A 144,179-nucleotide genomic window follows, 5' to 3' on the forward strand; every position below is an offset into this window, starting at 1 on the left:
AGACTTTCTTAACAGGACTCCCATAGCACAAGAAATAAAAGCTAGAATCAACCACTGGGATAGATTCAAACTAAAAAGCTTTGCCAATCATACTTCAGATAGAGCACTAATCTCCAGAATCTATAAAGAACTCAAAAAACTTTACTCCAAGAATTCAAATAATCCAGTCGACAAATGGGCTAAGGAAATGAATAGACACTTCACAGAAGAAGATCTACAAGCAATCAACAAAAATATGGAAAAATGTTCAACATCTCTAGTAATAAGAGAAATGCAAATCAAAACCACCCTAAGATTCCATCTCACCCCAATTAGAATGGCGATTATCAAGAATACGAGCAACAACAGGTGTTGGCGAGGATGTGGGGAGAAAGGTACACTCATACATTGCTGGTGGGGCTGCAAATTAGTGCAGCCACTCTGGAAAGCAGTGTAGAGATTCCTTAGAAAACTTGGAATGGACCCGCCATTTGACCCAGCTATCCCACTCCTTGGCCTATACCCAAAGGACTTAAAATCAGCATACTACAGAGACACAGCCACATCAATGTTCATAGCTGCTCAATTCACAATAGCCAGACTGTGGAACCAACCTAGATGCCCTTCAATTGATGAGTGGATAAAGAAACTGTGGTATATATATACAATGGAATATATTACTCAGCCATAAAGAATGATAAAATTATGGCATTTGCAGGCAAATGGATGAAATTGGAGAATATCATGCTAAGTGAGATAAGCCAATCTCAAAAAGCCAAAGGACGAATGATATCGCTAATAAGTGGATGATGACACATAATGGGGGGGAGGGAAGGGTTAGTGTTAGGGTTAGAGTTAGGGTTAGGGAGGGGGGCAAGTATGGAGGAAGGAAGTACTGTATAGAGGGTAAAGAGGGGTGGGAGGGGTGGGGGGAAGGGAAAAAATAACAGAATGAATCAAACAACATTACTCTATGTAAATTTATGATTACACAAATGGTATACCTTTACGCCATGTACAGAGAAACAACATGTATCCCATTTGTTTACAATAAAAAAAAAAAATATATGTATATATATATTTATAGCAGCTCAATTCACAATAGTTAGATTCTGGAACTAATCTAGATGCCCTTCAATTGATGAATGGATAAAGAAACTGTGGTATACATACACAATGGTATATTATTCAGCCATAAAGAAGATTAAAATTATGGCATTTACAGGTAAATGGATGGAGCTGGAGAAAATCATGCTAAGCAAAATAAGGCAATCTCAAAGAACCAAAGGTAGAATGTTTTCTCTGATCAGTGGATGATGATACTTAATGGGGCATGGGAAAGAGAAGAATGGAGGAATGCTGAATTGTGTAGAGGGCAATGAGGGGTGAGGGAGGGGGGAAGGAAAGATAGTGGAATGAGACAAACATCATTACCCTATGTACATGTATGATTTCACTAATTGTGTGAATCCACAGTGTACAACCAGAGAAATGAAAAGTTATACTCCATTTGTGTACAATGAATCAAAATGCATTCTGCTGTCATATATAACTAAGTAGAACAATAAAAAAATATAATTAAATATATAACTAAATAGAATTTAAAAAGCAACAAAAATAAATAAATAAATAAATAAATCTTCTCATTTGGGTTTCTTACCAATTAAGAAAAGACTAATCTACCCAGCACACATGTAGATTCAGTAGACTTATTTTGTTTTTTAAAAAATAAGGGCATAAGAAAAGTAAATATCTTTTTTTCCCTTTTTATGTGAATTTTCACTGGAACACGCTGCTTTTATTTTTAATTTTTAACTTCATCTTCTAAATATTAACTTGAAATGACCCACGAATCATACTTTCTAATGTAAAGTAAGAAACCATCAGATTACTACAATATGCTTTATTTTAACATTCAACACCAGGAACAAATTTGTTAGTCAAAAATAAACAGCCTACCACACTTTGTCACCTACTGCTCATTCTTAATATTCTGTCCCAAACCAGTGGTTTATTTTCGCTACTCTGAGGTAAAGGACCAGGTTGACAATGAAGTACTCTTCAGTCTCTTCTATCCATACCAGCTCCGCATGCACTCTTCCTTCTGCATCCGTGTAGTCCACATAGTATGTCTGTCCCAAGAAGTTGGGCCCATCCGAGGGGCAGGCAGCAGACCTCATGCAAACTGGAGAACTCAAGCACCAAAAGGGCTTCCTGTGCTCATCCAGCAGAGTCATGTCCACGATGGAGCAGCTCTAAAAGCAAACAAGAGTCACAGAAATAAACGGTCTAGTAGACACGATGTTCACGGAAATTGTGACTCCATGTAAAACTGACTGGCAATCCTGCATGTGGGATCAAAACCAGAATATTATCACTGGCATTTGTGGCCTAGAACATAATTAGTATTTCCTGTCTCATCATTTAATACACTCATTCGAACACAGAGGCAAAGGCCTGGGGACCTTCCAATGTGGTACAGACTTAGTGTCAGAGCATCGAGATGCAGCAGACTTCGCCCCTGTCTGCACAGCCTTATCGTCTAGAGGCAATACACATTACACACAGGACACAGATGGTTGTGCAGTGCTTCCAAGAGCAAGGGGCCACACTGCCCTGGAGAGCAGCAGTGACTCTTCCAGCATCTCAGTGCCACCTACAGACCATGGCCTTCCAGTCTGGTAATAACCCCTGCTTCTTTGAGGCTCTGAACTTCCAGCTCTTCCACCCTTGCTTCACCCTGGACTCAGTCAGACACCAACTTCATGCTCATCCCTCCCATTTCAAGACAAGCTCTCTGTCTGCCTCTCTCTCTCTCTCCTCTCACTTGTTCCCAAGTCTTAGCATCACCTGAGTGATTCCAGTACCCACAGAGACCCTGGTGGAGCCACCCAATGCCCTGTACTCTCAATTTCTGCACAACATGACTTCTATGATTTGCTCTTCTTACCTTAGTCCTTCATTTCTAAGGTTTTACCTTTAAATAAATCATTTCCATAAGTGTTCTCCGTCAAAATCAACACTGTTTTCTATCTACATCTCTTTGCTTTTCAGCTTACTCATAACTACTCCCAACATGGCTGTACTTCAGATTCACCCAGAATTTTCACACTAAAAATCACAACTTATTTGTCAATCAAAATATAATAAAAGAAAAAATCCAACAAGCATTACACATAGTAAGCATAAGTACGGTTTTATGAACTTTTGTTTTAACTACCCATGACCATGTATATTCACAGGTGTGCGTATCAGTGGAAATGTAAAATGATTTGGGGATCACTGTGCACGCACCTTCACCTACCAGCCCTCCAACCCTCCTTCCTCAGGCCTCCTCTCACCTATTTAGATGTCACTGTCCTTCACTGAACTTGATGATGCACACACTTCCTTTGCCTCTCTTTCATCAAACCTGAGGTCCACATTTAGCCAAACCCCAACCCTGGATAAACCCTATTATTTTTCTCTCCTTTTGGATCTGAGTGCAAAGCCACTCCAAAGCATGCTAAGGATGACATGTGGATCCTGCTGTGCTTCTCTGGGGGTTCACTCATCACTCCCCATCCCTCAGTGCCCTATGCTAGGTGCCTTTGCAGATAACCGTACTCTCCATAGGAAGAAAAAAAAAAGACACTTTCCTTATTTCCCAGCACCAAACATGCCATACACCCTTCCCTGACACACAAAGGGCCATGTCTAAACTCTCTCCCCTCCCCTTTGTACGTCTCAGCCTTGAGAACTCAGTGTAGACACTGGTTCCTTGGGAAGTCTCCCTGACACTCCTGTCTCCACAGGCCATAAACTCAATGGAAGACAAATTTTTGTTGTTTCATTTTGTTTTTCTTTTTTGGACTCATCTCACATACCCAAGCACCTAGTTCAATCTAGTCCTTAATCACCAAAAAATATTTGCTGATGAATAAGCAAATGAATGATAAATAAACCTTGTCATAAAAGGATGAGAAGAGTTCATTCAGCAAAACAGGAGAAAGAAAAGGGAAGAGCACATGCAGAAAGGCTGAAAGAATGTGAGACAGTGGTCATACCGAGGATCAGTCTGTATGACCAGGCCCGGGAAGCGCAGACTCCAGAGTTGCCAAAGGCAGGACTCACATTAGCTCCTATTCTCATAAACAGGGTCAAAATCCACAGTTTGTAGCAGAACCCATAAAGCAGCAAGAGCACCTTCTCATGGGGCATGACCACTCACAGCATGCAGGACCCACGATCTTCCCATAGCAGGCTCTACTAACCTCAACTCTTCATGCATAAAGCAGAACAACAGATCTATACTAAAATACCTACAGTAAATTAAAACTGATGTCATACTCTGTGTAGATTTATAAGTAACATTAAAATAACATAAAAAAATACCTAGGCATGAAAGACAAGTGAAAGGTAGACATACAAGAGAAGCTTACCAAAATAAAATTCATTAGAAATCCTGATAGGAACTGAGAGCAAACAGATCAGGGGAGTCCTGTATCTCTCGTAAATTACACTGATGATTGCAGCAGGGCTGCCTTTTTGGGAACCTTGGACGTCTGAAGTGACTTTGTGAAACAGTGTGGTAACTGCTCATACAGCAACTGCTCTATGTGGATTGATTACTGACATTCAGCCATTGTAAGCGTCTTCGAAACGCATTTTAGCTGGTGATGTGGGCCTATAATCCCTGTGTCTCAGAAAGCTGAGGTACAAGGATCACAGGTTCAAGGCCAGCCTCTGCAACACAGCAAAGACCAAACAACTTAGTGAGACCCTGTCTCAAAATGAAAAATAAAAAGGACTGGGGGTGTGGCTCAGTGGTTAAGTGTTCCTGGATTCAGTCCCCAGTGGTGGGGGGGAGTATTTTATATCATAATCTGATTTACACTGTTTTGAAAGCTGATCCCAGCTCAAGATGTTTCTCAACTGCACCTCCACCACTCCAAGCAGGTCCTGGAAGTCACCACACCCCCAAACTTATTCCAAGCTCTGGGGCAGAATTTTCTTATGAAAATAGTGAAGTCCAGAGGATCAATACCACTGCCAGGACATGTCACTTCAAATAAAGCAATGTGGGTCCAGGCGGTGTGCTGGGGGTCGGAGCGCATCACAGCCTTCTTGATTTTATCTTCTTTTTTCCCCTTACAGGAAATGACTTAGAGGCCTTATGAATACATCTGTGCATTCTTGCTTCAGGCTTTGGAAATGAGGGCCAACCCAGTCTGGAAGCCCCTTTTATTAATGTTTTAAGGAAATCACTACCTCAGCAAACAAAAGGAAAGGAGGAGAACACTTAAAACAACAAATGCCATTTTTAAAGAAAACTTGTTTTCAGAAAACATTGCAGGAAATTTGGAAATTTTTAACTTTGAGAAGAAGCTTTACAGGTAAATGAATTTGACAGGCAGGCTCTGTCAAAATTCTGCAGATGTTTGATCTTCCTTCTTAAGGACTTTGGATTCATCAATCAAAAGACATAGACTGGCAGATTGGTTTTAAAAGAAAGATCCAACAATATGTTGCCTACAAGAGACTCATCTCATAGAAAAAGATACCCATAGACTAAAGGTGAAAGGATGGGGAAAAACATACCATGCACATGGACTCAGCAAAAAAGCTGGAGTATCCATCCTCATTTCAGACAATGTGGACTTCGAGCCAAAGTTAGTCAGAAGGGATAAAGAAGGTCATTTCATACTGCTTGAGGGAAGCATAAATCAGCAAGATATAACAATCATAAACATCTATGCCCCAAACAGTGGCTCATCCATGTATGTCAAACAAATCCTTCTCAATTTCAGAAACCAAATAGACCATAACACAATAATACTAGGTGATATTAACACGCCTCTCTCACCCCTGGACACATCTTCCAGACAAAAATTGAACAAAGAAACCACAGATCTCAATAACACAATCAATAATTTAGACTTAACGGACATTTATAGAATATACCATCCAACCAAGAGCGAATACACTTTCTTCTCAGCAGCACATGGATCCTTCTCTAAAATAGACCATATATTATGCCATAAAGCTAATGTTAGCAAATACAAGAAGATAGAGACACTACCATGTATTCTATCAGATCATAATGGATTGAAGTTAGAAATAAATGAAAGAGTAAAACACAGAAACTATTCCAACATCTGGAGATTAAACAATATGCTATTATATGATGAATGGATAACAGAAGATATTAGGAAGGAAATTAAAAAATTCTTAGAGGTAAATGAGAACAAAGAAACATCATATCAAAATCTCTGGGACACTATGAAAGCAGTACTTAGAGGGAAATTTATTTCATGGAGTGCATTTAATAAAAGAAGTAAAACTCAACAAATAAACGACCTAACACTACAGCTCAAAGCCCTAGAAAAAGAAGAACAGACCAGCACCAAAAGTAGTAGAAGACAGGAAATAGTTAAACTCAGAGCTGAAATCAATGATATTGAAACAAAAGAAACAATACAAAAAATTGACAAAATAAATAGTTGGTTCTTCGAAAAAATAAACAAAATTGATAAACGTTTAGCCACACTAACAAAGAGAAGATGAGAGAAAACCCAAATCACTAAAATTTGGAATGAACAAGGAAATATCACAACAGACAGGATTGAAATACAAAACATAATTAGAAGCTATTTTGAAAATCTATACTCCAACAAAATAGAAAATTTCGAAGACATCAAGAGGTTTCTAGAGACATATGAATTGCCTAAACTGAACGAGGAGGACATACACAATTTAAATAGACCAATTTCAAGTACTGAAATAGAAGAAGTCATCAAAAGCCTACCAACAAAGAAAAGTCCGGGACCAGATGGGTTCTCAGCCGAGTTCTACAAAACCTTTAAAGAAGAGCTCATTCCAATACTTCTCAAAGTATTCCATAAAATAGAAGAGGAGGGAACCCTCCCAAACTCATTCTATGAAGCCAATATCACACTGATACCTAAACCAGACAGAGACTCATCAAGGAAAGAAAATTTCAGACCAATATCCTTAATGAACATCGACGCAAAAATTCTCAACAACATTTTAGCAAATCGCATACAAAAACATATTAAAAAGATAGTGCACCATGATCAAGTGGGTTTCATCCCAGGGATGCAAGGTTGGTTCAACATCAGGAAATCAATAAATGTAATTCACCATATCAATAGACTTAAAGTCAAGAATCACATGATTATTTCAATAGATGCAGAAAAAGTCTTTGATAAAATACAGCACCCCTTCATGCTCAAAACACTAGAAAAAATAGGGATAGCTGGAACATTCTTTAACATTGTAAAGGCCATCTATGCTAAGCCCATGGCTAATATCATTCTAAATGGTGAAAAACTGAAAGCATTCCCCCTAAAAACTGGAACAAGGCAGGGATGCCCTCTTTCACCACTTCTATTCAACATCGTTCTTGAGACTCTAGCCAGAGCAATTAGACAAACCAAAGAAATTAAAGGGATACGAATTGGAAAAGAAGAACTCAAACTATCCCTGTTCGCTGATGACATGATTATATATTTAGAGGAACCTGGAAATTCCACCAGAAAACTCTTAGAACTCATAAGTGAATTCAGTAAAGTAGCAGGTTACAAGATCAATGCCCATAAATCCAACTCATTTTTATACATAAGTGATGAATCTTCAGAAAGAGAAATTAGGAAAACTACCCCATTCACAATAGCCTCAAAAAAAATAAAATACTTGGGAATCAATCTCACAAAAGAGGTAAAAGACCTCTACAATGAGAACTATACAACACTAAAGAAAGAAATTAAAGAACACCTTAGAAGATGGAAAGATCTTCCATGTTCTTGGATAGGAAGAATTAATATTGTCAAAATGGCATACTACCAAAAGTGCTATACAGATTCAATGCAATTCCAATTAAAATCCCAATGACGTACCTTACAGAAATAGAGCAAGCAATTATGAAATTCATCTGGAAGAATAAGAAACCCAGAATAGCTAAAGCAATCCTTAGCAGGAAGAGTGAAACAGGGGGTATCGCAATACCAGACCTTCAACTCTACTACAAAGCAATAGTAACAAAAATGGCATGGTATTGGTACCAAAATAGAAAGGTAGATCAATGGTACAGAATAGAAGACACGGACACAAACCCAAGTAAATACAATTTTCTCATACTAGACAAAGGTGCCAGAAATATGCAATGGAGAAAAGATAGCCTCTTCAACAAATGGTGCTGGGAAAACTGGAAATCTATATGCAACAGAATAAAACTAAACCCATATCTCTCACCATGCACGAAACTAAACTCAAAATGGATTAAGGACCTCGGAATCAGACCAGAGACCCTGCAGATTATAGAAGAAAAAGTAGGTCCAAATCTTCACCTTGTTGGTCTAGGATCAGACTTCCTTAACAGGACTCCCATAGCACAAGAAATAAAAGCTAGAATCAACCACTGGGATAGATTCAAACTAAATAGCTTTCTCTCAGCAAAGGAAACTATCAGCAATGCGAAGAAAGAGCCTACAGAGTGGGAGAATATCTTTGCCAATCATACTTCAGATAGAGCACTAATCTCCAGAATCTATAAAGAACTCAAAAAACTCTACTCCAAAATTCAAATAATCCAGTCGACAAATGGGCTAAGGAAATGAATAGACACTTCACAGAAGAAGATCTACAAGCAATCAACAAACATATGGAAAAATGTTCAACATCTCTAGTAATAAGAGAAATGCAAATCAAAACCACCCTAAGATTCCATCTCACCCCAATTAGAATGGCGATTATCAAGAATACGAGCAACAACAGGTGTTGGCGAGGATGTGGGGAGAAAGGTACACTCATACATTGCTGGTGGGGCTGCAAATTAGTTCAGCCACTCTGGAAAGCAGTGTGGAGATTCCTTAGAAAACTTGGAATGGACCCTCCATTTGACCCAGCTATCCCACTCCTTGGCCTATACCCAAAGGACTTAAAATCAGCATACTACAGAGATACAGCCACATCAATGTTCATAGTGGCTCAATTCACAATAGCCAGACTGTGGAACCAACCTAGATGCCCTTCAATTGATGAGTGGATAAAGAAACTGTGGTATATATATACAATGGAATATTACTCAGCCATAAAGAATGATAAAATTATGGCATTTGCAGGCAAATGGATGAAATTGGAGAATATCATGCTAAGTGAGATAAGCCAATCTCAAAAAGCCAAAGGATGAATGATATCGCTAATAAGTGGATGATGACACATAATGGGGGGGGAGGGAAGGGTTAGTGTTAGGGTTAGAGTTAGGGTTAGGGAGGGGGGCAAGTATGGAGGAAGGAAGTACTGTTTAGAGGGAAAAGAGGGGTGTGAGGGGTGGGGGGGAAGGGAAAAATAACAGAATGAATCAAACAACATTGCTCTATGTAAATTTATGATTACACAAATGGTATGCCTTTACGCCATGTACAAACAAACAACATGTATCCCATTTGTTTACAATAAAATAAATAAAATAAAAATAAAAATAAAGCAATGTGACAATGCACCATATCCTCTATCATTATCATCCATGTTATTTTTGCCTTTTTTTTTTTTTTTTTTTGGTCCTCAGGCCCATAATCAGATTGGGTGACATACTTTCTTACCACTATTTGATCAGGTGGGCATTTTAAGTATTAGAAGGGTCCTTTCCAGAGCTGTGGCTATCATTTTCAGAAGGAGTTTTTATTTTACTTGTTTTTAACAGCTACATATAACCTAAAAATGTTTTCTATCTTATGCCCTTATTTAAAAATAAAGTCTTTAGCTCCTTGAGAGCAACTTCTCAACATGTATTTTATTAATTCACTATTCTTAGGGTGGTGCTATGCCTGAGCTGCATGGCAAACAAAGGAACATGATGTCATTCACCTGCCTTCCTTCTTTGGGAACAAGGACAGCTTAGTCTCTTAGTACTGACCGCATACATAAATGCCAAATGCAGACTGACCATGCCCACCCTCCAGCTTGGAAGAAGGCATTGATTCTTGAGCTGTGTTCCTTCTTCCTTCTCCCAAAGCTCATCTGAGAAAAGAATTCGCAGTGGAACTATCCAGGGCCAGGCAAACTACTCCTTAATTCGGGGACTCAGAATCCCGTTTCCAGACCACGCTGCTGTGCCCGGAGCCTGAGTGCCTGAGACACTGCTTCAGCACCACTTCCGTCTCTGCCTGGAGCTCGGCAAAGCCTCCGCTTCTGAAGCTCTGCATGCAGCCTCCGTGAGAACTGCTGTAAGACATATACCAGTACACCTGCTGCTGAAATGCTATTTAGGGTTGAGTCTGCCTTATATATGGTTCCAATAGAAAGCTGGAATAAAGCTTTGCTTCTTGGTACAATTACTATGTTTCCCTTTTGTCCCCTAATGAGACTAAATGACTGCTTTCCTCTTGTTCTAAACTACCAGAAAATATATAACAAAAATTTTTAAAAATTATCCTGGTCCTTTACATTAGTCCACAGTCTTTCTTAGTCTACAAGGTAAATTTTGATTTTAATATTTTATCTTAGTGCACGTTTTTATTTTAGGCCCCCTGTATCAGAGAAAAATAAGAAATCAGGTCTATGCTCTTAAAGACATGAAACAATATTCTTTTATGTGTGATAAATATGTTTACCAAATTTTAAACATGTGCTTACAGATAAATAGGATGAGTAAAACATCTCATTGTGCCAACTACCTTCTCTTCCTTCCTCCTTCATCCTTCCATCCTTCCCCACCACCCGACTCTTAGTTGATTCCCGTCCATGGGGTTAATTTTTGATGTACTATCAAAAAGACACCTGTATCCTGGAAAAGAGTTTATAACTGCAGTAAACTTTAAATTCATGTAGGAATGATGATGATATTTTGAGCAAATGCTATTTGCCTGGTCCAACTTTCAGCTCTACTCTCTCTCCACAGAACAGACAGGCAGGTTTTCAGGGGGTGGAGGGTGCAGTCAGCACAGCTCAGTCTATAGTCCACCCACCACAGCTATAGCACAGCTCTGCTACAGTCTACCTACCACACTCCACAAAGAGCAAGAGGTGCTTGGTAAGCACTTGGCTGGAGGAATCAAGTGATTGTCACTGGCTAAAGGGAGTGTCCACAAGTCTACAGAAACCAGAATAACAAGTCCAATAAAGGAGGCATCACAGATATACATCAACAGACCGTTTTGTTATGGAGAAACCAGGATACTTGAAAAAAAAAAAAAATTTTTTTACCTTTATAAAGCCATCAAAAATATTAGTTCTCCAAGCAAGGCCAACTTTTCCAATAAGTGGTAGGTGTTCTCTGTTATTATTAAAATTTATCACAATCAGCTTCACATATCCATCCTCGATGCATCCTGAAAATAATTTAAGGTTGTTATAATTACTATATTCCAAGGCAGGACAGCAAATCAAGTCTTCAGGTTGGCGGGTCCATATGGGATACTTATCCTCCTAAGTTCTGGATTTATTCAAGGCCATCTGAACAGCAAATCCTGGCCCTAAACTGAGGCCAGAGCTGTAGACAGGAAATTAATGTGTGTTCCTGGAAAGGGGGAAAGGGATATTGAAGGTGAGTCAAAACATGTACTTTGTCACTAATTAAAAGGCCATGAGAAGAACCTTTGTCTTGACCAAGACTCTCCTCACTTGCAATGTGATGATGTTGGAAACCAGAAATACAAAGTTTAAGGAAGCAAAAGCAGAAGAGGCAAAGAAAGATAATCAAATGAGAGGGAGCAAGGAAAACACTGCCCCGAGAAAGGAGAGAATGGAGAGCAGATGAACAGGAGGGAAGGGAAGGAGACAAGCATTCAAAATGAACATCTTCGCACAAGCTCATAAATGAGTGAAAGTCCTTGCACATGCTTACCAAAGTGCAAGGCCAAATCTTGCCTGGCTTCTAACTAGCTCAAAGCTGGACACTAGCAACTTTATCACTGAAGCAAGCAGAGCCATGTTCTGCTTTCCAAGGCCTCTTGTGATTGGGGAGAGGTGGCTGCACTGCCCAGCTCAGGTAACTGATGGGCTTCACAGATCCATTTAACAGACTATGAAAAGCACCATTAAGCACAGTAACATAGTAGCAAGACTTAGGACAATTCCTAAGGAAAGCTGACCTGAAAAACAGAAGATCAAATGTTCTTTAGTCCTAGGTTCAGTTATTACATAAGACAAAATACAAACTTAGCTAAGTTGCCTTGGCACCCAGGGCCCTATTCCACACATTCTATACTGTGTTTTATAACTAAAGTTGAGCCAAAGGTTAAAACCAAAGCTTTGCTAGGGCCCTCCTCTGTAACAATGTACTGAAAGTGGAGACACCACCAGAGGCAGGCATTGCCCATCCTGGGACTGGGGGGGTATGCTTCACCTAGGTGTCCTCTCTGCTGGCTTCTGGAGTCTCATTTGCCCCAACTATGGTGGCAGTCCACATTTCCCTCCTGGTTGTTGAGTAATTAATGAAAACCCTGCAGCTTCTTTCTCCACTGCCTCTAGGTACAGGACTGAATGCCAAACAATACTGCCCCTTCCCAAGCAGCTCTATTGTCATTTGCAGGGCTGGGCAGAAGCAGGGCAAAGTCTGTGAAAAGCAAGGCTTCACTGGAAACACAGTAATGACATTCTAAATGGACCAGATGTGACTCTGTTCTGCTGTATACTACAACACAGCTATGTGCAAAAGCAAGAGAGGCCTCCGACTGGCACCGCAAGGGCAGGCCTGTGTGCTAGCAACAGCAGGCTGTATGGAAAACCTGGAGTCCATTTTCCACATGACTCATCCTCAGGGCACTGGAGAAAATGCACCCCCAATACAACAGCCAATAACATCTAAATGGCAACTGTCTGAGCTAATACACATGAAATCCCTGCAGGAGGCAAACCTGCTGTTATTTTGTTATTACCAGATATCCTACCATTTCAAAACAATCTTGAGGCTGTGGTGGCTTCAAAGGTCCATGCTTTTTCTGCCAGTCCTTCACACCCACTTAAATCTATCCAATAGAGAAGGTTCAGCTCTGTCTACATGTCAACAGCCCACACAGGAAATGTGTGGGTCAAAGTGTGTGTACACACAGGTGGCACTTGGAGTACTTGTATTCCCATTGAATTCAGCATTTTATGTACAGTAGCTTAAAAGAATGCTTTAGAAGATTATTTTAAAATTAATGCTAGTAGTTATGTTTTGTAGTTTTCTGAAATCATAGGTGAGATAACTGATGTACAGAGATTAACAGTGATTTGCCAAAGGTCCTACCCTGGTAAACAGCATAAGCACAATTGTTCCATTGTCTAAAAGATTAAAGCACATACAAAAAGGGAGAAACATACTTACCTACTGGTTTATAAACTAGCTAAGAATTTATAAGGGTAATTCAAATTCTTGTGATGTTTACATATTAATGCCAACAGAGAAAAACCTACCTATAAATTATCAAGACAAGATTCACTGGGGAATCATTTATGGCTCCCCCAAACTTTTGGCAATTCCTTAGGCTATGAGTCCCACACTCATCATTTCCCATTCCCAACCCTTCATTTAGCTAGGTCATGAGTGACTCAGGTTCCTTTGATAAGACAAGCACACCTGTTGTGGTTTAGACATTAGATGTTCCCTAAAAGCTAATATGTGAAACAATGTAAGAAAGATCAGAGGTGAAATGATTGGGTTATGAGAGTCTCAACATAATCAGTGCATTAAATTGCTGATAGAGATTAACTGGGTAGTAACTATAGGAAGGTAAGGTGTGGCTGGAGGAAGTAGGTATTACAGGGATACAAACAGAGAGCACCTGAGAAGGCTTTGTGAGGAGTAACGGAACTAGTAAAATATAAACATTACAAGGAAGCTTATTAAATATGCCAGAGGGCATGAGAAGTACCTTATGTGCACTATTAGAACAAGAAGTCTATCTAAAGGGCCAAGTCCATTATGTTATGTTCACACATAATTTGATGAATCACATTCCCAGTACTTTCCCTTTTAATCCTCTATTATCTCCCCCAATCCACTGGCTCTACTATACTGATCTTCTATTATTATTTTAATTAATGCAATATGATATATGTACCCAGATTCAGACACAGCATAATTTGGTAGATTTCATTCCCCACTACTTCCGATGACCTTCCCTCCTTCTCAATCCCCTTCCTCTACTGGTCTTCCTTCTATTTTGTGAGACCCCCCACCACCATCATAGATTCTACATATGACAGAAAACATATGACCCTATTCTTTTTGAGTCTAGCTTATTTCACTTACCAATGATGTTGTCCAATTCCATTCATTTACCTATATATGACACAATTTCAATTTTTCTTTCTGAGTAAAACTCCATTGTATAGATATACCACATTTTCTTTATCCATCCATCTGCTGCTGGATCCATAAATTGGCTATTGTAAATTGCACTTCTAAAACATTGGTATGCATGTGTCACTACAGTATGCTGACTTTAGATGTTTCAGATAAATACCATTTCTAGTCTTCTGAAAAATCTCCATACAGCTCTGCAAAGAGGTTGTACTAATCTGCATTCCCAACAAAAAATGTATAAGTAGTACCCTTTTTCCCATCCTCTCCAGCAATTGTTTTGTTTGTATTCTTGATGACTGCCATTCCAACTGGAATGAGATGAAATCTCAATGTAGTTTTGATTGGCATTTCCCTAACTGCTATGGATATTGACCATTTTTTCATTTATTGGTTGGCCATTTGTATTTCTTCTTTTGAGAAATGTCAATTTACATATTTTGCCCATTTATTAATTGGGTTATTAGTTTTACTGGTCCTAAGTTTTTTTAAGTATATATTCTGGATATTAATTCCATCAGAAGGGTAGCTGTCAAAGACTTTCTCTCCTTCTGTAGGTTCTCTCTTTACACTCACTTCCCTTCTTGTGCAGATGCATTTTAATTTGATGCCATCCCACTATTGATTCTTGGTCTTATTTCTTGGGATTTAGGAGTTTTATTAAGGAGATCAGGGCCAGCTCCAGTGTACTGGACTGTTGACCCTATGTTTTCAGCTCTCAGGTGCAGTGTTTCTGGCCTAATTCCTAGGTCTTCCATCCACTTTGAGTTATTTTTGTGCAGGGTGAGACAAGAGTCTAGTTTCATTCTTCTATGTAAGGATATTCAGTTGTCCAAGCACCATTTGTTTAAAGGGCTCTTTTCTCCCACGTGTTCTTGACACCTGTCAAGGATCAGATGAAGAAATCTATGTGGATTTCTCTCTGTCTTCTGTTCTATTCCACTGGTTTTCATACGGTTTTCACGCCAGCCCCTGAGCTCCAGCGCTGGGGTATAATCTGAGTAGGTATTGCCAGGCCTTCATCATCACTCTTACTGCTAAGGATTGCCTTGGCTCTCCTGGGCCTCTTCTTCTTCCATATGAATTTTGGAAGGGGTTTTTTTCTAGTTCTGTGAACAAGGTCACTGGTATTTTGATAGGGATTGGACTGAATCTGTATATTGCTTTTAGAAATATAGCCATTTGACAATATGAATTCTGCCTATCCATGAATATGGGGGGGGGGTCTTTTCATTTTCTAAGGTCTTCTTCAATTTCTTTTTTCAGTGTCTTCAGTATTCTTTAATTTTCTTTGTAGAGGTCTTTCACCTCCTTAGTTTATTTCCAATATTTTACTTTTCATTGAGGTTATTATAAATGAAATAGTTTTCCTGATCTCATCAAATTCATTATTGGAGCATACTAAATTTTCTATTAATCTTGTATCTTGCAACCTTCCTGAATTTATCAGATTTCTGGTGCAGCTTTCTTGGGTCATCTAAGTATAGGATCATGTCATCAGCAAACAGAGATAGTTCAATGACTTCTTTATCCCTTTAATTTCCTTTGATTTTTCTGATTTCTCTTGGCTAGAGTTTCAAGAACTATATTAAACAGGAGTAGTGAGAATAGACATTCTTATCTTCTTTCTGATTTTAGAGGAAATGCTTTCAGTTTTTCTCTGTACAGAATGACATTGACATTGGGCTTGTTATACATAGCCTTTATAATGTTGAGGTAAGTTCTCTCTATCCCTATTTTCTTCAGTGTTTCTAACATTAGTGGTGCTGGATTTTGTCAAAAGCTTTTTCAGCATCTATTGAAATGAACATGTGATTTCTGTCCTTGATGCTATTTATGTGATGAAATACATTTATTGATTTTCATGTGCTGAACCAACATTGTATCCCTGGAATGAATCCGATCAATCATGGTGTACAATGTTCTTAAAGCACTTTTGAATATGAATTGTTAATATTTTATGGAGGACTTCTGTATCTTAGTTCATTAGGGGTAATGTTCTGTAGGTTTCTTTCCTTGATGTGTCTTTATCTGGTTTTGTTATGAGGATGATACTGGCTTCATAGAATGAATTTGGGAGTGTTCCTTTCTAGTTCATGGAATAACTAGTGAGAGTTAACTTTCATTGTCCTTTAAAGGTAGAACTCAGCTGAGAATCCATCTGGTCTAGGCTTTTCATTCTTGGAAGGCTTTTTATTACTGCATCAATCTCATTGCTCGCTATTGGTCTGGTTAGGTTTTTCATATCCTCTTGGTTCAATTTGGGCAGGGTATATAGGTCTAGAAATTTAACTATCTCCTAGATTTTCCAATATATTGAAATACAAGTTTACAAAATAGTCCCTAATGATCCTCTGTATATCAGAAATGTCTGTGACGAAATTTCCTTTTTTATCTCTAAGTTTGTTGATTTGGGTCTTCATGTCTTTTGGTTATTTTGGCTAAGAATTTATCAATTTAGTTTACCTTTTCAAAGAACCAATCTTTGCTGGCACTGATTCTTTACATTTTTTTCTCTATATTCATTCTATATTTTATTATTTTCTACTCTGACCTTAATTATTTCCTGCCTTCTACTGGCTTGGAGATTGATTTGTTCTGACTTTTCTAGGGCCTTGATTTATAGCATTAGATTATTTGAAATCTTTTTTTTTCTTTTTTTTCTTTTTTGTTAATGTGGGTGCTTAATGCTATAAAATTTTCTCTTAGAATCATCTTCATAATGTCCCAGAGATTCTGGCACATTGTATCACTATTCTTATTTGATTCTAGAAATATTTAAAGTAAATCTCTCATTTCTTCTATGATCAATTCTTTGTTTAAAAGACTATTGTTCAATCTCCATGTGTTTGTTTGGGTTTCTATAATTTTCTTGCTGTTTATTTCTAATTTCATTCCATTATGATCTGACAAACTTTTCCTCCTCTACAGTTGTTCTGGTCAGGTACGTGGGATTATATTGGTTTTGGGGTTTGATTTGTTTTGTGTTTTGGTTATTTTGTTTTGTTTTGGGAAGACTTACTTTGTGGTCTAAGACATGGTCTATTTTGGCAAAAGTTCCATGAGCTGCTGAGAAGAATGTGAATCCAGCTACTGTTTAATTAAACATTCTAAGAATGTCTGTTACGTTCTTTTGACTGATAGTATTATTCAGGTAGAAGTGTCTATATTATGTCTGGATGACTTATTAATGAGAGAGGTATGTTCAAATTACCCATTATTTTACTGGGATCTATCTGGGACTGATGCCATACGGTTTTACATAATCAGGTACCCCAAAATTTGGAGCGCAAATATTTACTATCTTCTTGCTGGATTATTCCCTTTACCACTATGTAGCAACCTTTCTTGTCTCTTTTGATTAAATTTCACTTGAAATCTGCTTTTATGATACGAAAACAGCTAGTCCTGCTGATTTTCAGACACCCTTTGCATGAAATATTTTTTCCACCCTTTATTTTCAGCCCATGAATGTCTTTGCCTATGAGATGACTCTCTTGCAAACAGCATATCTAGCTGAATTTTGTTTTTTAATCTACTCTGCCAGTCTGTTTTTTTAATTAGAGAGGTGTGAACATGTACTTTCAGAGTTATGATGAAGAGATCTTTATTATTTTCTGCTACTTTCATTCCATATATTTAATTTGGTCTTAATTTTCAGTTGCTGAATGGCTCATGCAGTGAGCTTCATCTATTTGAGGTTCTGGGGTACGTTTTTGAGTTCCTCTGGTGTGTAGTATTTACTTAAATATTTTCTATAGTGCTGGCTTAGTGATTATGAATTCTTTTGGAAAGAATTCTTTTGGAAACTTTATCCTGTAAAGTTTGTAATTTTTCTTCAATTCTACATGATGGCTTTGCTGGATATAACAATCTTGGCAATTGCTTTCTTTCAGAGCTTGTATTATCTTATGCCAAGTCCTTCTGTATTTTAGTATCTGAGCTGAGAAATCAGAAGTGAGGCTTACTAATTTACCACTTGTTATAGTTTGAATGTGATATGTCCCCTAAAAGCTCACATCAGACAATGCAAGATTTGATTAACCTAATCAGTGAACTGATCCTTGATGCGATTAACTGAATGGTAGCTGGAAGCAGGTCAGGTGCGGCTGGAGGAAGTGGTTCATTGGTGCAATGGCTATGGTTTATATATTTTATATCTGGTGAGTGAGGTCAGTCAGTCAGTCTGTCTGTCTGTCTGTCTGTCTCTCTCTCTCTCTTTCTCTCTCTCTCTCCCTCTCTCTCTCTCTGCTTCCTGATCACCATGTGAACTGCTTCCATCCACCATGCTCTTTTGCCATGATGCTCTGCCTCACCTCAAGCCCTGAGGAATGGACCTGGCCTTTATGGACTAAGACCTCTGAAACTCAGAGCCCTCAAATAAACTTTTCCTTCTCCACAGTTGTTCTGGTCAGGTCTTTTAAGTCACAGCAGTGAAAAAACTGACTAAAACACCTGTCCCACAGCACTTCCTACTTGGGACTTAGTCACTGGTTTAGGGTTTTTGCATTCCCTCTTCTATGTATTAAAGTATTTTTGATGTTTGAACAGGGTTAGTTTGTGTGTGCAGCAAGATGAATTGTTATTTGGTTGAGTTCTGGGTATAGCTCAGCAGCAGAATCTCTACCCTGTGAACTCAGCGTACCAGTCATTTTCCAGCCCCTCTCAGAAAAATGGGAAACAACAGCAAGAAGATCAGCAAACAATAGAGTAAAATGCCCAGTGTCTACTATAATATTTACAACACTAATTACTATAAAAAGAGGAATGGTGGAGTCAGCAATTAACAATACCCATTACAAATAAAGAGTCCTGAACTGTATATCTACCATTAAAGTAAATAGCAAGCATCAATTATTCAATTCACCTCACTAATAACCTCAACAACATGAATGGTAGTGACAGAAATTATATAAATTCAACAGTTTTAAAAGATAGTAAAATTACAGTTCATAAAGAGAAAAGAACATGGGGCATAAAGGCAAAAGAAAATTTAAAATATTCAAAAAAGTAGAGGAAAAGCAGAAGAAAGTTAGCAAGTGATAGCTATAAAGGAGGAGGAGTAAAAATAACTAAAAGAAACTAAAGACAGAAAGAAAGTACAAAAAATTGTGGCTATTTACAGGGTGGAGGAAGGGGAGGAAGAATAATGAGAAACAAAAATAAGAGCAAAGCCAAACAAATAACCCTAACCTTTCAAAGACAAAATAAGGTAAAATAACAAATATGTGAGAAAAAAAAATTAAAAAAATATATAGACAGACAGATAGATAGATAGATATCCATGAACCAATCAGCACAGTATAAGATAGGATGGATTGGGAAGTACTGACACTTGAAGTTTTGTCCAGACAGACTAGATCAATGTACTCCTAAGGTAGGGCTGATGCACTGTTCTAAATGAGACATTCTGGTGGCTGGTGGCTGCCATTTAGCTCTGATCAGAACTTTGTGGGGTAGAAAGATTAGATCAGCACACCCTAGGGCCAAGCAGATTCCAATCTTTATGGGCATTTGGATCTCCAGGGCCTCCAGAGAAATCCACTTGTAGGGCCAGGTAACTGGTTCTCCACAGGTCTCACACACTCTACCCATAAATGTGGTCTTCCCTAGATCAGACCCCAAGAGCAATCATGCTTGCCTGATCAGCTTCTGAACTCTCCCCACTTGGTCCCATGAGCCACCAGACCCAAAGGAAAAGCAAGCAAGCCGAACTTCACTTCATATCCCCGTTTAGAATACCCCTGGGCAAAATTCTCTGTGTCCATTTCAGTTACACCCCACCAAGGACACCCTAGATCCATAGCAAGAACATCCTGGGACAGTCTGGCAATGCTTTCTATGACCTCCTAGACTCCTGCAGTAGGAAACCACAAGGTGGCTGCTTCATGACTCTCCACTTACAAGCAAGAAATACAGAGTACTTTTCAAATGCCAGCTCACTGCACAGCCTCTGGTCAGCTAAGATCAGACTGGCTCTCTGTTCCACAGAGTCTCCTGTGCCAAATTTGTTTGCTGTGTTTCTCTCTGTGTCATTCCTCCCCTTTGTGGTAAACTGGTACTGCTGGTACCACCAGCCTGGTTCCAAAGTACTCCTTCCTGTCTTATACTCAAAGCATATTTCTGCCTGTCTGGTTCTCTTACTGTCAATTGAATTTCAGTGAATACCCTGTTACCTATCCCACTAAGAAGCTGTATTGCTGCTTGAATTCCAAGCAACACAGTGGCTGGAATACGTACCATTCCTCTATTCAGTCATCTTTCCTTCTTTTTGATTCTGACCAAGACATCAAAATAATTTAATTACAAAAGAAAGTCCTCTCAGAAATGGTGCAAAATAACATGAGAGGAAAAAAGCAACCCTTACCTCATATTCTACACAAAATTAATTAGGAATTGATCACAGACATAAAAGTAAAAGCTAAAGCCAGAAAACTAATAGAGAATATTTTTTAACCTGGATAGGAAAAGCCTTTAAGACAGGAAAAAAAAAATAACCATAAAAAATTGATAAATTAGATTTCATCAAGTGAGAAACTTGTGATCATCAAAAGATCATTAAGAAAAGAAGACAGAGAATGAATATTTGCTAAACATATATCTGACGAAGGACTGACATCCAGAATATATAAAGAACTCCTACAATTTAGGAATAAAAGGGTAACTCATATAAATAAAGGCAAAAGGATTGAGATATTCCTACTAGAAGTCTTTACATCTTTCATATTAACTAGGACTTAACCAGATATATATAGGGTGGTACTGTTCCAGATAATGGTGACATTTAAGTAATTTGAGTTTAGAAAGAATAAAGTATGTACTTAGACTCTCTAAAAATTGACTGCTGGTTAATTCAATTCAGTCTAAAAGCAGCTTTTTCTATTGCTGTATTTAAGGGTTTCAATCGGTATTTCTGCAAAATTCAGATTTATTTTCCACATCTTTGGAGAAATTTTTTATCAGTCCAATCCAGTCTAGTACACTTGAGTATATTTTTTCTAGACTAATCCTTTCACAGAAGTTTAGGGAAAAAAGCATATGAATATTTGTTATGGGCTTTCTGACACCTGTTCTACTTCTCCTGTTATGTACATTCTAATATTCCTGTGAGCAGCACAGCCAGGTCAAGTCACATGCTTCAATGTAGAAGCTAGGCTTGGTTATCAAACATCCTTCTCACCTGGGTATAAGACTGATCGAAGGATGAGCTCATGGCCTGACCAGAACTAAGGAGAGCCATGAAGATCCTGGGAAAAGGTAAAGGAATCTTGGAAAGGAGAACCTCAATCATGAAACAAGAGATCTAGGGCTAGCTACAGCTACCTTGCAAGGAGGAAAGCTAACTAAGAATAAAGTGTACAAAGAACAATCAGGTTGGGAGATAAAAATAGAGACAGCTTTATTCAGATCCATGACAAACATCAGACAAGCATGATAAGCCCCTGAATCAAACTAAACTTGAAAAAAAGACCTGCCTCTGAATTTTAAACAATATGATCCTTTTTTGCTAAGCCAAGTTTTGAATTGGATTGCATTTTCTACAACTTTCAATTAATAAAAAGAGAAGCATTTTTTATTTTAAAATAATTTTTGACACAGAAAGCGCACACACACTCATTCATATATATATATATATATATATATATATTTTTTTTTTTTTTAAGTAGAAAAGGAGCTGATGGAAAAATAGATTTGAGATGATGAAAGAGATAAGAGACAAATGGCTAAATAAAGGTCCCAGAGCAGGCAGGAGCAAATATATTTAGGAACAGAAATTGGAAAGCTCGTTTTAGAAAGAAGTGGGACATCTTTTTCTCTGAAAGAGAGGGGGAAAAAAAAAACAAGAATACAAAAAGCTTGTGAAACAGTGAAGATGTAATGCCAGAGGAAGATCAGGAAGCACAACTGAGTGACAGTTTCTCCTTAGAATAGTGAGCCCAAGAATAAGGAGCAAAAGAGGAAGATGCTGTGATGGTATTTTAAAATCTTTAGGTAAAATATAAAGGGGAGTTAACAAGAGTTGGTTTAAAATTTTCTTAGTAGGAAGAAAAGATAAGTTGAAGTATGAATATGCCACAGTGGACATGCCTTTGTGATTCCCCTTAAGAAACTAATAAGCATTCAAAGTTCAAAAAGCAACAGAAGGTGGAAGAGAGTTTGAGATCAGTGGAGTGAAGGCACAGGGTGACAAGGAAAGGACCTCTGTGATGCCACAGAGTACGAGACAGCCAACATGTCACCTGGCTATAGATCCAGAAAAATCAAGCCAGAAGGATAACAAGACTCAGGACAGGAAGAAATCCAAATAATTCACTGGCAGTAAGAAAGGTGGCATTATAGATGGTGGGAAGTTTATGATCTGAGAAAAAGCTTTAAACTCAGAATCCTGCAGATCCAGAGTTCTGATACCAAATAGATTCATACCAAGGGAAAATTAAAAAATCTATTCCTCATGTTTCTTACTAAACTTATCTTCCCCTTGCTACTTATTTTATGTAAGAGATTCTATTTCTACAACTGCCTTACTAAATATTTTACTAAATACTAAAATCTTATTTAAGCAATATTCTAGAAAACATAAATATAAAAAAATAAAGAACATATATCCTTCCTTTTGAATGATTAAAAAAAAAATCTAATCAGGAGAGAAAAAGAACAAATCAAACTTTAAGGTCAAATCTCAAATAAAAGCCACAGTCCAAGAAGGTAAGAGAAGGCTATGTGGGCTCCTGCAAAGGACTTCAGAATCTTAAGCCTCCTCCTCAGCACAAGTGTGTCGTGGGCAGGCCACGCTAGGGGTGCAGACCGTGCAGCTGTGAAGGCCCTTCTCTTGGTATGAGGCTCTACAATTGTCATTTTGAATTTCTACTATTTTATAACATGGATCCCCACATTTTTCTTTTTTCCCTGAGTCCCAGAGATCATGCAACTTTTCCCACTCATGGGTAAAGCACTGCTTAGTCCTGATGAGCTTGGAATGAAATCATGGAGATCTGAGTTATCTGTATGAACAGTAATTCGTAATGCTTATTTTTCATAATGAGTCACCAGATGTATGAGAATGTACAAACCTCTACTAATGAAGTAGCTACAATGAGTTATCTGTTCTAATTTTTCTAGGTGATCACCACCCAGAAAGGACAATACTGTTTCTAATGCTTTTCCTGTTATGATAAATGCTTACAGAGTACAACCTGACCTAGAAACATAGAGAGCAATTAATATCAGAAGCAGGAGAAACAAAAAAATTCATCTATTTTTAGAATCACAACAAAAATAACATGATGTAAGCAGAAAGTATCTGAAGCAAACAATAAAAACTTGAATAGAAGATTTTCTGGCTTATCCGGTTCAGCTGCTGAAGAGCTGAATGACCCCACTCCTGGTATAAAAAAGCAGTTTTTAAGGCCCGTAACTTTTTTATCCCCTCAACATTTTCTATGGTGTCTGAGTAAGGCCTAAATTTATTATTTAGTCAATATTTTAATTTAAAGCATAGTGTAAAAACTATATATGATATAGAGTAAATCTAACAAAATGCAGACATAATCCATAAGAATTTATTCACAAATGCAACACAAAAATGGAGTATTAGTGAGTAGCAAAAGGTACTTTTCTACAGGTAGTAAAGACAAACGTAAATAAATGGAAAGATAGGTCAAAACCCTAAAGAAAATATACCAATTCCTTCCAAACTAATGTACAAATTTACTATGAATTTGATCAAAATCCAAATAAGATATTGTATGATCTGGCCAAGTGAATACGCATAAATGCACAAAAATAATCAAGAAATCATTGACAGAATTTCATTACTAAGTTCATTTTATATTGGGGCAGGGAATGCATATTTTCAAAACAAAATGAACAAGTAAAATTTGAATTATCTTCTTGCCTAAAAAGGATAGGTGCACTAATTCTCAACAGAAACAATTCTAAGAGGAAAGGGTACGGGAACTTGTAGTCTGTGTAGTTTTTATGTTAATCAAAAGAAAATTCAGAGATGAAAAATGAAACAAAATTCTCAGTCTAAAGGAAATATAGGTTAGTATTTATGTGATCTTAGACAGTGAGGGTCTCCCCCGCCCACATACATGTACAGAGAGAGAATATATATGAGAAACAACATTGAAAAAGTCATTTACATAAAATCAAAAGCTTTTGAGAAATCCAAACCAATATATACAAAATTAAATTAAGAGGCTGGGGATTTGATTTGGTGGTAGACTGCCTGCCTAGCACACACAAGGTTATGAACTTGCTCTCCAACACACAAAAAAAAATTAAAAATTGAAATTTAATTATATAAAAAGGCAAAAGACAAAGAGTTGTAATAAATGTGATGGACATAAATATTGTACACAATTAATCAATCAAACATAAATACCTGAATGTTTGATTTAAAACGAAATAGAAAAATAGACAATGATAACAGCAACATAGTGCCATGCATATTTGAGACTCAGATTATTACCTCCTTTTAATCTTCACAACTAGGTTCTAACATTATTCTCATTTTGCAAGCAAGGACACTATGGTGATTGAACAAGATCACACAAATATTAAGAGGTGGTACTAAAGTTGGATCCTAAGACATCCCTTAAACAGCCTTCCATGTGGTTTCTATAATAGTCATGACTCTTTGAGTCAAGTTTTTAAATAGTCAGACCTAACATTCAAAGACATATGCAAAATTAAAGCAACTGAATGTCATTTTCTTCTCACAAAATCATTAGATATTTTTCAAAATAATGCTGATGAGACCAGTATTATAATCGTGAAAAACTGAGACTTAAATGCCCAATGTTTAGGGAATGAGTTGTGAAATCATGATAAAACTAAACAAACTGTCATGGAACTTTTCAAAATCAAATGTTCTAAGGCTTTTTAGTAACACTGGAAAATGATCCTGACATAACCTTAGGAGTAAAAAGAACAGAGCATAATTCATTTAATATTATCTACCTATATAAGGTTATATAGTTGCAAATGGATCAAATTATGGACAATAGTTGTCTTTGGGCAGTTTTTATTTGTTTTTTCATAAATTTCTTATATTTTGAATCATCACATCTTATAACAAAAAAAAAAAAAAAAACAAGTTTTTAAATGTATTTTTATAGTAACTCAAAAAATCCAAGTGAACTTCTGGCTTTCTCTTCAGCGCTGTAGGAAGTCTACAAGTCACCACTGCATGTTACCAAGTAAAAAACTGACAAATGAGAAGTCGATATCTCGTTAGATCCACAAGAAAAGTGAAGTCACAGGACATACCACTACTCCCAAACTGGATAGACAGGCAGGAGAATATGGGAAGTCAAAGCTTAGTAGGAAAAAACCCTCCATAGAAGCATGAGCAATAACATAAATTGCTGGAAGTCAGAGTGGACATGTCTATGAGTGAACTCAAGAAGGACCCCACCTTTATGTTGTATCTAGGAGATTGTGTACTGAAGTTGGCATGAAGGAAAAATTTCACATTCTATCACAAAGAGGAAGAGAAAGGAGCTACTTTGAAATATACCAGAGCATTCTGTCGTTTTTAACAAGGGTTACCCTCAGGAGAGACCCAAAGGAGCCTAATCCAAAGGAATTTTATCAGAGCCTAATCCACCTTGAAGAAGACAAATCCCGATTCCAGCCCCCTCTATCTCTCTTGTGCCACCTCCATGGCAGTGGAGAAAAACTGAGAAGCACCTGTTAAGTTCACAGTCAGAGGCACATGCTCACTCCAAGACTGGGACCTAGACACAGGACTAGAGAATGCCCCCACCCACATACACAAACCTTACTCCATACTTCTAAAGGTATTTATTATAATTCCTTTTACCCAGCACATCATGTTCATCAATCTATCAGGGAAAAAATACAAGGAATACTAAGAGGCAAAAATCAGTCCAGGAGGCTGGACACACCTCAGTAAAGAATCTCTGAATTTAATGATATTTTCAATGTAAATTTCCAAAATTGCAAAAGAAAAGAAAGAAGACTAGGAAAAGAAAAGATCAGAATATGTGAGAACGGTGGTATGACTACAAAAGATGTAATGTACACATAATGGAAACACAAAAAAGGAGGAAAAACAGATAAAGTAACAGAAGAAATATCTGAAACAATAATGACTGAGAATTTCCACCAAATTAAGATCAGACACCAAACCACAGATCCAGGAAGACTAGAGAACAAAAGCAGGATAAATGCAAAAGAAAAGAAAAAAAACAAAGATAAACAATCCTGATAGAAGCCTGATTAAAAAAAGACCTCGCCTACAGAGAGAATTACACATGATTTCTCAGACACCATGGAAATAAGAAAGTAAGAGTGAAATATTCGGTAATAAGTGTTGTTACAAGAAAAAAAGCTAGAATTCTCTACCCTTCAAAAGTTAAATAGAATAAATAAAGACATTCTCAGTCAAATGAAAAATGAGAGAATGTGCTGCCAAATCTGCCTGGCAAGAAATGTTCCAAGAAGTTTTTTTGAGAGAAGGAAAATGATATGGGTCAGAAACTCAGATCTACATAAAGGAAGGTAGGATGCTGAAAGAGAAGTAAGTGAAGGCAAAATAAAAATTTCTATATTGCTCATTTGAAGTTAATCTAACAGATAACTGTTCAAAATACTAAAAAAAACTATATTCAAATATGTACACAAATGTATGATATACATATGTTTATGTATATGTTAAATGAGTGACAGCAATGATACAAGAGACAAGAAGGAAAATTAGATTTATTTTATTACTGCAAGGTTATTTGCAGTTGTCTATTGCAAATTCCAAGGCAACAACTAAAACTAATGTAAGAAAGGACTATAACTGATACACTAAGAAAGTAGAGAAAATGGAATCATATGAAATGCTCGAATAAAATTACAGAAGGCAGAAAAACAAGAACAAAGAACAGGGGTAACAAATAGAGAATGGCAACAAATATAGCAGATATTAATTCAATTATAAAATAATCACCTTAACTATCAATAGTTTACATATACCAATAAAGAGACAGAGGTTGTCAGATTGGGAAAAAATAAAAACTCAACCACATGTTGGCTATAAGAAAATTACATAAGATTAAAAGCAGACGGGTGGAAAAAACACACCATGCCAATATCAATCAAAAGAAAATGGAAATAACTATATTAATTTCAGACAGAGCAGATTTCAGAGCAAGGGGGATTATCAGCTATAAAGAAGAGTACTAGATAATGATAAAGGGATGGATTCCCCAAAGAAAACATAACAAGCCTTAATGTGTAAGTGCCTACAAAAGAGCATCAAAAGACATGAGGCAAAAGGTATAGAACTGCAAAGATAAATAAATGAATCCACTATTAAAGCTGGAGACTTCAACACCCCTCTATCAGAAATAAACAGAACCAGCAGGGCGAAAGCCAATAAGGACAAAGTTGAACTTAGTAACAGCATTAATCAAATAGCTATAATGGACAACTACAGACAACCTCATACTACAACAGCAGAGTGCACATTCTTCTCAAGCTCACATACAACAATCACCAGGAAAGGCCACATGATGTGTCATAAACCATAAAACACACTTTAACAAATTTACAAGACTGGAAATGAGAGTATGTGCTAGCAAGCCACAGTGGTATTAAACTAGAAATAATAGCAGAAAGTTAGCTGGAAAATTCCAAAATACTTGGTGATTAAACAATGCACTTCTAAATAACACATAGGTCAAAGATGAAACCTCAAGAGAATTTTTAAAACATTATGATCTAAATGACAATGAAAACACAACTTATCAAAATGCGTGGGATGCATTTTGAAAGTTGTGCTTAGATAGAAATATAAAGTACTGGATGCATATATTAGAAAAAGAAAAAAAGATCTGAAATCAATCTCAGATTCCACACTCTGGAAAAACAGAAAAAGGAAGAGCAAATTACATTCAAACTAAGCCAGAAGAAGATAATAAAAATTAGTGCAGGAATTAGTGAAATCAATAGAGAAAAATCAATGAAACCAAAAGCTGGTCCTTTGAAAATTTCAATAAAATCAATTTGAAAATTTCAATAAAATCTAGTCAGCCAAACTAAGAAAAAAAGAGAGGATGCTAATTACTAATATCAGAAATGAAAAAGTAGATCACTAGTACAGACCCCATGAACATTAAATGGATAGCAAATGTTATGGTTTGGATACGAGGGGTTCCCTAAAAGTTCACGTGTGAGATAGTACAAGAAGTGTCAGAGGAGAAATGATTGGGTTGTAAGAATCTTAACCCAATCAGTGATTTAATTCCCTGATAGGGATTAACTGAGCAGTAACTAAAGTGGTAGGCTGTGGCTGGAGGAGGTGGGAATTGGGGCTGTGGCCTTGGGTACATATTTGTGTCTGATGAATGGAGTCTCTCCCTGCTTCCTGATGATGTGAACTGCTTCCCTCTGCCACACTGTTCATCCATGATGTTCAGCCTCACCCCGAGCTCTGAGGAATAGAGCTAGCTGTCTATGAATTGAGATCTTTGAAATCATGAACCTTCAAATAAACTTTTCCTCCCCTATATTGTTCTGGTCAGATCTTTCAGTTACAGCGGTGGAATAGCAGACTAAAACAGTGAGTACTATGAACAAATTTGATACCTTAGATGAAATGGACCAATTCCTTAAAAGACATAATCCAACAAATTTACATAGATTATCTGAACAGGTAACAATTAAAGAAATCAAGTCAGTAATTAATAACTTTCCAAAACAGAAAACACCAGGCCCAAATGGGTTCCATGGTAAATTCTGTCAAACATTTAATAAAGAAACATCAATTCTCTATAATCTCTTTCAAAAGACAGAAGCAGGGAATACTTCTTATTCATTCTATAAGGTCAGCATTACCCTAATTTTGAAAACAAACACAGTACATGCAAAAAAATATACAGACCAGTATCTCTCATGAACATAGATGAAAAATCCTCAACAAAAAATATTAGCAAATAAAAGTCAACAATCAAAACAAGAGGATTACACACTATAACCAAGTAGAATTTACCCCAATTGTGCAAGATTGGTTCAACATTTGAAACCTAATTAATGTTACCTATCACTTCAACAGGCCAAAAAAGAAAAATCACATAATTATATCAATAGATGTGAAAAAAAGCATCTGACAAAATCCAATACCAATTTATGATTAAAAATTCTCAGTAAACTAGGAATAGAGGGGGAACTTCACCTATTCAACTGATAAAGAATATCTACAAATAATCTACAATTAACATTACACTTTATGATGACAAATTTCCCACTAAAATCAGGAATGAGAAATTCAAAGCTTTCTCACTGAAATCAGGAATAAGACTAGGGTGTTCCTTCTCATTGCTGCTTTGCAACACTGCTGAGAATCTTATCTAATACAAAAAAAAAGGAAATAAAAGGTATGTTAGCTGTCACTAAAAACGAATTCCTGAGATAATCAACTTATGAAGAGAAAAGGTGTATTTTGGTTCACAGTTTTGGATGGTTCAGTCCGTGGTAGGTTGGCCCTGTTGCTTTGGGCCTCTGGCAAGGTAGCAAGCACATTATGGTGGGAATATGCAGTGGAGCATGACCATCCACCTCATTGTCAGGACAGAAAGAGGAATAGGCTGGGATCCCACTCACCCACTTGAGGGTCCTTTTCCAATGACCCACAGACCTCCAATTGTCAGGCCATACTTCTTTACATTTCCACCATCTCCTAATAGTGCCAATCTAGAACAAGCTTTTTAACACACACGCCTTTGGGGGACATTTCAGATTCAAATTACAGTAAGAGGCATCCTGATCAAGAAGTAAAAACAAAAAAATGTCTTTGATAACACATGGTATGATTATCCATGTAAAATATCCAAAGAGTCTTTTAAAAAATCCAGAAGGACAACTGAGAGCGCCCTAAAGGAGGCCGCTCGACACACCGCTGGGACTTGGAGCAACCACTGGGGCTCCGGCGGCTGCCCAGGGGAGGAGTGGCGAGGAGAGCTGTGTGGACTCAGGACACAGGGGCCTGCCCTGAGGAGGAGGAGGAGGAGCGTGGCCACTTGGATTCGGAGTGACTGCACCAGAGCTGCAGGCGGTTGCCAGAGGAGAAGCTGCACGGCAAGCTGTTTGGACTCAGGGCGACTGCTTCTGAACACCGGGGCCTGCCCTGAGGACGAGGAGGAGGAAGAGGAGCGCGGCCGCTTGGATTCGGGGTGACTACACCAGAGCTACAGGCGGTTGCCGGAGGAGAGGCCGCCGGGCGAGCTGTTGGGACTCAGAACGATGCTTCTGAAACCCGGGGCCTGCCCTGAGGATGAGGAGGAGGAAGAGGAGCGCGGCCGCTTGGATTCAGGGTGACTACACCAAGCTACAGGCGGTTGGCAGAGGAGGGGCTGCGTGGCGAGCTGTTTGGACTCAGCCCACTTCTGAACACCGGGACCTGCCCGGAGGAGTAGGAGGAGGAGGAGGAGCACGGAGGGTCCTTTGGACTCGCAGTGACTGCATTAGCGCTCCAGGCGGCTGCTCAGAGGAGAAGGCGAGTGGTGAGTTGTTTGGACTTAAACTGACAGCTCCTGAACACAGGGGGGCTGCCTGGAGGAGGAGCGTGGTGGGTCGCTTGGTCTTGAGTGGCCGCACCAGAGCTCTGGGCAGTTGCCCAGAGGACCCGTGCAGCGGGTCACGTGGATTCAGAGCCACTCAGAGCGACCACTCCGGAACACCCGGGGGGTTATCTGGAGAAGGAGGAGGAACGGGGAGGGTCACTTCGACTCGGAGTGATTGATTGCCCCGGGCTACGGGTGGTTGGTGGGAGGAGGAGGCACGAAGTGAGTTTCTTGGACTCCTAGTGACCGCACCAGAATACTGGGCGGCTGTCTGGAGGAAGAGGCGTGTGGCGGGTCTCTGGGACTCAGAGCGATTGTTTGGGGCCCCAGGTGGCTGCTCAGAGGAGGGGCCGCATAGCCATGCGATTAGGTGCAGAGCAGGGTTACAGGATCTAGGAGGCTTCTGGGTGGAAGAGCCGCACAGAGACAGGCTTAGGGCGGAGAGAAGGTTCCAGGCCTGCAGGCAGATTCTCTGAGGAGGGGCAGCCTAAGGAGATTCATCTGCGAAGGGTGAGGCTCCCAGGCCCAGGAGGTAGGGCCGGGCCCCTGGGAACTTTGCAGAGGAAGGCAGCCCAGCCCAGGCGGTAGATGTAAATTGAGGGGAACCTCTAGGAGGGAACTGACCAGAGAGACCTCCCCACCGGGTGAGTCTTCCCTGCTGGGTGAGGTTTCCCCACAAGGACGGTAAAACCAGAGACTCAGGCCCAAACAGGCCTTGCCTCAGCCCACAGCCTAGGTCCCCTTTGGATGACCATTGGTCAACAAGTGGAGGCACCTCTGCCCACTAGCAGGGATTATACCCCACCTGAAGGCCACCACTCCTAGAGAGGCAGCTTCCCTGTGGAGCACCGCATTATCAACTTCCTCCAAGACTTCAGCCTACTGAAGGCTAAGGGGGGATATATATAGAAATCTTCAGGGACATTGTAAGTCAATAGAGGAAATCTGCAATATCTCAGCGGTCCACTGATACATGAACAATATGAGAAAACAAGGAAAGAAAATGCTGCAAACAAATCTAGATGTTACATCAATAAAACCCAATGACAGCATGGCAGAAGAAATGACAGAAAAGGAGTTCAGAATGTACATAATTAAAATGATCAGAGAAGCAAACAATGAGATGAAAGAGCAAATGCAAGCATTGAATGATCGCACCAATCGACAGTTAAAAGAGCAAATACAGGAAGCAAAAGATCATTTCAATAAAGAGTTAGAGATATTGAAAAAAAAAACAAACAGAAATCCTTGACATGAAGGAAACAATAAACCAAATTAAGAACTCCATAGAAAGCATATCCAATAGGATAGAACACCTGGAAGACAGAACCTCAGACATTGAAGACAAAATATTTAACCTTGAAAACAAAGTTGAACAAACAGAGAAAATGGTAAGAAATCATGAACAGAATCTACAAGAACTATGGGATATCATGAAAAGGCCAAATTTAAGAATTATTGGGATTGAGGAAGGCCTAGAGAAACAAGCCAAAGGAATGAACAATTTATTCAATGAAATAATATCAGAAAATTTCCCAAATCTGAAGAATGAAATGGAAAATCAAGTTCAAGAGGCTTATAGGACTCCAAATACACAAAATTACAACAGACCCACACCAAGGCACATTATAATGAAAATACCTAACATACAAAATAAAGACAGAATTTTAAAGGCTGTGAGAGAAAAGAACCAAATTACATTCAGGGGGAAACCAATACGGATATCAGCAGATTTTTCAATCCAGACCCTAAAAGCTAGAAGGGCCTGGAACAACATTTTTCAAGCCCTGAAAGAAAATGGATGCCAACCAAGAATCTTATACCCAGCAAAACTTACCTTCAAATTTGACGATGAAATAAAATCCTTCCATGATAAACAAAAGCTAAAAGAATTTACAAAAAGAAAGCCAGCATTACAGAACATTCTCAACAAAATATTCCATGAGGAAGAGATGAAAAACAAAGAAGCAAATCAGCAAAGGGAGGAATTATCCTAAAGGAATTGTCAAATAAAGGAAGAAACAAGTTCTGTCAAACAAATAAATAAACAAAATTTAAAAAATGAACCAAATGACCGGGAAACCAAATCATTTCTCTATAATAACCCTGAATGTTAATGGCCTGAATTCATCAATCAAAAGACATAGACTGGCAGACTGGTTTTAAAAGAAAGATCCAACAATATGTTGCCTGCAAGAGACTCACCTCATAGAAAAAGATACCCATAGATTAAAGGTGAAAGGATGGGGAAAAACATACCATGCACATGGACTCAGCAAAAAAGCTGGAGTATCCATCCTCATTTCAGATAATGTGGACTTCAAGCCAAAGTTAGTCAGAAGGGATAAAGAAGGTCATTTCATATTGCTTAAGGGAAGCATAAATCAGCAAGATATACCAATCATAAACATCTATGCCCCAAACAGTGGCTCATCCATGTATGTCAAACAAATCCTTCTCAATTTCAGAAACCAAATAGACCATAACACAATAATACTAGGTGATTTTAACACGCCTCTCTCACCACTGGACAGATCTTCCAGACAAAAATTGAACAAAGAAACCACACATCTCAATAACACAATCAATAATTTAGACTTAACGGACATTTATAGAATATACCATCCAACCAAGAGCGAATACACTTTCTTCTCAGCAGCACATGGATCCTTCTCTAAAATAGACCATATATTATGCCACAAAGCTAATGTTAGCAAATACAAGAAGATAGAGACACTACCATGTATTCTATCAGATCATAATGGATTGAAGTTAGAAATAAATGAAAGAGTAAAACACAGAAACTATTCCAACATCTGGAGATTAAACAATATGCTATTATATGATGAATGGATAACAGAAGATATTAGGAAGGAAATTAAAAAATTCTTAGAGGTAAATGAGAACAAAGAAACATCATATCAAAATCTCTGGGACACTATGAAAGCAGTACTTAGAGGGAAATTTATTTCATGGAGCGCATTTAATAAAAGAAGTAAAACTCAACAAATAAACGACTTAACACTACAGCTCAAAGCCCTAGAAAAAGAAGAACAGAACAGCACCAAAAGTAGTAGAAGACAGGAAATAGTTAAACTCAGAGCTGAAATCAATGAAATTGAAACGAAAGAAACAATACAAAAAATTGACAAAATAAATAGTTGGTTCTTCGAAAAAATAAACAAAATTGATAAACCTTTAGCCACACTAACAAAGAGAAGACGAGAGAAAACCCAAATCACTAAAATTCGGAATGAACAAGGAAATATCACAACAGACAGGATTGAAATACAAAACATAATTAGAAGCTATTTTGAAAATCTATACTCCAACAAAACAGAAAATTTCGAAGACATCAACAGGTTTCTAGAGACATATGAATTGCCTAAACTGAATGAGGAGGACATAAATAATTTAAATAGACCAATTTCAAGTACTGAAAGAGAAGAAGTCATCAAAAACCTACCAACAAAGAAAAGTCCGGGACCAGATGGGTTCTCAGCCGAGTTCTACAAAACCTTTAAAGAAGAGCTCATTCCAATACTTCTCAAAGTATTCCATAAAATAGAAGAGGAGGGAACCCTCCCAAACTCATTCTATGAAGCCAATATCACACTGATACCTAAACCAGACAGAGACGCATCAAGGAAAGAAAATTTCAGACCAATATCCTTAATGAACATCGATGCAAAAATTCTCAACAAAATTTTAGCAAATCGCATACAAAAACATATTAAAAAGATAGTGCACCATGATCAAGTGGGTTTTATCCCAGGGATGCAAGGTTGGTTCAACAGCAGGAAATCAATAAACGTAATTCACCATATTAATAGACTTAAAGTCAAGAATCACATGATTATTTCAATAGATGCAGAAAAAGCATTTGATAAAATACAGCACCCCTTCATGCTCAAAACACTAGAAAAAATAGGGATAGTGGGAACATTCCTTAACATTGTAAAGGTCATTTATGCTAAGCCCATGGCTAATATCATTCTAAATGGTGAAAAACTGAAAGCATTCCTAAAAACTGGAACAAGGCAGGGATGCCCTCTTTCACCACTTCTATTCAACATCGTTCTTGAGACTCTAGCCAGAGCAATTAGACAAACCAAAGAAATTAAAGGGATACGAATTGGAAAAGAAGAACTCAAACTATCCCTGTTCGCTGATGACATGATTATATATTTAGAGGAACCTGGAAATTCCACCAGAAAACTCTTAGAACTCATAAGTGAATTCAGTAAAGTAGCAGGTTACAAGATCAATGCCCATAAATCCAACTCATTTTTATACATAAGTGATGAATCCTCAGAAAGAGAAATTAGGAAAACTACCCCATTCACAATAGCCTCAAAAAAAATAAAATACTTGGGAATCAATCTCACAAAAGAGGTGAAAGACCTCTACAATGAGAACTATACAACACTAAAGAAAGAAATTAAAGAACACCTTAGAAGATGGAAAGATCTTCCATGTTCTTGGATAGGAAGAATTAATATTGTCAAAATGGCCATACTACCTAAAGTGCTATACAAATTCAATGCAATTCCAATTAAAATCCCAATGACGTACCTTACAGAAATAGAGCAAGCAATTATGAAATTCATCTGGAAGAATAAGAAACCCAGAATAGCTAAAGCAATCCTTAGCAGGAAGAGTGAAACAGGGGGTATTGCAATACCAGATCTTCAACTCTACTACAAAGCAATAGTAACAAAAACGGCATGGTATTGGCACCAAAATAGAAAGGTAGATCAATGGTACAGAATAGAAGACACGGACACAAACCCAAATAAATACAATTTTCTCATACTAGACAAAGGGGCCAAAAATATGCAATGGAGAAAAGATAGCCTCTTCAACAAATGGTGCTGGGAGAATTGGAAATCCATATGCAACAGAATGAAACTAAACCCCTATCTCTCACCATGCACGAAACTAAACTCAAAATGGATTAAGGACCTCGGAATCAGACCAGAGACCCTGCAGATTATAGAAGAAAAAGTAGGTCCAAATCTTCACCTTGTTGGTCTAGGATCAGACTTCCTTAACAGGACTCCCATAGCACAAGAAATAAAAGCTAGAATCAACCACTGGGATAGATTCAAACTAAAAAGCTTTCTCTCAGCAAAGGAAACTATCAGCAATGCAAAGAAAGAGCCTACAGAGTGGGAGAATATCTTTGCCAATCATACTTCAGATAGAGCACTAATCTCCAGAATCTATAAAGAACTCAAAAAACTCTACTCCAAGAATTCAAATAATCCAGTCGACAAATGGGCTAAGGAAATGAACAGACACTTCACAGAAGAAGATCTACAAGCAATCAACAAACATATGGAAAAGTGTTCAACATCTCTAGTAATAAGAGAAATGCAAATCAAAACCACCCTAAGATTTCATCTCACCCCAATTAGAATGGCGATTATCAAGAATACGAGCAACAACAGGTGTTGGCGAGGATGTGGGGAGAAAGGTACACTCATACATTGCTGGTGGGGCTGCAAATTAGTGCAGCCACTCTGGAAAGCAGTGTGGAGATTCCTTAGAAAACTTGGAATGGACCCTCCATTTGACCCAGCTATCCCACTCCTTGGCCTATACCCAAAGGACTTAAAATCAGCATACTACAGAGATACAGCCACATCAATGTTCATAGCTGCTCAATTCACAATAGCCAGACTGTGGAACCAACCTAGATGCCCTTCAATTGATGAGTGGATAAAGAAACTGTGGTATATATATACAATGGAATATTACTCAGCCATAAAGAATGATAAAATGATGGCATTTGCAGGCAAATGGATGAAATTGGAGAATATCATGCTAAGTGAGATAAGCCAATCTCAAAAAGCCAAAGGACGAATGATATCGCTAATAAGTGGAGGATGACACATAATGGGGGGGAGGGAAGGGTTAGTGTTAGGGTTAGAGTTAGGGTTAGGGAGGGGGGCAAGTATGGAGGAAGGAAGTACTGTATAGAGGGTAAAGAGGGGTGGGAGGGGTGGGGGAAGGGAAAAAAATAACAGAATGAATCAAACAACATTACTCTATGTAAATTTATGATTACACAAATGGTATGCTTTTATGCCATGTACAAACAGAGAAACAACATGTATCCCATTTGTTTACAATAAAAAAAAAAAAGAAAAAAAAAAATCCAGAACACTGATGATATCAAATGCTGTGAGGATGCAGACCCTAGGATGTCATTTATTGCCTGTGGGAATACAAAATGGTGCAGATGCTTTGGAAAACAGTTTTTGGAAAACAGTCTAATTTCTTATAAAATTAATCACACTCTTATATGATACAGCAATAAAATTCCATGGTATTTACTCATAGGTGAAAACTTAAATTTATACAAAAATTTTCATGTGCATGCTCATTGTATCCTTATTTATAATTGCCCAAACTTGGAAGCAACCAAGATGTCCTTCAGTAGATGAATAGAAAAATAAACTGTGATACATCTGGACAATGAAATATAATTAAGCAATAAAAAGGAATGGGCTATCAAGTCATAAAAAGACATTAAGAAAACTTACATGCATATTACTAACAAGAAGAAGTCAATCTGAAAGTCTACATGCTATATGATTCTAACTATATGACATCCTTGGAAAGGAAAAACTATGCAAACAGTAAAAAGATCAGTGGTTCCCAAAAACTAAGGTTGGGTGGGATGGAGGGACCGGTGAAGCAAAGTTGTCTTTTAAGGCTGTAAAATTACTCTGTAATACTATCATAGTGAATACATACCATTAAAATTGGTCCAACCCTATACAATGTATTACACCAAGAGTAAACCCTACATAAACTATGGTCTTTGGATGAAAATGATATGTTGATGTATGTTCTTTGATGCTAACACATGATCTACTGTGATAAGGATGTTAAAGGTAGAGGCTATGCATTTGTGGGATGACGGGTATAAGTACAGGAAATCTCTATACTTTCCTCCCAATTTTGCTGTGAACTTAGGTTCTAAAAAGCAAAGCATTCTTTTTTTAAAGTCAAATGACAGGAGCAGCATACTTTTTATTTAAAGTGACTTCCTTCTGCTTCTTTACTATGACTCTTCCCCTCAGAGCTGATAAAAAAGACTACAATATACTGTGCTATACAAGACCTTTTTCCTTCAGCTTCTAAAAATTGGTAATAATTAGCCTGATACTAAGATCAAATAAATATACATTCCTTTATACTTTGCAATGCTGATCAAGCCCTTTGGCAAGCTCTATTTACACTTCAAAGACATGACTGGACTATTTCCTATCTTCTCTTTTCTAGGCAGTACTGTAATCTCACCAAAATGTTAATGGATAGTTGTGCAGAAAAGAATACAGCAAGTCTGAGTCTGTCTATTCTTCGAAAGACCTACTTGCAAGGTTGGCCCTTGAAAGTCTGGGGACTGGGGAGTTTAGGAGTTTTCCTATCACCATTCCCTAACCAATAACAGTGATTCACTGTGCCTAAACTACTTGTACAAAGTAATTTATACTGAGCATTCTCTTTCCTTCTGGGAGTCTGGGTTGTGGTAGTATTATGTAGTGAGAGCCCACAGGACCAGCCCTCAGTAAAAACCCCAGGTGTGGAGTCTCTAATAAGCTCTAATTAGAGTCGTCTAATAGTAGACAGTACTTCACACACGTAGTCACAACTCATTCCTAGAGGACAGACACATCTTAAATGATTCTACAGGGAAAGGATTCTTGGAAGTGTGTGCTGGCTTCCTCTGGACCTCATCCTATGCAGTTTTCTCTTTGCTGAGTAGCCTCTATAGCCTTTAACTGTAATGACTTTTAGCCACTAACACATGGGAGTCCTCCTAGTGAATTATTGACCTCAGGGCTTGTCTTGGGGACTTGGTGTCAATAGTCCATTTATATTTCCAAAAGAATAGAAAACAAATTGTATATACAAATTGTATAGAAAAACTCAGGCACTTTTATAAGCTCACCTTGAGTTTTCATTTACTAATTACTCTTTCAGTATTTCCTTCACTGTTTATCCCTCCCTGCCTCTAGCCCCTCAAAAATCCAATTCAGATCACAAAATATTTCCTTATCTGAACTTCCTTTGAGTTTAATTTTAGTGGTAACACACAAAGAAAAAGATTCAGGAATCATGCTTTTTGCAAAAGAGATTAATATGTATCCTTTCAAAAACTCTCAACACAGGCATGACTTGTTAAAGTGTTAGAACACAAAAAAATATAAAGGAAGCTTCCCAGTTTCTTAGGGGAGGAATATGATAAAGTTCCAAGGGGAAGCAGTCAAACCAATGAGGAAGAAAGAACACAGATCCTCGTTATTCACTCTCAAATGGAGCTGAGAGGTAGAAAACCCATCCAGCTCCTTGCAGAGGGCGAAAAATACCTAGAAGCTTGAGGGATATATTATGAAATTAAAGAATCTCGGTTCCTCCTGACCATGCCAGAAGAGAAGAGATCAGAAAGGGCTATAAAAGGTGAAAAGCAAAGAAGGACTTGATGTCCATTATTGGACACAGGCCTGCTGGACGGTCAGCATTTGAAGCCAAGAGCCATCAGCTCTACCTTGAAATGGATGAGGACAGCATCGCTGAGCTCAGATTCTCTGCTGGTCAGCCAAGGAGGCAATACATATTCCTGAGTATTCGTGCTGAGTCAGTCTGCCAAATGATCCTCCACAGTGACTCAGGAATCTCGTCCTAAACACCAGCAACCACCTAGGGACTTCTGGTTGGGTTTAGTAGCACATACAAGAAGAAAAAAAAAAAAAAAATTCAAAGAACCTTGTAATAAAGCACAAGGAACAGGGTTAAGAAAACAGAACAAAAGCGTATTTTATTCAGAGAAAACACTGAGACCAAGAAGTAGGCAGTGTCAAAACATTAGAACTTACTCCGAATATTCCATTGGGATCATTCTAAATATTCTTTGAATGTTATTTATATTCCCTTCATATCCAACTCTAAAGATCCTATTAGCTAGTCTTTGGGAAGTTACTCTACATAATGCATTGTAAAGTATCTACAGAAATACCTACATATTTAAGGATGAAGACATGCCCAGATATACAGATATACATATCATGATGCAATTAATTTAAATAGTAATTGCTTTTCTGTAATCCAATATTTATTAGGATGTGGATAAAATAATGTGACAAAATAATCTTGAACTGCAAAAGACTTGTAGAGGTTATTTTGCTCCATTCACCTGAGTTTCTATCCTTAAATGATATCATTCTTTCTTGGTTACTGGAGTTTCAGGGTGTGTCCAGCATTCGTTAAACAGTGCCCCTCTTATTATTCATTTTCAAAATTTAATCAAGACCTGAATGGTGATCACACAGGTGTCTGCTTTACAGTAATCTGTTATACAAATCCCCTTATGTGTCATTTCACAATACAAAAAAAGCTTAATTATAAAAAAGAGTAAATGAGAGTATTAAGATAATAGGACAGTAGTTCCCTCTGGCAAGAGGAGAGACAGATGGAGAGCAGGAAGGGACACACAAGTGACTTCACCATTCAAAGTGATGGTTTCTTTAACTGTGCGCTGGTTCTCTGTTGTTTTGTTTTGTTTTTTATCTTATTGTTCTCCTGTGGCCCGTACACATACCATATATAGAAAAGAGTATACTAACTCATGATTAAAATTGCAAAACAAATTCTCAACCATTACACATACATATGTACATTTCCAAATGGATTATAGACTCAACTTTGCAAGTTTCATAACTTAACACTGAGATATTTTAGAAGAATTGCAATGAATTTGTGGATGAAATCGGTATATCCATAAAATCCTCACTCAGATATGAAATACTGGAAATGGTCTTATAAAATGACCAAATATAGGCTTTGTTTATAAATTGTGTCCTCTTTAAACTGTTCTCCCTCCCACTGTGACAGGACCCTGGAAACTGGACACATGTTGGTCTGGACACAGATGGTTACCTTATCCCTACTGGCAGCAACTCCTGCGTATTTCTCCTTAGAGGCCTCTAGGAACTCCTAACGCCACCCTCCTGGCAGGGACCTGTGCCTGGCACATCCCCTGTATTCTATAACTGCTGGTTAACAAATGAACCAAATAAATCAGCCTCAACCCTTTGACTTCCCACCACTCCAGAGAGCTGCCTCCTTAGTGTCAAGTCAGATTTCTCATGTTTCACCAAGGATGAGCAGAGCTCAGAGCAACCTAAATTCTGAGGACATGATGATAAAACTTTACCCTTGCTAGGGAGAGAGTGTTTTTTTTAAAAATAGGGGCAAAGTGCTGTCATCCCCAACTGCAATGACAAAGTTGGAATTTACTAAATATACCACATGGTACCAAGAGAGTTTCTCAAACACTGTAGAGGACATTCTATTTTACTTGTACTTTTTAAAATGTCACAAACACTCTGATGGCAACAGCACCCTCTGCTGACTCTTCACAGAACCACATGAAAAAGAAATGCATTTGAGTCTGCCCGGGGAAGTCATCTGATTTGTGTAAAGTCTTCTTTTGAAAAAAAAAAAAACAGACAAAAATAGAGTTATTCCCATCTCAGTGTCCTGGTCTCATTCATTAAACTTACCCTCTTATAATCACTGAAGGGGGTTACTAGCATTAACACAGAGCTGGACTGAATGTAAATGCAGCAGGTCAGCACAGAGGGACCAAGCCCTGACCACAAGACCATGCCAGCACTTGGATAGTTAATCACGCATACAAGAAGATACACTCTGAAAGCATCTCATTCACATGCAAAAATTCACAGGAGTTTGTAGAGCCAGGTGTTAAGACTCTCAGCTCTGGAATCCTGTGGGCCTGAGCAAGGACTGGAATTTGACCTGTGCCAGCTTCATGGAATTAGAAAAGTGATGTATGCCGTCAGCTGTGCACTCTTTGTCAATGAGACAGGAGAGGTGAGAGGACCTATCTCACAGGCTTTCAATGAAGACTCACCTACATAATTACTGTAGATATGAAACTTAAGCAGAGGGCTCATAAATGTGCCCTATTGCTCTCATCTCCATCATTAAGGGCCTCTCGTAGGTGCAAGGAATGCAAGGTAAAATCTGATCGATATACTATGTTTAGAGGGAGGAAGACAGAGCCCTGTTCCCTGTATTCCTGGGTACTCCCAAGTCAGACCTGGCACCTAACAGACCTAATCCCTATAAAGTAGTAGTCAGGTTAACTCCACACGTATACATATAGGTATATGTATATAACACAAATATAGCAAAAATGTTATAAATTGGTGGATTCTGCAAAAAAGCTATACAGGAATTCTCTGTTATTTGTACAATGTGCAAATATTTCAAAGTACAAAAATTTTAAAGTACACAATAGTATACAAAAAGTATCTTAGAAGCAATTTCATAGACTTGTTGGTAATTTGAAACAATCATGCCTTATAAACCATGTCAGATCAGAAACAGTGCCTGATATCTGCCTCACACTGAGAGTATGAGATGGACACACAGTACTTGTATCATAGTAGTTGTATCAGATGCTGAAGAAATTTTATTTGTGGGGCAAAGTACTCTACTAAAAGTACAGAGACACAACGCGGTCTTCCAAGACATAAGTTTATGGGACTTCTTCCCTGCAGAGAGATGTATACATAGAAGTCCCCAAGAAGGAGGGCTGTGACTCTTCCTCTGAATTCTAAGAGAAAAGGAAATGAGGTAATAAGAGGCAGAACTGCAGTGGCAATTCTGGAACTAAGAGATGACCTCGGAACCAGGCCCACCAGTGTTTGGCGGCCTCCCTGGACTATGAGAGGTGGGATGAAAGCAGGGCTTTATTCTCCTCTGGGGAGAGGCATGGCCTCTAGCCACTCCCTCACTTTGGTCAAGCAGGGAGGCCACTAGGCTACAGGTACTGATTCTGTCATGCTGAAAGCCAGTCCTGAACAAAACAGACAAACACACACTACCTCATGGAGCTGTTTTCTAAACTAATAAACTAACTAAATACAAGTGAATAATATAATTGATAGTGCTATGAAGAAACATCAAAACTGGTGTAGAAGGGCAGGAGAGCAGGAATGTCCTGGTCTGGCCTCACAGGAAAGCCTCCCTGCGAGGCTGTGCAGACGTCTAGGTTAGCAGCACTGCAGGTGGAAAAGCAGTACGAGTACCCACGGCCACAGCAGGCCTGGCATGGCCAAGGCACAGGGAGGAAGCCAAAACGGCTAGAGCAGACTGAGCAGAAGATGGAAGGCAATAAGGCCAGAGGGGGACAATGGGAGCACTGAGGTCAGGAAAGAGGATGCAGAGTGAGGCCCCAGAGGCCACCATAATAATGATCACAAAGTCCAGAGGGCAAGGAGAGTTCTGGGGAGCAGCTGTGGCAGAGATCATCCCAACTATCTCACCCACTGCTGTGGGCACTAGGTCTCATTCACCATCACCAAGGCCATCTTCTTGCCATGGTAAAACTATGAGAGGCTAGCAGGTGCTGCCCAATATAAACTCAATCAAGGACACCTAAGGACACAAGTACTGGCCTCAGAGAACAGACTAAGTTCTCTGCCAACACGAGCATCGAAGGCAAAGGCATGTGAACCTGGGTTGTTGTGAGCATGTCAGCAAAACCTTTCACGGTGCATACCTGGGTTCCAAGGAAGAGATCTTATCTGCAGGGCCCCAAATGACAGAATGAAAGTAAATGACTGCAACCAATGAAAGCTACTTTGCAAAATGTGTGGGCGATTCACAGGCAGGGCACCTGACCAAAAGGCTGCCTGTTTCTATAAATACAACCTGAAGTAGAGGCTGCAGGGCCCATTTCAGTACAGGAGAGGTCCAAATCAAGAGCACCTTTCAGTGCCTTCCTACTTCAAAGAGCTCAAGGCTCAGGGTATAGCAGAAAAACCACCGGGGAAAAATACAAAAACCTGAAAATGAAGCAACGTGATCAGTCAATTCAGAATGCTTAAAAAAAAAAAAAAAAAAAAAAATCAAAACACACCTATAGGAAACAGATAACTTTCTAGGAAGTCATAACAAATACTAAATCTGATTCCAAAGAAGAAAATCTGAATATGAATGAATCAGTAATAGAAGAAAAAAATGAAAACTACAGACACTGTAATATCTGTGAATTAAAATGGAAAAACACTAAAACCCAAGTAACTGAAACCAGTAGCTTAAATGTAAATATAAATATGACAGGAGGAGCTTAGTATAGGGATTCTATAATGTTTAATATTAGAAATTTCTTTGTGAAATTTGCTATGTTATGTTAATAGTTCAAAGGAGAATAAAAGTCATGTGAGCATCAAGTTGCCCAAACATATGGAATACCATTTAACAATCACTCCTGATTTTTAAAATAATAAAAATTGAACTAACCTAGGAATAGAAAGAATTGTCTTCAACTTATAATAATACATAACAAAAACTTTCAGCACCAGCATCCCCCAAGGAGACTGGAGAATCCCAGTTCCTTCCTTTCCCTCTCTCTCCAACTCCCGACCAAGAGGTTAGCAGATGTGCTCCACCACACACTCCTGCCACTATGTGCTCTTCACCAAAGACCCAGAACAGTAAGGCCAACTGACTATTAACTGGAACCTCTAAAACTGTAAACCAAAATGAATCTCTTCTCCTAGTAAGTTGGTTATATCAGGTGCATGCTATAGTGATAGGAACCTAACATGTGAATGAAAATGAAAATAAAACAAATCAGAGTTTATGGGACACCACTAAAGCAGTACTTCGGTGAAATACACTATATGTCTCTATATTATCAAAGTTCCTAAAGCGATGACATCAGTTTCCTATTTAAAAAACTAAAAAAAGAGCAAATTACAAACATCAAAAAGTAGAAAGAATAAAATCCTGTATACAAATCAATAAAACACAAAACAAAAGAACATCAGAGGAAAAACAATTAAACCAAAAGCTGGTTCTCAGAGATCATTAAAATTGACAAGTATTCTAGCCATACTAATCAGAAGAAAAGATAGACACAAACTAGCTATCAGGAATCAGGGGCAGTACTACAGATCCTACACATATTAAAAAGAAAATAAGGGACCATGAAAAACTTTATCCCAACAAATTCAACAAATGAGATAAAATGGACAAGTTCCTTGAAAGATACAAATTACCAAAGCTCACACATGACAAAATAGATAACCTAAATATCCCTGTATGTATGAAAAAAATCACAACTGTAGTTAAAATTCTTCCCACAAGTAAAGTTCCAGGCCTTGAAAGATTTACAAGTTTCTATGTAAAATTCTCCAAAAATCCAAGAGGAAGGAATACTTCCCAACTCATTCTGTAAGATCAGCAGTGGCCTGAGACCAAACCTATACAGAGCGTACAAAACAACTGAAAGGCAAAGTGGAAGAAAAAGATAAAAAGACTGAAGAGTCATTAAAATCATAAGGACAAGTGTGCAAAATTAGCATGAAGAAGATTCCAAAACACTCCTAAAAGACATGTGAGTGTTTTTTAACAAAATTGAAGGACATTCCACATTCTTGGGTGGAACTATTTAACAACAAAAATGTCAAATCACTCATGTTCATGTATACATTTAACATAATTACAATAAAATGACATAAAGCAAAGAAAAGCAGAAATCTTGAGTCAAAGACAAGGAGGGCTCGAAGACTAATGGAGAAGCTGGGCACAGTGGAGCACCCCTGAATCCCAGGAACCCAAGATGCTCAGGCAGGAGGACCCTAAGTTAGAGGACAGCCTCAGTAACTTAGTGAGACCCTGTCTCAAAATAAGAAATAAAAAGAATGGAGGATATATCTCAGTGGTAAAGTATCCCTAGAGGGGAGGGGAGGGGAGGGGAGGGAAGGGAAGGGAAAAGGAGGATAGACAGACTGACAGACAAATGGAGGTGTGTGTGTATCCAAAGAACACAGATTAGACGACAATGACCAAATTGGCAACAATTTTAGCTTTGAAAAGAATAACATCTGTAACTTTTTATAAATTATTGAATAAGTAAAACTTATCCAAGAGTCCAAAGAGACACTAAACACGAAAAAAGAAAGGAAGGAAAGAGACAGAAGTGTGAAAAACATTTCCACTGTAGGAAGTGACTACACACCATTTTCTTAATCTGAGAGTGGGCAGTTAAAATGAAAAGAATTAGGCATCTACCTGCTTTCATAGGAGTTCACCCAAGTGATAAAATACAGTACCTTACAAAATATCAACTAAAAGATGTAGGAAAAATTACAAAATTAGAAATTCTACATTTTCTAAATTAAAAAAAAATTTAGGCAAGGATCATTTATGGATGTCAAGTCCATTAGGTAAAAGGCTTTTGAGGAACAGGGCATTTGGAAAAGAATGGGTTTATAATAAGAGCTATAGTCGTCATCTTAAACAAAAGAAATTCAGCATTACGACAGTGAGATGACTGACATTATACGCCTCTTAATATGATGCAAAACAAAGGAGACATAATTTCCCCTATAAAAATCCTTACCAAAAATGTTAAACTTGAATCTATATAAGTCTTTACACAAAATTTCATGTGTACAGAATGACAAATCTGAATATAGGCATTCTCTTTTCTTTTGCTTAGCTCAAGTTCCCTCCTCATTCCTGGTGTACTGGCCTCTTCTCAGCTTTGGCAAGCGAGACAACACTAATGCAGCACACACGGGAGAGGCAGCCTTCTTGTTCTCCTCCTAGAAAGGCACTACATTAGCCCCGCTGGCACACTGACCAAACCCTTAGAGAAAGAAGGAAAATGGGGGTGGGAGGGTATAAAACGATAAAAAACATAAGCAGAAAAAATGAGTAGAGACCACATCCAGAAAGTAGAGAGTGATGGTGATAAAGGAGACAAAGTCAGATGCAAAACAGATTCACATAGCTGAGGAATCTCACAAGTCCTCGAGAGAGAAAGGGGTCAGGGAACTGTGCCAACAGATTACAACATGACTAGTTAGAAGAATGATTCTTAGCCATAGAAATTGGTTCCATGTTCTCTACAACCTTTTTTATGTTCATGAAACAAAAATTAAATTAACTTCACCTTTCTTGGTGAAGAGATTGCGAAATGTACCACACAGGTAGAAAACTCCACCGCCATGCATGTCCACGTGCAGTTGGTAGCCATGCAATCCGTACTCTGGATTGTCATCCAAAAAGGGACTGTGAAGAGGCGGTTCATAGGGTCTGCAAAGCAAAACAACACACACACACAAATTTGTCAACACCAGAGGTGAAATATTTAGGGTGCAATTATTTATAAAACAATTGACATCCATTCAAAGCAGTACCTTTTATCAATGAGACACTATAAGGGCCCCAATAATCTTAAATACCATAAACCCAAAAAAACTATTCCAAGTTCCTCTCACCAATTTCTATAAAAACAGGCACAGATATCAGTGCCAAAGGTGCCCATAGGACCACCATGGTGAATGTGTTTCTGAGATGGATCCAGATACCAGTTTTATAAAGGCCACTCTGCCTATAATGTTCTCAGTAGCCAGAAACAGGGGTACTCAGCAAGGAGATGCACCAAACAACAGACCTACAGATTAGGGGCCCAGGCAAAAACTTAAGCCAAGATGATCAAGGTTTTGCTCCATAAGAAAAAACTTTACCATAAGGTAACACTCAAAAGCACCCAGGAGCTTTCAGACAATTAACAATTAGGAAAAAAAATGAGTAAGGGAGTGTCTAAGTCTAACGAGGAAGGGTGAGAGCTGCAGGGAAATGGAAACATGTTCCCCAGCTAAGTACAATGAGATGCAACAATCCCTGCCTTGCAAGATATGAAAATTCATGTAAGTGGAAGAAACTGAGGGATCAGGGTTAGCATCTTATAGTAATGAAGCATTCTTATCTCTTCAAATAATGTTATACTAGATATGAAATCCTTAACTAGGGATAAATAAAGCAAATATGTACTCATTAATAACCAAACTATATTAGCAACAGCTAAAGCACTTATGCCTGTTGGCTTGTGTCTACTGATTAGAAGAATATCTTTGTAGCTATTCTCAAATATTAAGATGGCATCAACTTCTAACCCTTTATACTGATGGTATAAAATTCAATTCACCCACAGATACATACATAGAGGCTGAGCCTAATGTGCTCCTCTCCACAAGGTGATGGAAATGAAGATTTGCCATGACAAAAGCCAGTTCTTCCTCCTTCTGAAAAGTTAATTAAAAAGAATACATTTTTCAACTGAAATATTTTAATATTTCACAAGGTCGTTGTGAAGATCACAGCACATTCATCTTGCAGACAGATGCAGTTTCTAATAACTATAAGATCACCATGGTACTAATACATTATTACTATTAATATATTATTACTATCTAATAAGACTTATGTGTCATTCCAACAGCAGGAACACAATTCATCCAAATATGCAGAGCATGCAGTACCAAAAGAATTAACTTCCTAGTACTTGGGAAACATCAAGATACTCTATTACATATGATGACTGCAAACTATAAATATGTATACATTTATAAATTTGTGATTATAAATATAAATAAAATAGCCCTGAATTGACCATATATATGACTATCTATTCATGTGTGTGTGGGGGGGGGGTGGGATTCAGGGTTATTTCAAACTCTTGTCCAATATAAAGACAATATTGGTAAGACTTTCATAAATACCCAATTAATTCAACAAATACTGAACATTACTGGCATAATGTTCCTCTCTCAAGAGAGTACTTATTTAGCAAACACAGTGAGAGTGATTAGATTCAGCTTTTTCACATGCCCATTAGGCTGAACAGAAAATGTGACTGTTTGGGACTCATCCATTTCTCCTTAGGTTCATGGGTGATGTTGAGTGGTATAGACACTCCCAAACAGTAAACCTGAAGGTGCCATTCTCCAATTACCAGGCAGAAGACAAGCAGATCAAACACAGTCCTCTTAGCTCTGCAGGCCAACACAGATCGATGGTCAAGTCATGAAATGTAGAACAAGCAAACTCTTGCCTCACCTACAAGTTACCTTCAGAGAGAAGGGGACAGAGGAAAAGAAAAATGGACGGCCACAGTAGATTAAAAAAGGGTACCACAAGATGACACTCTATGAAGCTGTAGACCTTGATTCTGTCTCACTGTATACTGATGCACACTGCTATTCTCAAAATCAAGTCTGTTAACTATTCCCTTAAAACATCCACAAGCCAAAGACTTAAATTTGTATACACAGAGGTACTTATACTTTTTACTTTTTTTTTTTTTTTTTTTACTTTGCACAGAGGTACGTATGCTTTTCACTCTGTGACTGCCAGAAAATAATCCCCAGAGGAGCTAGCAACCAACCTGAATTGGCAAAATAAAAAAATCTATGTAAAGGGAAAGAACAATTTCTCAAACACTTGACCATGAAAAGCAGATTATATCCACACAACATCACAGCATCAGAAGCATGCTTGGAAGACTACCACGGTGAATACCTGAGACGCTTTGGCAGAGAAAGAACATAAAAGGTATAGAGGAAGGAACATGGATTGATTAGAAGGGGGAAAGGAAAAGCCCCATGACTTTAAAAGAGTAACATTAACAAGAAATGGAAAGGAGGAAGAAGTGGTCTGTCAACTGTGACAGCAGAACAGTAGAGCCGCTTCAATAAAACAGAAGATCATCTAGCCAGAAAATGAGGCTGGTAAGATGCAAGTGCTGAAAAGTCAAGGGATCATGTATGACTTCATACCTAATGGTGAGTGAACACAGGCTGTGACGGGGAAAGGACACAGGACACACATGGAACACATCTTACCTTCCACAGCCCCACCAGGAGACCCGGCTGTAGGCAAAAGATCTGAACAAGTCTGTCGCAGCCAATCATGGTAGACTCAGTTAAGTGACTCAGATCATATTTTGCAATTAAAGAATGCCACCGAGGTCTTTGAAAAGCCATGCCAAAGAAAAGAGAGAGACATGAGTCTTCCTATCTGTATCACTGTTACTACTCAGTGTATCTAAAAATGCTTTTGAAGAGCAATTTATATATACTCATTTACTCAAACTCAGTGGCACCATCAAGCATGGGGTCAGGACACAAAAACCTTGCATAAATAAAAGGCAAAATGGACACAATTGAGCTTTTCACCATACTATGCTTTTCCCCCCCTCTTGCTCTGTCAACTCAACGGCCAGCCAGAGGGACACAGAGGAATCAGGATGGTGATGCAGTGGCAGGACCCTCTTCTATTCTCCCCCCACCTCCACGAAACCCAGCAAGACATTACGATCGAAAGTCAGATCTCAATACTTAAGTCTAATCCAGTGAGTGAAATAATGCATAAGCAAAGTGACACAAAAGCAGGTAGTCTCAGTAGGCTCTCTGAACACAGATGTGTCTTTCAAATTTATCTTCAGGGAAACTTGGAGCATGTGAAAACTGAAACATTAGAAAACAAATTTAAACTGAAATAATGAATGTTTTCATAAAGGAGACACACTGAGAACTCACTGTCTCAGATGTGTAAGGAAAGACACATCATAAGACTTAAAAGTAATCAAGTAAAAAGTTCTACAAGCATTATAAATGACAGACATGAATGTCTATCATTTTCAAGAACCTAGAGGTAATTCAGGAAATTATAAGAAAGATGAGATCTCATTGGTCAATTAACAAGGCTCAGTTTTAGACCAAAGTCCCCAAGGAGTTAGGGCCCCAGGGCATTCCAGAGTCTGCCCCCAGCAACTAGCATACAGAAGTCAATAAGTATGCAAATGATCATAAGATAAAAAAATGTAAAAGGGGATCAGCTAAGGCACTGTTTCATAGCAGAGGAAGCACTGTAAGGCACTAGAGCAAACCCACTGCTCCCTCACCAAGGAACTGAGCCCATCAAGAGAATTTTTTGTGCGGAGAACCACTGGAAAAGGAGAGGTGATCGGTGCGCATGCATGTACTTCACAACTAAAAATACGCTCAGTGCATGCAGAATGTTCCTGAAGGAGGATGAACACAAGGCCAGTGATTTAATTACAGGTTCAGGGAAACCTGGTGAATGAACCCGTAGCTCCTACTGACAGTGACTCTTCCCTCTCAACCACAGCAGGCCATTTCTTGTGTGTGAGATCACTAGCCTCCTCAGAGGGGAGGTTGAAAAATGAAAGGGAAAATACCATAAGAGCATAGCACACGTGACAGATACTTAATAAATGGCAGTTACTGCCACTGTCGTTATTAAGATGAAGAGGAGGCCAGGTGGGGTGTGAAAATGCCCCTTCTCTCCCTCTCCAATGGGCCCCAAGGGGGGGGAAAAAAAAACCAGATTCTATGATGTAATGAGTTCTCATTTGCCTCGGCTTTACAAGCCACTGACATACACTGACAAAGAAGGAAACCAAGATTCAACTAATTCAACTGGAAAGGATAAGTTAGAGAGAAATCCAATTCGCAAATTACATCAATAGTGCTTTCACTGTTCCTGAAAAAATTCTCACTGAGGAAACAAAAAACAAAAATGAATAAAATTCCTAAAGTATCTTCTTGGCTGTCACACAGATGGAGACAAGGATCTGCACTCCGGCATGATGACAGCAATGGCTCACCAACTTACAATGACAAATCAATCAAAACCAATGCCACCGTTGTAAACAGCAATTCATGATATGCTAAGTAGCATGTTGTTCAATCAAATAAGTACAGAATCTGTGGCTCAGTCTCCAGACACTATTTCATATTGCATACAACCTAAATATTATATTAGAATAATCTGGTATCCGTCATGATACCATATGCAATTTCACAGTCATTCAAATCAAAGAACTATTTAAAAGGGAACTGTGTTTCCAAAATGTTTTCAGTAATACAATAAGAAAAAATAATTCATATGCTTTTCATTGTGACATTAAAGATATTTTCAAACTACAAGACCTGGACTTACAGCAGTGAGATGTCTGAACATCCTCACAGTCACGGCACGGCAGAGCTATGTGAACATAACAGGACACAGAGGAGCCAGACACAAGGCCCACCTCCAGGAAAACCATGAAAGAGCACTGTTCCTCCTGGGGACCATCAGCCCAACGTCAGGCATCTCAACACCTTTCATAGCAAGGACAGACAAGAGAGACCTATGCGTGAAACTGCAGCACACAAGGATGGCAAGAAAACGGATTCAGGAAGTGTTGCTAAAAAATCCAAGGACATTTTAACAGTGAAAGAGGAGGGAGGAAGAGCAGGACACCAATTCTGCACAAGGTATTTTTTTGTGATAGATTTTGCATTTGTGATAGATTTTGTATAGATTACGTTAGCTTGCTCAGGAAATGGGGATGCTATGCATGCCACTGTCCAACTTTCAGGAGAAAATAACTGATAATGAGAAAAGTGACATGAGAGATTTCCTGGGAAAAGTAAATATAAACCTTCTAATGAGTATGGACTCAGTGTAAAGCCACCTAATGACAGGAGAATAGTGAGCGTTCAGTAAGCCCTAGCACTGGGATGCACACACCTTTGATCTTACATTTTAAAACAACGGATCTGATCTTCACAGGATTCCACCACACTAGATACTAGGTGGGCACTATCCCATCGACAGATGTGACAGTAGAGGCATGCAAAAAGTCATGCACACAAAGCCACATAGCTAGTAAGTGCAAAAGAAACACACACAAAATAACAAAGAATTAGATGCATGACTTCATACTTCAGCTATGATTGGTGTAAACATTTATTAAAGAAGAAAAATATAATAGTTTTATTTATCTTTCTGTTAAAAACTTCAAAGGGTTAGCCATCAATTATCCAGGAAACTTTGCAAACTAGAACATCATTTCACATTGTTACAGATAACCAAGACATGAGGAACTTAAATTCAGACTTCATTAACTTTAAGTATGACAAACACATTTTTTTCCTATTTCATGGTGATAGAAAATGGCAGAAAAGTCTAGGGTGCAATCAAATTAAAATACATTGGCAATATTTTTGAATTACCAAAGTAATGTCAACTAATATTAATGTACAAGATGCTGTCACCTGAAAGTTCTGTTAAATTAATACTTACCCATTTTTGGGAGGGGGTTTATGCCGGTCCATAAAAACTGGTGTCACACCACACAAATCCAAGGTTGATAATGTTGCTAAACATGGCCAGTTTTTGCCATACCACACAACAGTAACTGATGTATCATTTAAGGAAAGATCAACATGCTGCATGATATATTCTTTTCCACTTTTTTCTTTCAATACAATTGCCCAACCTAAGCCTGATATCCTGCAGAAAGAAAAGAAAGCTAAAAATGTTTACCTCACTGTAGAAAATAAATGCTAAAAGCAATTTCATACATTGTCTTGGAAGCATGTATTTCCTTAAAAGCAAAAGTCGACATTTGCGCAACATAATTTTCATTTCACCAGCGGTTCCTTCTTTAGACTTTTCCTCTCTTAACACTGACTGAACATCTATGATCCTCCAGCAAATGACAAGAGAGACATAAGTATGACAAAGATTCTGCCCAGAAGGAAGGACACCTTGAACACCTTTGCTTTACTAAAGCGGATCATTAGATTAATTCTGCTTTTCATAAAAACCAAAAAACTTTAGGTCATACATATGGAATAGGAATATATCACATATTATATAGATGAACAAAAACAAAAAATTATCAGAGACTGTTTTCAACAATCTAAATTGCACATCTTCCCTATGCACAGGACACGCTGAACTGAGGTCATCATTTTTCTCTGGTTATAAACTGAAAGTTGTCACAGTCCTCCTGTCCAGGGACCATAGAGGTCCTTGCTCAAGAGCACATTGCATACCTAAGGGCCTCTTTGGTTTTCACAGGAAGGCCTGTGTAGGGGCTGACAGGCTGGAGAACCTGGGCCAGTGCTGCCTTCACAGATGTGATCTGTTTTGCAATATATTCTTTCTTCCAATAGCCAGCTTCTTTATCCTCAACTGACAGTACACTCACAGACACAGCTGTCTCTTCCACTGAGTTAACTTTCCAATTGGATTTTTTAGGTGAAAACACAGTTGAGTAGATTCTGATCCAAATAAAACTGGGGGAAAAAGAGAATATATTAACTAAGAGACATTGCCACATACCTATAATAGTAACATATTAGAGATGTTTAATAGTTCAATTCCATGAATAAGTCAAGCTGAACATTTATTTACAGTGTTCACATATTAAAGTGAACTACAGTTTGAAATGCAGTACCTTAGATTTGCTAACCCTTAAAACATATAAAAGACAGAAAAGTCTGTTTCTGAGGATAAAGTATAAAGCAAGCAATCTCTTGTTATTTAGAATGATCCAAACCACTGTTTTGTTGATTGAATAGGAGGTCCATTCTAGAAAAATAAGAAGTCTTTATTATATGAGTCTTATTTTTTTTATGTGTGCATGGTAAAAAGATCAAAAAGGATACACACATACACACAAAGAAATATCAACAGGGAAGAACTGAATTATGCATTTCTTTTGCTTCCTATTTTTTAGTTTTTCAACAGTAATATGCACTGTTTCCCAAAGATAAAAATGTGAAGGTTGGAATGGGCTTGTGGCTCAGTGGTAGAGCACTTGCCTGGCACATGTGAGGCACTGGGTTCAATTCTCAGCACCACATAAAAATAAAATAAAGGTATTGTGTTAACCTACAACTAAACTATATATATATATATATAAATACAACTAAACTATATATATATATAAATACAACTATATATATATATATATTTGAAAAAAATGTGAAGGTTATTAAGAGCATTAAGTTTCTGGAGTGCATATCTGCATCAAGCATTCCCTAAGCACTTTACACAAATGAACTCAATCAGTCCTCACAACAAACCCGTGAGGCAGTTCCCCACTATACAGACAGTATAGCTGAGGCCCTGACACAAAGTGCCCTGGCTCAGGCTGCTGCACTCCAGAACGTGATGGAACTGGGATTTGAACCCATGCAGGCTGGACTGGAGCTCTTACTCATATCCAATATGCTTCACTGCCTTTCCAATAACAGAAATGGGGTCAAAGTAACCAAATAAGCTAAACTCAAAAAGCCAATAATCCACACTGTTGGAATAAAATTCCCTTCAGATACAAAGTCTGTGTTCCTTCCACTCACTGTTACTAAGAGGCCAGTGAGAAACCCCACATGCAGTGGTAGTTAGTCAGCAGTGGGCTTAAGGCTGGACAATAGATCTCCTGTCTTTCAGCTAACACTCTCCAACCTAGAATTAACAACTAGGGGAACTAAGGCAGGGGATAAAATCAGTTTTCTAATATGAAAGATGAGCTTTCCATAAATAAAATTTAATTATTTGCTAATGTACATTCCCACATTTCTATTTAGAGAAGTATGGTATAAAATGATCAATGGCCAAGAAGCCACTGGGAAAAAGTGACTGTCGCACAGAAGCGGAGGCTCCTGAGCTGCAGGAGGTACCCTGGAGACACCACAGGCACCCTGGAGAACAACAGCTACCTCCTTCACTACAACAGGAACGATCACTTTTCACACACGGACTTCAGGGCGCGTCTCCAGACTCGGACGTTTGCGTGGACTTCCCAACAAACTCAAACTCACACACAATCACAAATCTAGTGACGTCCCTTTCTGGTAAAATCATTTCGTGCAAAGATGTGGCACAAAAGCATTTACGTTTTCAGTTCAGAAATTTCTGAACTTTCATATGTGAGCCAACAGATGCAAAGTAATGATTAATTAAATATTTCTAGGTAAATGGAAACTATTTTACCAAAATCTCTTGAACACACACTTTTTAAAACTTCCTACGCATAAAAGCTTCCTTGTGTTTTCTTCAAATTTACTCATAATCTCATTCTACATAAGTGTTCCTTTGCCTTAGCAAGACCTTTATGGAACTTCTCCCATCAGCACTACCAAACCATTGCCAAGGCTACGGTATGCGGCCTAGTCCTCACCAACCTCAAGAGCAAGCACTGCTGTGGAGAGGGGTCAGGGCGGCAGTCCCCCACCCTCCACCACAGTGACTACACCCATGGTGGGTGTGCAGAGCTGCACTCCCCGCACCAGCACACTTAGTTTACCACGAGTAATGCCTACATATAAACATTTTATATTATGGAATCAGAATATTAAATGGATTGTTCTTGATTATTTAATAAAAATGTTAAGGTTAAGGCCCTTTTATCACTATCCTTAAATAAAGTGAGAACTCTCTAGCACACTACAGTTCTGTACACTAAATTGCTGTTTTCTTGAAAAATGTCTCACTGCATTCTGCTTTAGTAAATGCTATCATCTCTTTTTGGGTCATTTAGAAAAAAAATCGCTCTCTATTCAGTCTACAACCACTATCAAGAACATGATTCATAGTTTCACTCATTGATGTGTGTGTGTTGACAGAGATAAGCAGACAGACAGAAATAGTTCTCCCATATAGGAAACATCTTTTTAAATTGAAAGATTAGTAAAATCAATGCTTCCCAACCAGAGAATGGTATCATGTCCTTCTGAGTATGAGAAAGTTGAGGGTAGCCTTAATGAGGTCTGAGGGCTTATTGTGAATTTCTTAAGTGTCAAACATATAACAACAAGTTTCAGAATCTGACTATTCAGTGGTATGACCTGAAGAAATGTTAAAAATACAGATTCTAGAGCACTGAATTACAATCATCAGAAACGAAGAGTAGGAATCCAAGTTATTTTAAAGCTTTTCCAGCTGTTCTGCTGCAGTCTTCTATGGACTGGCATTTGAGAACCAACGTAACATATAACATTTCTTGCTTGCCATGCTCCAAGATTAAATTATATTATACCCCTTCTTCTGTCATTCTCCATTTCTTCCTCTATTGAACAAAACCACCATTAAAATCTGCATTTGCTGGGAAGTGATAGTGGACAAATTATATTGTAGGCATGTACTATTTAAAACAATAAATCTCATCATGTACAACTATAATGCACCAATAATTGGAAAGAGAAAAAAAATCAAAAAATAAATAAAGCCTGCATTCCCTTGATGTTTTCCCTCGTGATCTATGGATTCTACATAGAATCAATATCTGTATGATCTTTTGATATGAATGAAAGAAGGGCATAAAAGGCCAAGATATTCAGTTGTAAGCACTCAGTACTCTCTGGATATCAGGAGGTCCCATAATCTCTCAACACAAGGTAAATTCTGTGGCATGGGCAAAGCTGAGTGTTGAAACAATGGTGGGATTTCTCTTTATTAATGGACACCTTTATCAAATTGTCATTAAAACATAACAGACTTGGTTTTCTCCTTATTTGTCATTAGCCCAAGCAAGAGTGATGCCCTGCTTCCAAAGGAAACAGCTCCAAAGGATGCTCTAGGCCTCTCCTCCCCTCCTTCACTCTCCCTACAGAGTGAAATTACTTGATTGGCAAGTTTGAGGGGAGAAGATAAATCTATCTAACTTGGTCCCTTGTGCTTCTTCCTCTAGGCTCTCCTGCCTGCCTGTCAGAAGAGAGCATGCCATCATGGCCAGGGAAAATGGGGAAATAAGTCCCTGTGGTGCTACTTGAGAACAGGTATGTGTCTGTCTAGTGCTGAGGTGAGCACAGCTAAGAACTCCAAGGGACAAGGCTGCACCCTTCAGCAACTACAGCAATAATGAGCCTAATCTTATTCAGTACACGCAAAGAATATTTTTTTCTTTAAGCACATAAATTCAAAGAGCTGGAAATTAATAACTACATAAACCAGTAAACATTATTTCTATCTAAAAATACCATTGAAATTAATTATCTTAAATTTTTAAAAATATTTCAAAAGCTCTTAATAGTTTTCATAACTTCTACCAAATTGTCATTAAAATGTAACAGACTTGGTTTTCTCCTTACTTGTCATTAGCCAAATGATAGAAGCGTCTGCTCACACATCCAGCACACAGCAGGCTCACAGCATCCAAGTAGGAAAATATCTTCAGCAAGATCTCAGAGGGCATTCTGAGAGGGGAAAAATCAGAAGTGCACCAGTGCTTAATCTAAAAAGCCACCCAGAAAACAATGGCTGTTCATCTCTAAATAGATGACCATAAACAGACTCTTCCTATAAAAGAAGTAAATGTACCCACAAGATTTTCTCCTTATACCAGAATTACAAATAATCTTCAATTATTTTTTTGATTGAAACTTTCATTAGAATTCTAGTGACAGGGTGTGGTGGCACACGCCTATAATACCAGGTGCTCAGGACGCTGAAACAGGGGGATCAGGAGTTGAAAGTTAGCCTCTGCAGCTTAGGGACGCCCTAAGTAACTCAGAGAGACCCTGTCTCTAAATAAAATACAAAAAGGGGTTGGGGACGTGGCTCAGTGGTTGAGTGCCCCTGGGTTCAATCCCCGGTATCAAAAAAGAGATAATTCTAATTACATAAACCAATAAAGAAATCCTAGGTTAAAAGAGCAAACTTCCTCAACATTTTAATCATGTTCACAAACAGAATCAACAGGCATGACTTCACTGCCTCTCTATGAAAGCATGTATTATTCTTTGATAAAATTAAAATAATAGATAAGCCGGACTGGGAGGAGTATGCCTGTAATCCCAGTTATTCAGGAGCCTGAGACAGAAGGATTCCAAGGTAGAAAATAGCCTGGGCAATTTAGTGAGGCTCTGTCTCTGATAAAAAGGGCTGGGGATATAGTTTAGTGGTACAGCATCCCTGGGTTCAATCTCTTTACTATGGGGAGGAAAAAAAGAGGAAATAAAGGAGAGATGGCACATTCTTAGCTATTAGTAAAAGAAACACAGAATTCCTCCTCCCCTTCAAAAAAAACTGGTAAGTGGAATTAAGTGGAATGGGAACTATCCTGTGCCCTCTGGTGCATCCTCTTGGTAAATGTCCCCACACCCTTATGGCTTCCTCTAAGGTTTCAAAGAGACACCAAGTCCTGCGATATTTTGAAGTGACTTTTTCATTTTTATACCTAAGTAAATCATGTTGGATGTACTCCCAATATTCCATCAATCACAAAATTCTACAAAGAGTACAAGACTCTGAAAGTGCCTAGAAGCATCACTAGTGTTAACGAGGCAGGAATGATCCTCACCCACTTTATGAACCTTCAGTAAAAAGGAGAATGAAAATGGAGATGTGGAAGATCACAGGAATGCCTGGGGTGTGGTCTGCGGAGAGACTGGAGACAACACCTTTGATCAATTTAAAACGGCTTTCCCATACTCTACTTATGATCCAAATCATCAAAAAAATGTGATGCCTGTAATCCCAATGGCTCTGGAGACCAAGGCAGGATGATTGTGAGTTCCAAGACAGCCTCAGCAACTTAGCGAGGCATTAAGGAACTCAATGAGACCCTTTCTTAAAATAAAAATACAAAAAAGGGTTGGGGATGTGGCTCAGTGGTTAAGTGCCCCCAGAAAAAACAATTGTTATTTATGATGAAAATCAGGTATTCATATGTGCACAGTCCTAAAGTTCTGGTAACACTGAGAAAGAACAAAGCAGATGCTCAGAGAAAAGATGACTGATGTCACATATATTTGATGCGTGTCAATGTGCAAGTGCTACTAACTGCTTAAAACTTCAGAGATATTTAACAGACTTTCTGAGAGTCTAAACAATAGCCTTTCTTAGGTATTAGTTAAATGCCTCCCCTCAAATTAAATCCCTGATGTTTTGAGTCATTAAATTGAATACTTTCAATAAGAAAGGGTATCTAATACTACAGACAGCAAAGTTACAAGAAAATATGTTTTTGTGACCATTCAGGTTATAACTAATATATATATATTTTTTATTTTATATTTTAACTATTTCATGAAAATTCATACCTATTTTTTTAAATCAGGGTACTTTAACAAAAGTTAAAGTTGGGCTTAAAGATATTTCAGAAAAATACGTAGTAAGAATCATTTAACTGGAATGAAATTCCATTCAAGTTTAACCATCAGACAGGATTTTACCTTCCTACCACCAAACTAACATTCTAAAAAGGGGTCCTTTCTTTGCAATTCTGGCAGGAGGAGGAAAACTTGCTTTATAGTTAAAATGGCAAAAATTAAAGTATTCTAAATTATTGATCCTAGGGTTTCCTCCAAGATGAAATTGCCAATGTTTACACCCATACTGTGTTATTTTCTTTTGGATTTTAGTTATTTCACACCTGCAGTTTTCACATAGTTATTGGGAGAGGATAAGAAGAGAGGGGACTGTGGGGAAGAAAAAGGACAGAGGAAGGCGAGAGGTAGGACAAAGAAGTTTAAAGCAAGGAAACTGCTTTAGGTCGACAGGCTTCCCTAAGAAACTTTGAGTTCACTTGTGAATGTTCATTTTCAGAATGAAGGGAATTCAAACTTGAACGTATCTTTGTCCCCATTTCATACTGTGACCCACTCCAATACTTCTGCATCTATTATCTCCACGACTCTTCACCCCTATGAGAACACTCACTTCCTCCCATCAAACACCTGTGCTCTGGGTCCCTACTCATCCTCAAGGACCTCAGCCTTCCATTTCTGCCCTATATCTCATCATAACATTATCCTCTTCCCTCAGCTCTCCCTCCAGTTACAACAATCTCTAAGACCCCCCCCCCCCACCCAGCCAAGCTTCTGGGAAAGAAGAGAACAGCTTGTCGCACCTGCTGCCCCCACTTCATGCCTCCTACATTCTTTTTGCACATTTCAGTGTGACATATAACATGCAAAAACACATTTTTAAAAATGAGAGTCTCGCCCATTTCCTTCTGCCGACCTGAAATGGCTAAGGTTGCCACAGCTCCACCCACTCTCCTTTTCTCCCAGCAGAGACAGGATACTCCTGGTTTCGCAGCAGTCTCCTCTCCTGGTTCACACAGCACCCCTCTTGGATTTCTTGGCCCTCGCAGGTCTTCCCCAGATCCCGGGTGCTTCTCAGTGCCCCAGTCTCCCAAGCTCATCTGTGTCACATTTGCTTCTCTTTCTTCACTCTCTCCCCAAGAGACCCCATGGTCTCCAGGAGAACAAAGGCCTGCTGACCTCGCCCTAAAGTAGACGCACGGCCCGTCACTGGCATCCTCTTTTGTCATCACTGACCCTATTCTGCCCCCACCCCAACTCCTGCCCCTATCAGTCAGCAGGACCTCCACCTATACATCTGCTCAAGGTACAGGCTCCTATCCAATGTCAGTTTTCACTGACTTATCACTCAAAAATGAGTGGTATCAGTTACACCTAAAATATATCACAAATCTGCAAGTCTCTCCACATCCCCTCCTTCAAAAGGAGAGAGGTAAACAAGTAAACAGGATAACCTAAGAAACCCAATGACATCACACTGCACTGTACTGGAAGCCTGGCTTCACTCGCTGCCACTGTTCAGCAGCACCTGGAGCAGCGCCCACCTCCGTCCCCATGGGTTCTCACTCCACCGCACTCTCCTCCAAGCTCCTGAGCCTGCTGTCAGTTCTTACTTTCTATGCCACCCCCTCAAGGACATCTTTCGTTACCATTCTACCCCTCTGTTCTGCACTATGGCATCTATTTGTTTTTTGGATAGCATGTATCCCAATTTATAATAATTTACTTTTTAAAAATCTATCTCCCCCACACAGACCATCAGCTTCAAAGGAATATGCGTGGCTAACTGTCTCCAGAACTGAGCACAGTACCCCAGACAGGGCAGGTCCTCAAATACCTAAACACAGATTAACCAAACTAACAAATATTTGCTCTATTGTTATCTCAGATTACTGTAGGACACATTCTATTTAAGTTTAAAGGATTTTAAACTTAAATTGGCATCCTTAATTATCTTTTTTGGCTTTTCTTTGTAAAACCATACTAAAACATCTACATTAAAATATGTATATACAAATATGGACACTGTTAGCTGAGCTAGTCATGAAGTATTATTAAATACCCAGAATTTGAAAGCAGGAAACTTATGTTTGAATCACAGTTTTGCAACACATGACTATGTGGGCCTTACTTCCTCCAGTGTAAAATGTCTCTCTACAATAACACCAAGTTTTCAGAGCTCCACACAATGTTTAGCATACAGATGGTGTTCCATAAATGTTACTACAGTACAAATCTACAGACATCTTACCATCAATTACAAATAACTTTTTTTTTTTTAATTCTATGGATCTTTATGCTGAGGGTCACAGTATGGAATCTTGTCATAGAAAATGGAGTCCCAAAATGCTGGTAGCTAAGAAATTGAGAGAGCTTCTAAGATTTTAGGCGAACGCATTTTAATCTTTTTTCTCCTCTTTCAAATGTCTTTATCACTTGAAAAGTGAATAATTTTAGAGAACATTTTAATAAAAGGAAAATTCAATTTGTGTCACTTTTAGAAGCTTAGTTTCATAAAATGAGTCTAATAAGAATAATGGTGACAGGCTCATGACTCACATCAAACTCTCTGTGTTGTACATTCTTCCTACACAACCCTATTCTTAGAGGGCTCAAAATAGCAACTGGGTATATACAGCATTATAACTTTCTCTAAAATTCCCATCTAGTGTCCCCAAAACAGTGGTCATTTACTCCTGCTACTTACCTATCCAAGGACACAGAACAGCTAGAGGACTTCTCACAGTGCTGGGCACGTCTGGCACACTGCTTCATAGCAGTACGGCCTGCGGCAAGTTTGACACCAGGCCCCTTTCTGAAAGGAAAAGTGAGGATTTAAATTATATGACTGCCAAATGAGGTGAGTTATCTGTTCCCCTCTACAAAATTCTGAAGAATTCATAAACCCCAAAGATTTTTCACTGTGAAAACTTCACCTCTACAAAGAAAGCATGGGAGGGCAAGAGGGAGGGGCAGAGGAGAGGAAGAAAAAGAGGGAGGGCAAAGAAAAGCCTGTGGCATGTGTCCTGGTAAGTAGACCTGAAGCCTGGACTTAACTCTGATGTGTTTTCAATCAAAGGTTTAATACCAGCTCTCATTACAAGCTGTCAGCTTGTCAAAGAGGTGCTACATGTATTCAATGGAAAAAAGACGGAAAAGAACAAAAGGTACTGAGTGGCCAGTTTTGATTACACAAAAGAAACATAATAAAGATAGCATCAAGAGCTTGAGGTTTTTAAGAACTTTAGATTTGTAAACTAGAACTGTCAAAACAAGCTACAACTTTGCTTTTCTTTGAGGGGATTAGGACCATTTCCAACTGTAGCTGTGGCAGTCTTGGTCACAGAAATACCAAATACTCATCCACAGTATTTTCACACTTAACATCTCATATTCAATGAAATGTACTTCAGTTGGCCTCTTTTTTATTTTAGTGTTAAAGTAATAAAGTATCTTAAAATTTATGGTCTTTACATTTTGTGAAATAAGATATAATACTTTATCCAATTAGTCCTTTCCACCATCAAGCCTCAAAGCCAGTGACAACTGATAGCAGTTTACAGGGGATCTAAAACACCCAGGAAGAGTTATATAGTCCAAATTTCTAGGCGGGATCCCTAAGACACACTATTTCCCTTGTAAAGGTTTGGAATCTGCTTCTTAAAGCAAAGTACAACACACACACACACACACACACGTCAGTTACTGACCCATCTCCCACTCAGCATGTCTGGCACCTAGGAAGCCCCCCATAAACATTAGCTATCATTCACACTCTGGCATCTCAACATGGGAGAGATGGAATAAGGGAAGTTCTCCCAGATACTGCAGGGTAAAATTGTGCCATGGTGACAAATTCCAGCTGCAGATACCTCTCCATTCTGAATTCCACAGAAGGTTCTCTATGTGTTTTGTCTCATCTGACTTTCTAGCTAATGTCTTCAAGTTAGGCCAGTCTACTGAGTCTTCATGTGCTCTGTAATGCGAACTAGAAGGTTTTGGAATGCCTCCTAATAAGACACGAAGAATGAGAAATCCCCAAGAAAATGAGGCCTTTGAAAAAGGGAGTAAAAATAAAGACCATGCACTGACAGCTTCCTCTCCAAAGACAAATGTCTCCCAGATGCCAGCTGCAGGCAGAGGAGGTGTTCCATCATCTTTAAGAGACACTCTCTAGGAGGTGTTGATCTCCTCCGAAGAAATTCCTCTCCAGACACTGCCCACAGACCTTGACCGAAAATGCTCAAATTTCCGAGTGCCTAAGGAAACTGATATGTTCACTAGACCACCCCTGAAAGTGACCTATATAAACCCAGTCCCTTTCTTTGTTCAGCGGCTCATTTCCCACCAGGAAATTGGGTCCACAAGCACCATTTCAACTTCCTGAATAAACTGCTGATTTGACGTGTGAGGTTTTTGTCCTGCCCAGTCTTTGTACTAACAATTTGGTTCCCTAATCCGGAAGTGAGAGCAAGGCAACATTCCCCACTCCCCTGCAACCCCTTCCTTTCCCCCAAATCAGTTACACAGCTGATGAGGCCTGCCTGGAGACTGACTGTGATCTGCAAGCACCTCCAAGGCTCTCTGAAAGCTGGCAGGACCGCTCACAGGGGCTACGGCTGTATCTCCAAACTGACTGGGTTTCCCTACCCTGCTGGACGTAGGCCTCTTGTGCCCTTTGCTGTCCACTTAATGCAGGAGACATTCAGTGCAAGAGATAGAGAGAGGGCCCAAGACAACCGAGTCCAGCCGGCCAAGGCAGCTCTCTGGTGCTGTGCGAAGGTCTTGGGTCTGAAACCTAACTCTGACAGCCCTCGGGGTACCAGATGTCAACTGCTCTGTGGGAGAAGCTTGGTGCCTGGGACAGGAGGAAGGCTCAAACGCAGCCGAAGGCCTCTGGCTGGGGAGACTCCCTAGCATTGCACGAAGGCTTTGAGTCTGAGACCTGACTCCAACAGCCCTCAGGGGTACCAGACATCAACCACCTACTGAACTTTTGGGGCTTTATGTCACGTGGAACGGTAAAGGAACTTATATCACACCCTTTGTTGGCATTAAAGGAGACCTTCTTCCACTCCCTCCCCAATCTTCCCTACCCCTGCACACCCAGGAAACCACGGTCAGGGCACTACCTACTTGCCACTTCACTTCTACATCCACTGCCTGCCTTCTCATTCCTTCTGAGAGGTAAGACCCCATTTATTAACCAGGGACCCTGTCCCTCACTCATTTCTTTTCTGCTGGACAGAGACTCCACCATTAGGCATCTAAGGACCCAGTTCCTTACCACTGGGCTTAAAAGTTTTCCCATCCCTCGTAGGGAAGCCCGGTCCAGGACTGGCACACCATGTGGCATAAAGAGTGCAGGGGATGCTTTTCTCTTCCTTGTCACTTCTGTTGGGCCTCTCCAAAGATGGGAACTACCCAATCAATTCCCGGAGACACCCCCTTGGGCTGTCTCTCCACCAATTTTAAAGCCCTCTATTCCCATACAGAAATTTAAATGAAATGCCTCTTTAAGCTCAGTACTCAAATCTGGCCATGGTACAAATTGGAGAGCCACCATAAGTGGCCCAAATATGGAACTCTAGATAAAGAGGTTCTGTAAGATTTAGAAAAATATTTAACCCAAAATGGCAAGTACTTGGAACTCCCGTACCTCCAGACCTTTACCCTCCTCCAATCAAACCCCTCCCTATCAGCCTTATACTACATTGCAGTACTAGCAACAAATTTACAATCCCCTTCCTCATTCACCGCCCTGGAGATAGCTGATAAACCCCCTCCTTACAGGTCCAGGGTCCCCACAGCCTCTCCTGAGACCTCCCCCTCCCTTTAGGGCCCCCTCCCCAAAAGGCCCTTAGCTCCCCCATCAGGTCCTCCTCCCCAGAGTCCTGTGGCTGCCACATCAGACCCTCCTTCACTAACTCCACACTCTCTCTTCCCTTTGCCATTTCCCCGGACATGGTCAAAAGACTCCCAGCAATGTTCCCTCTCCTCTCCGGCAAGTGTCAGGGACGGAAAGGACCATCCAAGTTCATATCCCCTTCTCCAGGACAGATATGTCCCAAATAGAGGACAAATTAGGCTCCTTTTCTGAAAACCCTGCCAAATACAGGAAGGAATTCACCTGTCTTATTCAGGTATACCACCTCACTTGGGCAAACAGATATTATATACTAAATTCCACCCTGACCAATGATGCCCATATCTGGCAGGATCATGCCAGTTTTTACAGGGCCAAAACCCCCAAATCTACCAGACAGCAGACACTGCTGTGCCCTCCATTGAACCTGATTGGAGATACCAACCTCAAGACCCCAGGATTATCAGGTTATAACATATGGTCACTTGCCTCCTTGAGGGAATGTCAAAAAATTTCCACACCCAAGTAAACTGGGAAAAGCTAAAGAAAACCACCCAGGGACCTGAAGAAAATCTCAGAAAGCTGGCCCAACTTACTGAGGCAGTCACTAAATACACAAACTTAAAGGTCAACAGCCCTGGTGGCAGTCTTGATCCCAAATACCCAGGTTAATGTTTTTCTGATCAGTTCTATGTTTATTCAACTATGGAGTTTTTAAACATCTATAACATTGCTATGGAGATTCACCTACAAAAAGCTACAAGGCCTTTGCTTTTGTATTATGTGTATATAGTGTTGTCAGTTCATATGTGTGTGTATCCACATATCATGTACATATCAAAATTGACAGGTGTTTGTGAATTAAAATTCAAATATATGGATCCAAAGACCTTTAATTCACATGATTTAAAAGATTCAATTTAAATTGGATAAACAAATAAGAGTAAAATGTCTTTAGAATTACTTAAGTCTCTCTAGGTGGTCAAACTAATAAAATGTTGATGTCTATGAAACATATAATATCCATTGTTTCTCAGACTTTTCTTCAAGGAAGAGATTGCAAATACTGTTCAATATACTTATCTGGTATCTTGGTTTTTATAGGAAAAATAAGCAAGCTGGATTTCACATATGGAATTAATCATGACTGTGTTTGCTAGAGACATCTAAAAATAGCCGAGATGACTCGTGAGGTTTCCTGAGGTTTCCATCCTGCCACCCTTTTAACCAGAGAATTGTTTAATATTGTTGTACTGCTGTCTAAACAAAGATTTTCATGGCAGAAAAGTTTCAGCGCCACTGACCTGGCACTCACACAGTAATCAGAAAATATGTTTAATTCCATTAGTTTTTTAGGCCCACAGTAACAGAGAACTGTAAACTGGGTGGCTCAGAACAAAAATGTTCTAGAAGCCAGTAGTCCAAACACAAGGGGTGGGCAAGGTCAAACTCCCTCTCAAGACTCCAGAGTAGAATTTTCCTGTCCTGGGTGCCAGCAATCCTTGGTGGGCCTTAGCTTTTGGTACCCTAACTTCAACCTCCACCTCTACCTTCACTTGGCATCTTCCCTCCGGGCTGTGTTTGTGTCTCTTCTTATAAGAATATAATTCATATTGGATTTGGACTCACCCTAAACCAGTATGACCCCATCTTAACTAATCACAAACACAAGACTCTATGTCCAAGTAAAACTAATCACAAACACAAGACTCTATGTCCAAATAAAGTCACACCTTAAAGTGCTGGGTGCGTATGAATTTGGAGTGTGGGTGAACACTAGTCAATACAGTAAACAGATTATTAATAATATATTACAATAATAAATGAAAAAATTGTTAGCATTATTTGTAGATGATTTTTCTTGTAAAGTCTATATTGACCTGTATTACATATTCCATGAAAATATTCAAATGATAAAAGTTTCTAACATTCAAGCTTTAAGTAAAAGAAATTTTTATTACTCCTCCATCACGTAATAATTTCTACCAGTGGATCCCAACCTATGACCCTCAGACTCACGAGAAGGGTTATTCCAAGAATTCTGTGAATTTACACGTACACCAAGCACTGTATGAAGATCAAGTAATGTCTTTCACTAGTATATACTTTTGTTTTAATGTAGATGAATAATATTGTGGTTAGTCAAATATGAATTTACTTTAAAGCCTTTACAAAATTGGTAATGGCTTTTTTTCATTATTTTCTCAATCAAACGATGCTAGAAAAGTATTTAAAAACTATTACCCTAGGCCTATCCAAGAGAATAAAATAATCAATATGAGGTGTCACCTTTAATCCAGCAAATTGGCAAAGACAAAAAACTGACAAGGACTCATGTTAACTGGGTTACAGAGAAACCAGCATTTTCTTTCACTCTGGTAGGGTTAAAAAAAAACAGGTTCAAACTTCATGGAAAGCCAAATCTGGTAATGCGAACCAAGATCCTTAAAAGGTACATACATTTATTTTAAGCCAGGAACTCTACTTCTAGAAATATACTGTAAGTCAAGAAAATGTGCCCAGATATTTCACAAGAGATTGTCCACCTCAAAACTGTCTTCACTGGAGAAAAAGATGGAAACAGCATAGGATTGGTTGGGTTGTATGGCTGCCATACAGTTTACGTTGTGCAGTCAACGAAGATGCAGTCTCAGCAAGTCTTCAAGCAGTGCTTGAAGTAGAAATAGATCCACGATGTCTTTCAGGTGCCGGCTGCACTTGCTCCCTCACCTCCTTCTGGTTACAAATGTTACTATTCACCAGGACCGTCTCCTGCCATGCCTCCTGAAACTGCATCCAGATCCTAAACACATAAACCTTTATGCTCCTTCCCTAATTTTTTTCCATAGCACATATCACCATTCAACACAATGCATTTTAGTCATCTGTCTTGTTTATTATCATTAGAATGTAAGTTCCATGTGGGCAAGAATATTGTGTGAGCTTTGTTCAGTGCTGATTCTTCAGCACCCACAACACATCTAGCATGCAAATGATACTCAAAAAATATCTGCTAAATTCATGATGTATTAACTGAAAAGTCAGGTCATATCAGAATACACTATTTAAACTAATTTTCCTATTTCTCTAAGAGAACGAGTAAACATGCATAAAAAGGAAAGATCTGAATAGAGAAGGTATTAACACACACGCATATACACACACGCACACACACACACATATATATATATACACACACACACATATACATGTAACCACATTATTATAAGGCTTAATAGTGGTAGTGGTTTTCAAATGGGGACTAGAGGACTTAGGTGCAAAACTCCATGTATTTTTCTCATTTTTCTCAATATACTGAGTATGTAATAAATTTTAGTAGTAGTTGTGGCTTTAATTTCAAAATTGAAATCATGTGCACACAGCTGCTAGTAGTCAGTTTGGCAGCACAATCCAGAATGAACAGTGGTTCTCTAAGGCATTCCTGGCAAGTGCCCCCAAAGTAATTGAAACCAGGTCCCTCAAAACAAGAGGCACAGCCTGCAGCAAGCAAACTCAAAGCTTCTATTTAGAAGTCTCTCATTTAACAATTAATGTAGATACTGCACGTTACTGGACAATTTTTCTACCTTTGTCTTATAAAAATTACCACTTAAATTGTGTGATAATTTTTCCAAAATCTCTGTGATAATTTTACACATCAGAAAGAGGCACTACATGTCCCATATCCAGCAGCACCTGTTCATCTGAGAAGCACAGAGATGGGGCTCAGCTGTTTCAAAGAACACATACCAGCTCTATCCAGTGAGTTCTTCCTGAAGTTAACTCGTGTGTCCAGAACTTATGAAAGCCTGCTGCAGAAATTTTCAAGAACTATTATGTAAACTAATATTTATATAACATATAACCTACATAGATAAATAAAATAATCTTAATGGGTTCCTCAAACTCAAGCCATAATTTTCCTAAAGCTAGTTTTAAATAGTGATTACAGGTAAATCCTTCTTGGTACTAGTTATTTAAAAAACAACCACAAAAAAAATACCAGTCTTTCCCTAGTCTGAATCCCTAAACCAGTAGCAAATGGATATGCCTCTATCCTTAACTAAACATTTAACCGGGTTCATTTAGTCAGTACAATTCTACCAGTACTTCTTAATTGGATACACTGCACAAAGTAATGTACTACGTGCTTTAAAACTTATTTTATCCTCCCTCACTTAATTGGAAAATAATGACTTTTTTTCACAAATATGTTTTAACACCTAAAAAACATTAAAGTCTTTGTTTTTTTGTTTTTTGCTATTTTGTTTTTCTCACAATTAAAATAGTTCTCATGGAGTCCATCATTTCCCAGGAGACTAAAGCACTAATTAGGCAATTAAAAAGACTTGTTGAAAATCCCAAGTAAGAGTGGGAAGCCCCCAAGACCCTAGCCTGCTAAGCTACTCTTCAGAGCTCTTTTTCCATCTGTTAGACAAAATTTAAAATTTTTGCACTGTTGGAAGCACATTTCCATTCTTCCTAAAACCAACCGTACATTGTTAAGGGCCATACGATTAGCAAATCATTCAAGTCGTACACATGTTCTCGTGCAGATCTATGTCTGATATACTTAGTAAAAGGACAGTTTAAAAGTTTTTTCAAGTGTCAAATTTTTGCCTAATAACTTTGAATAAGTTCAATATTTTAAAAATCTAATTTCTGTGCCTTTTTAGTATCTAGCAAATCAAATTAATAAAATAGATAAAAATAGATAAAAATTGAGCTGAGTTGATACATGTGCTGCTATATTTCTTACAGGGTGATATTTATACATACACTGTATTAAAAAAACCATTGATTCCTTATTAACATCAATTTTCCACAATATAAGACATATAAAATAATACTTTCTTGACACAGCTACTCACTCCTTGTTATTTATCGGAAAGAACTGAAACCAACACACTATAGCGATACATACCAATGTTTACAGCAGCATAATTTACAATAGAGAAGTTACGGAACCAACCTAGGTGCCCGTCAATAGAAGAATGGATAAAGAAAATGGGGTATATATCCACAATGGAGTTCTACTCAGCCATAAAAAGAATGAAATCATGCCATTTGCTGGTAAACGGATGAACTGCAGAAGCATAAAGCTAAGTGAAGTAAGACTCGGAAAATAAAGGTCGAGTGTTTTTTTCTCATATGCAAAAAGCAGAGAGAAATAAGGAATTCAAAAGGAGGGGCCTCACGAACACAGGAAGCAGGAGAGTGGAGTAGAGGAGGGGAGCTGCAGGGGGAGCTGCAGGAGGAGGAGGGAAAGCGCGGGAACCGCAGCCCGCGGGCACCGGGAGGCCCACGACGACCTCCTCCGTCCCTGGGGTGACCGGGAGCTGCTGGAGGGCAGCTCCTGCTCCCCGCCCGACCCTCCCGCCGCCTCGCACCGCAGGGGCCGCCCTCGGTCCGACGCCCAGGGAAAGGCGGAGGCAGGGCCGGGTCCTGTAGGGGACCTGCGGCCTGGCCCGGCTGGCGGCGCAGCGCCTCCCCGACCAGCCTCCACCGGAGGGCCTCGCCGGGCAGCCACGGTGCCCCGCCGCCAGCAGGAGGCCCGGGAGGTGCGGGCGGGGTGCCCCACGCGGCCCAGACCCCTGCAGACGCCAGGCGCGCCCACCGTGCGGCCTCGCAGGGCCTGCCGGGGGCGGCGCCGCACGCTTCCCGGGGGTCACTGCTCTGGCACCGGACTTGGGAACCCACTTTCCAGCGTGAGAGGACTTTTCTGCCGTCCCCCACCCTTTCCCGCGCTAAAAAGAGCCGCCAGTCACGTGGCGGCGAGCGACCAATAAAAACGCTGGCTCCAGAACGGTGGGGCGAGAAGCCCGGGTTCCCCTGTCGGGCAGACCCACCCGCGGGTCCCACCGTCACCTGAACCCGGAGGCCCCCGCGCGCCACGTGGCCGACCCCGCGCTGCCCCGCGGCGCGCCGCCACCCTGGAGCGGCCAGCGCTGCGCCTGGAGGCCAAGCCAGTGCTGCCTCAGGATCCGCCCGCGTCCAGTCGCCATGGAGACCTGGTGGGGACCGCCCAGCGGCCGCGAGGGCTCAGCGAGTGCCTGAGTCCTGAGCGTGCGCACAAAAGCGGCCAGCCGTCGCGCATGCGTGAGCTGCTCTGCGGCCGCCGTCGCCTAGCTACCAGACGGCGTTCTAGACACTTCGGGGGGCGGCCTCTTTCCCACGCCGCGTCGTTCTGATGTTGAGGACGTCATGCGTCCGTCGCTGGGACTTTACGACACCCTCGCCTGCTTTTTGGCATCCCCGTTTCTTTTCACTTGGCTGTTGACTAGTTTTTCTTGAGGAAAAAAAAAAAAAAAAAATTAAATCATTTGCCTATAAGTACAAATTAGCCACAATAAGGCAGAGGGTCCTCCAGTTGACATTCTCCAGAAGGGTCAGGAGAAGACCCGTATTTGCTTATTTGATTCTTGCAAGCTCTGCTTGATTTGCCAGACACAGAACCGAGGTCTTCCGCCACTGCGGCCCCTCCCCCTGCCGCCGCGCGCATGCGCGGCGCATGCGTGGCCATACGCGCAGAGGTCTCTGGGCAGCGCGGAGAGGGCCTAGCGGCTTGGCCGCCTTGCATTGTGGGAGATGCAGTGCCTCCCGGGTCCCTGGCGAGGCGCCGCAGTGGGGAGCGAGGTCCCGGAACTGCCGTTCCCAGACGCCCCGGAATTTCCCAGGCTGCTCTGCGGAGCAGGAGGACGTGAAAGTCAGCGCGGAAGGGTCAGGGCGCTCTCATGGAAGCGGTAGGATAGGAAGGCGGTGGCGGCGGTGAGATGTGAAGGTGCGGGTTTTGTGCGTGGCTGGCGGACCGTGCGGTGGGTCGCGAAGCTTTGCTGATCGTGGTTGCTTTGACGCTCAGAGGGACAGCTTCGTGCGAGCATGATTCCTGCGCTCCTACGAGCCCTGCAGCTGCACGGGTGCTCGGGGAGGCAGCTGCTGTTGCCACACCTCGGGCTTCACAGAGCTGCCCTGAAGACTCAGCCCAGTTTGAGGTGGGAGCTGCGGGAGCAGAAGAAAACGGTGCGACCTAGACCTGTCCTTGGACTCGCCCAGAAAACGATCTGGACACAGGGACCCGGCCCCCGCAGAGCACGGGAGGACAGCAGCAAGCAGGTGTCAGTGCAGAGAGGTCAGAGCGCGGACACCGCAGTCTCAACCTCTCAGAAAGGTAAAAAGCAGAACTTGTCTTCCCGTCCCTGACGCGAGCTGCCAGTGCCCTTTCCACCAAGTTTACAGCACACGAGGGGAAAACAGTTCACACAAATTAAGAGAGCCGTTAGATATTTAGAACCAGAGAATGTACACCTACAGATTTCATAAATTTGAACTTAGATGTATGAAATTTGATCTTGAATTTGATCATTTTCTTGCATGCTGTCTAGGAAATTTTTCTCAACCTGTGTTCCAATGCCTGTGAGAAGGAGAAATTGGATAGGATAAATTGAAAAGAGAGTTATCATTAAGTGATAATTAGTAGGGAAATCTCAGTCATCACTTCCGTTGAATAACTGATGCTATTCCCAGATACTGAGCTAGACTATATAGACTATAAAGTTAAAGACATCTAGAACATCACTTGCTGTCACACATTAGGTGCAGTAATAGAACACACAGAACAGGGAAGAGGAAACGTAATTTGATCGGAAAAGTCAGAGATGTTTTTACAGGTATTTTAAGTTTAATTTTTTCTTATTTTTGTTAATTTCTTCATTTCACAAGGACTTTGTAGAAAAAAATGAAAGGCAAAGAAAGCAATTCAGGCACCCATAATTATACAACACAAATATAACTATTATTTCGATGATAGTTTGTGTTATTTCAGCTCATATTCTTAATTTTTAACAAACAGTTGGTAGAAAACCAATTGTTTTGTAATCTGCTGAGCATGCTAAAAATATGATTTTTTTGTTCACAGTAGCAAGCAGTTCAGCCCAAAAAAACAGCCCATACGCAGCAGTGAAAGATGTAGGTGTGTTAATGCATTTGTATCATTATCTGTCTGGCACAATCAGCAGTGTTGCACTACAGACTGGGCTTGCCATAGCATCCTTTCTTGATGTGGATCCCAGCCTAAAGTGACAGCTTTTCGTGTTACTCAGGGAATAAATGGGAGCAGTATTTCCAGTGTGGTGGGATATCTGCCTCCAGAATGCAAAAGACCTGTCGTGCTTTGCAGTAGCAGTGTAGAACTCAAGAATTTGCCTTTTTCTTGGGAAGGGATGGCATGGCATGTCTGAGATAGGACCTCTTGCAGGTCTCATTGATACGGTTAGTAAGCCTTGGAATCTTCCTCAGGCCCATCTCTCACTCATGAAGCACACATCTTACCAAGTTTTCCAGCACACTTGCCACTTACTACTTACTGGCTCTAACAAAATGGCATTGACATAACAGACAGACATGTTATTTTGCTCAGTGTTTAAAACAGCATTGTCCAAATAAAACTTTGTGCAGTAATAGAAATGTTTTATATCTGTGTTGTCCAGTATGATAAATGGGCTGCTCAATAGAGGTAGAAAAAAAAGCATTCTTCAGATCAATGGCCAGTGCCATGAGACTATGTTATTGTGCTCCCATGAAGTTCCCACATCTGGCATTATTATGTCTATGTTGGGACCACTATCATTCTCTAGCATCTGTCTGGTTTTTGAAGGGGAAGGTTGAGGGGAGTATAATGGAGACCACCACCCTGCTACAGGAGTCTACTCTGTAAGGGTGTAACTATGGCTTCCTCATAACTTGGGGAAGTGTCCTCCAAGCCCTCCCATGAAATGCGGCCAGCTGTTGGGTTTGGAGCTCTCTCCAGTGTCCACTCTAGCATGCCCACTCACAGCCTGATGAGCCTTTGCTCCATTGTTTGCCACTACTATTGTCTCATTTTCACATCACTTCATGTTGACCATCACTGTTTCTAAGTTTCCAAGAGTAGACATGACTGCACTTCAGTTCCTGGGGTGCTTACCTGATTGTTAGGTTCTTGATCACAGGAGGGTACCTCATGTAAATCAATTTTCACTCAGCTGGTTTGTATTTTGTGCCCTTGACACACACCCTTTAAGAAATGGTCATATGTATGTTTTCCAAGCAAGAGTCACAGTATTGTCCATTTTTCTCCTTTCTCACACCCAGTTATGTTGCACCTTGACCAGGAAGGGAAGCTGTAGAGGCTTCCTGAGGAAAGTGTGTGTCTTGCTAGGCAAAAACCTCACCTAGTGTACAGAAGTAGGACATTCAAGATTTTAATGGGGAGGAATGAGCCACTTCTTCAGGAGAATCTGAAGATTCCAGAAGTTTTTAGAGCATTGACCTCAGTATTCCTGTACCAAGCTTCAAGTTCCCGTTCCTCCCAAATCAGGCCCCACCCTGACTTGGCAGAACTGATGTGGTTGCCATGCTGACCTCTGCTACTTCACTGCCTTGAGCCTGACCCTCAGCTTTACCTGTCTTCTGGGAGCAGCATGAATCTCCTTTGACCCAGATCTCTCTTGCCTTTCCCACTTCACCTTCACTGGAGAGGCTTATTGCCATACTCTCACCTCTTCCCCAATACATCCCTGTCCCCCACAGCCATCCAACCCAAATCCTGAATTACTTAGTCCTCCCAGATTATCAAAATAACACCAACAAGTGCATTCTCTCTTACCAGTATTCCATTCCAGCTCACCATTGAGGGCAAAAGTTTAGGACAGTTGCCCTAAACTCTAGGCTGGGTACCTCATGCTGACGCCTATCAGTGCTCCATCTACCACCAGGCACACAGAGTCCTCATTGCCATTGAGTGGCTGGTAATTCAGTTCCAAAGTTCCAATTTAGAATTGCTTCCTTGAACCACTCGTGGTAGCACCTGTTGGAGGTCATCCCAGGGAAGAGACACAGGTTTGCATAGGAGGTTTATTGAGGAATGCTCAGATAGTACATGTTGGGGGGCAAGGAAAGTAGGAGTGGGCAGAGGGAGGAGCTCAAGCGCACTTGCAAGAGGGGTCAGCCAGTCATCAGTGAACTCTGAAAGTAGGCAGGCCATGACCTAGTTGAGGAAGCTCCTTTCTGTTGAAAGAATGCTCACAGAGGAACTGAGATCTGTTAGCTACCCCTCCTCCCAGCGGCCATACCCACACTGCACCACAGCACCCACTGCAGGAGGGATGGAGAACTGCAGAGACAAATAGTACTGAGGTTTTTTGGTATGAAGCTATTAGGACTGAGAGGTCAAGAAGACTAAGGTAAGCAATGAACAACTTCCATTGACAATGCCTATTTGTTAGCAATAGAAATTGTTTTAATGTATAAAATGTGGATAATATTCAGCACAGTCTTTATATGTAGTAGATGTAGCTGTCTGTGATTGAATAAATAGAGAAGACAGCCTGTCAGGAATGAGTGTGTTGAGAAAGACAATCAGAAATCCAGGGTATTGGGGCCTCTGACCTTATTCAGATAGTAGGCTCAAATGTGGCTGTCAGCATACTACTGGCTATCAAGGTGTTAGGATAGTGATGAGATGAATGAGCTGATGTCACCATAGGCTTTTCCATACCTAAACCTAGGTAAGGAGATTGAATTTGTGGTGAAAAAGTTATTGTTTGGATCAGTCTTATGAATTGCGCAGATTTGACCAATGCATCATTTTTATGTTTGAATCATATCTTTTAAATTAGGATTGTAGCTCAATGGTAGCACATCCCTGGTTTCAAAAAGAAGACGAAAAGTCTTCTTAAAATGGTGAATAAATCAAATATATAAATATAACGCCAAGAAAGTAATGTACTTTTTCAGCATCAATAAAAGAGTTGCAATTGCAGTTTTTTGCAAACACACGAAGGTATCTGTGTAACATGCATACATATATATTCTGTCCCATTACAGTGTCCCAACTGAATTTCTTTAGCTCCCATAGCTTCTCTTTAATCCATCTGGACTCCTTTTATCAATGTGGGAAAAAATAAGTGCAGTATAGTCTATGCATTTTTTAAGTTGTTTGATTCAAGACAAATTCCTGTTCTGAATTCAATTCTCTGTATTTTATGCACCATCAGTGGGGACACAGAAGGATGGCATTTGGGAAGGTTACTGACTGTTAAGTGTTGATGACTATTTTGATCGCTTTGGTTGACAAAGTCAACACTTAACTTAATCTCTGCACAGCAGACCTGTGTCCAGAGCTGCCTGATCTGTGGCAGTTGTTCTTATTCTGAGAGACTGCATGAGGAGTCTTCTTCCTAGAAGGTAAAATAGTATTAAGATTATAACATTACAAAATAGGACTGGGGATGTGGCTCAGTGATTGAGTGCCTCTTGCGTTTAATCCCCCCAAAAAAGGATTATAACATTAGATGAAATAAAAAATAGAGACTCGCTGCTCCGAAATCCTGCTGAAGCTCTGAAGCACATGGGGATTGGAGAGCTGCTGCTGAGACAGCACCAGCTCCACTTGCTTTGACCGTGACTTCATATGTCCCCAGCTACAAAGCCGAAGAGCTTTAAGTGGGCCTGCTCACTGGGGACACACTTGTGATTCATTGGCATTTTCTCTTCACAGTGAAAGAAGCTGGAAGAGATTTCACCTACTTAGTCATCGTGGTCGTTGGAATCAGCATAACAGGTTGTCAAAAACAGCAAGTACAATGTCCCTGAACATTTTTTTAACAAACATATCTTCATCTCTCACTCTTGGTTTGCTTCATCATCTTTTCCTATAATTTTCAGGTGGCTTGTTCTACGCGATTTTCAAAGAACTTTTTTCTTCATCCAGTCCTAGTAAGGTATATGGGAAAGCCTTAGAAAAATGCAGATCACATCCCGAGGTTAGTTCTCTGATGAGAGGGAGAACATGTGGGGGAGGCAGAAATGGGCCCAACTCAAGTACCAGTCCTGAACACCGGGGAATTCATGTGAGAGCACACAGTGGTTGGGTTGTGCTTATGTTAAGTCTTTGTTCTGTACTTGAAACTCTGGGATCAGCGCATGGGTATTTTCATCCTAATTGTACAAGTGAGTTTTTTTTACTAGTTGCTCATAGCTATTTAATACTGAGGATACACCAAAGTGTCAAACTCAAGTGATATGTTTCTCCTCTTTTCAAAATACCTGTTTCATAGTCTCATGATAGTTATCGTTAACATTACCAAAAGTATGTTATGTGCCAGGCATTGTGCTTAGTGACTCAATGCGTGGTCTCGTTAAGTCTCCCAGGGCCCTTTGCATTAGGTATTACTGTCATCCCCCGTTTGCAACTAACTCAGCCCCAGTCACTGAACTAGTGTGAGAGCCAGCACCCAAATCCAGGCTGGTCTGATTCCGCATCTTACCATGTTGGGTGCAGCCTTCCTCAGCCTTTCCCTGGGAAGAATCAACACGCAGCCACACTGGTTTGTGAAGAAACCTGCCAGAAGAAAAGCTTTAGATCATGGCTCTCTAGTCACAGATAGCAAGACAACATGGCTGTGTGTGATAGATTCCTTACCCCCTGGGGGAAGCTTCAGCACTGAGAAACAGCAACACCGTGAAAGGTGACCGCAGATGGCATCATAAATATGAGGGCTTAAGAAGTGAGTTCAGAAAAGCCCAGTCCTTGGCCAGGGGCAAGATGCAAGGCCGCAGGTTCTCCCGGCGTGGTGTGCTGTGCTCGGTTCCTGGGGCAGGGCCCTGAGTGCCGCATCAGTCTCTGATCGTGTCGGGGTGGGCACCTCAGCAGCCAGAGGACTCTGGCATCTTTCTTTTCAGTCTTTTGGTTTCTCTTAACTGGACTCTGGTTATCTGTGGGAACCATGGAGAGGGAAGCAGAAAATGAGAGCTGTCCCTGAGAGTCGAAAGCGGGCAGGGACTAAGAAAGATGCCCACTATAGTTTTTGGGAATCAAATTATATCTAGATTGTATTATATCTAAATCATCTGTTTTTAGAGGCTACAAAAATAAATAGGGGTGGAAACCTAATTAAATATTAGGATGCATCTCTGAAAAGAGGTGAGGAGTTTTAGTGTTATTCACAATCCCAGCATCTCAGATTTTACAGCATTTTGAACAAAACAAAATCCACAGAATAAACGCAGAGTAAGATATTACTGAGGTCAATAACTTAATTTGCTGCCAAGAGGAACTCTGAAAAATAATTAAGTTTTAACAATTTGGTTTTATCAGTAGTTTTTAAGGGCCCACGGCTTCTTGGGCACCATGCCTTATTAAAAAATAGATACTCCTAGTGTTCTGATACTGATGTGTTTAATCTGTTAAAGTAAATTATTTGGACAGTTGTTCCATTTGTTTCAGCCCCACAGTGTGTATGTATATATATATATATATATATATATATATATATATATATATATATATATATAGTATCCTTTCTTTTGTGTCTGGAAATTGTGATAGTAAAGTTGCTCAGCAAAGAGACAGAGACAATTTTACAAAATTGAAGGCCAGTTTTTTTTTTTTTTTTTTTTTTTTAGTTTGACATCAAATTTGTCCTTTTTTTTTTTTTTGTACCAGGAATTGAACCCAGGGGCACTTGACCACTGAGCCACATTCCCAGCCATATTTTGTATTTTATTTAGAGATGGGTCTCACTGAGTTGTTTAGCTTGCCTTTGCTGTGACTGACTTTGAACTCATTGTCCTCCTGTCTCAGCCTCATGAGGCATGTGCCACCATGCCCAGCTAGTATCTGCTTTTCAAGTTTAATAAAAACTACATTTCTACTTCATATAAATTTACCATTGAGAATAATAGGTTCACACCTGATTTTAAATATGTCATTGTGTCTTGGTGTTTTTCCTCACTGTTTGAGTGACTTAACTCTTTTCAACATCATAGCTTTCAGCATTAGACCCCACATATTAAATGTCATTTAAAGTGACCGTACATTTTTATCTTCAGACCACGAAGTTTTACCGAAATATTTGGACACTGTTTGCTTTTTGTAAATGAAGTGGAAACAGTTCCTTCAGCCTACGTTGTTCTGAAGCTACAGGTGATGCCATACAGTTCTTATTTCCACTTCTGTACATGAGATACTTGTTTGAATTATAGGGGATGATTTTTTTGCTATTTGACCTTTTTTCCTAGCTTTCTCATCAGTGAAGTCATCATTTTTTGAAGAGATCAGGACTTACTGATTATTTTTCTAAAATCACTTGGTTTGTGGAAAACAGTTCCCTAGGAATCACAAAGAAGGAGCACTAAGCAGGCCTGGTCTTTTTCTGCAGGTCGTCAGTGTCTTTGGTGAGCCTGTCAGAGGCTATGGGGAGATGACACGTCGTGGGCGGAGACAGCACGTCAGGTACCACGTGCAGGTTGGAAAGACGGGGCGACTTTTCAATGACAGAGACCTGTTAGTCTTAGGCCATTCCATTTTCTCCACAGTTTTATTGAATATGTAAGAGATGGGCTGAAACATTTGCGAGTGAAGTTCTACATTGAAGGCTCCGAGCCAGGAAAGCAAGGAACGGTGTATGCGGAAGTGAAAGAGGTATGAGAACCAGCTGGGGTCCCTGGGTCCACAGTTCTGGGCTTAGTGTTGCCCAAGCTCTGAAAGTTAAATAACATCTGGAAATACATTTTTTTCAGAATCCAGAGGGTGGCAAATATGAATTTCAGTATATATTTGTGGAAGTAGAATCCTATCCTAGAAGAACTATTGTGATTGAAGATAATCGAGTCCAAGATAAATGAGAGTCAGACATGCTGGCGTGGTGTGGGGGGCACACTGGGGCCATCACGGCTCCCCAGATCTGCCCAGGAAGAGGGCCTTATTATAAAAGTGAATGTAACAGGATGTTTGACACTTAGACAAACCAAATTAGAGATTTTCTTGTGAAAAATCATGAAATAGAGCCTGTTTTATGTTGCTTCATTAAATTGTCAATCTTGATAGCATTTTTGCATCTTTCATGATGAGAATTTTTTGTTACTGAAATTTTACACCATGTAAATAAAGAAGAGATTTCAGTATTTTATGCTTTTTTATATTGTATAGTTGTTAAAGCCTACAGAATAAAATTAAAACTAACAGAAAGATGTAAAAAGCATCTTCCATTCTTGTACTTTTGAATCTGACATGAGATAAATGTGAAAGTACATTACACAGGGTTGTTCACACTGGTTTTTAGCAGCCTATCTGACACTCCCTCTTCACTCCCTCTTCCCTTGAGTGCACTGGCCCTCCCCACCTCTCCTAGTTACCGTCGACGGCCCTCACGTTCTGTGGCTGGTTGGGGTAACTGAGCGAGAGGCACCTCAAGGGTTTCCAGCCCACTCAGAACTTAGGCTGATACTTTACTAAGAAAAGCCCAAAAAGCAGTGGAGGTCATTGAAACATATATATGAGGTCTTTTAATTTTTTTTTTTTTTTTTTAAATGTGAACACCCTATTTAATTTGATGTCTTTGCTAGGGATTTGGTAAAAAGTGACCTCCTCTTATGAGTCCTGGTCATGTGACACTAACGTGCTGTGTGCGCTGGGTAGTTCAGAAGCATCTCTCCATGGTGGCTTCCAAGTGGGTTTGCCCAGTCAGGCGTTTTCTCCTGCAGAACTGTCAGTGGAGGGATTTTACGATGTTTTCTTGAGATGGTAGGACATTTGGGGTGGAAGGACTCCCAGGCTGTCTCACCTGCTTAGTTTATCTCCCTCCTTATTACTATTATTTAAGTACTTGTTTTAAATGTTTAATTTTAATTCTGAAAATCGCAGACATGTAGAAAGTGTGGAAAGAATCTGAGCAATGCAATGTGCTTGTCTCCCTGTGGAACACACCTGAGGTGGCAGACCAGCTCTTAACTTGCCCCTCTCTCCCATTCAGTTTTTCCTGTCCTTCCCAGTAGAATGCTCCGTTCCTGTGCTGTTTTCCTTCTCTGGGGTGACAACATGTAACAGGCTGAGAAGTAGTTCTTGCCTCTCAAATTCAAAAAATTAGACCTGGTTTCAGACCTCACGGCAGCTGTCAAACTGCAGCTGGACAAAGAGCCCTGGCATCTGTGCTCAGGTGGGGATTTAACCGCCCTCTCTGACCCTTTGTTTGGTTTAAGACATTTGCTTTCTTTGTGTTCATCTTTACTTATTTCCCATTTTATTATATGCCCATGTCCCTTAAGTTCTAAACTTACCAAGTTACTTTCATGTATGTTTAAGAAACCTAATTTTTCAAAAGGAAAAATCTCTGGCCCCATGAGATTTTTCTATATAACACATAAAAACATAATGTGTCATTTTTCATTACTTTTTTCATTCCAAAACTTGATACTAACTGTTAATTTTTCTTTTTTAAAGAGCATCTTTAATCTGCTTTTGTGGCATCTCTGTCCATAGGCTTCTCCCATCTTCTCTGAATTCAGTTCAAAGACAGGACATGTCTGACTTCCTATCATTTCTATGCATTTGCAAATGATTTGCTCATTTTCTTCCCAGACCTCTGTCATGTCATACCCAGTCAGTGAAATCTTATGAGAATTAAGAGTCAGGCAGCATTTCCTCTCATGGTTTTCTTTACCTCCTAAGGGAAGAGACAGGTTTCAAGGCATTCATTTCCTGAGGTTCTGCTTGCGAAAGAATGAGATTCCAGCCTAACTGTCTTGCAGGCCCCTTCACAACTGTGCTAGAAGTGCTTTATTCATTTCTTTCCATTTAGTAAACTAATACTCTTTCTTATCCAAGTATAACTTGCCAACTTCTAATTGATGAATTTCCACTTAGGGATATCCTTGTTTTATATCCTACTGTGCAGTAATCCTGTAGCACCACACATGTATACCATGTTAGTTAGACTTCACTCATTCATTCAGGAAGTATGTGTTGAGCACATGCTACATGTCAGACCCTACAGTGGATGCAGAGATCCATAAGAGGAAAAATAATGACCCTTGTCCTTGAGGAACATGAAATAGATAAAATACTCTAGTAGAGTTCTGACACAGTGATAGCAGGGCATGGCCTGTGGGGGACTTCAGGAACAAGGAACCATTAGAGATGTGATCATTAGAGTGTAGAATGCAACAGGTGAACACAGTTGAGATGTGCCCCAAAGCCATCCACCATAGCCACATAGCCAAATCTAAGTCATCCTGGTTTCCCTGATTTCACTGCTAGCTCTTACCATAAATGAAACACAAGACATAAACTTTATTCCTAGTCAGCGTGATTCAGTGAAATTAAGTCAACTGTAGATGAATCAGCTTAAACAACTCTACGTGCCCTAAAAAGAATGTTACTGTGTAAGAACAAAACGGTCTAGTAGTTACCCCTGTGAGCTGTGTGAACTGCTGTGACTGCTGTGACCCAGGCTCCTTAGCACTTCTTTCCACTTGTGGTTGGTGGTCTTCTGGTTTGAGAACTAACTCAAAAAAGCTGGGGAGGGAAGGGGGAACTTTACCAGGAATTAATATTGGACATTCAAAGCAGATCAGGGACTCAAGAAGTTGGATATAACAAAATAAGGAAGAAATTCTCAGTGCTGCTGCTGGGCCATCCCCCTCCACGCCCCTTACCCCACGAGCGAAGCAGAGGGATAAGGGATTAAAAGAACTCACATTTTTAAGGCCTGTCGCATGTCTGGGTTCAGAGAGATAAGAGATCAAAGACTGCCAGACTAACCTGAAAGAAGTGCTACACAGTATGCTTGTGCTGGAAAGAAGCCACATCTCTCCTGGCTGCCCACAGAGAAAAGAGGAAGACATTTTGTAGCCACCTGCACGGGGGCCAGCAGCTGTGGGAACCGATTCCTAGCAAACCTGAGCTGGGCCCAAAGTACAGACCTGGGAAACCCACACAATAGTTCCTAATTGGCCAGGATAAAATCAGATGTAGAGAGGGTTTACATGGGGGGAATACGGACTGTGGAAACCCAAACAGCTCCACCCCTCCCCATTGAGTCCAGCAGCTTGCAGGATCAGCCGGGAGGGACTCAACCAGCTGGGAATTGAATGGGCAGGGTTGGGAGTGATAGTTTGGAGATGGAACCCAAGAGACCAGGAAATGTGGGGTCCATGGGTAATGGAGGGGACCAAGGATTGGCTCCTGCACTGCGTGGAGAGATTCTTCAGGAGCAGTCCCCCAGCAGGGACTGGCAACTGCTGGGCCCTGGAGTGGGCTGATTGAAGATCTTCAGACCAATCACCATTCAACAAGGAAACTGGAACCTACCTAAGCCTAAACCCTGCCTCCAGGAGCACCCCCTACAGGATCTCCTCTCACTGCAGCAACCCCACGCTGAGGGTGGAGCAGTCACTACAGTCCAGTCACCCCACCTAACAACTGAAAAGGGAAGCCCAGAATTTTTTGAACTCTAGGGGAAACAGTTCTTTAACTTTTCATCAATAATTTTCTTTTTCTTTTATCTTTGCTCTGTTTAATTGTGAGCTGAATGGTTCATGGACACTTACACATATTTGTCTCTTTTTTATCATTTCTAGCATTTTTTGAAGTCAGTTACATTTCATGGCTCAGTCCTTTGAAGGCTAGAATGTTTGATAAGCATATCTTGATTTTGTTTTTTATTTTATTTTTTTAATTTTTATTTTACATTTTTTTCTCACATCTATTTCCCTTGGTTCTCTTTCTCTCTTCTAATGGGCAAGACTCCATTGTTCTCTCTTTCATTCTTCCTTAAATTTTTTACTTCTATTTTCTCTCCTCCTCTCTCATAATCATCACACATTCTACATCTCTCCTGTTGTTTTCCTGTTTACCATTTGAACTTATAAACCCTTTTGCAAACTTTCTGTTTTTACTGTGGGCAATACCTGATCACATCATTTGTTTATTGTGACAATTAACATGTAGATGTCACAGCAGAAAACTGTTTGGTTTAATACTGTGTACTGTTTGCATTAGTTTTTGTTATTGTCTCCCCCTAAACTGTGAGGTACTGGAAACCTTCAGGGACACTGTAAGTCCACAAGATAGAAACTCTACTGCCTAAGATCTATACTGTTAGATGGAGATCTAACAAATAATATGAAAAACTAAAGGAACAAAGCACCCAAATGAACAAAAACACTCCAGTGAAAGAATCTGTTAACACCACCACAGTGAAAGAAATGTCAGAAGGAGTCTAGGAAGTTCATAAACTGATCTGTGAAGTAAAGCATGCTGTAAGCAGTGAAATCAGAGAGAAAATTGAAGAAACAGATTAATAGAGATTTTGAGAAAAAAAGTCAAGCAGAAATTCTCAAAATGAAGGAATCAATAAAACAAAAACTCAATGGAGAGCATCACCAACAGACTAGACCACTTGGAAGACAGAGTGTCAGGCTACAAAGACAGAATATAGAATCTTGAAAATGAAGTTGACTGTAGAGAAAAGATATAAAAAGACCATGAACAGAACTTCCAAGAAATACGGTACAACATGAAAAGACCAAATGTGAGATTTATCAGGATAGCTAAAGGCTCAGAGATACAAACCAAAGGAATGCACAATCTTTTCAATGAAATAACATCAGAATATTTCACAAGAATAAAGAATGAAATGGAAAGTCAAATACAGGAGGATTACAGGACTCCAAATATACGAAATTACAACAGACCCACAACAAGGTATATTAAGAAAATGCCTAACATACAGATAGAATTTTAAAATTGCTAGAGAAACATGAGAGGTCACATTCAGAGGGAAACCAATCCAGATCTCAGCTGATTTCTCAAACCACATCCTCAAAGGTCTTGGAATTTTACATACCAAATTGTGAAAATGGATGCCAACCAACAATACTATAAACAGTGAAATTAAGCTTCAGAGTTGACAATGAAATAAAAACTTTCCATAATAAATAAGACAATTCACAACTAGAAAGTTTGCACTACAAAACATACTCAGAATATTTTATGAAGAAGAAATGAAAAATAAAATTGAAAATCATTAAATGGAGGAACTACACCAGAAAAAGTCAATCAAAGGAGAAAGTAATTCAAATTAAGAGCCAAAAATAAAATAATAAGGAATAAAAATCATTTCTGACTAATAACATTGAATGTAAAGGGCCTAAACTCATTAATCAAAAGACATAGACTGGCAGATAGGATTTTTAATAAGACCCAATAATATGCCATCTCCAAAAGACTCACCTCATAAGTAAAGACATCCACGGACTGAGGGTAAAAGAAAGGGGAAAAGTATCACTCACAGGTGTCTTATAAACAAGCAGGGGTTTTCATCATATCAGATAGAGTGGACTTCAAAGTTAATCCAAAGGGACAAAAAAGGACATTTCATACTGCTTAAGAGAACTATATATCAACAAGACATAACAATCATAAATATTTATCAATGGAGCATCTATATACATCAAATGAATTAATTTTAGGAATTAAATAGACCACAACACAATAATAGTAGGCAACTTTAACATACCTCTTTCACCACTGGATAGATTTCCAAACAAAAACTAAATAAAGAAGCTATAGAACCAAAAAATGCAATTAATAATTTACACTTAAGAGGCATATATATAATATTTCATCTATCAGTGACTGGATAGACTTTTTTCTAAGCAGCATATGAATCTTTCCCTACAATAGAACATATTTGAGGTCACAAAACAACTCTTGGAAAATACAAAAAAATAAATACAGATAATACCTTGCATTCTATCAGGTCATAATGCAATGAAATTAGAAATAATGATGAAACTAAAAAAAGAAGTTGCCACCTGGAGACTAAATAAAACACTATTGAATGAATAGCATAAGAAATCAGAACTGAAATAAAGTAGCAACATGATGTATCAAAATTTCTGGAACACTATAAAGGCAGTTCTAAGAGGAAAGGTCATTGCATTGAGTTCATTCATTAAAAGAATGGAAAGTCACCAAATAAATAACCTAATAATATATTTCAGGTCCTAAAAAATGAATAACAAATCAATAACAATAGCAGTGAAAGAGAATAATTAAAATAAGCAGAAATCAATGAAACAAACAAATCAATGAAACAAACAGTAGACTCTTTGAAAAAATAAATAAAACTGATAAATCCTTAGGTAAGCCAACCAAGAGAAAGAGGAGAAAAACTCAAATTACTAAAATTTGTGATGAAAAGGAAATATCACCATGGATACTACTGAAATATAGACAATAATCAAAAACTATTTTGAAATTTTATATTCAAATAAAATAGAAAATCTTAATGATATTGTCAAAATTCTAGAGACAATATGACCTATCAAAATTGAATCAGGAGGAGTTTCAAGATGGCAGACTAGAGGGTGACTGCATTTCATGTTGCTCCAGGACTCAGATTCAAGAAGATGAGGTTGTGAGAGATTCGGGACCAACTTGGGGCCACTGGGTGGGTCTCTCCCATTGGGCGAGTCTCCCTGGCCAAGGAGGTGGTCCCAGAATGCACGGAACTTCGTGGGGTAGAGTTGCCCAGCGAGGCTCCCAGGCCTGGGCGGCAAGACCAGATCACAGGTAGCTTCTTGGAAGAGGGCCGCCCAGTGAGAGACACACTCACAGGGTGAGGCTCCCTGGCCCAGGCAGTAGGTCCGGACCCGAGGGAATGTTGCAGAGGAGGGCTGCCCACCCCAGGCAGTAGTTCTGGACTGAAGGGAACTTCTCAGAGGAGAGCTGCCCAGCAAAACTTCCCCACCGGGTGAATCTTCCCAGCTGGGCGAGGCTTTCCCACCAGGGCAGTAGAACCAGAGACCCAGGCTCAGTCCAGCCATGCCCGAGACCACAGTCTAGTCCCCCTTTGTCTGATCATCAGTCAACAAGTGAAGGCACCTCTACCCACTAGCAGGGAATATACCCCACCTGAAGGCTACCACCCATCACCCCTAGAGGGGCAGCTTCCTTGTGGATCACTGCATTATCAAGCTCCTCTAAGACTTCAGGTTACTGAAGGCTGGAAGGTGAGTTATTAGAAATCTACAAGGACACTGTAAGTCAATAAAGGAAATCTGCAATATCTCAGAGTTTCACTATTAGAGGGGTAGATAACTGAGCAATATGAGAAAATTAGGGAAGAAAATGTCCCAAACGAACCTAGATGCTACATCAATAAAATCCAATGACAGCATGGCAGAAGAAATGTCAGAAAGGGAGTTCAGAATGTGCATAATTAAAATGATCAGGGGCTTGTCGCTCCATAACTCTGGTTTCAAGCAGAGGATATCTGTTTCTTGGTGAGGCAGTTTTTGCTGCTTATCGATCCCCTGGTGTTTACCCTATTTGTCTGCTGTGGTGACCTGCACTCTGCCAGCATATCAACACCTTTTTTGAGTGCAGATTGCTCACTGTCAGGCGTTTATCATCCACCATTTGCCTGCCTCTCGCCTGTCCATCGCCTGCCTTACACCTATCCATCACCCAACACTTGAGGTTCACCTCCCGTCTGACAACAGTCAGCAAACTGATTGCTGACCACCAGTGGAGCACCAACTGCCTGCTGCTGCCTGGAAGTTCTCTGTCACAGTACCTGCAGGTTTGATTACACGTGGCTGCCGCCATTTTGAGACAACAGCCAGGACCTGTAGGACTCCTGGCCGGACTGACTGAGCCCCGTCTCCAGGATACCTCAGCCCAACCTATCACTCCCTGCCTCTGAGGCCCTCACATCGGCTGAATGCTCCCTGCCACCAGGACCCCCAGACCAACTGACTGCACCCTATCACTGAGACCCCAGACCAACTGATTGCACCTGGCCTCCAGGATCCCATAAACACACCAAAACACTGAACCTCCAGGACCCCTGCCTGACCAACTGCATCCTGTCTCCAGGACCTCCAGCTGACCACGTCCACACCTGAACTGCAGCTCCCCATTTGCCAAGACATTTCGAAGCCAGAGCGGCCATCTTGGATAATCCTGGAAGCCGGAGCTCTGATCTTTGGGTGGGGCAAATCCCATCCTGCGACACCTGCTGGAGGCTTGAAGCTCATTGTCAGGTACCTCTCATGCATCAGGCTACTGAACACTGGGAGGTTTCATTAGTATATGACTGTTATACAGTAGATTTTCTTTTTTCTCCTTTTTAAAACATTTAAGTTTTAATTTCTTTACTTTTCTTGCTTTCTTTTCCTTTTGTTTACCTGTTCCCTCAGAGTCTCTTTCTCCCTTTTTTGCATGCTAACATCTGATTTCTTTTGATTACACTCTCACCCTTTCTATTTTCTAGAACTTCTGTATATTCTTTTCTTATCCCATTAACAGCCACATTCTACATCACTCTGCATCCTCTTTGTCCTCCATTAGAGACTGCAGACCTTATTGCAAACCTGTTTGTTTTACCAAAGATAAAATTTGAACTCATTTTGTTTACTATGACAATTTTGTTATTGTCCCCATAGGGGCTATTTGGTCTAGGATTGCATAGTGTCTGATTTGGGCACTGCTAATATTGATCTCCCCTTAAAGAAAGGGTTTTGGAAACCTATAGGGCCACAGTAAGCCTATAGGGGAAAATCTGTAATACCCCAGATCTGCACTGCTAGAGGGTAAAATACAAGAACAACATGAAAAAACAAGGGAAGAAAATGATCCAAACAAATCTAGATTCTATAGTAATAGAATCCAATGACAGTATGTTAGAAGAAATATCAGAAAAGGACTTCAGATTAACATGATTAAGATGATTTCCGAAGCAAAGGATGAGATAAGAGAGCAAATGCAGGCAATGAATGATAATACCAATAAGCTGAAAGCACACCTGCAAGAAGCAAAAGATCATTTCAACAAAGAGAGATTCTCAAAAAAAAAACCAAACGGGATGGAGTCAAACTAAATAGCATTCTTTCAGCAAAGGAAACTATAAGCAATGCGAAGAGAGAGCCTACAGAGTGGGAGAATATCTTTGCCACTCATACTTCTGATAGAGCACTAATTTTCAGAATATATAAAGAACTCAAAAAACTCTACACAAAGAATACAAATAATCCAATCAACAAATGGGCTAAGGATATGAACAGACACTTCACAGAAGATCTACAAGCAATCAACAAACAAATGAAAAAATGTTCACCGTCTTTAGTAATGAGAGAAATGCAAATCAAAACTACACTAAGATTCCATCTCACCCCAATTAGAATGGCAATTATCAAGAATATAAGCAACAATAGGTGTTGGAGAGGATGTGGGGAAAAGGGTACACTCATACATTGCGGGTGGGGCTGCAAATTAGTGCAGCCCCTCTGGAAAGCAGAAAAAACTTGGAATGGACCCATCATTTGACCCAGCTATCCCACTCCTTGGCCTATACCCAAAGGACTTAAAATCAGCAAACTACACAGATACAGCCACATCAATGTTCATAGCTGCTCAATTCACGATAGCCAGACTATGGAATCAACCTAGATGCCCTTCAATTGATGAATGGATAAAGAAACTGTGGTATATATATACAATGGAATATTACTCAGCTATAAAGAATAGTAAAATTATGGCATTTGCAGGCAAATGGATGAAATTGGAGAATATCATGCTAAGTGAGATAAGCCAATCTCAAAAATCCAAAAGGTGAATGATCTCACTGATAAGCAGATAATGACACATAATGGGGGATGGGAGGGGGGCAAGAATGGAGGAAGCAGGGATTGTATAGAGGGAAAAGATGGGTGGGAAGGGGTGGGGGGACGGAAAAAAATAACGGAATGAATCAAACTCATTACTCTGTATAAATGTATGAATATGCAATTGGTATGCTGTTACTCCATGTACAAACAGAAACAACATGTATCCCATTTGTTTACAATAAAAATAAATTAAAAAAATGAATTAGATCATACCAATAAAAAAGTTTACAAATTCTTTATGAGAATATGGTTATTCTGTATAAACATTTAAAAAATAATAAAATGATCAGGGAAGCAAACTATGAGATGAAAGAGCAAATGCAGGCATTAAATGATCACACCAATCGACAGTTAAAAGAGCAAATGCAGGAAATAAAAGATCATTTCAATAAAGACTTAGAGATATCGAAAAAAAACAAACAGAAATCCTTAAAATGAAGGAAATAATAAATGAAATTAAAAACTCCATAGAAAGCACAACCAATAGGATAGAACACCTGGAAGACAGAACCTCAGATATTGAAGACAAAATATTTAATCTTGAAAACAAAGTTGACCAAACAGAGAAGATGGTAAGAAATCATGAACAGAATCTACAAAAATTATGGGATATCATGAAAAGGCCAAATTTAAGAATTATTGGGATTGAAGAAGGCTTAGAGAAACAAACCAAAGGAATGAACAATCTATTCAATGAAATACTATTAGAAAATTTCCCAAATCTGAAGGATGAAATGGAAAACCAAGTAAAAGAAGCTATAGGACTCCAAATACACAAAATTACAACAGACCCACACCAAGGCAAATTATAATGAAAATAGCTAACATAAATAATAAAGACAGAATTGTAAAGGCTGCAAGAGAAAAATCAAATTACATACAGGGGGAAACAAATATGGATAGCAGCAGAGTTTTCAATCCAGACCCTAAAAGCAAGAAGGGCCTGGATCAACATTTTTCAAGCCCTGAAAGAAAACTGATGCCAACAAAGAATCTTATACCCAGGAAAATTATCTTCAGAATTGATGATGAAATAAAATCCTTTCATGATAAACAAAAGCTAAAAGAATTTACAGAAAGAATACCTACATTACAGAACATACTCAGCAAAATATTCCATGAGGAAGAGATGAAGAACAACCATGCAAATCAGCATAGGGAGGAACTAACCTAAAGGGATGGTCAAATAAAGGAGAAACCAAGTCGTGTTAAAAAACAAAAATGAGCCAAATGACCAGGAATACAAATCATATCAATAATAACCCAGAATGTTAATGGCCTGAACTCATCAATTAAAAGACATAGACTGGCAGATTGGATTAAAAAGAAAGATCCAACAATATGCTGCCTGCAAGAGACTCACCTCATAGAAAGAGATACCCACAGACTAAAGGTGAAAGGACAGGAAATTCATACCATGCACATGGACTCAGCAAAAAAGCCAGAGTATCCCTCCTCATATCAGATAATGTAAACTTCAAGCCAAAATTAGTCAGAAGGGATAAAGAAGGACATTTCATACTGCTTAAGGGAAGCATAAATCAGCAAGATATAACAATCATAAACATCTATGCCCCAAACAGTGGCGCATCCATGTATGTCAAACAAATCCTTCTCAATTTCAGAAACCAAATATACCACAACACAATAATACTAGGTGACTTTAACACACCTCTCTCACCACTGGACAGATCTTCCAAACAAAAACTGAACAAAGAAACCATAGATCTCAATAACACAATCAATAATTTAGACTGAAGGGACATTTATAGAATATACCATCCACAAAGAGTGAATACACTTTCTTCTCAGCAGCACATGGATCCTTCTCTAAAATAGACCCTATTTTATGCCACAAAGCTAATGTTAGTGAACACAAGAAGATAGAGATACTTCCTTGTATTATATCAGATCATAATGGATTGAAATTAGAAATAAATGAAACTGTAAAAAACAGAAACTACTCCAACACCTGGAGATTAATAATATGCTATTGTATGAAGAATGGATAACAGAAGACATGAGGGAAATAAAAAAATTCTTAGAAGTAAATGAGAACAAAGACACATCATATCAAAATCTCTGGGACTATATGAAAGCAGCTCTTAGAGGAAAATTTATTTCATGGAGCGCATTCAACAAAAGAAGAAAGAATCAACAAATAAACGACCTAACACTATAGCTCAAAGCCCTAGAAAAAGAAGAGCAGACCAACACCAAAAGTAGTAGAAGACAGGAAATAGTTAAAATCAGAGCTGAAATCAATGAAATTGAAACAAAAGAAGCAATTGAAAAAAATAACAAAATATATAGTTGGTTTTTGAAAAAATAAACAAAATTGATAAACGTTTAGCCACACTGAGAAAGAGAAGGAGAGAGAAAACTCAAATTACTAAAATTCGAAATGAACAAGGAAATATCACAACAGACACAAGTGAAATACAAAACATAATTAGAAACTACTTTGAAAATCTATACTCCAACAAAATAGAAAATCTCAAAGACATCAACAGGTTTCTAGAGACATATGAATTACCTAAACTGAAACAGGAGGACATACACAACTTAAATAGATCATTTTAGGTAATGAAATAGAAGAAGTCATCAAAAGCCTACCAACAAAGAAAAGTCCAGGACCAGATGAGTTCTCTGCCGAGTTCTACAAAACCTTTAAAGAAGAGCTCATTCCAAAAATCCTCAAAGTATTCAATGAAATAGAAGAGGAGGGAACCCTCCCAAACTCATTCTATGAAGCCAATATCACCCTGATACCTAAACCAGACAGAGACACATTGAGGAAAGAAAATTTCAGACCAATATCCTGAATGAAAATTGATGCAACAATTCTGAACAAAATCTTAGCAAATTGCATACAAAAATATATTAAAAAGATAGTGCACCACGATCAAGTGGGTTTTATCCCATGGATGCAAGGTTGGTTCAACATCCAGAAATCAATAAATGTAATTCACCATATCAACAGACTTAAAGTCAAGAATCACATGATTATTTCAATAGGTGCAGAAAAAGCCTTTGATAAAATACAGCACCCCTTCATGCTCAAAACACTAGAAAAAATAGGGATAGTGGGATCATTCCTTAATATTGGAAAGGCTATCTATGCTAACCTAGCCCATGGCTAATAGCATTCTAAATGGTGAAAAACTGAAAGCATTCCCCCTAAAAACTGGAACAAGGCAGGGATGCCCTCTTTCACCACTTTTCTTCAACATTGTCCTTGAATCTCTAGCCAGAGCAATTAGACCAAAGAAATTAAAGGGATATGAATAGGAAAAGAAGAACTCAAACTATCCCTATTTGCTGATGACATGATTATATATTTAGAGGAACCAGGAAATTCCAACAGAAAACTTTTAGAACTCATAAGTGAATTCAGTAAAGTAGCAGGTTACAAGATCAATGCTCATAAATCTAATGTGTTTTTATACATAAGTGATGCATCTTTGGAAAGAGAAGTTAGGAAAACTACACCATTCACAATAGCCTCTAAAAAAATTAAATACTTGGGAATCAATGTAACAAAAGAGTGAAAGACCTCTACAATGAGAACTACAGAACACTAACGAAAAAAATGGAAGAAAACCTTAGAGGAAGGAAGGATCTCCCATACTCTTGGATAGGCAGAATTAATATTGTCAAAATGGCCATACTGCCAAAAGTGCTATACAGATTCAATGCAATTCCAATTAAAATCCCAATGATGTACCTCACAGAAATTAGAGCAAGCAATCATGAAATTCATCTGGAAGAATAAGAAACCCAGAATAGCTAAAGCAATCCTTAGCAGGAAGAGTGAAGCAGAGGGTATCACAATATCAGACCTTCAACTCTACTACAAAGCAATAGTAACAAAAACAGCCTGGTATTGGCACCAAAATAGACAGATAGATCAATGGTACAGAATAGAGGACACGGACACAAACCCAAATAAATACAATTTTCTCATACTAGACAAAGGTGCCAAAAATATGCAATTGAGAAAAGATAGCCTCTTCAACAAATGGTGCTGGGAAAACGGGAAATCCATATGCAACAGAATGAAACTAAACCCCTATCTCTCACCCTGCATAAAACTCAACTCAAAATGGATCAAGGACCTTGGAATCAGACCAGAGGACCCTTCATCTTATAGAAGAAAAAGTAGGTCCAAATCTTCACCTTGTCGGCTTAGGATCAGACTTCCTCAACAAGACTCCCATAGCACAAGAAATAAAAGCAAGAATCAATAATACCTGGAATAGATTCTAACTAAAAAGCTTTTTCTCAGCAAAGGAAACTATCAGCAATGCAAAGAGAGAGCCTACAGAGTGGGAGAAAATCTTTGCCACTCATACTTCAGATAGAGCACTAATTTCCAGAATATATAAACTCAAAAAATTCTACACAAAGAATACAAATAACCCAATCAACAAACGGGCTAAGGAAATGAACAGACACTTCACAGCAGAAGATCTATAAGCAATCAACATACATATGAAAAAATGTTCAACATCTCTAGTAACAAGAGAAATGCAAATCAAAACTACACTAAGATTCTATCTCACCCCAATTAGAATGGCGATTATCAAGAATACAAGCAACAATAGGTGTTGGCGAGGATGTGGGGGAAAAGGCACACTCATACATTGCTGGTGGAGTTGCAAATTAGTGCAGCCCCTCTGGAAAGCAGTGTGGAGATTCCTTAGAAAACTTGGAATGGACCCATCATTTGACCCAGCTATCCCACTCCTTGGCCTATATCCAAAGTACTTAAAATCAGCATACTACAGAGATACAGCCACAACAATGTTCATAGGTGCTCAATTCACAATAGCCTGATTGTGGAACCAAACTAGATGCCCTTCAATTGATGAATGGATAAAGAAACTGTGGTATATACATATGCAATGGAATATTACTCAGCCATAAAGAATAATAAAATTATGACATTAGGAAGCAAATGAATGAAATTGGAGAATATCATGCTAAGTGAGGTAAGCCAATCTCAAAAAACCGAAGGGACAAATAAATCATCTCGCTGATAAGCAGATGATGAAACATAATGGGGGTGGGAGGGGGGCAAGAATGGAGGAAGGAGGGATTGTATAGAGGGAAAAGAAGGGTGGGAGGGGTGGAGGGTAGGGAAAATAATGAATCAAAAATTTATCCTATGTAAATGTATTACTAAACAAATGGTATGCCTCTACTTCATGTACAGAGAAAACAGGATGTGTCCCATTTATGTACAGTAAAAATAAATTTAAAAATGAATCAGGAGGACATAGAGTATTTTAACAGATCAATTTCAAGCAATGAAACTGAAGATGCCATCAAAAGTCTACCAACAAAGAAAAGCCCATGACCAGACAGATTCTCTGCCTAGTTCTACAAAACCTTCAAAGAAAAACTAACACCATCCTCCTCAAATTACTCCATGAAATAGAAAAGGAGGAAACCTTTCCAAACTCATTCTATGAAGCTAGTATCACCCTGATACCAAGACCAAAGACACATCAAGGAAAGAAAACTTAAGACCAATTTCCCTGATGAACATAGATGAAAAAAATTCTTAACAAAATACTGTCAAATTGCATACAAAAACATATTTAAAAGATAGTGCCCACCATGATCAAGTGGCTTTCATCCCAGGGTGTAAGTTTGATTCAACATATGGAAATCAATAAACATAATTCACCACATCAATAGATTTAAAGACAGGAATCACATGATCATCTTAATAGATGAGAAAAAGCATTTGACAAAATACTTCACCCCTTCATGTTCAAAACACTAGAAAAACTAGGGATAGTAGGAACATACCTGAACATTGTAAAAGCTATATATGTTAAACCTAAGACCAACATCATTCTAAATAGAGGAAAATTAAAATCATTCCCTCCAAAAACTGGAACAAGACAGGGGTGCCCTCTTCCACCACTTCTATTCAACATACTCCTTAAAGTTCTGTCCAGAGCTATTAATCAAAAGAAAGAAATTAAAGTGCTTCAAATGAGAAAACAACTCAAAGCATCCCTATTTGCCAGTGACATGATTCTATATTTAGAAGATCAAAAAAACTCCACCAGAAAAACTCTAGAACTCATAAAAGAATTCAGCAAAGTAGAGGAAATAAAATTAACAGCCATAAATCAATTTCATTCCTATACATCAATGATGAATCAGCTGAAAGAGAAATTATGAAAACTACTCCATTGAAAATATCTAAAAAAAAAAAAAAAAAAAAAAAAAACTGGGGAGTCAATCTAACAAAAGAGGTAAAAGACTTCTACAATGGATACTGCAGAACACTAAAGAAAGAAACTGAAGAAGACCTTAGAAAATGGAAAGCTCTCTCATGTTCTTGAATAGGCAGAATTAATGGCCTATCATAATGGCCATTCTACCAAAAGTGCTATACAGATTTAATGCATTTTCTATTAAAATTCCAATGATGTTCCTCTAGAAATAGGAAAACCCATCATGAAATTCATTTGGAAAAATAAGAGGCCCAGAATAGCCAATGCAGTCCTTAGTGAGAAAAGTGAAGCAGGAAGCATCACAATAATACTAGACCTTATAGTACAGAGCTGTAGTAACAAAAACAGCTTGGTATTGGCACCAAAACAGACATAAAGACCAATGTTACAGAATAGTAACAAAAGTGCAAAAAACTTCAGCATCACTAGCAATTAGAGAGATGCAAATTAGTACTACACTGAGATTTCATCCCCAGTCAGAATGGCAATTATCAAAAATAAAAGCAAAAATAAATGTTGGTTAGGATGTGGGGAAAAGGGTACACTTATACATTGTTGGTGGGACTACAAATTGGTGCAACCTCTCTGGAAAGCAGTATGGAGATTCCTCAGAAAACTTGAAGTGGAACCACCATTTGACCCAGTTATCCCACTCCTCAGTATATATGCAAAAGACTTAAAATCAGCATACTACAGTGAGACAGCCACATCAATGTTTATAGAAGTTCAACTCACAATAACTAAGCTATGGAACCAAAGTAGTTGCCCTTCGATAGATGAATGGATAAAGAAAATGTGGTATATGTACACAATGGAATATTACTGAGCCATAAAGAAGAATGACTTTATGACATTCACTGGTAAATAGATGGAACCAGAGACTATGATGCTAAGTGAAAAAGTCAATCCCTGAAAGCCAAACATTGAATGTTTTCCCTGACATGTAGATACTAACACACAGCAAAGGGGTGGCGGAATAGAAGTCCTGTGGATTAGACAAAGGGGTTTGAAGGGAAGAGAGCAGAATAGGAATAGGAAAGACAGTGGAATGAATTGGACCTATGTATATATATGAATACGCTACCAGTATAACTCCACATCAGGTACAACCACATGGGATCCTAATTAGAATAATTCATACTCTTTGTATAATATGTGAAAATACACTACTGTTATAGATATCTAAAAAGAACAAATTGTGTGTGTGTGTGTGTGTGTGTGTGTGTGTGTATTTATCTCCATATCAAGTAACGTAGAGAAAGGGAATCAGGAGGATATGTGGAAGGGAAAAGGCAGCACTGGGTATTGAAATGAAGACTGTGTTGTAGACATTTATAGATGACACACCCCACTATTATGAATACCTATAATGCACTGGATTGTTTTACATTTTTAAATGAGGCCACTGGGGTGGGCCCTAATCAGTTTGACTTGTGATCATATAAGAAGAGGACATTTTGAAACCACAGACGGCAGATGTCTTTCCCAGAGGAAAGACCATGGAATGACACAGGCAGAATATGGCCATCTCCTGGCCAAGGAGGGAGGCCTCAGCATAAACCAGACCTGCTGACACCTCGATCTTGGACCTCCAGCCCGTGGAGGTCACCACCCAGTCTGTGATATTTTGTTATGGAAGTCGCATCAGACTAATGCAACACCAAAACCAAGGAAAGAGATAAGGAGGAAGAGCTGGTCAGCAATATCAGGTGCCATAAGACCTTCAAAGGATTATTCTATGGCCTTTAATTTTCTATTTAAGTTATCATTATGTACTCAGATATGACTGCTCTGGTTTCAGCTTGCTGCTTTTGAAATTTCTTTAGCTTTCATATGTCTGGGCAGAACTCGAGTCCTTGACGCTGAGAGGCAGGTGGCACAAGGGACGTAGCAGCATCCTGCGTCTGCCTCCATGTCGAGCTGTTGAGACCCGCCGCTTCCTTAGTGAATGTGATAACAGAGACGGCGCTTCCTGGTTTCATTCTGCAGCTGAGGTATACATGGCATACATGGTGTACATGGGCGTATTTTACAGTGGCAACTTTGAACAGCAAGCAAGCACTGCTTTTTAATGGAAATTTCTCACAGGAACATTGTACGCATATGGTGGAAAGCCCTTTAGAGATTTTGTTTGGTTCCTCCATAGAATCTATTTTTTTAAAAAATAATCAGGGAGTAATACATATAAGGAAGTCATAACAAAAATTTCAAAAATTATCTATCATATATCAAACCGAAGAACATTATCCAAGCTGGAAACTTGTGTTAAGGGCCATATCACAACAATGCCACAACTCGGGATTGTGAGCCTTGATATTTCCATCTTCATGTCCATTTTGAGCACAAATCCTGGTGCTCGTCCTTCACTGTTCCCACCTGGTTGCAGCCCATCAGGTCAGGCTGAGGCAGAAGGATGGCAAGTTTGAGGTCAGCCTCAGCAACTTAGCAAGGCCCTAAGCAACTTAGTGAGACTGTCTCAAATTTTTAAAAAGTAAATAAAACAAAAAGGGCCGAGGATATACTCAGTGGTAGCATACCCTTGGGTTCAGTCTCCAGTACAAAAAAAAAAAAAAAAAAAAATGGTTTATGGACTAACTACCTCGTAAGATCTCTAATTCATAATATGACAAATCAAAATGCAAAGAAAAATAATATTTTGATTAAATAGTTATTAGACCACCGTTGGTTCTTTGATTCCCAATGATTGACAACCCCAGAGATTTCCTTCAGATTTAGAAGAATATTTTGATCACCTTCAGAAAAAAAAAAATTATGATGAAACATTTCTTTGAGTTGAAAAACTGAAAAACTGCAGCCTAAGCTTAAACTCAGCAGCCATTTACATTAATCAGATGCATCTGCCAATTATCCCGCGACCATCTGGAGTGTCATGGTGACCCGCCTTGCTTTTCACTGAGGGTGTGCAGTGCTACCACAGCCTTATCTAGCGGTGGCTGTAAGGAAAGCTTTCCCCAGCTGCCTCCAGCACCTGTGCTGAGGTCCTCTGTCCCTTTTTCCACCAATATCCTGTCTCCAGATTTCTCACCCAACCCAGAGGAAGACCAGTCAGTGCTTCTCTGGTTTCCAGAGCCGACACACTCCTGAACCAGGAAGCGCCTCTTCCTCTTCTTTCTGCCCGCTCCCTTTCTTCATGAAATTGTCAATGAACTTTTGCTTAGAATGGTTAACTAAAATGCAGGTGCATCATGAGATGTTTGAAACATACTGATTCAATGTACTACTTTGAGAGCTGAGGAATTTTTTTTAAATCAAAGGGGAAAAAAAATAAGCTTAGTTGCAAAGGTCAGATTCACGCGAGAATCCTGCCTTCCTGTCTCGTACCTGGCAGCACAGCTGCATTTGTTCTTCACAGAGACCATTATTTGATGCTTGTGGCATCAGCCCACAGGAGGGCGGCATAATAGTGAAGGCAAGGACCACCGAGGCTTGGCCAGTTGTGAGAGTCCAATCCAAAGGGGCTCCCATCCATGAGAACTGCTCAACTCGCTATTGTTCCCACTGCACAGAAGCCGGAAACGGCAAGGTTCGTTCATTTGAGCAAAATCGTCAGCACTGTTTTAGAGAGAAGTAAACGCTATCAATGAATAAACGCTGAGGGAGACACATGGCTTTCTGCCCACAGAGGAGACAAGGAGTATGTATCCATTTCCACACAAACCAGGCAGGGCCCCTCGTCTTTGGCACAGATGATGAAAATCAGTGATTTTTTTCCTGGAAGCCACTGGCTGCTGTGTGTGATGGGCTGCCAGTAAATGCTGTCAGCTTTATTTAGTGATAATTCAAATAAGACTCCTACATTGATTAAGTTTAATATCACAGTAATGGATGTCAATTTGTATTTAGCCTGTAGACATATGAAGTGGGATAATACGTAAAAATAACCATGTCATTTCAAGTGGTACAAATGGATCTTAATAGACTCACTAATTTTCATGTTAAACAATTATAAAAATGTTCACTTTCATCTTTACCAAATATGATTACATCATTTATCATTTTCAAGTCATTTCATCATTAAGCTACTTAAGTCGGGAATTCCAATGCCCTTGCTAAGACCTCCGTGTGAGGTCGAGGCAGCCACGGCTCTGCTCGTTCGTGCTCCTCTTAGGGTAGGACATGAGGGACAAGCAGTGGGGAAACAGGAGGACCCCTTGGCTTGATTGGATCCAGGATTCGAGGTGTGCTCAGCTCGGCCCCGTGGTGCAAGCCTGAGGACATTTCTTGAGGAGGCAGCTTGCATCCCTTCTTTGCAACATGCACCTGCAGGTGTGCAAGGTCTACACTAGAGAATCAGGGTTTCCATGTGTGGGGAGCTTGGAGAAATTCTCAAACAGAACCACACACTTCAAAATCTAAGAATCCAGGTGACTTCACGCTGAGGCTCATGCCCCAAGAAGGCGGCAGGAGGCAACTTCTTGTTACCAAACCCAGGTTCAGAGGCACTTCCCACGGAAAAACCAATGTCCAAGAGACAAGGGTTGGGGGAAAGAAAAGTTTTATTCAGTGGCCAAAGAATAGAGAAAAGGGATCTTTGTTCAAAAATCAGCTTCTTAAGTCCAGGTCACGGGTACAGACAGGAGAGGAATGATGAGGAGAAAGAGAGGCTGATTGTTTTAGTCAGCTTTTTTGCTGCTGCAACTACAGGACCCCATCAGCACAATTATAGAGAAGGAAAAGTTTACTTGGGGCTCACAGTTTCAGAGGTCTTAGTCCATAGAAGGCCAGCTCCATTCCTCAGGGCTTGAGGTGAGGCAGAACATCATGGCAGGAGAGTGTGGCAGAGGGAAGCAGCTCACATCATGTTCAGAAAGCAGAGAGAGAGAGAGAGACTCCACTCTCCAGATACAAAATATTTACCCCATGGCCATGCCTCCAATGAACCCCATTCCCTCCAGCCACACCCCACCTGCCTCCAGTTCCCACTCAGTTAATCCCATCAGGGGGCAATTCACTGATTAGGTCACGGCTCTCACAGCCCACTCATTTCTCCTCTGAGCCTTCTTGCCTTGTCTCACATGTGGACTTTTGGGGGACACCTCACAGCCAACCCGTGACACTAGCGAAGGGGAAGAATATTCACATGGACTTTTGGGGGACGCCTCACAGCCAAGCCGTCACACTAGTGAAGGGAGGAATATCTGTGTCTTCTTGGGCATGGGCAGAGATCTTCCAGGAACTTGGAAGCCACCTCATTTCACTCCTTTCATGGTCTGATATCCTGGCCATGGTGGCTGCTCAGTGTCTTTAGCCTCCAAGAACAAGGAGAGAGGTTGAGCAATCTAGGTCGCGTTAGCCTGACATCATGATTTTGAACAAGAAAAAGTTCTCAAATGATTAGCATGTCTGCATGCAAAACTGACTCCAGTCTGACTCAGTGGTTAAGGTGACACACAGTCTGGAGACAGAGATGCCAAGCTCTTCACCCTGTTCCAGTCGCCCATCACACACCTGTAGGCCCAGGTGTGAATCCATGTGGACTTTCAGTCGCTAAGAGTAACCTAGGCAATGTTATCTACAGCAAAGCCCATGGAGACTGATAACATATTGCCGTGGGACCTCCACAGTTGGTGATTTTTAAAGTCATTAAGAGTAAGCAAAGCTAAAGGGTTGGTAGAGGTTTTCCCCAGTACCATTCTGACCAGCCCTCATCTGAAATTCATCAAGCCCAGTCTCCCAAGTTGTCATTTCCTGTATCCCTTTTATCCTCCCTGACCATCTCTGGCTGTCCATCTCCCTCCTCCCCCTGCCCCCGACTTCCTGCTTCCTCCCTCATCCCTTTTCCATTCTCCCTCCTAAGACCGTGAGAAAAGCCGGGGCCCACCTGTAGACTAGCTCAGCTGGCACTCAGCTGGTGTCTTCTTCTCCACTGAAAGCCAGGCAAGACTCCCTACGGTCAAATGTGCCATTTCAAAAGTGAGCTAAAGTCACCAAAGAATGCCACTGATCTTTCCAATACTACCATCGGGACCCATCTCTCTCCCAGAACTTTCCTAGTATTTTCTTCATCTTATTTGCAGTGAGCAAACCCAGAAACTCCATCAACTTTTCCTGTCTTTTGGGAAGAAATGTGGTGGGTGGAACCCGGGGCCCAGGGTTACGCCACGTGCATCCAAAGATGGCGACTGGCAGAGAGCAAATGGCATCCTGATTATGCCTGGAGAAAGGCAGAACCGTTTACAATTGGCTGTATGATAATCCGTTCAGCCGCCTAGCGCGTGGACAGATATACTTTACATGTATGCTCGAGCCAGTGACTGCTTGACCTTTAACAGGATTGGATGGACATATCTGGTTACAATTGCTGATGCATGAGACTGCTTATATATTGAGGGTGTTATTGGAATAAAGGAGAAGCTGCTTCATGAACTTCTGGAAAGTACGTGTCTTCTGTCCCGCTGGTCGGGCCTTAAGCGCAAGGAGCGGTTTTCCGCGAGCGAAAAGACAAAGAAGCCTCGCGGTGAGCTGCTTGAAGCAGCCCTGTCGGCAAGCAGCCAGGGTGCTGCAAGTGGTGCCCCCCCACCACCACCACCGCAAGAAGCCGCGGCCTTCCGTAAGTTGTGGCCTGGACTGGGATCAGACGAGGATCGAACTGGAAATTGGTGAACGCTCAGGTATAAAAAAAAAAAAAAACCAGTTTCGCTAGCGTGATTAACGAGGTTTCCCTATTTGAGGAAACGGTTACCTTAAGGTTTTAACTGAAGACCCCCCACTAGAGAGGGATTATTAACAGAAGATTCTCCTAAAGAGAGAATATATTGAAAGGCTGTCCCAAGAGACAGCGAAGGACATCCCATAACAAATATGTGTAAATTAATGTTTGTGTTACCTTTCCTTGTTTGGTTTCTGTTTGTTGTTGTTATAGCGTTGTGTACATTAGTTCATTTTTGTCTGACTTCCAAAAAACCAAAATCTCAAAAACAGTTAAGAGAAGGGGAAAAGATATTAGAAATTATAGAAAAAGAACAATCAAATCAAGCTTTTGAAAGAGAAAGTAGATGTTCAGACTCTGAGGAACAGGAGCAATCTGAGACAGAGCCGGAAAAGAAGTTACCTCAGTGGCATTTAACCCCTACTGCACCACACCCTCCGGCGTATAATCCAGATCATCACTCTTTTTCAAGTTGTAAGGGCGCATGTAATTGCTGCACAGGGGAGGCCCCCAGACAGTGGGCTGATGTAGAATCTCAATCAGTGTTCCTAATACTCCCAGTATTTGAAGATCAAAACAATCAGAGATATCATCAAATATTAGATATAGACCTCTGTGCCTCCACCAGAGCAGTATTAACTCCAGAGATGGGAGTACAGCCAATACCAACTTCAGTTGTCGGCCCATTACCTAAAGGAACAGTGGGACTAGTTCTGGGGAAGAGTTCTTCTGCTTTATAAGGATTAAATATTGTCCCTGGAGTTATAGACCCTGATTTTACAGGAGAAATAAAAATCCTTGCTTCTTCACCAAGAGGTGTAGCAATAATAGCTCAGGGTGATTGCATAGCACAATTATTGGTCTTACCCAGCTGCTATGATCAATATCCATCAAAAAATATTATTAGGGGAAATAAAGGGTTAGGTTCTACTGGCCAAAATATGGTCATGTTAACATGGGGTTTAAAAGATAGACCTATGACAAAGTTAGTGATAGAAGGCAAAAGTTTTGAGGGCTTATTAGATACTGGGGCTGACAGAAGTATTATCAAAATTACAGAATGGCCCAAAGCCTGGCCACTTCAAAAGGCACATCAGACTTTAAGGGGATTGGGTATGGCTTCCAATTCTAACAAAAGTGCAGCCATATTAAAATGGAAGGTGGCTAACCAGGAGTTATGTTCTGATACTGCCCAATGTAATGCAGTTGTGGGCAATCCTCAGTGGAATCTAAACATGCTGACAGGCCAAGGACCATATGAAGGGCAAGGTAATCAGATTAATTTCCACCCCGGGTGTGTATCAACAAATTAACCCTCAACTTTTAATCTATCATTATATGGATGATATTTTGCTAGCTCATAAGGAAAAACCTGTCTTAGAGCAATGTTATAATTCCTTACTAAAGTCACTTGAAAGATGGGGCTTACATACTGCCATTAATAAAGTACAAATCACAGACACCAAAAACTTCCTGGGATCTATCATAAATCAAACTATGGTTAAACTCACAAAAATTACCATTCGGGTGAATGAGCTTAGAACTTTAAATGATTTTCAAAACCTTTTGGGTGATATTAATTGGATTAGACCTTACCTTCATTTACCCTCCTCAATTTTGGTCCCCCTGTTTGATATTCTTAAAAGTGATTCTGACCCTCTTTCTAAGCGGGTGCTTACCCCTAAGGCTCGAACAGCTCTCAAGCTTGTTGAAACAGCTATGGAAAAGGCTCATCTTGATCGTATTGACCTACCTAAGCCTTTATCATTCATTGTCTTGGCCACAAATAAGTTACCCTCAGGAGTGTTTTGCAAAAGGGTCCTATTCTATGGGTTCACATGAATTATGCCCCTAACAAGGTCTTAGCCTTGTTTACTCAATCTGTGACAGAATTAATCCTTAAGGCGTTAAAAGTATCCCTTTCCACCTTTGGATCACATCTCTCAACTATCACTACTCCATATACTACTGATCAGATACAATATCTTATTAATAATTCAAATTCATGGGCAGTAGTCTTTACTAGTACTTCTGCTGTGTTTGACAATCATTTGCCATCTGATCCTCTTCTCCAATTTTGGAGTCAACATCCTATAATTTTTCCTAAAGTCACCCGAAAAGAACCTATTACAGGAGCTACCCTTATATTTACTGATGGATCAAAAAATGGTACGGGTGCCATTACTATAGATAATGTTACAGAAACATTGCTGTTTAATACTCTATCTGCACAACAAACGGAACTATTAGTAGCTGTAGAAGTATTCAAAACCCACCATGAGCCTTTTAACCTATTCTCTGATAACAAATACATTGTTAATGCTGTTCAAAATTTAGAATTAACTGGTATGATTTCCCTCACCTCCACTATTACTAAATATTTGCAAAAACTTACTTGGGACAGAAAAAATCCTTTTTTTTATTGGTCATGTTTGGGCTCATACTGGCCTTCCAGGTCTTTTAAGTTTACACAATGATTTAACAGACATGGCCACCAGAGACCCACACATCTTTAATACACTTGAAAATGCAAAAACTTTTCATTTCAAATTTCACGTAAATGCTTCCACTCTACGCACACACTATGAAATTACTGAGGCAACAGCTCAAGACATAGTCAAGTCTTGTGCTAAATGTGTTACATTTATTCCTAACCCCTCGTTAGGAGTAAATCCAAAAGGGCTTCAGCCCAATCATATTTGGCAAATGGATGTAACTCATTATTCAGAATTTGGAAAACTACAATTCATTCATGTGTCTATTGATACCTTTTCAGGATTTATTATGGCCTCTGCTCTTACTGGAGAAAAAACCAAAGATGTAATAACGCACAGTTTACACTCTTCCTCCATCCTAGGAGTTCCCAAACAAATTAAAACAGATAATGGTCCTGGATATACGTCCCAGGCCTTTAAACAATTTTGTTCCACCTTTGATATTCAACATGTCACAGGAATTCCCTATAATCCTACTAAACAAAGCATTGTTGAGCATGCCCATTTAATGCTTAAAAACATGCTTTATAAACAAAAAGGGGGGAATAGGGGCATCATTCAGATCCCCAAAAGACAAATTGTCTGTTGTCTTGTTCATTTTAAATTTTTTAAATCTTGATTCTCAAGTGCTCTGGAAGGATATTCTATCAGGACAATGGAAAGGCCCAGATCCGGTATTAATCTGGACCTGAGGGTCTGTTTGTGTTTTCCCACAGGATGCACAATCGCCGATTTGGGTGCCGGAAAGATTGGTCAAGGCCTAAACAGAGATCCAAAAACAGGAAGAAGATGAGGAGACTTCTCCTGCTGATGGTGCTGGCGAATTCTCGCCAAATTAACGGAGGAGACTCGCATAAACTATGGGGGATAGTGAAGATGTGGCCCTATCCTGCACCCCTTACCAACTCCTCTATTCTATATCCTCCTAACTTTACAACATTTGGCCACATTTCTGCAGTCCGCTGTTCTATGGGGAAAAGAATGGTTTAAGTTTTTGTCCAGGGGAGGTCTCTTGTGTGTTGTATCTGTCCTGTGCATATAGAGTTTATACAAAATGCATATACATCCACGCGGAGAAACAGCCATTATTTGCCAAGCTCTCGTCGCAATTGATGCTGGCCCATCCCCCCAAGTCTGGTTTATTATGCTGGACTGGTAGCCAATGATGGGTAAGATTCATGGGGAGCTCATACCAACCTAAGACAGGAAATGAGGGCTAGAGCCTCATTGTCCAATGACAGGTAAGGATGTTGCTCTGCCGTGGACAACCTAAGACAGGCACGGTCCCTTTTATAAACAGAAAGGGGGAGTTGTGGCAGGTGGAACCCGGGGCCCAGGGTTACACCACGTGCATCCAAAGATGGCGACTGGCAGAGAGCAAACGGCATTCTAAATATGCATGGAGAATGGCAGAATGCGTTTACAATTGGCTGTATAATAATCAGTTCAGCCGCCTAGCGCGTGATATACTTTACATGTATGCTCGAGCGAGTGACTGCTTGACCTTTAACAGGATTGGATGGGCATATCTGGTTACAATTGCTTATGCATGAGACTGCTTATATATTGAGGGTGTTATTGGAATAAAGAAGAAGCTGCTTCATGAACTTCTAAAGAGTACGTGTCTTCTGTCCCGCTGGTCAGGCCATAAGCGCGAGGAGCGGCAGTTTTCCGCAAGCGGTTTTCGGTAAGTAAAAAAAGACAAAGAAGCCGCAGTTTCCCGTAAGAAAAACCTCGCGGTGAGCCACTTGAAGCAGCCCTGTCGGCAAGCACCAGCGGTCTTCAGCAAAGAAATGCACTGGGTGTGGTGCATGCCTCTAATCCCAGTAGCTCAGGAGGCTGAGGCAGGAGGACTGCAAGTTCTAAGCCAGCCTCAGCAACGTAGTGAGACCTTGTCTCAAAATAAAAAATAAAGAGAGGCTGGGGATGTAGTTCAGTGTTTAAGCACCCTTGAGTTCGATACTCAGTACCAAAAAAAACGAGAGAGAGAGCTATACAACTGAGATTCCATGCTCGGGCCCCAGATGGCCATTGAGAGTAGAATCTCTGAGTGCATTCACCTGGTAATTTATAACCATCAGTATTGGGGGCAGTTGGGATGAAGACGTTCTCAGGTTTATTTGACCATAAAACTTCCACCACAGACACACTTGGAGGATAGGATAAGCATTTGCCCCTTGTGATCACCAGGAACACGGTCTGGAAAGTGCTTCTTTAATGTGTGCAGCTTTACATAAGAGAAGAGCTGGTCAGCCACACAGCTCGGAGCAGGCAGGCGGAGTAAGGGCGCGTTTGCTCTTGGAATCTGAAGTGCCACTTCCAGCATCTAGAGCTCAGAAGAGAGGTCAGAGACGGAGACACAGATAGGAGGGCTCTCCAGCGTGCAGCTGTTCCGAGGTCAGAGATGGAGACGCAGGTAGACAAGGGCTCTCGAGCGTGGAGATGCTCCGAGGTCAGACACTGAGACCCAGGTAGACATGTGCTCTCGGGCGTGCAGCTGTTGCGAGGTCAGAGACGGAGACGGAGACAGACAAGGGCTCTTGAGTGTGCAGCTGTCCGAGGTCAGAGACGGAGACACAGGTAGACGAGGGCTCTCGAGGGTGCAGCTGTTCAGAGGTCAGAGACCGAGACGCAGAGAGACGAGGGCTCTGGAGTGTGCAGCTGACACCCAAAGACAGCATTAGAGACTCCGAAGGAGAGAATGGACTGAAAAGCGGAGGGAACCCTGAAGACGCTGTTGCCAGAAGTAATTTCAAAGTAGATGAAAATCAAGAACCACAAATGGAGGCAGCTCAGGGAGGGTGAAAAGAAAGAACACCACAGCTGGGGATGTAGGGTCAAACTGCCCAAAGCCGAAGACGAAGAAAGAGGTCCAGAATAACCGAGAGAAGAGGCTCAGCACCGGGGAAGTCCAGGACAGGAAAACACAGCACTGTTCCTTCTTGGACGGGAGGGTCCTGGGGCGGCACAGGACCCTTCCTGGGGGAAGGGTGGGGGTCCCCCCAATACAGGCCACTGTCAACACCAAGGACAGCGTCGCCCATGCTGCGCACTCTGCAAGTACGTGATGCCTGAGTTTAAAGAGCCGGGTGGCAGAGAGGGGTGCGCAGGAAGGAGGTGAGCACTGTGGGCGGAGCCTGGAGAAGAAGGACTGGCTGGCCCAGCGTGGGCAGCGGCAGGGCGGCCGGGGACAGCCAGGACCCGGAGCAGCCGCCCGTGGGATGATGCGCAGATCCACCTCTCGGGTGCTTCTCAACCTCCAGCCCATCAGAGTCGTCTGCCCGGGCCACCAGAACAGGACCACCGGAAGTGTCCCTTCTAACATCTGAGGCTACTCAATGTGCAGCAGGTGTCACAAACCTCAGAACCGGTTCCATGACTCAGATGGCACTTGCTGCTATGGCTTGGATATGAGGCGTCCCCAAAAATCCCCTGTTATGAGACCTGTAACCTAATCCGCCCTTCCGAGTTTGAATGGACTGATGGGGCGGTAACGGAGGCAGGTGGGGCGTGCCTGGGGGAGGTGGGTCGGGGGCTGCCCTGGAGGGCACGGCAGCCCTGTGGTCCCTTCCCCCTCGCTCTCCCTCTCTGCTCCCTGGCTACCATGAGAGGAGCTGCTCTCCTCCACCGGGCTCTTCCCCCATGATGTGCCTCACCCTGGGCCCAGAGCAGTGAGGTCGCTGTCGGTGGAAAATACACTTTTCCTCCTCTAAGTTACACTTGTTCAGTGTTCTTTTTCACGACCCTGAAAAAGCTGAAACTCTGACCTACCTGATTATCAGAATCACTCTGGAAATTTCCAGAACTTGATTTCAGTAGGCCTGAGTCAGGCCCATATTACTCTCCTGCGGCTCCCCAAATAAATGTTCACAACCTGGCTTGCAACAGGTTTATTCTCACAGTTCTGGAGGCTAGGAGCCTGCCACCAAAGCATCAGCAAGACCATGCTTCCCGAAAGGCTCTGGAGATCAATGTTTCCAACCTTCGCCAACATCTGGTGGCTCCTGGCCCTGTGGCTGCTTCACACATCTTCTACATCTGTCACCTCATGGCCTTCTGCTCTCCATCTCCCCATCTCTTCCCTTCTAATGATACCTGACATTGGATTTAGGGACCATTCATATCACCCAGGACGATCCCATCTCAAGAACCTTAATAACATCACAGAAGACTCTTCCCAAATAAGATCCCATTTGCAGGATCTAGGTACTAAAACACACCCTGTCATTGAGGGTGGGCCACCATTGCATCTACGACAAGGCCCAGGAATCTATCATTTTTAGTGGCATTCTGAAGTGACATGGGTGGCTGGGAACAACTGGCCAAGACAACACCCCCACTTCAGCTCTCCGTGCCTTGAGAGTCTCCTTCTTCCCTGGCTGTTGCCACTGTTAGTTTTGGTCTTGTAACAAGGCTGTCCTTTTACTGAGCACAAAGCCTTCCTCTGCGTTGAATAAACATGCAGCAATGTGATAGCACACATGTAAGATGCTGTGCAGGGTTGTACTAGAAGCTCTCCTGACAGAACTCAGGCAGACCACCCTGACCGCTCCTCTGCTATGCTGCCCAGGGGTCCTCCGCCATCATACAGTATCTGCGGTAATTTAATAAGCATCAGCACACAGAAGGTAACTGGTTTCTGGAGGACACGTACCCTGCTGCAGAGGTGAACTGTTGACTGTCCCGGTGAGAGCAAGCAAGATGCCCCACTGCGGATTATGTGGCTCCCTGTGTGCCTGAAGGGGAGGGGCAGGAAGCGGGCGAGCCCTCCCCGGCTGCAGGGGGAGCCACTGAGGACGAGATGGAGAATTACAGAGTAGGCTCTTCCTCACTCAGTGCCACACACACACGAAAATAGCTTAATGAAAGAAACAAATTTTAAAAAAACATAATTTTAAAAATATAGAATAACAAAAGAAAATCTTGATACTCATGGAGCTGTTTCATTTTTTCCCCTGAAACCACAAAACCAGGGCTGGATGACACAATTCCACAATTCGGGGCTCTCTATGTGGCTGGGCGCACATCGGGAGCTGGATTAGAAGCCCCAGAGAGCTCCGTGGGGCAATAGGGCCAGCCACCCATCTGCTAAGGCTGAAATGCAGCTTATCTCCTACTCCAAGTAGAACTCAGGTCCTTGTTCACCTTCAGGCCCTCTGCCACTGTCGTCATAAACTCCTTTGGCAACAGCGCCAGAAAGCAATCCCAGGCAGGACTTTAGAAATGCCCTTCAGTAGGGATAAAGAAGGACATTTCATACTGCTTAAGGGAACCATAAATCAGGAAGACATAATGATAGTAAATATTTATGCCCCAAACAATGGTGCATCCCTGTACATCAAACAAATCCTTCTCAATTTCAAGAATCACATAGACCACAACACAATAATTCTGGGTGACTTTAACACACCGCTGTCACCACGAGATAGATCTTCCAAACAAAAACCAACCAAAGAGACCATAGAACTCAATAACACAATCAATAACCTAGACTTAATAGACATATATAGAATATTCCATCCATCAACAAGCAGATTCACTTTTTTCTCAGCAGCACATGAAACCTTCTCGAAAATAGACCATGTGTTATGCCACAAAGCAGCCCTCAGGAAATGCAAAAAAATAGAGATACTGCCTTGTGTTCTATCAGATCATAATGGACTGAGAGTAGAAATCAATGACAAAATAGAAAAGGGAAATTACTCCAACACATGGAGACTAAATAATATGCTATTGAATGAAACATGGATAACAAAAACATCAGGGAGGAGATTAAAATTCTTAGAGGTCAATGAGAACGACGACAACATATCAAAATCTCTGGGACACTATGAAAGCGGTACTAAGAGGAAAATTCATTGCATGGAGCACATTCCAGAAAAGAATGAAAAGTCAACAATTAAATGACCTAACATTACAGCTCAAAGCCCTAGAAAAAGAAGAACAGAATAACAGCAAAAGTAGAAGAAGACAGGAAATAATAAACATCAGAGCTGAAATCAATGACATTGAAACAAAAGAAACTATTCAAAAAATTGACAAAACAAAAAGTTCGTTCTTTGAGAAAGTAAACAAAAGAGACAAACCCTTAGCCACATTAACAAAGAGAAGGAGAGAGAAGACTCAAATTACTAAAATACATGATGCAAAAGGAAATATCACGACAGACACCACCGAGATACAGAACATAATGAGAAGCTACTTTGAAAATCTGTATTCCAACAAAATAGAAAATACCGAAGACATTGACAAATTTCTAGAGACATATGCTCCTCCCAAACTGAACCAGGAGGACATACACGATTTAAACAGATCAATATCAAGCAATGAAATAGAAGAAGCCATTAAAAATATACCATCCAAGAAAAGCCCAGGACCAGACGGATTCTCAGCCAAGTTCTACAAGACCTTCAAAGAAGAACTCATTCCAATACTTCTCAAAGTATTCCAGGAAATAGAAAAGGAGGGTACCCTACCGAACTCATTCTATGAAGCTAATATCATCCTCATACCCAAACCAGGCAAAGACACATCAAGGAAAGAAAAATTTAGACCAATATCCTTGATGAATATAGATGCAAAGATCCTTAACAAAATATTGGCAAACCGTATCCAAAAACATATTAAGAAAATTGTGCACCACAATCAAGTGGGGTTCATTCCTGGAATGCAAGGATGGTTCAACATTTGTAAATCAATAAACGTAATCCATCATGTCAATAGACTTAATGATAAGAATCACATGGTTATTTCAATTGATGCAGAAAAAGCGTTTGACAAAAATACAACACCCCTTCATGCTCAAAACACTAGAAAAAAATAGGGATAGTAGGAACATACCTGAACATTGTAAAGGCTATTTATGCTAAGCCCATGACCAATATCATTCGGTTGTTTTTTTTTTTTTTTTCAAAGTTAAATCCTTTTATAATACTTTTTTTAAGAATTAAAAAAAAAATCCTTAGAGCATCAAAGGAATTAAAGACATTTGTAAGGACCGTATCAATTCAGACTTATTTGCATGTATGACTAATTCATTATAAACAATAGCCAGTCTTAAAAATGTTTCAGAAAAAGTGTAGTTATGCCAAGAACAAATAAGAAGGTACAAAGATCTTAGAGATCATGCTATACCAAACATGTGAAAAGCAAAACTGATTTCATATTGTAGGTCTACAAAAATGAAATCCTATCTTTTTTTCTTGTATGTATGCTTAGATTTCTTACATGAATAACAAAATGTTTCATTTCATTCACTTCAATAGAATGAACTCCTTAGAAAAAAACTGAAAAGAGTTGATAATCAGCTCCAAAGTTTCATGCTTACTTTTTTCTATTTCTACCAATTTCCTAACATATTTAACATAAGCAAGAAAATCTTTTCAGTAAGTTGAGCACAGGAGTCTAACAAGTGCCGTAAAGAATGCTTACAAATTATATATATCCCATGTTGCTTTTGGTTTTCCATCTCTTCTTTGCTTCAAACCCCACGTAAGTTCCTTTTTTTGAGAAGCCTGTAAGTTTTCAGCCTCCTTATTGGCTTTTACAAACTTGTGACAAGCAATTGCTTTGGCAAATTGTACATGAAGCTCCCAAGTAGCAAGCTGGTTGCTGAGTTCTTTAGGCTTCTCAACATTCTACTCCTCTACAGCCTGAACTATCCTCTTTTCAAGGCCTGACTTGGCAATCTTTTTAACAGGGAGCTCAAATCTATCACTGGTTTCACAGACTGAATAAGCTCCTGCCATTGGATTTCATTTAAGAACTGCTGATTTATGGAGCATTTTCTCTTTTTCCCTCCGAATTTTGAGGTTTTCTGTTCAGAATGTCTTTATGCAACTCTTGAAATTTGTTTCACAAATTTAAGGGAATTCCAGATGGGTACTCTTCATTTGCATTGGCCTCTGCTTCCATTTTTGGCCCATCTGCAGGGAAATTTCAGATTTCTGATTCTCTAACGGTCCCATCCTCTTTGTCTTCCTATAAGTTAAGTTCAGGCTTCTCTAGTGTGGCTTCTATCTTCAGAATTCGACTCAACATCACTTTCCTTTAGGCCAGGAGGCAGCAGTCCACATCTTCTCTTTGGTCAGGAAGCAGCCGTACTGCATCTAGCTTAAGACCCCGTTTATAATACTACTGACAGAAATACACCAACTGTTCCATCATGAAGTCGCACTTCTCCCACCTCACACTAACATACACATACTGCACCTGTTTCTAACAAATTTGGGAGGGCTTCAAAATATATGGATGGTTCCTGTTGTAGACTCTAGAATATTCTTTTAGGATTCCTAAGAACCGGCTGCACCCGATGCTGAGGCGGCCGGGGCCAGCACGCGAAGGAAGCCCTCGGAGGGTCAGGCTGAACGCGGAGAGGCGCCTCGGCCGGGCGCCCTGGAGGGCAGAGCAGCCTCTTGGGCCAGCCGCTCAGGAAATACGTGGTCGGCGAGGAGGCACGGACGCCGGAGCCCATGGCGGCCGGCCGGTCTGTCACACTACCCCGCCACCGGCCGGACGGCAGCTCGGGGCATCTGCCCGCTGGCCTGGCCGGGTGGCCGACTGGATGCTACACGGAAGGCACCCCCGCGCTGCCGGGCGAAGATGGGGGACGGATGGGGAGGGAGAGTCGGACGAGAGAGGGCGGGAGGAGCGTGGAGGCCCGCAGCCGGCCCTCCCAACATCACTCTTCATGGAGAAAAACTGAAGCCATTCCCTTTAAAAAACGGGAACAAGGCAGGGATGTCCTCTTTCACCACTTCTATTCAACATGGGCCTCGAAAGTCGAGCCAGAGCGATCAGGCAGACTAAAGAAATAAAAGGGATAGGAATAGGAAAAGAGGAACTTAAGCTGTCACTATTTGTGACATGATTCTATATTTAGAGGATCCAAAAACCTCCTCCAGAAAACTTCTAGACCTCATCAATGAATTCAGCAAAATAGCAGACTATAAAATCAACACGCATAAATCTACAGCATTTTTATACACAAGCGATGAAACAGCTGAAAGGGAAATGAGGAAAACAACTCCATTTGCAATAGCCTCAAAAAAAAAAATAAAATACTTGGGAATCAATCTAACCAAAGAGGCAAAAGATCGCTACAATGAAAACTACAAAACATTGAAGAAGGAAATTAAGGAAGACCTTAGAAGACGGAAAGATCTCCCATGTTCTTGGATAGGCAGAATTAATATTGTCAAAATGGCCATACTACCAAAAGTGCTATACAGATTCAATGCAATTCCAATTAAGATCCCAATGACGTACCTCACAGAAATAGAGCCAGCAATCATGAAATTCATCTGGAAGAATAAGAAACCCAGAATAGCTAAAGCAATCCTTAGCAGGAAGAATGAAACAGGGGGTATCGCAATACCAGAACTTCAACTATACTACAAAGCAATAGTAACAAAAACAGCATGGTATTGGCACCAAAATAGACAGGTAGATCAATGGTACAGAATAGAGGACATGGACACAAACCCAAATAAATACAATTTTCTAATACTAGACAGAGGTGCCAAAAATATGCAATTGAGAAAAGATAGCCTCTTCAACAAATGGTGCTGGGAAAACGGAAAATCCATATGCAACAGAATGAATCTAAACCCCTATCTCTCACCCTGCACAAAACTCAACTCACAATGGATCAAGGACCTTGGAATCAGACCAGAGACCCTGCAGATTATAGAAGAAAAAGTAGGTCAAAATCTTCACCTTGTTGGCTTAGGATCAGACTTCCTTAACAGGACTCCCATAGCACAAGAAATAAAAGCAAGAATCAATCACTGGGATAGATTCAAACTAAATAGCTTTCTCTCAGCAAAGGAAACTATCAGCAATGCGAAGAGAGAGCCTACAGAGTGGGAGAATATCTTTGCCACTCAGACTTTAGATAGAGCACTAATTTCCAGAATATATAAAGAACTCAAAAAACTCTACACCAAGAATACCAATAACCCAATCAACAAATGGGCTAAGGATATGAACAGACACTTCACAGAAGAAGATCTACAAGCAATCAACAAACATATGAAAAAATGTTCAACATCTTTAGTAATAAGAGAAATGCAAATCAAAACTACACTAAGATTCCATCTCACCCCAATTAGAATGGTGATTATCAAGAATACAAGCAACAATAGGTGTTGGAGAGGATGTGGGGAAAAAGGTACACTCATACATTGCGGGTGGGGCTGCAAATTAGTGCAGCCACTCTGGAAAGCAGTGTGGAGATTCCTTAGAAAACTTGGAATGGACCTACCATTTGACCCAACTATCCCACTCCTCGGCCTATACCCAAAGGATTTAAAATCAGCATACTACAGAGATACAGCCACATCAATGTTCATAGCTGCTCAATTCACGATAGCCAGACTATGGAACCAACCTAGATGCCCTTCAATTGATGAATGGATAAAGAAACTGTGGTATATATATACAATGGAATATTACTCAGCTATAAAGAATAATAAAATTATGGCATTTGCAGGCAAATGGATGAAATTGGAGAATATCATGCTAAGTGAGATAAGCCAATCTCAAAAATCCAAAAGACAAATGATCTCACTGATAAACGGATGATGACACGTAATGGGGGGTGGGAGGGGGGCCAGAATGGAGGAAGGAGGGACTGTATAGAGGGAAAAGAGAGGTGGGAGGGGTGGGGGGAAGGAAAAAATAACGAATGAATCAAATATCATTAACAGAAAAAAATAAAGGAATACCCTCAGTTCTTCATGAAAATGATGATATCATGAAAAAGTGTTCACAGAAGCCAATCATTAATTACAACTCATGGGAGACCCATCTTCAGATTTGAACATATTTTCAGAATGAGAAGGAAGATTGAATTGTTTAATGTGCTTAAAGAGTTTAGCTTAATTAGATTCTGTCATCTGTTCAAAATAGTTTATAGAGCAAAAAACAGAGAAAAGGAAATAAATCCCTGGCTCTGAAGGACTTTTACTATGCCACTCAAACACCTTGTTTGAATTATATTAAGCAGAACTATTTGCAGAGGTACTAAAGTTATTCCATTTTAAAATCTTGTCATAGCATTTAACTGTGTTTTAAGAGTTAAGCTGGGGATTTATCACTGGGAAGGAGAAATGATTTCTTTTTGCTCTGAAATCTTTTCTCATACATTGCACCTTGAATATGATGTTTTCCTCTTTCGTTGCGTTACCTCCTCCCTCTGACCTTGTTCACTGCTGAGATGGTTCTTGCAGGAGTCCTGTTCTGCCCTGCGCTGAGGTTGTTTTCCCGTTGAGAGCACATGAGCTCCTCAGTATCTGGTGTACAAGGGAGCTGTAGGTCAGAGAGTTCTGATCCCACTTCCTCACCCTGTGCTGGACATGAGATGATCCTGTGGTTGGCGGGGTGACCCGTGCAGCTTTCCTGTGCAATATAGAAATCAGCTGTTATGCTGGCAACCTGTAGTCCCTTCCTTTAGGGAAAGAAATCTTCTAAGACATCTTGACAGTACTTGAAAATCAAGAGTCTTAGACTATGATTTGCAAATTATCAAAGTTATTGTAGTTGAGTAGTTGGGGACAAAGCTTAGAGTAATACAATCAAGGAATGAAATCCTGGCTCTGCCACTGCCACTGAGTGACATGGACAATTTTGCTCAACCCCTCTGAGTCTCAGTGTATCTCCAGATGACAAGGAGATCCAGAGGGCTGTCACTCTGACAGTGTGGGTCAGAGGTTAAAAACATATAGCCAGCTGAGCAGGAGGACAGCCACGTGCGAAGCTCCGTGAACAGCAGCTACGATTAGTCATACACCACACTCGATGTTTCCATCAGGGACCAGCTACACAAGAGAAGATGGTCTCAGAAGGTTGTAGAGGAGCTGAAAATGTCCTGTGACTCAGTGACATCTCAGCTGCTATCACACTGCAGTACATTAGTCACCTGTTCCTGGCGATGCTGCTGCAAACATACTGCATCATATAAATGCATGGCAAGTCAAGTGTGAATAGTACACCATACTGACCATAATGACCAATGACCGTTCCTGGCTCATGCGGTTAATACATATACTTCTATAGTTGTTTTAGTGTATTCGTCTTATGAAAAAAAAAGCCAGTCCTCTGGATGTGTTCCAGAAGACCCCACAGGAGATGACACATCCCTGCCTGTTACTGTCCCTTAGAACTTTCAGTAGGACAGGACATGGAGGTGGAAGACAGTGATACTGATGATCCTGACCCTGTGTAGGCTCAGGCTAATGTAGCCATTTATGCCTTAGTCTCTTAACAAAGAAGTTTAACAACAAAAAGTAGGCTGTACTATAGAGCCTAGGTGTGTAGTGGGCTATACCATCTAGCATGCTTAAGTGCACTGTGTGACATTTGCATAAAAATGACATCACCTGAGGTTGGGGATATAGCTCTGGGGTAGAGGCTCACCTAGCATAAGTGAGGTTCTGGGTTCAAATCCCAGTACTGCATAATAAATAAATAAATAAGACGTCACCTACAGATGCATTTCTTGGAACACATTCCCATCATCGAGCAATGCCACATCACTCTACAAGTGATAAACGAACCAAACACATTCACTAAGATAAGAAGTTGTGCAGTTAAAGGCCACATTTTTCTACACAGCAGAAATGAGTCCACAGGTATTCAATATTATTTTCCAGGGACAGCCTAACACATATAACCCATGTAGTCTCAAAATGCAAAAGAATAATACAAATTGAGAAATTGGGGGGATAACTCAACAACAAATTAGTATTTAACTCTAAAGTGATCCTTTCATTGCCAGTTTATTTCATTAAACACCATTTTCTAAAAAGTACCTTGTTTTCTTACTATTTACCCTCTAAAATTGGTCTTCCTACAAATTAGTGATAGCTAAACTCTTAGGTTTTTAAATACTTGAAGACTTGCAAAACTTAAAATTATTTAAACTCGAGGCTGTAAAAATACAATAATTTGTGATCTTACTCTATTTAGTAATTCTGAGCTAACTTTGTAATTTACCCAAAGGGAATACATCTTACAAGAAAATTCTCCCCATAATTTCCTTTTTCAATTGGCCCATTATAAGGGATGCCGCTTCTCTTTCATTGTTATAATTCTCAAACTGCTGCCTCAGAGACGATTCTAAGAACTTTAGCCTAAACAATTATAGTTCACAGTGACTGACCCAGGTAGGAACTGGAAATGGACTGGCTGGCAGTGGACAGAGGGACAGAGGGATGATGTGCTTGTGCTAGGCATGCTGGACTACAACATCAAGCAGGCCAGCATGGAGGGCACCAGCTGTGACTCTCCTGGGCTGTTGGTGACCTAGAATCTGTCATTCACACCCATGCTCCAAGTACCCAACCCTCAAAGTCATGCTGCTGCAGCAGTAACGGTACATGGAGCACAACGGTCTGGCAGGCTCCCTATCAAGAGCTGACAGTGACGTCAGGAATCAGAGGCAAGCCTCAACTTAGATCTGTGCTCAGTTTAATAGCAACCCCAACATGCACCTGGAGCTGTGGAACATGACCTTAACTGGAAACTGGGTCTTTGCAGATGGTAAGGCTGAGAATGGAAGCACACTGAATCAGGGTGGCCCTGTGTCCAACTAGACATCCTAATAAGAAATAGAAAATTACACCCAGGTAAAAGAAGGCCACACGAAGATGGAGGCAGAGAATGGCGTGAGGCAGCCACAAGCCAAGGCACACCAAGGAGCGCTGGAAAGAAGCAAAGAAAGGACTCTCCCTGGAGCCTGCACAGGGAGTGTAGCCTACAAAAGCCGTAATTCTTGACGTCTGGACTCCAGAACTCTGAGAGGATACATTTCTATTTTTTTAAACCACCCAGTTTGTGGTCTTTCTAATGGCAACCCCAGTAAATGAACACAAAAACCAACACAGAGTGACTTCAGGAAGTGAATGGGAAGCTGAGTCTGTTTCATAGGGATCAAGAAGAGAAGACTCAGAGGGACATAGAAGACCTTCAAGAGGACAGAGGAGGGGCCGTGAGGGACAGTGGGTAAATGGTGCTGCAGATCAAGGGTGCAGCAGAACATCCCTGGCCAGTCAGGCGACACAGAGAGGTGCTGCCGTGGACAAGTGGCTGGGAGGGTTGAGAAAGGGATTTTAAGGTAGACAGGGTCACATCTGAAGGCTCTAGATTTGTGAGTCACAGAAAAGGTGGTTAAATCACTTGATGAACAAGCAAAGACCAATTTACACTTTTCCATTATAGTACAGATTCTGTATTCCATGAAGCCAAGAATTCAGCCCCCCAAATGGGTGGATATATTTCAGACTTCTGAAGAGCAGTGCACAAGCCTCTGACCTCTCATGTGCACACCAGATGGCACAGGAAGTGTCCGTGGCTCTTTGTTTCAATTGTAGCTAATGGAGGGCCAGGGAGGTGGAGGAGCCGGTGCCTCCCGGGACCACCAGTAGGGGCCTTGGAACAGCGCGGGTCCAGCACGTTCTGCTGGTGTCTCCTAGCATTCTAGGCACCAAGGCATTTGGCTTGTTTCTTGTTTTGTTTTTTGCTGTTGTTTGTTGTTTGTTTGTTTGAGTTACCGGGAATCAACCCCAGGACCTTGCATGTTAGGCTACACCCCAGCCTTACGACCTGATCTTGAATGGGATGTGACAAGGTGAAATTCCAGGAGCTAACACATAATTCTCATTCAAAGAAGTTTAGCTCCATTAATGAAGAATCAGATCAGTGAGGGTGGGGAGGAAGCCATTAATTACAACCAAAAAGGGTAGACATCCCCATAAGTTGGGTGGGGGATGAGAACTAGGGTGGACCAAGCAGGGTGACGAAGAACAGGTAGTCCAGAAGCAGGAATGTGGCCTTTGCAGGGACCAGAACCCAAGCAGAATGGGAAGAGCATCCCTAGGGTGGGGGGCAGGGTACATGGGATGGAAGCTCTAGTAGCGGGGAGGGGGCCACTAAGTATGAGTATTGAGCCTGGACAAGCGAGGAGAGAGACGTGCTAAAGCTCAGGTGGGTGAGGAGAGGCCTGATGGCAGGGCTGCAGCCTGCCACTGACCACATAAGGAGACGGTGATGGAATAATCGAATCCATAAAAGACAGGAGAAGCTACTCTTCTCACTGCTGGAGAAGAGGGCTGTAAATATGAAAAGGGCAAAAACAAGAAAGAACCCTGTACAATTGGATTAGAATTGAAAATAGCAATGAGAACTCTTGGCTGTTAATTCATATGGATAAATCTAGAGATAGAGACATAAATATGTATATGTATATATACCAGATTCTCTGGAGCAATGAATGGATGATTCCAGGCCTGCAGTAAAGTTTAAGATGAGTTGAGAACATGTTATGCCAAAACTCAAGAAAGTTCTCCAAGAATGATGGGGACATGTCCGAGGAACATAGCCCAGGAAGGAACTTCCCCTGGCCACACCTGGTACAACTGGCATATCAAGGGCAACAGGAACAGCAGCAGAGTACAGAAGCCCTGAGTCCACGCTGATGAAAATGGTGAATGAGAAGGTGGAAAGTCCACGGAGGAATGGGATGTATACGTGCATGTGTGTGTGCGCGTGTGTGCGTACAAATGTCCTCTTCTTATGAGACTATAAATCACATAGGAGTGGTGTACACCCTAATTTAACCTTAATTACCTTTTATGGAATAATGTCTAAATACAGTCACATTTTAAGGTACTGGATGTTGGGACGTCAACATATGGACTTGGTAAGGTCACCATAATTCAGCTCATACAAGCAGGAGAACCAGCGGGCGTGGTGTCCATGACTATCATTTCAGCAACTAGGAAGGCTGAGACAGGAGGACTGCAAGTTTGAGACCAGCCTAGGCAACTGAGTGAGATTCTACCTTGAAATGTAAAAAAAAAGGCAGGGCTGGGGTCTGGGGTGTAGAGTTCTTGCCTTGCATGCTTGAGCCCTAGTACTGCACAATAAAATAGCAAGAAAATATCCTGGTCCACAGGGAATGTGCACTAAAGATGTGGCAGTATTGCGGCATCCTCTCAGAAGCTCAATCCCAGGGGGTGCTGGAACACGGTTCTTATAGCACATTTGCAACTTTCCTGTAAGAAGATTTTTTTTTTTTTAAATAAAGTAAAACAATCAGTGAAGGGCATTTACAATTTCCATGGCTGGATAGGTGAGTCAACCAGGCTCAGTTAAACCACACGGCAGCTCTTTGACATCTCAGCTCATCCCTCTCTCTCTCTCTAAGGTAAATGTTTCTCTCAGTAAAGCATTCTTTAGTGTATCCGTTGTCAAATGTTGGCATGTGAATTCTTAATATTCTGAATAAAATGATCCTGGAAAGTATAAAATATTTACAGCCTGCTGTCTGTTCTGCCTCACTTGAGGAACATCCTCGTCTGCACACGTGTGTGATTTGGTCTTGAGGAACAGATGGTGAGGAGCAATAAAAAGACCGAAAAATCAGAAGGCAGGCATTGGAGCAGGACGCCCAGCAGAGAGCAGTCGCCCGGCCAGCAGCAAGCGCCTGTACGTTCTTCAGGGAATCTGAACTCGGCTTTAGTCCATCAGGTTTTATCCATGGCGCCTCCTGATTTCATAAACACCTCCTCCCTGTCCCCACCCATTATCCATTACCCAAGGAAGACGCTTCACTGCACATTGCCTGCGGGGCCACTGAACAGGAATGTCACTTCGTTGTGACTTTACTAATCCCCTCCCCGCTGCAGGAAGCCTGGTTTAATGGAGAGGCCACACTTGGTTCTCCTACCAGGAACAGCCCATCCCCACGCCACGGTCTGCCCTACGCACTGTTCTAGGAACTGCTGCAGCCCAGCCCTAAGACCCTCTCCTCCCTCCGCTCTTAGTTCCGTCGGACCTGATCTGATGATGCCATCTTAGTTGGCATTTGCCCTCAGGAGACCCACTGTCATACAATGAGCTCCCTTTGAGACCTCACAGATTCTTGCTCCTCACAGAGTGAGGCAGGCAGGAAGGCTGGGGTGCTTCCCAGCCGGAGTCCACTGTTAGACAAGGCACGTGGTAGTCATATTCCTTGCACATCATCAGGACTTTCTCTAGGAGCAGACTCTTAGTTTATCTGGCAGGTGGCCCAGGGGACACAGCAGGGCAGGGAAGCGAGACAGAAAAGACCGAGGCCACTGAGAGCTGCAGGACGTGCCAGGCATTCTCCTCCCGGGGCAGGGCTGGGCGTCCCCTGACTCTCCCCAGCAGCCTGTACCCTTTGCTGCCCTTCGTGAGCCACTTTTCCTGATGAAACTGGAGAAAATATTTCTTTATGAGGTCTTAATGTTAAATTAAATTAATCAAAGTATAATTGGAGTAAAATCAAATGAAACAATTTTGGAATTAAAACAATTCAGATTAAATTAGTTTAAATAACTTTTAAAATGTTTTTAAATTTCAAAAGTTCTATTATATTTCCTGTAAAACCTATCTCTTGTCATTTTTAAAGTTATATTCAAAACTATGATTGTGCCTTCTGCTCTTTCAATAAGTTCCACCCTACTTATCAACCACCATTCTGTGATCAGCTTATTGACATTCCCTTTAAGAAGCCCCTTGTGTTTGTGTTGGGGGAATTAAAATCCCAAACCAAAGAACTGAAGCTCAGGAAGTGGTATGCGAGGCACCAGCCTGTGGGAGGGGAGGTTTGGGGACCAGGACCCCCAGTTCTCCAAGTGGCTCTGTGTGGACCTCAGCCCTGCCCTCCCTACCACCTCCCTCACACCAGAGAAGGCTCCAGATCCCCAGCACTGCCTGTTATGGGGGCAACTTAAGAACAGACTGATCGCCACTGAGACGTCCAGATTTCAGAGTCTTTATTAAGCCGGCCGCTGACTGTCTCACACAATGCCCCCAAAAATGGCTTTTGGGAGAACAGCCCCAACCACAGGGTTGTAGGGGTTCTTATACCCCAAAATCACATCAATCATAAGTATCTGTTGCTATGATTCGAAATTACAAACTAACATCATCAGATCATTGACAGAGGGGGAAGTGGGTCAAAATGACCCTTACCTAGGTACAAACTAAAGAATGGTTACTAACATCCACACGATTACCGTTTACATGGTACATTGGTTAAGAGCAACAGAGAGCAAAAAAGAGCAATTTTCACTACATAGGAGTTGCCATTGTATATTATTAAACATGTCACACCAAGTAACTGATGATGGGCACAGAGGCCGGGTGTTCCTATGGGAGAAGCTTATTTCCTACATAACATGGAGTCTTAGAGGAAAATGGAGTCTGTTTAGTCATCTCCCTTAGAGTCTGGCCTATATCTTTCTCATGGAGTCAGATCTGTCAGCACATCACACTGCCATTGTGAGAACACCACAGGGCTCTTTCTGCCTCAGCAAACCGAGCACAGTGCCGTCCTTTCCTTGGTGTCTGGAAAGCCCAGCATGTAGCAGGCTTCAGTGCTCCTGGGTTTCAATGAAGGGAAATGGCTTTAAACTTTTACAGGACCTCAGTCATGACAAAGGGCCATACTCCTCCAGGTGTGTTGGGAAGATCTCTTCCAGCTTGCCTCATTACTCTTTAGCACATGCCTGTAAGTAAATGAGCCTTGAGTCTCAAGGATGAGAAGAAATCCCTCTTCTGGGGTGTAGACAGCTGGCCGACTTGAAAAGGGCCATTTACTTTGCTTTATTTACCTCTTACTTACGCTTCTTCTCTACAAATGTGCCAAAAATATCTGCAACTCAGGATTGCTCTCCTCACCAAAGATTTCAACTGAGTTTCTTTTAGAAACGAACGGCCTTCATTAAATTGAGTTATCATTTATATGCTGTGGTAATATAAATAATCATTCAGAGGTGTGGCATTAATTCTGTGATGGCCCTGAAAAGTAGAAAGTTCAGGGTGATCCTCTTCCCTTACCTGGCGGCATCCTTGGTCCCGGAGCACCAGGTGGCTCACCTCTGCCCACGACAGAGTGTAGGGAAACTCGAGGGGGCCTGGGTGTAGCCTAGGGTCCCATCAGGCCCCGAGACCCAGAGTGAGCTGAGGAGGGAATGTGGGCCTCCTCTGTGGGATAGCGAACGCTGTGATTTGGACATTTTGCGGTTTGGATGTGTTGCTCAGAGCCACTGTGAAATATGAGCCTGGGCAGGTCTGCGTCCCCGTGGCAGATCCGTATCAGGTTTTGATTAGATAACTTTTTAAATCTCCTAAGATCCCACCAGGTAGCGGAATGGTTTCTGCTTCATTCTACAATAAAGGGCATATGTTGAATATTTAATATGTAACTTAAGTTTTGTTCATTGTCTCAGACGGTATATCTTTAAAAATAGGCCATGTCGATGGCATTATTAGCCTAACTTTATGAAGGAGAAACTCAGGGTGCAGAGTGAGGGGGTACCGGGAAGGTCTCGGACAGTGACTCAGGTCACAGCCAGGGCCTTAGGAGGCTCACCATGGCGCTGTAGCCTGGATGTCCACAACAGCTTGTTCTCCAGCCTTAGAATTTCACAAAACAAAACAAAAAATTTAAGTAAGCAATGCGGTTTTTTTATCTTCAAACTATTTCACTATGAGATTCTTCAGGCATACAAACAATAGCTATAATAATAAAAAGAAAACTTGCATGTGCCCCTAATCTGGCCTGAATCTCTTCTTTTCTAAATCTACTTCATTCACTTTTTCTCTCCTTGGCTCTCCCAGAACCGTGATGTATCCAGCTCCAGTCGCCCAGCCTGCCCGTAGCACACTCGACCCACCAGCAGCCGTGAGGGACGTGGCAGGGTGTGGAGACCCCAGCTTCTCTCATCCTCCACGACGCTATTTTCACAGGCTTCCTGGATCCTCTCTGCTGTCATTTGCCATCGCCTCTGCTGGGTCGTTCTCTTTCCTCTGACCTCACCTGTTGGGCCCCCTTGTGCCCGAGGCCTTGGCCTTCTCTCTCCTGCCTTCACTTGCTCCTCGGATGCTCTTTTGGGCCTGATCTGACTCTTGTTTATCTTCAGTGCTGAGATTGTCTTTACAACAGATTCTATGACATCTCCACTTGGATATCTAAGGGGCATCTTTGGTTTTAACTCAAAAAATCCCCTCCTCATGCCTTCCTTTCCTGGGTGAGTGGCATCTTGGACCTAACTGTTCAACAGGTTTTACCAGCTGTGCCTTCCAAATGTCAGACCCTCTCTGGGTCTCCACTGGGACCTCTCTGGTCAAGCCGCCACTGCCCTTTACCTGCCCTGCTAGCCCCCACCCGTCTTCTCTCCTCTGTTTCCACACAGCAATCAAAGGGAAAATTGTGTGAATCAAAAGATGGCTCCGCACTTAAAATCAGGAAGAAAGTCAGAAGCAACTAACAGAATCAGAGCCCTCCTGGGGAAGATTGAAATTCTTGGGCAGAATTCTCTGAATAACAACTCAGAGTAACTGCTCCAGTGTCCTCATCACCTGTACAGACACCCGTCCAAGAGTTCACTTTGCCAAAGTGCAGTAGGCCTCCCAGCCCCGGAGGAGCCCCTGTTGGCTCTCAGGAGGTCCAGCTCAAGTTGGCACAACCCCGACTCAGCAGGCACAGCCTCCAGCGGGCCACACACCTCCCGCCTCACTCTGCAGCGCGCTACTCTGCGCTGCCAGGGCTGCTCTGTGTCCGCGTCTGCGTGGCTGGGATCTGGAATGTCCCCCCAAAAGCACTGTGGTGAAAGCACAGTCCTGGGGCAGCGAGTCCAGAGGCGGCTGATGCATCAGATCAGGGGCTGGCGCCTCAGCAGGGGGTTCATCTTTCTAACGTTGAAGCAGCTCACAGGGTGGTAGAGCAGCTCTGGGGGGAGAAGCTGGAGAGTGGGTCGCCGGGGGCGTGCCCTTAGATATAATTATCTTGTCCCCGACTCGCTCTCCCCTCGCTTCCAGGCTGCCCTGAGCCCAGCGGCTTTTCTCGACACGCCCTCCGGCCACCATGTCCTGCCTCACTCCAGGGCCACAGCAATGGCGCCAGCCAACATGGACCAAGACTCAGGCACCATCAGCCAAAATACACTTTTTCTCCCCTAAGTTGTTCTCTTCTGGTTTTCATCACATGGCAGCAAAGGCTGACTAACACAGCATCTGTATCTGAAGTCTTTCCCACAGAAAGAGGTTTATCTTCAAGGTACTCTCAAATTCACAGCCATCATTCATGGATCCTGAGGAGCTGGACGGTTTTGATAAGGCTGGAATTAACTATAAAATTTCTAAGACTTTTCCACAGGTCCCCCAAATATAAACAACTTACTTATTTTCCCTTCTGAGTATGTCATTACCCCACTCAGAAATACGCCGTGGTTCTAAATTACCTCTCAAAGTCAGATATTAACACTTTATCCCATAGTTCTACAAATTTCAAGCTCCTTTTATTCTAGATAACTGTGTACTTTCCACAATACCTTACCTCAGAATCTACTACGCTCAAGCCTTACATCCCTGCACCTTCTCCAGCTCTTTGGAAGAATACTGTCTTCTTCTTCACCTGGAAAGCATACCTTCAGCCAGGCTGATTACCCTGATTGCATCTAAAAATAAAACTCAATCCAACTTTCAAATCTGTGTTTCACAAGAGCCTCCCTCCTCCGAGGACTCTTCCAATCGTTCCAGCAACAAGTTCAGCATGCACACCTGCAAAAATTCCGTCTCTTTCTCTGTGTCACAGACACATATGCCCACACGTGCACACACACGCACACCTCTTTAATATCTAAACAAAGAAATACGCACTACCACAAAGAGTAAATTATAAACCATTCAAAAACGATCGTGTGATTTATCTTCCTTAAGTGGCTTTTTATAAAACTATAGTTTCTTTTCAACCACCAAAACCATGGAACATACCCCAGAATCAGAGCCAACTAAGAAGTTAGATACCAATATCCATAATAATGATGAAAATAACAATAAAGGTCATCTGTCAAGAAGGAAGTGAAGCACTCTGAGTGAAGTTACAGGCCAAAAGCTCCTTCAATTCATTCATTCCACAAGCTTCGAGTCCTTACCGTATGCCAGGTTTGGGCTCAGCCAGGGAACAGACAGATGAGAAGAATCTGTCTCTGTCCTGGAGGAAACTGCACGTTCTATGGAGAAGGGATCTGAGTGGAAGGCACTGACCCTGGTATAACACCTTCTCTAGCAGGGGCAGGGCATAAACACGGGGTAGTCCTGATGCCAGCAACGCTGATATAAGGAGCGTTTGAAAGAACAGGTGGCGGCAACGTGGGTGCATAGCGAGAGGTCATTTTAGGTGGAAGTCACAACTGTGCAAAGGTCCAGGTGGACGGAGCTTGGGCGAGCAGCCCAGTGCAGTTGCAGCAGGGCTGTAGGGCTTGGTGGCTCCCACTGTGTACACCACGGGCACCACACCGGGGACACCATTCCCCGTGGACAGCTTACACCAAGAACTTTTATATATTTTACTACAATTTTGTTAATACCAAAGAAGTATGCATTGTGGCAACTTCCTGAGTATGGAAGTGAAGTACACCGTTCTAAAGGGTTGAGAGGTCTAATGGTGGTAACTGGCTGGAGAGAGAGATCATTTCAATTTAATTTACAAAAGAGGCCCCAGTGACCCCCTTCTCTAGTCACAACCCACCTGCCTATAGTTAGCACCCAGTCGGCCCATTCGGAGTGGGATGGACTGATTAGGTTAATCTCTCACAGTCCAACCGTTCCACGGCTAAACATTCCTGCATTAACAGGAGTTTTGGGGGATATGTCACATCCAAACCATGATAGGCTCATAGTGGTACTAGATCACTGAGTAAATAAGAAGTTTCGCATGGCGCTTGGTGTAAAGTACAAAGCTGCTCCCCCCACCTTTCCGGGGCAGCCATTTTCCCCGCCTCCCAACCACTTGTCAGTCTGTGAACATCCTGGCTAGCTATTGGCTCATCAGTCAGCTTGCAAGTGTCCTTCTCCATTATTGGTCCCCTGTTAACCCGATGGAATTCAATGGCTTTACTGTAGCTACCCCGCCATCTTTTCTCATCCTTCTCTCTCCTCACTTTCTCTATCCTCCTCGCTCTCACACTCTCTCTAGCGGGCGCCCTTTCTCATTCTCTTTCTTTTCCTCTCATTTTCTCTCTTACCCTGCAGGGAGACACTCTGTTTGCTTAGTAAACTCCCTTATGTGATTTCCCGTGTCCGGTGTGGTTTCTGTGGGATTCCTTACACTTGGTATAATGGAATTTCAATTTATGCCTTCCAGAACCTTCGTTGTGACTCGGATTGCTACACAATGATATGCTTGTGTAGCAAGACAATCCACAAACTAAAGATTGCACACAGATAAGTTAGATGTATCACACAACAATGTACTAACTACCTGTTTATTTAATGTTCAGGATGACAATTTTTATCAGGATGTCATTTTTAGCAGGATGACAATTGAGTGCTGCTGAAAGTTAGAAGTTTCTTGCTGTCACTATTTCTAATATAAAATATTTCCTCATGTCAGTTAACAAAACTCAGTTTTGTAAAACAGATAACAAAGCAAATACAGAAGAAAATGAGGGAAGAATATGTTATTGAGTGAGTTCTTTCTTAGACACAAATGGAATGTCGGAGGAAGGGGACAGACTGCAGAGGATCGAGTTTCACTAGATGGCTGTTATGGTGTGGATGTGAGGTGTCCCCCAGAAGCTCCTGTGTGAGACAGCACAAGAAGGTTCAGAGGACAAATGATTGGGCTATGAGAGCCTTAGTCCATCAGTACCTTAGTAGATCACGTGGGCCGTAGCTGCGGGCACTGAGGGAGTGCCCGTGGGTCACATTCCATCCCTGGTGAGTGGAACTCTCTCTGCTTCTGGAGTGCCTAGCCCTGGGCTGTCCTCCTCCACACCCTTCTGCCACGACATTCTGATTGACCTGTGGCCCGGAGCAATGAAGTCAGCTGTCTACGGACTGAGACCTGAAACTGTGAGACAAAATGACTTTTTCTCCTCTCCCGTGTTCTTGCTGGATCTTTTGGTGGCAGTACCGAGAGGCTGACATCAGTCCAGTGAAGCACGAGCTCACGCTGCCATCTTCTTCCTCATCACTGTGATCGACAGATTCCACGATGCCAAAAAGAGGGACGAGAGCCTCTCACTGTGATCCCAGCAGCTTGAGAGGCTGAGGCCTGAGGATCCCGTTCCAGACCAGCCTCAGCAACTTAGTGAGACCCTGTCTCAAAACGAGAAATAAAAAGGGCTGGGGATGGGGCTTCCTGGTTCAGCACCCTTGGATTCAATTCCCAGTACCATAAAAAAGGCGGGCGGGGGAGTGGACGATGCATCAAGCAAATTATTTGAGTTCCTAATGAGTTCTTTTTAGGAATTGGGTTCCTAACTAATTCGATGTGATCTTTTTTATTTTGGAATGAGGGTTCAATAAATTTGACTTATATAATACATAGAGTGGTTTTATATTTCAAATTACTATTGTCAAGAAAAATAGTTTAAGAGATGTTTTGGATTGAAGAGGAAGGCCTTTTCTAACTCCCTCGGAGGTGCCCGGTGGGCTGTGGAACTCCGAGAACGAAGGCAGTTGTGGTTTTCAGACACTTCCGAGGGTACAGAGGACCCATCGTTTGACTTTAACGGGTTCAAAAAATAAATTGAAGGCTTTAAACTTTTAACTTTTTAAAAAAGAAAAAAATACATCGACACGTGGAGAAAGCAAATGACAGAGTGACGGCTGTTCATTAAATGCATTTTCCATACTCACATTAAGCATGGTATTCCAGGCAAACTCATGTCATAAACATTTTTAAAAGGAGGAAGGACCACTTAAATGGTCTTCATTTGGGGGGGCAACTCTGAGTGGCCTACTGCCTTGGCAGAATGAAAAAGCACAAGTGAGAATCTGGAACAGGACTGTCAATTAGGCGTGGGTTCAGGGTGGGCACAGAGCTCCTGGATGGCGTCTAGGTGCAGAGTCCGCTTGGCGGAGGGAAGGCTTCACTGGGCGCCATCGCCTCAGGCCCTGGGCCCACCCCTGAGCTCGCGGCCCCACCGGTTCTCTCCGCACCCTCCAGCGTGGCTCTGTGAAAAGAGCTTGAGGCTTCTCTGTCTTTGCCCAGCCTCTGCCTTGCTTTGCTCTCTTGATGGTGAACTGGAGAAGGCTCCATGTGAGCTGGCTCATCCTTCCACCAGCAGCCCGACTCCCCTGAACTGTGAGAGGTATGGGATCCTGGCCCCACTGGAGGCCTCACCAGCCTCTGGCGGTTAAACAAAGTGGTGTTGGTTGCTCCAGCTTTGACCTCCTGGTGGCAAGGCTGTTCCCCACTCCCAGACTCTTCTCTACCCCACTCCCCAATAGCTGTTTCCTCCATGTCCTGGCCCTCTATTCTGGGGACCACTTCCCATGGCTAGTGTGAAAGGAGGGGTTCTCAAGAGGAGGCAAAGGGTCCTCCATTCCAGCATCTTATGACGGAAAAACCTCTGGGGAACTTTTTAAGACTCCCCTGACTCCTCATTGTAATGGAAAACCTCCCGTGGAAAAACAATATGTCAAGGAGAAAAAGAAATAGTGAGAGGAAATAGTAATGCCCTTTATTCTGAAAGACTCTTCCTTCAGCAGGTCTTCTCTTGACCTTGCTCCATCCTCATTTCCCACAGTAGAAGGGCCCCCGGCAGCCTGGCAGTCTACGTGGGGCTGACCCTGATGTCTCCCCGGTGGTGGGGATGCCAGGTAGCGTGTGCTCCAGGGGTTATTTCCTGCAGGTCAGAATCGAGTGAAGCCGGTGATTCCTCCCATGGCCGCAGACTGAAGAGGAGCAAAGCCAGGCACAGAGATAGGAAGCACAGAGACTCTGAAGGTCTGGGTAGAGAAAGGAAGACTGTCCTCCGAAACAGTTTTCCAGAGAAATGCCTCACAGTCCTACATGGCAGGGATCATATAGTAGCAAATCTGGAATAAAAATAGAGACGAGGTGGTGTGCGTCTAGAATACAAGCTGGACCACGCTGGTGCTCCCACCCCGCGAGGACGTCAGACCCCGAGGCTCAGGAGCAGAGGAATGCCATACGGCATAGCATGGAGGACCCAAGAGGAGCTTGGCAGGTGCTGGGTGGGAGGGAGCTGGAGACAGTCCTTGAACACCAAGAGAAAGACTTTGAGTATAATCTCTGGGACAGGGAGGCATGGATAGCAGAGAAAGTGCTAATTAGATTATCCTAGGAAGGTCTCTCCTCAGAGGCGGAGCTACAGTCTGTTACCTCTGACCAGGTTCCAGTGTTGGGACATTGAAGTGACCCAAAAGTGCAATCCTCATCCTCCAGCTTTGTCAGCACATGAGATGCAATTCTGTAGTTTTACTTTGATGAACCTCAGCACAAATTACTAAGGGTTACGAAAAACAAGGATGTAGAAACCAGAAGTAAAACATTGCTGTGTGTGCTGAGTCACTACATGAGCATAAACACGAATACTGAAATACCCGTACTTTCAGAAAAAATATTTTGATATCAATGCACACTTTGTTTAACAATTAACATTTTAATTGCTTCATTTCTTCCTTTTTAATTATACAGGATATCTATTTTTCTTCACTCTTGTTTAGTCTGTTATTATTTGTAACTCTCATAATAAATGCTATCACGTCCTTTGTGAGTGGCAATGTATGTTTTTTATTTTATTTTTTGCAATGCTGGGGATCAAATCCATGGCCTCATGCACATCAGACAAGTGCTCTACCACTGAGCTACACACCCACCCAGTGTATATTTTAATTAGTAGCACTCTTGTTCTATAAGGTTCTAAAAACAAACCTTTAATAGAAGAATGTGTTAAAGCTCAAATATGGATTATTAATATTTTAATTGCTTAAGCAGACATACCCAGAAGTTCCCCCAAATTGACTTATGCAGTATGTCTGCTAGGAAGCTTCCGATTATGAATAACTCCAAGTATGAATCAAAGCCTTAGTGAAGGGAAATTCTTGGCTCAGATAACCAAAAATCCCAGAGGTAGATCAGACTTCGAGTGTGGTATAGTCCAGGAGTCCAAGCCCCCACCATGACCTGTGTTGTCCCCTTCTGCCCACATTAGCCTGATCCCAGGTCTGCTATTTCCTTGCCTGAAAGACGGCTGCCAACAGTTTCCAGAGGCCCTGCCCCTCATTCACAGAGAGGTAAAGAGCTCCATTCTCAGTGCACCTGTTCGGTGAGGCAGTGCAGCCAGGGTGCAGCATTGCACTGACTAGCTTAGGCACTGGCTTTGTCCACCCCTGGACCCACTGCCATGCAGTTAGTATCCACCACTAGAGCTGTGTTCGGATCTGGCTGAGTTCAAACCACATGATCCCTAAGTCATGGGGAGGTGGAGTGGATGTTAGGAAGGCAACCACAGGGTGCTTCCTGTCCCGTATTAGGAATAACTGTAGCAAGTGGGATTGATGGTCTTTGATTCTACTTATATGGCTGCAAGCAAACAGTTTGGAAACCATACAAAACTTGGTATGGAATTTGTAGGGGTTTGAGTCCTATCAATAGCAAAGCAATACAGTATTTATTATAGGGATATTTTACCAGTTTGGATTGCATTTAGCTGCAAGTGACAGAAACCTTTAAAAGAGAGAGAGAGAGAGAGAGATAAATGAATAACTTAAATTTTTCTCACCTAACAAGGAGTTTAAAGTTTGACAATTGCAGAGTGTCCAGCTGCCTGTATGCACCTAGACTCCTACCTTCCTGCTGTGTCATCTCTATCTAAGACACAGATGGCACCAGGCAGGGGGATGCAGGAGGAAATTCCCCACCCACAGATTGTCTGCCTGTGTCTCTCGACCAGCAGCCACCCTGATTGCAAGGGGGTTTTGGAAACTAAACACATTTATGGACGGGGCCCAGGACCTTACTGGCCACAATATCAAAGAACAAGCTTGGGTGGCTGCCCGCCGGCTGCTGCAGGGCTCTGCACGCAACCTGAGTTTGCAACAATCTCGTGCATCTAATGGGTCTTGTGATGGATGTGGCTGCACATTCTCTGTGGCTGTGCAAGGATCTTAGAGCTCCCTCAGAGACCCACTAACCCATTTTCATGGGGCAACTAGCATTCATTTCTGTGCCACTGTTGTTTGCTGCCTTTTAATATTTCCCTTTGGACAGGCCACATCCAACTGTCTATTTTGTCCTTTGGTAGGGTTTTTGTTGTTATTGTTTTTTTGGTATTGGGTTTTTGGGTTTTTGTTTTGTTTTGTTTTGTTTTGTTTTTGTTTTTGTTTTTGTTTTTTTTTGGTAAAATGACTCAATTCTCCATCAAATGATAGAAAGAGAAAGGGAGGGCAAGATAGATGTGAGTGTGAAAAAGAACCTAATAAGATTTTTGGATGCAGGATATTGAGTTTTGGATAAGTTTGAGATACATAATGTGACATCTAGAGGGAAATACTGAAAAAAGAACAATATGTAGATTGGACAAAAATAGGGAAATATGTTTTGAAATAGCATACAAGCATGCCATACTAATAACCCAGACATCCTGATGCCCGGATGGCAGGTCATGCACCGGGTAGTGAGTGAGGCTGTGTATCTGTATCTTCCTGGGCCCCCTGAAGGATGGACTGGCATTGCAAACCACAGATGACATATGCTCTGCACTGCCCATCTGCTACCATTTGGTAACTATACTCATTTTCTCTTGCTGTCATAAAAAGACCACAAACTTAGAGGCTGAAACAATGCACATGTATCACCTTACAAATTCCAGGTCAGAAGTCCAACATGGGTCTTACCAAGCTAAAACCAAGGTGTGAGCAGAGTTGCACCCTGCTCTGTTGGCTCTAGGGTAGGATCTGTTCCCTTGCCTGTTTGGTGGTAGGTGAATTCCGTTCTTCCAGGTTGTAGGACAAGTACCCCGTTTTCTCACTGGTTGCATCTTGCGGCCTTCCCATCTTCTTCCTGGCTCGGTGCCCTTCCGGCATCTCAAAGCCAACAACAATGGGTTGAGTCCTCGCACTGTGAACCTGTCTTCTTCCTCTGTTTCATTCCTCTGTCCCAGCCAGTAATGGTTCTCCAGTGCTAAGGACTCACAGTGACAGGAGGTAAGTCATGAACTTTGCCAAGTGTCAGGCACCCACCAAACACAGTGCCTGCTTGAAACCCAGGTGCCCAGCTCAGGGGCTAGGCCACTCCAGGAACCCGCAGAGAAGACCCTGCAGTACACAACCACTGGGAGATGTGGGTAAAGGAAAACCAGAGCTGCTGATCCTGTCCTTACTTCAAGGATTGACATTGATTGGATATTTTATGTGAATTTTTATTTTTTAAAATGTTTTATAAAAATATTATTTATCTCAATGACTGAGATATACCCCCTTAAACCATGTGTACACAGTGGGTACCTGATCGGCCTCTTTCACTGAGGGAAAGTAACCCACTGTTGAGTGCCTTTTCAGTGAATATAGGTATGCAAACAGCTGTCGCAAATCCAGGGTCATAAACCGCTTAAAATAAAATGTCTCTATATTACCAAAATGGGGAACAGAGCCAAAGATGTCCGTGGTGTACTGAAACACAGGGAGAATCAGCTTTACGTTCCCCACGGGCCCAGCGAAGACCCAGAAGGCAGAATTATTATACCCCTCAACCTGCGCCCCACACCCCAAGGCAGGGCAGCACCCTGCTTTGGTCAGAAGAGGGCGCCCCAGCCCATCTTTCCCAGTACCCTCAGCCTTGGCGACTTCGTTTACTTTGTGAATAGAGGGACGGTAGTAAGGATCCCACGTGAAAAGCCACGGTACCAGTGAGTCCATGCTATTGTGGCTTTAAACATTCCTTTTGCCACTGCTCTACCTGTTTGGAATCTAACGTGTCTGCTCCATCCTCAGCCACCCTGAGGGAAAGGCTGTTTCCTGAACACTGACCCTCCAAGCCTAGGGCCACTAGGGGCCACCGCCACCACCAAAGTGAGTGGACACCAGATTTCAGAAAATGAGTTGTACTTGTTTACACTGTAGAGGCTCTTTAAAGACAACTGTTTAAAGACAACTTTAAAGACAACTGTTGCTTTAGATATAATTTCAATGACATTTATTTCCTTAAGATTCAGTTTATATAGTATTTATTTAAATCTCATGGTCCCCTACTTAGTCCAATTAAACATTTAGGAACAAATTGTTTACACAGCCTCTCTCACTATTGGAGCCTGCATTCTGTAAGCCTCTGTGCTACACAGTGAGGACACAAAATTGTGAAAGACCCAGCAATTGTCCCAACAATAGACGAATTGGAAGCACAGAGGCTAATCCATTAGGAGCGTCAGCGACGACTGTGCACAGGCAAAGGAGGAGCAGTAAGCTCTTTGGGGAAGGAGGGGGCTCAGCTAAGTGCACGCAGTATTGACCAGTGTATCGAGAGAGATGCATTTAATATGGAAAGTCTGTCTGCTCTCAACCTGCTTCTTACCTGGGATATATAGGAATTTTGAAATCACATCCACACTCTCCCAAAGGGCAGATTGTGTTCACCCTTGGATTTATCAAAGAAAGAAGGGGGTCCCTGAAGATCTAACTGCACTAGGAAACACCTCCATGATGTTTTCTAGTTTCCATTAGAAACTTATTTAGAAAAACTTTAAATAATACTTTTAAATTTGAGGGGATTTTTGTCTTGCTTTGTTTTTAATGTAGTCTCTGCAAAGGAACGTCCTCCTGTGATGAGAAGCCAGCGCAGTCTACAGAGGCCTGGTACACCTGCCCTGGGGTCTCCTACTTCATGAAGCCGGCATGCTGCCTCTGTTTTGCAAAACGGGAGCTGAAAGGTCACTAAATTCAAGAGGGAAGACTGGACAGCAGAAATTCCTGCCAGTCCAAAGACCTGGACATTTCCCTTTGTGCCACTCACCTCTGCCCTGGGCGTTGAGCTGACTAAAAATTAACCCAGCTCAGAAGGAGCACTCGGTGACTCCAGGAGCCCCAGGAGGCCTCGGCTCGGTGCTCTCTGCCCAGGAGATTCCCAGGATTATAAGCCGGGGCACAGGAACCTGGACATGGAGGACAACTCGGAAGCACGGGGCTGCCCTCAGCCAGTGTCCATGCACCACATCAGAGCCAAGGGCTGAGGCAGAGCAACCAGCTGGGGAGTGCCACCTACCGTGGTTCCCGATCTCAGGCCACGGGGTCCTGGCCAGCCGCTGCCATCATGTCACTACTGAAGGACATTCTCTTTGTAGTTCACGAACTAAAATATCGTTCAGCTGTGAATTGGTTCAGGTTTGGGTTTGTGAGAGAACAATAATGGCCTCACGAGGCCATGGGTTGCCATCGGGGCCGCAGCTCCCATGGGAGTTCGTGGTGTTTGGGTCTGAGCGGCACCATGACTCGTGCCTTCTAGACGGTCTATCATACACAAGTAGAGCTTGTTACCATTCCTCACGCGGTGACGTGAGATATGGGTAGGCTCTGTCCTCTGTCAGCAGGCTTACGATCACAGTGATTTTTTATAATAGCATAGACCCCTGATTTCAATAATCTGGCTACAAGAAGTGTGAACCCAGCCCCTGAGCTTCCATGTGTGCCTCAGCTGGAGGTGGCAGAGGGTGTCTTTGCTGCAAATGCTCCTGCGCGTGCCAGTCACAGCAGGCTCTTGGGTCAGCCGTGTGGTCGTATTTGAGTTCAGCAGTGGTAAAAAGTAGCAGAAAGCTTAATGAGCTGGTGGAGTTTGGGATAGATTAATGTCCTGGGCAGAGGTCACGAGCCAGTCAGTGTGAGAACAGGAAGCAAATCACTGTGCTTTGCTGTCCTGAGTGGCTTCTTCACTAGGCAGCAGTGATTAGAGTCGGGCTGAGTGTTGCTGCAAGAGAACAGAGAATATCTCCACTTCCGCTGCAGTGGCCGTCATCGGGGGAGCATCTGCAGGGCAGCTGGTGTTTATCCTCCAGAGGCCCCCAAAGAGCAGGTGCCCTCCACAGGTTTGGTCTCTGAGTGATGAGAGAACTAGATTCACAGATGACTCCAAGGTCTTGGGGATCACAGAGGACAGGTGGTCACAGGAGAGCTTGGTTTGGAAAATGCTGAATTAAAGGGTCTGGAGAAAGGGCTGATATAAGTCCTGAAAAGTCTGGAAAATAATATCTATCAAATACACATCGACCATAACCACTGCCAACGATATATACTAGCTGAAATGAGACCATGCTGCCCAGGAGTGTTAAGGGCCCTGAGTTAATGTTACGTCACGCATCCGAGGACCAATAAATGACGCATCAATTGTAAAAAATGCCCTAACACATTTAAACAGACTAAAACACATTCAGTGTGTCCCTTCAGCATTTAAAGATATTTTTGAAATTGCATTTATATCATTAAGCTTTTCTGTGAATGAAGAGAAATTTCCTGGACAAAACTGAGCTTTAGACCGTCCACTTTAGAACAAATTCATGAAGACTGAGCTTAATTATCTAATGATTTGGCAGATATCTCCATGGAAGCCAAAAGGAAAGGCCCAGGAGAATACAATTCTAGTCATATAACCAAAGGTTTGAAAGGCAAAGTAAAGAATTTTACATTTCACATTCCAAGGTAAAAATGGAATCCTTATTCCTCTAAAGACAGAATCTTTGTTCCTAGGACAATTTTTTTCTTCAATTTTGAATTTCATCTGCTTATGTTCCACTTTGATGTTACTAAGTCCCCAGAAGAGGTTTATAAGTCCCCAACATTTCAATTAGGAAACACAGAGTACAATTTCAACAGCCTCTATCGAGCACGAGGAAGGTTCCAGTGTGTTCTTTCATGTTAGGAAATGATACAGTCGGGAGGAGGAATAGGAGTTTTCACTTTCCCACCTCACACCAGCACATGAAGTTCACACACATTCCTTGGATTTGAGATTCACTGATTGTCCTCTTTAAAAGTCAAATGCTCTAGGGAGGAAGAACCATCCATGCAGGACCTTCTAATCACTATGACAAAATACCTGAGAAAATCCATTTAGAGCATGAAAGATTTACGTTAGCTCATGATCTCAGCAGTCTCCCTCCATGGCTGTCCAGCTCCATTGCTGCCATGAGGCAGAGCGTTCTGGCAGAAAGGCGTGACTGAGGAAAGCTGCTCAGCTCATGGCAGCCAAGGAACAGAAAGAGAGTAAGGAAGGCACCAGAGACAAGGAGTACCCCCCAGGTGTGTCCCAGTGGCTCACTTCCTCTCTCCCTTCCAATCATGAACCCATCAGTGAATTAATCCACTAATGATCTCAGCACCCTGATGAACCAGTCGCTTACCAAAAGTCCACCTCTAAACACTGTTGCCCTGGCGACCAGACCTCCAACACACAGGCCTTTGGGGCTCATTCAGATCCAAACCACGACCACGATGTGTCCACCTGTCCTCTTTCCCCAGTCGTTCCTCCCACTTGTACACGTCTGCAGCAGGGTCTGAAGGCAGAGGATGTGAGCTTTCTCAAAGCCCCAGGTGTGTGGGCTCTGGCAAGTGGGGCTGGCAAGCCATGCCGGAAACCCCTGGAAAACCCAGGACAGTGTGGACACTCTCAAAAAGTTCACCTGTGATTATTTTACCTCAGTTGAGAAGGGAAAGAAAAATGTCATCCTGCATCCTGGAAAGTCATCTCCATAAGCAGCCTAGTGGTGGATTAAGAATATGGAACCTGGAGTTCCAATTAAGTGTGAGACTTTAAATAAGTTGCTTAATCTCTTACTAGCTCTGTTTTATTCTCTGTAAAACAAAGATATTTACAGTCCTTTCCTCAAAATCTTACTGGGAGGATAAAAAATGGTTAGAGAATATGCAATACTCAGAGAGGTGCCTAGCACATAGGAGTAGCTCATCAAGAGGTAATGATTGACATGATCGTTATCTTCTCCCTGGGAAAGAGCAGTAAACGTGTACCAGCTATACACCGGGTGCAATCAACGAACGACTTCACAACCACCAGCATGACTTTGTGCGATGATCTTATCTCGCGATGATCAGATCCGTGCCCCAGTGCCCAGACTCCCCCTCCCTCCACGGGGGCTAAGACACTGTCCTTGGGAAGAAGAGACTGCGGGGTGCAAGATGGACAAGAAGAAACCACCAAACCAGGTGCAGCTCTGCCCAGCCCCCTCTGGCTCTGGGTCCTCTCACTGCTGGACCTGGGCCACATTCCGCCCACGGGAGGTGCTGGTGCCTTGTGTCTGCCCTGGGCCACAGCCTGGCGTCTGAGAGGGTGGTGTCCATTCTGCCTTTGTCCACAAAACCCAACACCTAGGCCTCTTCATTTCTTTATGTGCTTGGTTGAACTGGGTACAGTGGTGCACACCCAAAATCCCCAGCAACTTGGGAGGCTGAGGCAGGAGGGTGGCAAATTTGAGGCCAGCCTGGGCGACTTAGCAAGACCCTGTCTCAAATAAAATAACAAAGACTGGAAAATGTAGCTCAGTGGTAGAGGGTTTGCCCAGCTTTGCAAGGCCCCGGGTTCCCTCCCCAGCACCACAACACAAAAAACAAAGAGAAAGATTGATTTAATCCAAAACCATGGAAAAATAAAACACATTTTTTTTAAATCTATGGGAAAGAAAAATCAAAATAGTGTTTGTAAATTGCTCACTTTACTATGATGAGAAACAGAGAGAAGCAAGTCAGAAACTCACGCTTACTCTGCCACTTCGAATAACACTTCATTGTCGTTGCCGCCTTCCCTGGGAGAGCACAGGGCTCCGTGGCAGGTCAGGACACTTGGAGGACATGTTTTGACTGAGTCATTTTTCAAAACAAGTCGAATGTATCGCCCTTCACCGTGTCCCTCTAACGCTTTGCAAAACATCACACACAAATAAAAGGCTCTTGGATTTAACAGTCTCCTTTTGTTATCGTATTCCTCCAAGCAGCTTCTCCTTCTCCTGCAAGGACGCACGTCTTATCCCGAGTCCTGGTCGCATGACAGAACAGCAGTGCTGATGGCTAGGCTCCCATTTTCTCCCACTTCCTAAAGGGCTTGGTGACAGAGGACCCACCCCTTTCATGACAGTTCTTTGCAGAGTCCTTCACCTCAATCCTCAAACGGCACCCCAGGCCAAACAGGAGAAGCTGCTCTCACCAACCGGAAGTCCCCTGGAGTTTGCCCCCCCACAGAGGATACATTGGCATTCTGCATAACTACCCCAGTGGATGCTAACCTAGGTTGCTTGTGAAGGGGCTTTGACTGTGTGCTGTATGAATAGAGATAGACCCCCTTGTTGTAGGGAGGTGATGCCAGTGGCCTAAGGATTGCTGCATGGTTGAGCAAGAGGAACATTGGCTCTGACTTGGACAAAACAGGCTTGTATTATGACTTGGATCTGGAATATTCCACAAAGCCCCATGTGTTGAAGACATGGTCCCCAGTGCAGTAATGTTCAAAGGTGGGGATTTGGGGAAGTGATTGGATCATGAAGATTCTGATCTCATAAGTGGATTAATCCATTGATAGCTGAAGAGACCCCTGGGAAGAGGTAGTAACTGTTGGAGGTTAGTCATGTTCTCCAAAAAGACATGAGAATAGGGCCCTATTTGGACATAGGATCTTTGCTGAGGTATTTAATGTATAAGTGAAACTGGGATCATATTTGGTTTGAATGGGCCCTAAATCCAGCACTGATGTCCTCATGAGAAGACAGGACACACAGAGACGCAGGAGGGTGGCTTAGTGAAAACGAGGCAGAGACTGCAGAGGAGCTTCTGTAACCCAAAGAATGCAGAGGATTCCAGCCGCCATCAGAGGCTAGGCACCCCACAGGGAGCCCACCCTGGCCTACCTGTCAATCTGGGACTTCTGGCCTCCAGAAGTGTGAGAGAATGATCTTTCTTGTTTAAGCCAACCTGTCTACGTACTTTTTCTCAGCCCTGGGAAAGCAGTGCGGTAATGAGAGCTACTTCCTGGGAGGGCAGTGAGGATTAACGTGCTTACATAAGAAACGCCTACCATGTGTGCTATGTTGCCAGCCCCTTTTATTTTCTTCCCAGAAGCTGGAAATAGAAGTAAATTCAAGAAGAGTTTTGATAACTCCATTGTCACCTGAGAACATAAAAACCTGTGCTACTTAAAGTGATTGTTAGTCTGCCTTAAAGTGCACAACCAACTTATGCATCCAAAGGCTTGCAGTCTGAAGCAGGGCTTCTCCCCTGGCAGATATCAGGGGTGTTTGTCCTTTCTCTGTGGGCACAGTGTGTAGCCCTGTGTTCTGGAAGGCTAGCTACAGAACCCTGTCTGTATTGCTGCTGTATATCACTCATTGTCCCCAAAGCCACACCCTGCCTCCCACAGACTCAGAGTCCTGGGGCAAGCACACTGTTACAGATTGAATTGTCTCCCAAAATTCCATGTGATGGACCCAGAACCTCAGAACGTGACCTTATTTAGAGGCAGGGTCTTTAAGGAGCTGAAGCACAGTCATTAGGGTAGGCCCTAACCCACCACAGCTGGTGTCCTTAGAACACATACGTGGTCTGGACACACACGTGTGCAGGGAGAACACCACATGGAGAAAGCACGGATGCCAAGGATGGCCAGCAGCCCCCAGAGGCTGGGGAGAGGCCTGGGATAGATTGTCCCCCAGACCTCGGGAGGAGCCCACCCTGTGTACACCTGTTCCCAGACTTCTGCTCTCTAGACCTAGGAGAGAGTAAGTCCCTGTTTAAGCCACAAGTGGTGATGGTTTCTCTGGCAAGTCCCAGCGAGGGACACCGCTCTTGGGGCCTCCACCCCACACTGGAGTTGGCAACACAGAAGCTGAGGAGGCTAACCCACGCTGGGCTCAGACAGCCCTGCCTGCCTTGGAGGTGTCAGCCTGCCACCACTACATGCCTCTGTGCCTGGGACCTTCACTTGAGTGGCAGGGCTGGTGGGAATCCAGTTGCATAAACGCACCTCACATGGACCCTACTTGTGTGTAAGGTCATGGCGAACACCTTTCGAACCGGTCAATGCCACCAGGAATCCTGGGAGCTGTGTTTTTGGTGCAGAAACCTGAGCTGGAAAAGGGCCACTCTGGCATGGGGTGGTGGGGTGAGGGGGTGGGGGTGTCTCAGAGTGACGCTGAGCCCCGCAGCTACTGCAGCCTGGGAAACATTTCAGAGCATGCTCAGGGAAGGAGCCAGCTCCATGTGGAAACCTTCCTTACACTTGGCACTTCCTCACATCCCTGCCTCTGTAGGAACTTAGGAGTCAGGCAATCCCAGGACCTTCAGGACAGTCATCTACCTTACCCTCAGCGTAAAGGGAAAGGAGACAACTTATTTGAAAATGTAAAAAAGCACATCCATGTATACAAGGCACTTGTGAAAGCGAAGTGCTTTGTCAGGGGAGAGCTCTAGCTTTCTATAACTGAGCAGTTAAATAACACTCAGTGGAGAAGAGAAGAAACTGTGTCTCCCGAGCAAGAGAACCAGTCAGGGACTCACGACTCACTCGCTCGTTCCTAACTAGGCCACGCTCACCCTGTGGACCCCACACACTGCTGAGGGAAGGAGTTCTTAAATCAAGTTCTCATAGAAGAAAAGTGAATGGGTTAGGGTTTAAGACCCCTTTCAGCTCCCTTCGGGAACAGCCAGGTGGCAGTATGAAGGTGCCAGGAGGCCGAAGACCGAGGAGAACAGGTCAGGAGCACACAGGGCGCATCCGTGGAGGAGAGGATGGATGAAAGTGTGATCCTGGGCAGCAGCAGGCCTCGGGTCCTCACAGCTTGGGTGAGGAGGAGAGGCATACTCATGGGTTAGGACAAAAGTGACTCATCCTGGCTGGAAGGTACCTTAAGACATCAAAGGGCAGGCACATCCCTGGAGACAGCGTCCAGATGGGGGGCTCCACACCCTGTAACCGGCAGGTGACAAACCCAGCCTGCAGGTAAGACATGTCCCCTCCCCTTTCTAGAAAAGGACTTCCTCTAGGAATCTAACTACTCCTTTAAAGAGGCAAGGCCCCTGTGGAGGCTCCAACCCAAGGCTGGAGATTTATCTAAGGCCTTGTAAAAGGAGCCAGTCCTTCCCTTTATCACACTCTGCTTCTGTAAACATGCTTCCTGCTCAAAATTCCTTGCACAACCATGTATCATTCAGATAGAAAATCTGCAACACTAGATAGCCTGTAGGTGTTTTGAGAACAGAACGTGGATTCTGATCTCCTTTGGGCAAAGTGTGGAGTCCTCCTCCTCTTGGGGCGCTGCTTGCTGCTTCTCGCTCGACCTGTCTGTTTCCTGCAACAGCAACACTGCAATAGTTTGGTCTGTTATGTTTGCTGGGAAACTGCAGGAAACAGCAACGAGGGTCACTCTGGGACCACCACAGCAGCGGCTGTGGTCATGTCAAACTGAATTCACACAAGCTCTTTCGTGGTTCAATTGATGAAGTAGTCTGCGAAGACAGTCTCAGGAACCCACATACCAGGAAAAAAGATAAAGGACATCCTGAGAATATTTCCCTGTCGGCTATCTGAGACAGGCAGCTTACTGTCTCCCTGATGTTCTCAGAAAAGAACGAACTCATTTTAAATTGCAATTACACATTTTTTCTAGTTTGCAGAATTCTAGGCATGTCCATTTACTACAGAAGGCTCTTCAACCACCTTCTCTCCCCAAGCACATTCTTTTATGTCTGCCCTTTCTAACTTATTGAAACTTAAAATTTCACCATTAAAAAATGATTGCTTTATCTTAACCCCAACAGAACATTTTTGCCTCTATTATACAAGTTTCTCATATTGGACAACAGAAACCTTACCTCTGATTTACACCTCAAGTCCCAGGGGAAGGATTCAAACCTGTGGAGCTTGTGGATAAAAGACACAGATATGTAAACTGTAGGTGTATTTCTACATCCATACTGTGTGTGTTGTTCAGAGAATTAGCCAAAAATTGTTCAAAGGTCTCCTCAGCACAGCTT

General features: G+C 41.4%; 2 protein-coding genes and 1 pseudogene across 4 annotated transcripts; 1 reads left to right on the forward strand and 2 right to left on the reverse strand.

Annotated features, from left to right (window-relative positions):
• Positions 1 to 1,653: 1,653 nt before the first annotated feature.
• Positions 1,654 to 71,908, reverse strand: FBXO15 (F-box protein 15). 2 transcript variants are annotated; one of them, XM_079109142.1, is made up of 10 exons: positions 71,332 to 71,902; positions 62,305 to 62,412; positions 57,639 to 57,743; positions 53,598 to 53,840; positions 52,840 to 53,049; positions 49,590 to 49,716; positions 47,908 to 47,990; positions 46,856 to 46,998; positions 11,185 to 11,309; positions 1,654 to 2,234 (listed from the first exon to the last, which is right to left on the reverse strand). In XM_079109142.1, the coding sequence occupies exons 1-10, from the start codon at positions 71,466 to 71,468 to the stop codon at positions 1,965 to 1,967; spliced, it is 1,551 nt and encodes a 516-aa protein (XP_078965268.1). In that variant the 5' UTR covers positions 71,469 to 71,902; the 3' UTR covers positions 1,654 to 1,964. The 2 variants fall into 2 exon arrangements, with proteins under 2 accessions (XP_078965268.1, XP_078965269.1); XM_079109143.1 differs by lacking the exon at positions 1,654 to 2,234 and adding an exon at positions 39,410 to 39,571 and having other exon boundaries at positions 11,192 to 11,309; positions 71,332 to 71,908.
• Positions 71,909 to 72,099: 191 nt separating this feature from the next.
• Positions 72,100 to 80,480, forward strand: TIMM21 (translocase of inner mitochondrial membrane 21). Its single transcript, XM_079109522.1, has 6 exons — positions 72,100 to 72,631; positions 77,000 to 77,062; positions 77,167 to 77,264; positions 79,662 to 79,735; positions 79,819 to 79,924; positions 80,023 to 80,480. Exons 1-6 carry the CDS (start codon positions 72,343 to 72,345, stop codon positions 80,125 to 80,127), a joined length of 735 nt encoding a protein of 244 aa, XP_078965648.1. The 5' UTR covers positions 72,100 to 72,342; the 3' UTR covers positions 80,128 to 80,480.
• Positions 80,481 to 112,518: 32,038 nt separating this feature from the next.
• On the reverse strand, positions 112,519 to 113,485 carry LOC306643137 (protein FAM204A-like; annotated as a pseudogene). The gene has a single exon. The product of its transcript is annotated as a protein FAM204A-like (transcript).
• Positions 113,486 to 144,179: the final 30,694 nt, after the last annotated feature.

This window comes from Sciurus vulgaris, assembly GCF_902686455.1.
Source record: "Sciurus vulgaris genome assembly, chromosome: 13".
In the NCBI taxonomy this organism is placed as follows: Eukaryota; Metazoa; Chordata; class Mammalia; order Rodentia; family Sciuridae; genus Sciurus; species Sciurus vulgaris.

What these genes read in the sequence shown, in the direction of transcription:
- FBXO15 (XM_079109142.1), bottom strand. Translation starts at nt 71,468, where the DNA reads ATGGCGACTGGACGCGGGCGGATCCTGAGGCAGCACTGGCTTGGCCTC. An exon ending in TGTTCTGTGTCCTTGGATAG is followed by an intron (nt 57,744 to 62,304) that starts GTAAGTAGCAGG and finishes TTCCCCTCTCAG; the next exon opens with AATGCCCTCTGAGATCTTGC. An exon ending in ACATTAGGCTCAGCCTCTAT is followed by an intron (nt 46,999 to 47,907) that starts GTATGTATCTGT and finishes TTTGCTTTGCAG; the next exon opens with ACCCTATGAACCGCCTCTTC.
- TIMM21 (XM_079109522.1), top strand. Translation starts at nt 72,343, where the DNA reads ATGATTCCTGCGCTCCTACGAGCCCTGCAGCTGCACGGGTGCTCGGGG. An exon ending in CGTTGGAATCAGCATAACAG is followed by an intron (nt 77,063 to 77,166) that starts GTTGTCAAAAAC and finishes TATAATTTTCAG; the next exon opens with GTGGCTTGTTCTACGCGATT. An exon ending in AATGCAGATCACATCCCGAG is followed by an intron (nt 77,265 to 79,661) that starts GTTAGTTCTCTG and finishes CTTTTTCTGCAG; the next exon opens with GTCGTCAGTGTCTTTGGTGA.